Genomic DNA, 144,179 nt, shown 5'->3' on the forward strand with positions numbered 1-144,179 from the left:
TCTGAGTGCTCCAGGAAGTACTTTGTTAAGTCACGTCCACTTGTGACCTGGCTCTGCCATCCCTTTGGCGTTGTTGTTTGTAAGGCAAGCGAGAGCCTTGCTCTTTCCCTGTGTGGGCTTCCTTTCCACCTGGTAACAAGAGCTCCCACAGAGAATAGAATACGCTTCTCCAAAGCATTGACAGACACTCGGTCAGAGCAGGAAAAGAGACCTAAATAAGCTGTGCTGGCAGCTGTCTTGTTTATGAGGATTCAGCAAAGATTAGGGACACCTCAGACATGAAGCACTGCTGATCAGGTTAGCTGGACGGATTGGTACTGATACAAAACTGTAGACAACTCAAGCAGCAAAAGAAAACCCTATTGATTACTGGCTACTTTGTTCTCATTACCAATTTCCCAGCTTCCAATTGTCTGAGCTCTTCAGAGTGAACAGTGTTATTTTAGACAGGGGCTTTGCCTTATTCTGTAAGACTGAGAAGGAAAGAGAGATGATCCAGCTAAATCTGTGCCACGACGAGGTAAAACAAGACATGAGCACTAGAATGCCGTGAACTGCTTAGCCGTAGTGCGAGCTGCAGAATGCAACCCGGATCTGGGTCTGACGAGCCCCATAGAACGGTGTCAACCTGTCTTGGGGTGTAGCCTGGCTCTGTAGGGAAAGGGTTTCCAGTGTGAAACTCTAGTGCCCCCTTCTCAGTTGTGCCACGGCCCCTTTTCTCCTCTCGGGTGATGTAAAAGGGCATTAAGTCTTGCATGGAGCCACACTGGAATCCAATGGGACTGACCGCACATAGATACCAGGGTCTGTTCATGAGAATCCAATTTAAAGCTGGCTGGGAAATGTATTGCATTCTCTGCAGAAAGTTTTGAAGAACATGGAGAAAAATTTCCTTTCATCAACATTTTTGTGGCACTTTTTGAGGTTCCCCATCAACACCTTCCACTCCAAAAAGTGAATATTTTTCAATTTTGATTGTTGAAAACGGAAAAATTGTCAGTTGTCAGATTGGGGTGGGGGGTAAGGTAGAATGGTATGAAATCTCAAAGAATTTTTTTTTACTCTAAAATGTTCTTTTCTTCAAGCTAATATTTCAACCTGATTGGAGTATCTAAGCTTAAAAGACACATTGGGGGATAAGATAGAGGTCTATATACAATCATGAATGTTGTGGGAAAAAGTGTTTATCCTTTCCCATGATATAAAACCAGGGGTCACCCAGTGACATTAACAGTCAGCAGGTTTAATACAAACAATAGGAAGTACTTTTTCCATACAACAAATAGTTAACACAATTAGGAAGGCCAAAAAAGAATTTGAGGAACAGTTAGCCAAAGACTCAAAGTAATAAAAATAAATTTGCTAAGTACATGAGAAGCAGGAAGCCTGCTAAACAACTAGTGGGGCTACTGGACGATCGAGATGCTAAAGGAGCACTCAAGGATAAGTCCATTGTGGAAAAACTAAATTAATTCTTTGCATCAGTCTTCACGGCTGAGGATGTGAGGGAGATTCCCAAACCTGAGCCATTCTTTTTAGGTGGCAAATCTGAGGAACTGTCCCAGATTGAGGTGTCATTAGGGGAGGTTTTGGAACAAATTGATAAATTAAACAGCAATAAGTCAATAAGACCAGATGGGGTTCACCCAAGAGTTCTGAAGGAACTCAAATGTGAAATTGCAGAACTACTAACTGTAGTCTGTAACCTACCATTTAAATCCACTTCTGTACCAGATGACTGGAGTGTAGCTAATGTGATACCAATTTTTAAAAAGGGCTCCAGAGGTGATCCCGGCAATTACAGGCTTGTAAGCCTGACTTCAATGCCGGGCAAACTGGTTTAAACTATAATAAAGAACAATATTGTCAGACATATAGATGAACATAATTTGTTGAGGAAAAGTCAGCATGGTTTTAGTAAAGGGAAAACATGCCACACCAATTTACTAGAATTCTTTGAGGGGGTCAATAAGCATGTGGACCAAGGGAATCCACTGGATATAGTGTACTTAGATTTTCAGAAAGCCTTTGACAAGGTCACTTACCAAAGGCTCTTAAGCAAAGTAAGCTGTCATAAGATAAGAGGGAAGGTGCTCTCATGGATTGGTAACTGGTTAAAAGATAGGAAACAAAGGGTAGGTATAAATGGTCAGTTTTCAGAGTGAAGAGAAGTAAATAGTGGTGTCCCCCCAGGGGTCTGTTCTAGGACCAGTGCTGTTCAACATATTCATAAATGATCTGGAAAAAGGGGAAAACTGTGAGGTGGCAAAATTTGCAGAAAATACAAAATTACTAAAGATAGTTAAGTCCCAGGCAGACTGTGAAGAGCTACAAAAGGATCTCTCAAAACTGGGTGACTGGACAACAAAATGGCAGATGAAATTTAAAGTTGATAAATACAAAGTAATGCACATCGGAAAACATAATCCCAACTATACGTATAAAATGATGGGGTCTAAATTAGTGGTTACCACTCAAGAAAGAGATCTTGGAGTCATTGTGGACAGTTCTCTGAAAGCATCCACTCCATGTGCAGTGGCAGTCAAAATAGCAAACAGAAAGCTGGGAATCATTAAGAAAGGGATAGATAATAGGACAGAAAAGATCATGTTGCCTCTATATAAATCCATGGTATGCCCACATTTTGAATACTGTATGCAGCTGTGGTCACCCCATCTCAAAAAAAGATATATTGGAATCAACAACAGAGAAGGGCAACAAAAATGATTAGGGGTATGGAATGGCTTCTGTATCGGGAGAGATTAATAAGACTGGGACTTTTCAGCTTGGAAAAGAGACGGCTAAGGGGGGATATGATAGAGGTCTATAAAATCTTGACTGATATAGAGAAAGTAGATAAGGAAGTGTTGTTTACTACTTCTCATAACACAAGAACTAGAGGATCACCAAATTAAATTAATAGGCAGCAGGTTTAAAACAAATAAAAGGAAGTATTTATTCACACAATGCACAGTCAACCTGTGGAACTCCTTGCCGGAGGATGTTGTGAAGGTGAAGACCATAACAGGGTTAAAAAAGAACTAGCTAAATTCATGGAGGATAGGTCCATCAATGGTTATTAGCCAGGATGGACAGTTATGGTGTCCTTAGCCTCTGTTTGCCAGAAGCTGGGAATGGGTGACCTGGGATGGATCACTTGATGATTACCTGCTCTGTTCATTCCTCTGGGACACCTGGCTCTGGCCACTGTTGGAAGACAGGATATTGGACTAGATGGATCTTTGGTCTGAACCAATAGGGCCATTCTTATGTTCTTAACCTGTGGAACTCATTGCCATGGGATGTTGTGATGGCCAAAGGTGTAACTAGGTTCAGAAAAGAACTAAAGTTCAAGGAGGATAGGTCCATCAATGACTGTTAGCATCTTGGCTAAACCCCTGAGTTCCAGAAACCAGGAGGGGAAGATGGGTGGATCTCTCTAAACTTACCCAGTCAGTACAATCCCCCTGCAGCTTTGGCACTGGCCTTGGCAGGAGACAGGCTACTGGCTAGATGGACCATTGCTCTGACCCAGTAAGGCAATTGTGTTTTTAATGCAAGGGTCTTCATACTGCATCCCATGCCAGCAGCATTGAACCAAATCCACACCGGTGACACCCAGTTTATTAGGGAGTGAGGTTGGTTGTTTTGATAGTAAAAGGTGATAACCCAGTGAATCTGCAGAAAAGTGAAATGTATTAATGTGATATTCAAAGGGGACTGGCTTCAGAGTAACAGCCGTGTTAGTCTGTATTCGCAAAAAGAAAAGGAGGACTTGTGGCACCTTAGAGACTAACCAATTTATTTGAGCATAAGCTTTCGGTTAACAGTGTTTACTGGATGGTATGTATTTACTGATGACTTTACCTCTGAAATCACTTTGGAAATGGCTATTGTGTAGGTTATATAAACCAGTTTCCTTGGATAATCAAATACATACTGAATCTGGGATTAGAAGTGGTACTATCACCCAGCGCATAGGATGCATATAGATGTGTACCTACGTCCAATGTCACTAACTGTATTGCAAAATAAAGAGCTGAGTTTGCAACCAGTGGGAGTAAAACCCTGGACTTTAATGGGGTCAGTTATGTAAGGATTACTCTCATACAGATGGGGGGCAGCCCTTTCCTTTAGGCAAGATTGATTGGCAGTGTGTAGAATAAAGATTTACTGTAACGGCTCCAGTACATGGAAAGGGGCCTTCATAGCCTACAGTCTGGTTCCTACACATGCGGGTGGCTCTATTCATGAGAGTAGTGAGAACAGAACTAGCCATGGGAGCCAGTGCAGGCAGGAAGCAGGCCTGTGTGTACAGTGCCTAGCGCAGTGGGATGGAGCCTCTCGGTGCTACGGCAACGCAAATATTCAGTAGTAATTGCAAACATGGGGAATTAAATGAGCTACGCTTGCTGCTGCTGAATTGGTGCAATGCAGGTGACAGACTCTGAACACTATTCCAATTAAAGCGGCTGACCCTGCAGTCCCCTCTCAGGCTCAGGGAGCATCACTTGGAATGACACCAGTGCCAAAGTTAGTGGGGCTCTGTGTGGGCCCAGGGATCTATCGTAGACTAGAATATCAGGGTTGGAAGGGACCTCAGGAGGTCATCTAGTCCAACCCCCTGCTCAAAAGCAGGACCAATCCCCAATTAAATCATCCCAGCCAGGGCTTTGTCAAGCCTGACCTTAAAAACTTCTAAGGAAGGAGATTCCACCACCTCCCTAGGCAACGCATTCCAGTGTTTCACCACCCTCTTAGTGAAAAAGTTTTTCCTAATATCCAATCTAAACCTCCCCCACTGCAACAATCGTAGCGGAGCTCATTGCAGCACCACAGCCTGGCTCAGCTTTGCCTGAGTAAGAACTGCAAGGCAAGCTGCACATTTGCTTGTGTGGCATTTCCAAAGGCCTGGTGTAATGTACTAGTGTCAAGGTTCCTTCCCCACTCTGAACTCTAGGGTACAGTTGTGGGGACCTGCATGAAAACCTCCTAAGCTTACTTTTACCAGCTTACCTTAAAACTTCCAAGGTACAAACTATTTTACCCTTGGACTTCCACTGCCACCACCAAACTTTATCTGGGTTCCTGAGAAAACGTAGTTTGGACACGTCTTTCCCCCAAAAATCCTCCCAACCCTTGCACCCCACTTCCTGGGGAAGGTTTGGTAAAAATCCTCACCAATTTGCATAGGTGACCATGGACCCAAACCCTTGGATCTTAGAACAATGAAAAAACATTCAGTTTCCTTACAAGAAGACTTTTAATAGAAGTAAAAAAGAATCATCTCTGTAAAATCAGGATGGTAGATACCTTACAGGGTAATTAGATTCAAAACATAGAGAATCCCTCTAGGCAAAACCTTAAGTTACAAAAAAGACACACAGACAGGAATATTCATTCTATTCAGCACAGCTATTTTCTCAGCCATTTAAAGGAATCATAATCTAACACATACCTAGCTAGATTACTTACTAAATTCTAAGACTCCATTCCTGTTCTGTCCCCGGCAAAAGCATCACATAGATAGACACAGACCTTTTTTTTTTTTCTCCCTCCTCCCAGCTTTTGAAAGTATCTTGTCTCCTCATTGGTCATTTTGGTCAGGTGCGAGTGAGGTTACCTTTAACTTCTTAACCCTTTACAGGTGAGAGGATTTTTCCTCTGGCCAGGAGGGATTTTAAAGGGGTTTACCCTTCCTTTTATTTTTATGACAAATAGTCATACCTGTGCGGCTGCCATTTCAAATCCTGGGGTGGGTAAGGGGTTAACAGCAGGGCGTATCCCATTTATGCCTAACTCCAGTGTACTTACAAAGGGCCTTTTCCCACTATGCATTTATTTATTAATGGTTGGATACCTGCATATGATTACACATCAGAGTAATTGCTTATGCGTATGAGTAATCCCCATTTAAATTCATGGGATTGACATGAAAGTGCTTACAGGCTCTTAAAGCTGATTCTGGTTTGTGATAGTTACTTTTGCTTAATTTCAGCAAAATCTGGATGGTTCTAGAAAATACAATTTTTCTGTTTTGCTTCTAGCTGTCAATTAGTCTCAGTGTACTATAAGTGGCCCAAGTCAATCAGGTTAAATACATTTCCAGGCAACATTAGTGCAATGCATCAAAAGGGGAAAATAATTCATGAATTGCATCAGTCTGGAGTTACCATTATTGTTAAGTATTTCCAGGGAGCGCTTTGCTACAGCCAGTAGAAAGTCAACTTTACAAATAATATAATTTATTTACTTTTGACATTTTCTGCATAACTTTTACCCAATCTATTAATCATAGAAGCATAGAATATCAGGGTTGGAAGGGACCTCAGGAGGTCATCTAGTCCAACCCCCTGCTCAAAGCAGGACCGATCCCCAATTAAATCATCCTAGCCAGGGCTTTGTCAAGCCTGACCTTAAAAACTTCTAGAGGAAGGAGATTCCACCACCTCCCTAGGCAACGAATTCCAGTGTTTCACCACCCTCCTAGTGAAAAAGTTTTTCCTAATATCCAACCTAAACCTCCCCCACTGCAACTTGAGACCATTACTCCTTGTCCTGTCCTCAGTGGTAGAAGAGAATAGTCTAGAACCATCCTCTCTAGAACCACCTCTCAGGTAGTTGAAAGCAGCTATCAAATCCCCCCTCATTCTTCTCTTCTGCAGACTAAACAATCCCAGTTCCCTCAGCCTCTCCTCATAAGTCATGTGTTCCAGACCCCTAATCATTTTTGTTGCCCTTCGCTGGACTCTTTCCAATTTATGCACATCCTTCTTGTAGTGTGGGGCCCAAAACTGGACACAGTACTCCAAATGAGGCCTCACCAATGTCGAATAGAGGGGAACGATCACGTCCCTCGATCTGCTCGCTATCCCCCTACTTATACATCCCAAAATGCCATTGGCCTTCTTGGCAACAAGGGCACACTGCTGACTCATATCCAGCTTCTTGTCCACTGTCACCCCTAGGTCCTTTTCCGCAGAACTGCTGCCTAGCCATTCGGTCCCTAGTCTGTAGCTGTGCATTGGGATCTTCCGTCCTAAGTGCAGGACCCTGCACTTATCCTTTTTGAAGCTCATCAGATTTCTTTTGGCCCAATCCTCCAATTTGTCTAGGTCCCTCTGTGTCCTGTCCCTGCCCTCCAGCGTATCTACCACTCCTCCCAGTTTAGTATCATCCACAAATTTGCTGAGAGTGCAATCCACACCATCCTCCAGATCATTTATGAAGATATTGAACAAAACCGACCCCTGGGGCACTCCACTTGACACCGGCTGCCAACTAGACATGGAGCCATTGATCACTACCCGTTGAGCCCGACAATCTAGCCAACTTTCTACCCACCTTATAGTGCATTCATCCAGCCCATACTTCCTTAACTTGCTGACAAGAATACTGTGGGAGACCGTGTCAAAAGCTTTGCTAAAGTCAAGAAACAATACATCCACTGCTTTCCCTTCATCCACAGAACCAGTAATCTCATCATAGAAGGCGATTAGATTAGTCAGGCATGACCTTCCCTTGGTGAATCCATGCTGAAAAGTCTACATCACCCTATGTATAATAGCACCTTTAGTGTTAATTTGCTTACAGAGTTTTATTATTTTCTCAGAACTGTTTGGGATTATTTAATGCAGGAATGAAGATGGAAACATTTTGAATTTTTTCTCGGGGGGGGGGGGAAGGCTACTTTTTTTTTTAAAGCACTAGTTTATGACTGTTTCCTGTTTCTAAGGATGACTCCTAGATTGTCCAGTACTAACAGCAGGTTTGCTTATGTTTTCTGTAGAGCATTTAAAGCTGTGCACTTTAGATTACTGGAATTGCACAATAGTTTCCATAATAAGTAAAAATACTACAGAGAACACTTAGACAACTTTACCAGACAATACTTCTCAAATTGCATGTGACATGCTTGAAAAATCCATCTAGACCCATGCAGAGTTAGTGAAACTCTGCACAGGTGAAGTCCATGCTAGCTAGGGTACTTTATTACCATAGTATTTGAGTGCTTCCAAGTATTTATCTTCACATTTATCTTCTTATCTTGTGAGGTAGGGCACTGCTCTTATCCTCATTGTACAGATGGGGAACTGAGCCACACGGGACACTTACGGTCGTGAACCCAGGGTTCTCAAGTCCTTGATTAGCTCCCTATCCACTGACCCAGCTTCCTCTCTCTGCCAAGGGCCCACAATACAGAACTGGAACCTAACGTTTCCAGTATGTTGCTGCTGTAAAAATAATGGCTCCTGTGTGTAGTGATCGAAGGGTAGAACCATATCCAGTTTCCAGTGCACCACCTGAAACCCATTCTCCCACCCTCTCCCCTCTCTCTAAGTGACCAAGCGGAGATGGTTTGGGCCAACACTCACAATTGTATCCCACTTTTAGAAGATCCCGGTGGTGACCCCAGAACAGCAACTTTCATTGGTTTCAAAGTAAATGTTTAGCCCCGATATTTGAGAACAGCTTGAGATGTGGTCAGAGCCAGAGTCCACACTTTCAGGACAGAGTCAGCTGGGTCAGGATACCAGGTGATCAGAAGCAGGGGACAAACCAGAGATCAGAACCACAAAATTAGAGGGCAGGTCCAAGAAGAATGCAGAGCCCAGGTGTTAAGCCAGCAGCTGGAACAGGAAACTGTCTGAAGTAGGGCCAGCCGGCCAATCAGCTGCTCTGGGACTCTGTCAATAGGATGTTGGGGGTCAAATCTCACACTGGGGCTGGGTTTCATGGGTCCAAGGTAAGTTGTTATCAGCAGGCTGCCAGAGTTGGCATATGGTTGCTCCCCCGTGGGCCCCAGTTCAAAACCGGTAAGGTCACGACAGCTGGACATTCAGGCTGCACTATTAGGATTTTACTTTCTCCACTACGCTCATTGGCAGAGGAAGAGATGTTTTTGCCACCTCCTCTGTGATGTCAAAACTGACCAAGGGGATTATAAATGTTCCTGGTCCATAGGGATGTGGTAGTACATGGCTCAGCAGAGTCGGGTATCTGAAGAGGGAAGTGGATGGTGACCTTGTCATTCCAATACAACATCTGCAGAAAATGCAAGCTATTTTTTTTGGCAGCTGCTCTTCCTGGTAGCATGGCACTCTGTTACCTTTGTGTAGCCAATCGCATCGTACTGCCAGGCCTGTCATCTCAATCACAGTTTTGATCATTTGCTACAAACTCTTGTTTATCTTCACTGATGTCCAAGGCCTTTAGACTAACAGTAGGACCTTTTATGGGACAGAAGTTTTGTGGGGAGGAAACTTTTTCAAATATTCCTGACTTTAAAACTTTATAGACGTTATCACCAAAAGTACCTGCCTCAAACATATTTAATCAGCGCTGAACTGATTCCCCTGGTGGTTTCTTTTGATATCTTTGATTATGTAAGAGGATTCCTGCAGCATCACTGTGTAAGGAGAATGTAAATCAACCTCGCTTTCTGTTTTGCTCCAGCCTTTAGCTCATTTGTCTCATGAAGCTTTGAAGAATGGAGTTCTGCACTGCAACAGCCATATGGAGGAGCTTATGCTAATGTGACAAGCTATGGTGTGCAGCTATTTCCTATCAATACTCTAATATAATTTGTGAGCACAGCCTTTTTGGAGTTACCGAACTGACTGCACAAGGCTATGTCAAGGATGTCAATCCTGTGTTATTCTGGGGAACAAACAAATGAAAAAAATCCCCACCATAATGAGCTCTTACAAATAAATCAAAGCAAGAGTTACAATCAGGGTTCTTCCACCTTCATGGCAGATGGGACCATTCTGACCATCTACGCTCAGGAAGTCATTTGGTTACAGTGGTTCTAAAAACCCAAAGCTCTTGGTAACTATTACTCTTGGTGAGGCAGTGGCAGGAAATAAATCAATGGAGACACGGATGTCCCGACCGATAGATGGCTGGCACCAACCACACGCTACAAGAATGCTTCCACTTTATTTAGTCTCAAGCACTTAAACACCCTCCAAAATTATTACCAAAATCTGGAGCAATCTTCGAATGGTATAAGAACAGCTGTCTGATTGGCCAGTCTTTCAGCAGTCTTTGGGGACCCTGCCATATGTCCATGAAGTGCTCCTGAAGAGTTCACCTACCCCATACTTCCTTTCCTTATTTACTGAGTTAGTGTAACAATAACATGTCAGTGAAAACTCTTGTTAAGCAAACTTCAAAGTTTATGCAAGAGGGTTCCTCAAACCATTAATTAGACAGTTGTGTTTTTGCAGATCCCATGTCTTGAGGGCCCTGACAAACTCATCCCAAAGGGCGGATATAGATAAGATTCCTGTTTTTCTAAAACACATACCTCAGCAATTTCAACAGAGATCTTATCAGGAGAGACAGAGGGTGTCAAGGTTCCTTCCCCACTCTGAACGCTAGGGTACAGATGTGGGGACCTGCATGAAAAACCTCCTAAGCTTATCTCTACAGCTTAGGTCAAAACTTCCCCAAGGTACAAAATATTCCACCCTTTGTCCTTGGATTGGCCGCTACCACCACCAAACAAATACTGATTACTGGGGAAGAGCTGTTTGGAAACGTCTTTCCCCCCAAAATACTTCCCAAAACCTTGCACCCCACTTCCTGGACAAGGTTTGGTAAAAAGCCTCACCAATTTGCCTAGGTGACTACAGACCCAGACCCTTGGATCTGAGAACAATGAAAAAGCATTCAGTTTTCTTACAAGAAGACTTTTAATAGAGATAGAAGTAAAGAAATCCCCCCTGTAACATCAGGATGGTAGATACCTTACAGGGTAATTAGATTCAAAACATAGAGAATCCCTCTAGTCAAAACCTTAAGTTACAAAAAAGATACACAGACAGAAATAGTTATTCTATTCAGCACAGTTCTTTTCTCAGCCATTTAAAGAAATCATAATCTAACACATACCTAGCTAGATTACTTACTAAAAGTTCTAAGACTCCATTCCTGGTCTATCCCCGGCAAAGCAGCATATAGACAGACCAGACCCTTTGTTTCTCTCCCTCCTCCCAGCTTTTGAAAGTATCTTGTCTCCTCATTGGTCATTTTGTTCAGGTGCCAACGAGGTAACCTTTAGCTTCTTAACCCTTTACAGGTGAGAGGATTTTTTCTCTGGCCAGGAGGGATTTTAAAGGCGTTTACCCTTCCCTTTATATTTATGACAAAGGGTCAGGCTCTCCCTGCTACCTTCCTGGCTGCTTGCTTAGTTATGCTAAGGCTGTTGCAGAGGCCTGTTAAGACCTACTGATTTAGCTGCTTTTGACCATAAGCATGATAACCGATATTCCAATTATCGGTAGTGGTCCAGGCATTTTGCTGACCTGCCAAGATTTCCGTAGACAATTTCACCCGGTGTTTTAACTCCAGCATTCTGGTCTCTTCTGTCCCCAGGTTTAACAATTGATAGGCCATACAAGATGTGCTGGAATTGCTAAGCCTGGCAGCACTACAACCAAATACAATTTAGCACTGATGGAAAAATGTTTATAAATCAATTGTTCCCATTTTTCCACCCTATAACATTATATAATGGATGGAACCTGGAAGTGGTTTCGGTATGGAAGCCACAGACAGAGCGACAGAAGGCTGCTGGACAGTGCCTAGGGGAAGGTGGGGTCAGATGTGGAATGTAGCTGGCTGAGATGCTACGGACCAGAAAGACTGGAACGCAGCAAGTGACCGTGACAACAGCTTTCTTAAATAATTTTTAGTGAAGCACGAGCAATAGACCAAAAGGACATTAATGCAAATTAAGTAAGAATAAGAATCAGGAACAGATGCTAAAAAGCCCTTTTTCCTGCAGTGAGTAATGAATATAGGAAGAGACAAACTTGATGTGGTAGCTGAGGCAAATCCACATGGGCTAATTTAATGAACAGCTAAATGTCCTCCCCAAGCAAATTAACTTAACGTCCTGAGCATTTCCTGACAGACAGCCCATGACGCTTGTTCTCCCAGATCTTCTGGAGTTTTTGCAAAGTACAAAGGCCAAAAATGCTAATTTGATTATGAATATTCAGTTGCTGTTTCATTTTTAAATATTAACTTTCTGGACGTTGTGTTTTGGCCGATGATACGATGACCTGCAATTTTCTTGATCCAAGCGTGCCACATGCCAGTCCGTGTTGGTGCAGCACAGCTGAGTGTTAGTGACCACCACTTGCAGTGATCACTAGGTTTTGAACGTCAAAAATTAAATTACAAAACCCATTTTCCCCCCATAGGGGCTAATTTGTTTGCACGCCTCTGTTATTGCTTGACTGCAGGTCGGGCAGGAATGCCAAATAAAGCCAACTTTCGTCTGACTGGCTTGTCCTGGCGTTGAAATGCTTGGTACAAAGAATCCTGTCCTTCCAAGATGACAAATTTTGCTTCTATGCATGTCCCATTTGATAAAGTCACAGGTGGTTCCACCTTGTGTATTTAATTTGGACTTCATTTCATAGGACTTACGAAGACTACTTAGAGTTGTACTCCTAGCAATACTGTGTGTCAGCTAAGCCATAATCCTCCGAATGCAGCCATTTTCTCCGAGCACCCGTATTGTTTCTGACCTTCCTGTTACAGAAGGGACCCTATTGTCTCTTTTCTTCTGCCATTTTCCTGCTGGTCATTCTGTACATTGCTGCAGGCTGGACACCAGCAGGAGGACCCAATTTCTAAGATAATTTTTAATGTTGATTGGGATCCTGGTGAAAGATGTTCCCAGCGTGCTGTTGATGATTTTCAAAGCCTTTGTCTTCAGCTGCCGTGTGCAGTAAGACATTGGCACTGTGCTAGCCCTTCCATGCTGAAATACAACATCAAAGTACAGAAACAGCACTGCTGACCCCAGCTTCTTTCATTGTAACTGCAAAGGATACCTTCCCTCCGCCAACCTGCTCAGAGTCCCTAGGCTAGCACGTCAGCCAGAGGTTTCAAATGTGTTCTTGTGGGTACCTTTTTGAGGCCCAAACGCCTCCCACTTATACATATGGAGGCACTGTGAGATTAGGAACCACAACAAAGGCATTATTTCAGCTTTTCCCTCTGATTATTGTTACCCCTGGGAGCCCTCTCCGCACACAATTGCCAGGCCCAATTTAACCTCCTCTCTAAAGGTACAGGAAAGCTCTCAGGAAAGTACTTCCCCCTCATGCTGGGAAAGAAACCTTTTGCCTAACATGAAAAGAATTTCAAGTAACTACAGCATTTTCATGCACACAGGCTGAATTTCTTCGGCATTTTAAGTCCAAAGAGTCACGATCGGCTTCTATTAGATCAGATCCCCTGTAAACCATTTTCTTTGGGAGACAGCAAACAGATAGATGAAACTGACACACAAAAATTCACCATTGCAAACTGTATAGCATATGCTGCAAAAACGGGCCAGCATCTGAACCCAAGACACCTGGCTTTCCACAGTACTGCGAGTGGCATTTACCACATGACCTGAATTGGAAAACATTTTATTACTGATTGGTTAAGTATTGGAAGAGTCTTCAAAGCTTTGTCAATCTCAGATGTACACGTAGCCTGCTACAGACAAGGGACCGAATGGCTCGGCAGCAGTTCGGCAGAAAAGGACGTAGGGGTCACAGTGGACGAGAAGCTGGATATGAGTCAGCAGTGTGCCCTTGTTGCCAAGAAGGCCAATGGCATTTGGGGATGTATAAGTAGGGGCCTTGCCAGCAGATCAAGGAATGTGATCGTTCCCCTCTATTCAACATTGGTGAGGCCTCATCTGGAGTACTGTGTCCAGTTTTGGGCCCCACACTACAAGAAGGTTGTGGACAAATTGGAAAGTGTCCAGCGAGGGCAACAAAAATGATTAGGGGACTGGAACACATGACTTATGAGGAGACGCTGAGGGAACTGGGATTGTTTAGTCTGTAGAAGAGAAGAATGAGGGGGGATTTGATAGTTGCTTTCAACTACCAGAAAGGGGGCTCCAAAGAGGATGGCTCTAGACTGTTCTCAGTGGTAGCAGATCACAGAACAAGGAGTAATGGTCTCAAGTTGCAGTGGGGGAGGTTTAGGTTGGATATTAGGAAAAACTTTTTCACTAGGAGGGTGGTGAAACACTGGAATGGGTTACCTAGGGAGGTGGTGGAATCTCCTTCCTTTGAGGTTTTTAAGGCCCGGCTTGACAAAGCCCTGGCTGGGATGATTTAGTTGGGGATTGGCCCGGCTTTGAGCAGGGGGTTGGACTAGATGACCTCCTGAGGTCCCTTCCAACCCTGAGATTCTATGACTTTGTGAATCTTACCAGCTAAATAAGTGCCTGGGAAGCTCATTAATAACCATGTTTATCACATGGCTACTTGACATGCAGCAAGTGCCTCTACTGTACTATAGTAGAGTAGGAAAAAGGCAGCTACACTAGTAATTTAGAAAGATAAACACACACCATGCACTGTGTATAAACATACGTACAGCAGCGAGCTAGCTAGCTATAGCTTATTTGGTATCCACTGTTATTGGCAGGAAGCAGGAATGATGCACTATAAATATTTCATGCTTTGACATTATAAAATATTTATGATGAAACTCCTAGGAATGGGTAGAATGGGTCAGTGACTTCAGTAGCGGCAAATGCCTCCTCTGTAGCTGGCACGACACACAACGCTGTTCCGCACCTGCACTTCCCTTTACAAGTACCACATACAGCATTTAGAGTGCCGTTGAGCACACTGCCTCAAAGGGACAGCTAGAGACTCCTCACATCCAAGGTTCATACAGGCAGTCGCCGCGTTCTGCTGAAACAAGGGTTCTGCTGAAACGAGGGGGTCAGAAAGCTACACTAAGTGCAGCATGCATAGCAGGGGGGCAGGGCCTACTGTGCCAGGGCACAATCCCAGCCGACAGCTCGTTGCCTGAGCTGAGACAAGTCACCACACCTCTCTCCTTTGGTCATCCCAGGTACAAAAGGGGGGTGGTAGCTACCTACCTCAGTCTCCGAGAGCTGCTCTGAGGACTTACTGTTCATGCTTAAAGTGCCTGGAAGACGCCAACTGCTATGGAAATGTGCAGTCTGTAATGAGTCATGTGCAAGTGCTCCCAGTGGATTCAAACACTAGGGTTATTGCGTGGTGAAGCCCCGGGGGCTCACACCAGCCATGTTCCTGTCTGCCCACACTGCAGCACACTGCATAATTCTCCTGTCTCAGTGCAAACATTGGTACACCAGCCCACCAGCACCTGGCACATCTCATCTCAGCCCTGCATCAGCTTTGTTGGTGTTCACGTTCCCGGGATGTGTGCTACAGCCCATTCCCAATGGAAAGACTTCCATTGACTCCAACTGACTTTGGATCAATCCCTCGAACGGTAAACTTCTATCCCCATGGCCATGTCCCGTCCCCTACAGAAGCCAACTTACCTGGGGAGATTTGTTTGTTCTTTCCTTCTGCTGCTTTTTAATACACATCTTCAGTCCTAGAAATCTTCAATCCTGGTTGAGCCAAACCCAAGCAAGACAACACAATGGAGCCTAGGGACCTGCCTGTTCTGATACAGAGTGATTTACTCCCCCGCAATTACAGGAAAATGTTTTACTGCTAGAGGCAATTGTCCTATAATTTTGCCTACAAATTAACTCCCCGTTCAGGCTGCAGTATAATTCAGACATACAGGCAATAAAGAGGATTTGCTTATGCTGATGCAGCTTTCAAAAGGGAATGTCAGGGTTAGATTTACCTGCGCCCTGTGCCTTTAAGGATTGAAGGTCTGCTGAGGAGTCAAAGGGGATAGGTCCCGTTGCAGCTGCTCAGTTGTGTGTATTCTGAAACGCCTTCGCAGCAATGGGACTTGGGAAGCTGGGAGTGTTTGGCTGGTTTTTTTGTTTTTTCATACTAAGTGGAACGAAACTCCAGTTTTAAGACTGTCCTTGGTCTGGGAATGAACCATTGACGCCAACAAGAGCAAGGAGTACTTCTGAGAGGGGACAGAGGAAGCCAAGGTAGCCAGAGATTTCAAGTGTTAATTGGGAAGAGATGTTGGATCAGATCCTTGGTGGCAGCAGCATGCTGCCGAGCTGGCTGGCACAAGGGAGCGTTGCAGTGAAGCAGACTGGTTTCTACTGTGTCCTCATTTGTTCCAGGCCAAGAAGGAGAGAAACAAGAAAGACCTCGCTAGCACAGCTGATACAGGAGAAAAGGACAAGAAACCCTGGCTGGAAATGAATGATTATCCTGCACTACAGATTTGCAAGCTGAAGGCAAAGCACGGGGCTCACCCCACCCTGTGCCCCACTCCTGTGGGCAGTTCCTCCCCTTCCCCAATATATTAGCTCTCTTCATCCCTTTGCTCTATCTCATCCCCCATTTGTTACCTTACCTTTGACCCCCAGCAGCCGCCTCCAGCTCCCTGCATTCTCTGCCATAATGCACTGCCCTGCCTGGCATGTCCCCCAGCCAGGCCCTCTGTGGGTTATTCCTACTGAGCTCAGCCTGCCAGGAGTTTCCCTTGTGTCCCAATATACAGTGCCTTGCACGGGGTCTCAAGATGACTGGGAAACAACGGGAACAGCATTGCTGTGTTCTGTTAAATATGATTTTAAGGTAGTGACCCAGAACCTACTTGGGTGAAGATCGTTTGAAATTAAACCCTGTATTGTCTGCAGTAGATATTTGTATTCACTCTTTCCTGCTCCGTTCACCACCCTGGTATGATTATGACATGACATGTTTGGTACAAAGGCTGCCTTGTGAGGTGTCCTTTTAAAAAGTGCTCGTCTGTCGACCACGAATATCCTGTCGGGTTGCCCGCACTGTCGTTGTGTGTGGCATCATGCAACGTTGCTACATGTGCTACTGAACCACACTGGGAAATGCCCACAACCAGCCTTTCCGTGGTAACAAAGGAGGGCCATCAAAAAGAATCCACTCTCCCAGAGGCCCCTTGTGGGGGGTGGGAAACAGTGAGGGTGGCCTTGCCCACCTCACAGCCAGGATCTTTCTAGTAGCTGGAAGAAAGTATAAAAGAGGGACAGTGACATCACATGGCTTCTCTTCCCCTTCCCCCCAGCTCAACACCTGGAAGATCATCTGGAAGACAAAGACTTAGAACTCGGGAGATTGGCCCAAGGAACGGAAGGGAGTCCGCTCTATGTATTGAGGAACTGTGAGCTGCCTGTAACTGTAATGATAGATTAATCGGTCACCTGGCTCTGCTATTTATTACATCTGTATCATATTCTATTTCTTGCTCTCACTGCTTGTAGCGTAAACGGCATGGCCTGCAGCCATCACCGGGCAACCCATCTTTAAAGATCATGCAATTGATAGGACATGCCAGGAAAGCCATTTTCCCTGAGGAGAGCACATCCCACTTGTACGCTGTGCAAATGCAACTGCAGCAAGGCCGTCAGTGGGAGAGAACTGAGGATCTTCCCGACTCCATCTGGGGCAGGTGGCTAGGGCCCTGCCCAACAAGTGGGAGAGGGAGAGATGGGGCAAGCACCGCTGCGTGCCTTGTGTCCGAATGCCACACTTCAAACGCTGCATTGGCACAGCGTCAGTGAAGACGCTCCTATGCTGACGGGAGAGCTTCTCCTGTTGGCGTCGTTAATCCACCTCCGCCAGAGACTGTAGCTGTGTCAACAGGAGAAGCTCTCCCGCCAAGACACGACTGTCTGCACTCGGGGTCAGGTCAGTGTAACTACGTCACTCCAGGGTGTGGATTCCATAGTTCTATTGATATAGTCTGAAATGTAGACCTGACCTACGAGCTGTCATGCTCACTTACCTCTACAACCTAGTATGTGTCAGCTGGAAGTCGATGCCGTCCTCCTGGCATGACTTTAAGAGAGACGAGGTGGGTGAGGGAATATCGTTTATTGGACCAACTTCTGTTGATGAGAGAGATCAGCTTTCGTGCTTCACAGAGCTTGTCTTCACATCTGGGGAAGGTAACCAAGTGTCTAACCGAAATACAAGGTGGGACAGATCATTAAGCATTAGGGATCCCCACATATTCTATTTACTTTGTGACTGGGGTGCTAATTTTCGTCTTCTATTCTGATTAGCACAAAGGGCGTTATTAATCCTGTGTTGCCAACTCTCGCCATTTTATGTTGTCTTATGATATTGAGGGTGTTTCTTAAAGCCCCAGCTCTTACACCAGAATTTCTGCTTCCCTTTTTTAAAAAAATAGACATTTCTAGCTCTCAATTGCAGAGAGAAGCCTAAAAACGTGACCCAAGGTTCAAAAATTGAAGTTCCATGATTTTTTTTAACCTGTTAATATAAAGAAAGTTAAAGTGCAACATTTTGACATTATGGAAATGAAATGTTCTGATCTGATCTGACTTTTTTTCCAGAGTATTTGTTTGTGAAAATGTTCAAGATTCTGACTTCATCCTAATTTGGGATGGCGACAAGTTTCGAAATCTCGAAAATTCTCGGAGGACCAGAAAACCGTTTCCCACCCAGCTCTTTTTAAGATGAAAGATGTCTAACCTTTCTCATGTGCATTTGAATATTTCCCTAAATACAGCCATTGCTTGAAGAGTCTCTCTTCTTAAAAAAAAGAGACCATTAAAACCCCCAAAATACATAGGCGAGAGTTAAATAACTGTTCTCATTAGTCCAGGAGACTAAACGGGACAGACAGAGCATTGAAATGTGTTGCATTAGTCCTCCTCCTTTTGTAACTTTGGGATAGCTGTTTAGTACACCGATCCCTGCCCCCACGTGAAGCCCCAGTGGGGAGCATGGGTCTTCGTGTGGGGCTTATGTGTGGATTATGATTCATGGCCTGGGCCGCAGACCGTAAAACCTTTGGGTCCGCGATTTACCAATGTTGTGCATGCATAACGCACTTGGCACGCTTCCAGTTCTATAGCAGTAATGCACACAAATAAATGCCTTTCCTACTAGCAGGGTGCTCGTCACTCCTGCTGCATGTGGCATAAAGTAGATAAATATTTCTTTCCTCAGATCAAATCTCTTATTCAATCCTGCAGTATATTTGCCAGTGTATCATTAGGCGTAGATTTGTATATCCTTAAATTAAAGGTAGATACTAGGCTTGAGTTATTTCCTTCCTGATTACCCATTTGTATGAGACAATAACCATTAATCTCTCTCCCTTTCACTGGCATGCTATTTTTAGAGGTTACCCTGCTGAGGACTTGCAAAGGAAAAGGATTTCAACATGCCCTTCTCCTGCTTTGTACTCGCCCTCCATAGATTAAATGGCTCCTTTTCTGCAGCCAGCTTCTCCTCTGTTCTCCTCTGCAGCTCTGCCTTTCATGTGGTTTGATTTGAAACCATGGTGCTCACTGCAGCCCTTTTCTTTGAACTAATGCAAATTCTGGGGCATCCCATTGTGTGAATAGAACTTCTTAGCCTTTTGAAGGGTTGGGGGGAAGGATGTTCCTAAAACAAAGAGGAGAAAATAGAAAAGAGGAAGGTGGACATAGCAACTGCCAGTGCGAGATGGAGAAATCCAAGCTCCCCCTGCCCCTCCCTAGGGACTTCTCCTGGCTCATGACACCAATGTTTTAAAATTAAGACAATACATTTTCTATTGCTAGCAAATCTAGATAATTGTAGCCTGAGTTCTTGAGCCCTGTTGTCTCTGCACCCTGCCTGATGGGACTGTAACAAGATTGTTACAGGACATGGGATTGGGAGGGAGGCACTGTAGTCTAGTGCTTAGAGCACTGGAGCAGGGCTCAGGAGATCTGGATTTCATTCCTGGTTCTACTTCTGGTCTTCTGAGTGACCTCAGGCAAGTCACTTTGCCTCTCTGTGCCTCAGTTTCCCCATCTGTTCAACAGGGATAGTGGTAGTGCCCTCTGTAAAGTTTTTCAAGATCTGTGGATGCAAAGAGCTAGGTATTATTATTACACAGGACTCTTCTGCTGAGTCATGCTGATGTCGGGGTGTTGAATGATGTGGTTGTTGGGACATGCTGAGGTCAGATCGGGTGTGCTCGGTTAACTCTGGAACAGGGGTATGAATGTCTGAGCTCTAGGCAGAGAGAGGGGTTCTACAGGGAGCCTTTATGCATAGCCAGTCTGGAGGAGAAAGCTTCGACAGATGTTTATGGTGGGACAGTTCCTTAGATCGACCAAAAAGGAAACCACAGAAAGGAGGTGAATTTGGTCTACAGGGCATGTCTGTCCTTTTTGTTCTGATCAGCAGGAGAATGATGTACCAAGTCCCTCCTCTGTTCTGTCCACTGCCCTATTAAAGGCTTTTATAGCTTGGGCTCCCGTAATGTGGCTGTGAAAGCCCCTGAGACTTGGAGGCAGCCCTGATACCCGGGACATCTTCCAGAAGCCCAAGGTTTATGGAGCCCTTACTGAGTGTGTTCCTGACTGCAAGTTCGGGAGCTGTAAAACTGACAAGTGTGTCCAAGAACTGAAAATCTTTCTAAGAGGAGAAGTGTATCCCAGTGGCGCTGAAATGTCAGTGTGATCCTTGGTGGGACCCGACACCTTCTCATGTATTGAGGGGATGGGCTGGTGACCCCAGCCTGCCAGGAAAGAACAAGAGCAGTACCCAGTTTGTGCCTGGTCCAGCACAGAGGTGCCAGGGGTCAGGGCAGAGACTCAACGACGGCAGGGCACAGTCGGTCCTTGTGCTCCCTTGACAGTAAGGCCTGCTCAGATGGGGAGGGTGGTGGCCAGGGTTCTGCTCCATTGGGGAATGTCGCCGGGAGAAAGGGTCATGCAGCAGCCACCTTTCCTCCACTCTCGCGGGCTTGCTGCCACCAAGATGTTGCCATGTGCCATGCTTTAAGGGAGACACTGGTGAAGCTGCAGAAGACCATTTAGATGCACAAGTACAGTTGGAATAAATGGGGGCTGTGCATCTAAATGCTCCTGGTGTTTGAACATATCTGCCTGAAGGCCCAGCTTGGCCACAGGAGCAGCTGTAGGTTGTTTGTAGATGCTCCAGCAAGAATCACACAGAAAAGCCACAAGAGATCATCAAGGAGATGATGTAACTATCTCGGTTGCATAGTCAGTCTGTGGGACTCTTTGCCAGAGGATGTTGTGAAGGTCAAGACTATACTAGGGTTCAAAAAAGAATTTGATAAATTCCTGGAGGACAGGTCCATCAATGGCTATTAGCCAGGATGGGCAGGGGTGGTGTCCCTAGCCTCTGTTTGCCAGAAGTTGGGAATGGGCGATGGGGGATGGATCACTTGATTCCCTGTTCTGTTCATTCCCTCTGGGGCACCTGGCATGGGCCACTGTTGGAAGACGGGATATTGGGCTAGACCCAGTCTGTCCACTTTTATGTTCTTATGTTTTTGAATTGTGATTGTGGTGTTTTCCCAAATTAATGTTGGGTCTTTTTTTCTCTTTAATAAAAGGTTTATTTTGTTGTACACAGACACAGTGCTTCAAGCGACACCTAGGGGTGGTGTTTACTTTCTGCAGGAGTGGGGTCTTGAGCTGGTTCCATTTTTATTAGGAGAACCCCCGAGACATTGAATCCATCCCTCGTTGTTGCTGGCTCCGCCTGGCAGAAGGGTTACAGTTGTACTAGAAAACTGGAAGGCAGCTTGGCAAGTGTGGAAATCTCAGATTAAGAGAAGGCAACACAGTGAGTCTCCTGTGGGGGATTTTATAAGACCAGCATTTTCTCAGTAGGTTTCTTCTCTTCTGGTTTTTGCTTTAACAGACCCATGTTTTCTGGCTACAGTTCAGAGAACTGCACTCTCCATTGAATGATGTTTGCCAAGTGAGTTTTTCTTCTTTCCCCTCTCTTTCTGGAAGGATCGCCAAAAGTACTGTGCTGCAGAACAGCTGATGGCCACTCCTGGTAATTCTTCCGAGAGTGGTATTTTAAGGGGATTGATACCAATTAGCTCCCTCTTGATGTTTATGTCGTCTGTTTCCAATTAGATTGAAGTTGCTTCAGAGTAGCAGCTTTTTGATCATCTGGATTGGCGGCACCAGGGGCATCAGCACAGATCCATAGTGCGGGGACGCGGCCTGCCCTCCATGGCATGCGTGTAGCTCTGGGGCTCCAACTGTTGAGTAGCTGGCCATGTGCACACTGCAAACTTAGGTACCAGCGAAGTTACGCTGGCGTACCACGGCCCCAGGTAGTCCATCATCAGTCTGCATGCATACTGGGCTCCGTGCGTCAGCAGTGCGCATGCTCGCCAGGAGCGCTTGTATCAGTCCCGAGCGTGGTGGGCCACGGATAGGTATCCCACTGCGCGATTCGCCACCATCCAGTGCACCGTCTTTTGGGAAGTTTTGGCAATGCCTGCTGGGGGAAAATGAGTCATGCAAGGATGACTGGAACCATGGGGTCAGCTTCCCAGTTTGCAACTGTCTCCGTCCCATAATGTTGTATATAGTGTTTGCTTGCCAGGAGCTGGGAATGGGCGACAGGGGATGGATCACTTGATGGGTACCTGTTCTGCTCATCCCCTCTGAAGCAGTATGGTTGTTCTTATGTTCTTATCCCATAATTTTTGTGACTTTTTTTCAAAATCCCACAAGCCTGTGCAGCCCTCCTCACTGTCTGCCGTTCCTGACAGAAGGACGTGCACAGCTCTGCACTATTGTCTTGAGCGATGCAAGCACAGGGTGCATGATACTAGAGGTTTTCCAGAGCCGCAAGGAAAACCAAATGAATGGGGAACATTCAGTGTCTACTGAAACCTGGTGGGCTTAGGAGCTACTAGGACTCTAGCCCCAGGCAAAACACACCCTTGGGAGCTCTGATTGGAGGATCAGCTGGCTCCGCCGATTGATCCGACTATACTATTTAAGCCAGAAGGAGGAACAAGAAGTTTTTCTAAGCAACAAAGCATGGTTGCATTGGACCCTGCTCGTGCCTGCTTTCTGTACCCAACCCTTTACCTGCTCTGCTCCTGGCTCCTGCCTTACCTACAGCTTCATTCCTATTCCCACTGTGGTTCTGCTCTGGGCTTGACCCTGGTTTGTGAATGACCCTGTGAGTTGTGCAACACTGCGCAGTAACAAGTGACTGGCTGCTTTCAAAACTGCTGAGCCCTCAGCAGCATATACTGTGAACTCATAAAGATGAGTTATGCTCCCAGTAATTGATTTTGTTACAGAATAAAATTCTGTGGAAAAAAAACCCCATGCAATTTTAAAACAAATACATTAAAAACTTCCTAAGTTCTGTGCTCTTAATTTATGAAGTGGGGAGAACATCAGTGTCTGTTCCAGCTCCTTATACGCCAAGTGTGGCTTGCACAGGTCCATGTATGTGAACGTTTCCCCAGGGAGAGTGGTAGGGTAGCGCTGTGGGACGTGGTGGGGGAGGGTATAGGGAGATACGAAGTTCTCCAGGGGCTGCTGAGGGAGCCATACCCAGAATTGTTGAACCTGCAGGTCCACCAGAGTCTGCAGCATCTGTATTTACTGCCAGGGAAGCCCCATTATGTCCGGGTGCATCTCCCTCCTTTTCCTGCTGGGACTCCTCGGCCTTTCTCCTCTCCACTCCTTCCTCTTCCAGGCTGTCCACAGTATTCATCCCTCAGGCCCAGTGCTGGTTCTCTGATGCCGCACTGGCTTGCAGGATCTCATTGAACCTGTCATCCTGAGTCCTCTTCTTGCTCCTCCTTCTCTGGCTTAGGGGTTCCGTGGGAGTGGAGGGGGAGACCCCGAGGGCCACAATGGCAGCAGCTGCCGATAAAACAGAGGTACCATTGTCAGTGGATTCACTCCAGAAAGTGAAACTTGAGATGCTGAGCTCACTCCTCTGGCTCCCCTGCGGTCTGAAGCACTGCATTCTCCTTTCTGCTTGGCTTTGCTTGTGCATGGCACCAGTCACGGCACCAGCCCTGGGGAGCTGGGCCTGCAGGAGGCTGGGGAAACGAGGAAGGAATTGGTCAGTTGCGTGATTCTCATAGCACAGGGCTCTGGCACTGCACCGGTTTCCATAGGCGGTGATGATTTTAGCTGATATCTCACTCCGGGGAGAAACAAAGGCAGCGCGCACACAGCTGCTGCTGACGTTCCAAAGCCTCCAGGGCTCATGTGCTCCTATGTACGGCGATGGGGCCTGCTGAAGTCATGGCTGAGTGGTGTGGGAAAGTGTCCTGCTGCAGAGGAAGAAATAAGGCAGCCCTCCCCAGAAACCTTTGGGAGAGGATTACAGAGTATCTCCATGGATGTCTCAGTGAGATCTCTCGGGAGGATTCACGGGACATCCCTGTGCAAGCTGCTCTCTAGAGAGGACTGAAAAGCAGATAACTCTACCTCTCTTGCTTGTCCCACTGTCTCTCCTAGCACGGGTATGTTAATGGAAAGTCAAAACCTGTCTCCTGCTACTTTGGGGGGGTCTCCCTGTAATTGAAAATGTATCTACACACTTACGCGAGGCTCCTTCCCCTGCATCGGGCTCACCTATGCTCGACTGGTGGGACTGGCTGGTCCCCATTCCCTACAGCCTGCAGAGAGGTGGGATCAAACTATAAAACATCTCCCTGGCCTGGCAGAATTGGGGATTTGGAGGCTCTCTGCTTAGCAAGCTCAACACAACATCAGGATCAGACATTTTTAATTCTTTCTGCCAATGGCTTGTCTATTTCTTCCATCCTAGGGGAAAGCTGATCCTTGTCCCTGCCTTGTTTATTAACAGCTGCGTGGGCTGGGCCCATTAGATTTGTCCCTAGCCTCTGTTTGTCAGAGGGTGGAGATGGATGGCAGGAGAGAGATCACTGATCGTTACCTGTTAGGTTCACTCCCCCTGGGGCACCTGGCACTGGCCACTGTCAGCGGACAGGATACTGGGCTGGATGGACCTTTGGTCTGACTCAATATGGCCGTTCTTATGTTCTTAAGTCCCATGCCTTTTGCCAGCCAGCCAGAGGAGCAGTGGGCACTCGTCCTGCTTACCATGTGCAGTCCTTGTTTGTACATATTGCTCTGTCGTACCAGAGCTCTCATTGGCCCTGTTATGCAGCTGTTCTAAATCTGTAGGCTTCTCCAGTGGACACCAGACCCCTGGGTATGTTTAGGGCTGGTGAGGCAAAAAATGAAAAGTCTGATTTTCACTGACATACAAGAATCTTAAATGATTTTTCATGGGCCTCTGAGCCAGCCCTAGAGAAATCTCTGGCACAGGGCTGATGCAGGCTTCCCCATCAGAGAAAGTATCCAGATCATGATTTGAGTTTCAAAAGTTTGAGAGAGCCTCTCCTAGGAAAAAGAATTAACTGAACAAAGCCACCCATGGGCATGCAACTAGGTGAGCTTGATAGTCTTGCAGAGCTTTTCCTTTGAGAGAGCTGGCACTGGTAGCCTAATAGCAACGGGGGATGGAAAACAGTAAAATGTGTCCTCCCTGCTCTGAAGGGGAGGCAGTTCAGTGGTGGTGGTCTCACCTAAGATGGAGGGAAAGATGTGAGTGTCTTCACAGGAGAGAAAAGGGAAACAGTTGGGAACCAGCATTTGTCACTCTTTTTTGCAAAGTGTCTGTGTGCATCCTTTGGGGGTTTGTAATAGCAGCCGCCCAGAAGAATGCCCTTTAAAATGCATTCCTCTCTCAAGTCAGGGCACAGTTCTCCTGGGTGCTCAGTTGTGTCATTTGACGATGTAAATTAAATCCCATAAACCCACTAAACTGCTATGCATATGAGCGAGAGCAGACAGAATGAATTATATAATATAAGGGCCATCACTCCTCTGGTTTATTACATTGTAACATTCTCCAGATTGAATTACAGCTCTGCAATCACTCTGTCCATATCGAATATATTTAATGTATGTGGTACCTTTGTTCAAGTTAAATGATAAACTTTCCCCAACCTATTTCTGTAACCACTGCTTATCATTACTTAGTCATGCATTTTAGCACCTATGCTATGGCCAACAAACCCAGGCTGTGGAAAGGCACAGCTGGTTTCCTCTCTTCACTGATAGACAGCCTGAGCTCAGCAAGCCAGGACCCTCTTCTAAACAGGAATGTTAGTGCCTATGACAATGAGCGTCAGGGGCTGTGTGAGTAGCTGTTGGGTACGATTCCCCACCTGTCTCTGCCAAAGAACCTCACGCCTGAGCTGTGTCACACACCTCTCCTTGAACTCTAACTTGCTTAAGTATCTAATATGTTGGAGTGGCAGGATTTCTATTGGTGCATTGGATTTCAGCCACCAAACTGAGAAGTGCCCTGCTGGGCTCATTCCCCTGTGCAATGGACAGATACACACATTGCAAAGAACAGCCAGCTCTTAACGAGCATCCTTGCTGACCGTCTCAAATGCAAAGCAGAGGACTGGGAGGGGAGCACGGGGATGGAACTGTCCTCTTGTCCCTGGCGGTGGCCACTCGGGATGGGGAGATGGATAAGTAGTCTAGGGGAAACAACTACTGGTAATCCCCACACACTGTCTCTTCTATGGCTAGAGGCAATGCCAATCTGCCTTAACAATATAGCACCTTCTGTTAACCAGGAAAAACCTCTACTTATATCTTGTCAGTGGTTAACTGTTTGTTCTCTGGGTTCCACACCTTAAAGCCCCACCCAGCAGATTGGTTCCCCCAACCCGCATCTATCATCGAAGAGAAACTACAGACAGGCTTAACCATGAAACTGATTGATTTATTTAACAATGACTTAAACTGTAACTAATAGGACCTCAAATGAAATGGTACACAAAGGGTATTCAGGTACAGGTTTGCTTAACAAACCAACATGAAGTCAAGGTCCCAAACCCACAAGACAAGGGAGTTCACCATAGGTAAGGTACAGATATACTACATCAGGTTCAGAGGAATGGACCCACAACAATTGACTTCATGGACCATGTATAATAGGATTCTCGAATACAGGTAAGATAGGAACTAATCAGGAACAGGTGACTGGATCAGGAGTCAAGTATCAGAGGGGTAGCTGTGTTAATCTGTATCCACAAAAACAACGAGGAGTCCGGTGGCACCTTAAATATTAACCGATTTAATTGGGCATAAGCTTTCATGGGTAAAAAACCCACTTCTTCAAATCCATCAGGAGTTTGTATCTTCCTCTGTGATTTTCTGTAGATCCCTCAAAGTCTTGTCTAGGACATGCACTGTGCTGCCAGCAGGAAGGACAGCCCCTTCTCTCAGGTGCAGCCATCTTTTATGTTCTCTTGTTACTAGGCAGAACACGGACCGTGTGACCCTTGCTCTTCTGCTGCCTCAGAAGGAAAAAGGTGCCAGTAGTCTCAAGAAGAAGGGCACCAACATGGTGGACAAACAACAACTATTTAGAAACAAGATGGCGAAGTGCCTAAACAAAATAGAAGCTAAAAATTTCCTTCTACTCTTCCTGGCAGCTAAACTCGCAGACAAGCGACCCACAAGCTCATTTCATGTCTGATTCCAATTGTGCTTTGAAGCCAGAGGGTTGCTTCATGCTTGCTGCTTAGCTCCAATTACCTGGAGCTTTTAATGCTAAAGTGACAGTGATTGTTACTCAGCAAACGAAAATGTTCTGACACTGAGGGGTTTGGTGCAGTACCATCTCTGCTAATACCTGTGTGCTATGGATGCCCGTCCTTGTCTGGAGTATGACACAACCCAGGGTCTGGTGCAGTTCTGCCATATACTCTGCACAGAAATGGTACCCTGCCATTCCAAAAGGGTGAAGGGAGCAATGGTAGCAAAAGGTCCCGCACGTCCTTCAGTCCAACTAAAGGACAGGAGTGACCAAGTCCTAGCAAGTTCCAAATAGTCTGTGTGGCATTCTGTACCTTGGGGGAGCGTCCCGTAACCCACACATTCCTCATTTTTATATAATTGTGACATTGCATATAAAGCAGGCCATGTGAGATATCAGGGGAAAGGTTACGATCTGATGGAAGTCACTGTTCTATCTAAATATGTAAATCATTAATGCATATGAAGTTATGAGAAGGCGTTGTATAGTTGTCACTAAAATATGCTGTGGGTTTGGGAAGTGCCCAGATACTAGCTCTCCAAAGACAATGCCAAGGAAAGTAACCAACACCCTGGAGGGTGTCAAACAACCATTAACAGCAATTGTCCAGCAAGGGAGCTACAATTCAATGTTTCACCAGCATGAGGCCACACCAGGGGAATTGCTCAACCTTGCCTGGGGATTCAGCAATGCCCACCAGACATGCCTGGACTTGTGTTCTTCAAGCACCTGGACGGAGGGTATAAAACAGAACACAGGGGCCCCATGTTTCACCTTTCTCCTGCTGCCACCTATGCTGCAAGCAACAAAGACACTCCGAAGACTGAAGACTCCAACAGAAGAGAGAGGCCCAGATTTAAGGGACAAACCTGTATATTAAGGACTGCAATATCCAGTGGGGTAAGAAAAACTGCTTAATCTAGATGTTGTCCAGTCTAATAGGGTTGAGAGTTTAGACTTCATTCTTATACTTGATTTTCTTTTGGTAACTAACTCTGACTTTTTGCCTAGCACTTATAGTCACTTAAAATCTATCTTTTGCAGTCAATAAATCTGTTTAATTGTTTATCTTTACCAGTGAGTTGGCCTAAAATGTCAGGTGCTGTGGGACACAGGGCTGATAAGGAAAGTGCCATCTCCGTTTTACCTACAATACCCCCACTGCGGTGCTACCTTGGCTATTCCTTTCTGGCTGGATATCCTGTCTCGCAGAGTGCTGCTACGTGAGGAATACATGCGGTCCACTGCATGCACATCTTCCACCTCCGCAGCTTTGCAAAGGCTGGTGTATATCCACTTTCCATTGATGAAGTGGTTAACCAATTAATAAATTTGCATTGCTCATCTTGAGCAGTGCAAGACAGTATATTCCTGAGGTACAAGGCTGGGAGCTGGGGAGATTTGGCTGGTGCCTTTCTCTGTGAGATTCATGAGTGTCTGTGGGAGCATTCATGCAATCTAACTGGGTGTGGGCCTCCACATCTGGTTGTGCTGAGTGATCACAACACCTGGAGGAGTTTGCTGCTTGTCACTAGCAAAGCATTGTGAGAGACAGCCCAGGCTGGAGAGTTAAGGGGGCACAGCAGTCCCACAGTCCCAAGCTACACCCCAGGGATCCCATCACAGTTTGTACGTGCACAACCCAGTAAAATGTCAGGGAACAATGTTAACGGAGGAAACCGTGTTCTCTTTGAAGAACTGATTATTGTGCTCAAGGACGGGACAATAGGCAAGCTCTCCCTATTGGAGACTAATATGAGACCAAGTGGGAGGCAGATCACCCCACATCTGCACCTGCAGGGCTCTCACACCTTTCTCTGAAGCATCTATCACAGGCTACTCTGCAGCAGGATACCGGCCTAGATGGACTCAGGCAGTTCTGGTGGCCTTTTACAGCTCTGTGAAGAGTCTGTCATGTTTCCTGGAGCTGTGTAGAGTATTAACAATATAGCTGAGCTGCATGGTGAGTGACATTAGCCTCTCTCCCCAAACTCCTAGAGTTCCCTGGGTCAACTGGATCAGAAATACCCCGAGAGCGCTTTTCTTTACAGTACTTTGCTAGCTCCACTTCCAGATGGAACTGCACAAGAGGGGAGAGGAAAGCTACAGGCTGAAATAAGAGACCCAGTTAGAGAATCCATGTGCAGATGCTCAGATCCACACGTAGTGGGATCGAACACCATGCTCTGTGTGTCAGGAGTAAGGACCTGTAGCTAGCCTGCTTACCTGTGAGCTTAACCCGCTGCCAGTCTGATGAGCGCAGCTGGGCCTACGTGAGCTTCTCTTACAGCCAGCTGCAAGGCACGGCTGCTCACAGTGTTCACCTATAGCTGTGTTAGCTGCTGCCCCTGACTCATTCCAGCCCTGTCCCAGCCTCAGACCCAGCCCTGCTTCGGACTCCTGGTAACCCCTTTCTGCCCCTCAACTTCAGTTCCTGGCTCTGACTCTGGCTTGACCGTTGGTTGAGGCCTATGACTCTGGTTCTGACCCTCGGTTCTGATTCCCTGACCCTTAATCCAGACTGCCCCCATCCTAGCCCCTAACAGGATGTGAGGAAAAGGGAGAGGGAAGGCTCCAGTGGCCATGTACCACAACTCGACAAAAACAAGATCACAGGGCAGATAGGGCTGGCCCCTAGCATGCCCCTCCCTGAAGACCACTCTGCTGCAGCTGCAGAAACAAAATTCCCCCTCCTTTCCCCCTATTTAAAGTGGCAGCCTCTCCACCCACCAAGGAGAGCTCATGGGTGGGAGGCAGAGACACCTCGGCCCCACAGAGCGCGATGCGTGGTCAGGAGAGTATTTGGGAAGAACACGGCAAATGTAAACACAGGGAACCTTGTTAAGCTTCTGGGTCACTTCCACTGGGCCTCCTCAGAATGGCGGAGTGAACGGTCATGACATAGAGCTGCCGCTGAGTCCCCAAAATGACCCTTTCTGCAGTTTCCTTGTGCTGGCTTGGGCTGCTCCAGGAAGGTGTTGGAGAAGCAGTCAGAGAATTCGCTTCATGCTTGAGAAATGGCTTGTCAGTTGGTCAGAACGCGTGTGCCGTATCTTTCAGTCCTGATGATCCAGACTTCCGTGGCTGGTAAACTGGACCTCTTCCCTCTCCTGACTGGCTTTGATTAATGTCTATGCTGCTACCTGGCCTGCTGCCTTCCAGCTGTGCAAGATAGTGTGGGTGTAGCCAAACCAGTGAAACACGGAGGCGGTCAGTGGCCGTGGGGAATTCCTCTTGTGCAGGAGTAGCATAGGGCCAGTATATATAGCCATACGGTACCCTAATTATCCCCAAAATAGGCATGTGTCAGGAATTATATGGGAAAGCAGTGGACGTAGTGTTCCTTGACTTTAGCAAAGCTTTTGACATGGTCTCCCACAGTATTCTTAACAGCAAGTTAAAGAAGTATGGGCTGGACGAATGCACCATAAGGTGGGTAGAAAGTTGGCTAGATTGTCGGGCTCAATGGGAAGTGATCAATGGCTCCATGTCTAGTTGGCAGCCGGTGTCAAGTGGAGTGCCCCAGGGGTCAGTCCTGGGGCGGTTTTGTTCAATATCTTCATAAATGATCTGGAGGATGGTGTGGATTGCACCCTCAGCAAGTTTGCAGATGACACTGAACTGGGAGGAGAGGTAGATACGCTGGAGGGTAGGGATAGGATACAGAGGGACCTAGACAAATTAGAGGATTGGGACAAAAGAAATCTGATGAGGTTTAACAAGTATAAGTGCAGAGTCCTGCACTTAGGATGGAGGAACCCAATGCACAGCTACAGACTAGGGACCGAATGGCTAGGCAGCAGTTCTGCGGAAAAGGACCTAGGGGTGACAGTGGACGAGAAGCTGGATATGAGTCAGCAGTGTGCCCTTGTTGCCAAGAAGGCCAGTGGCATTTTGGGATGTATAAGTAGGGGCATAGCGAGCAGATCGAGGGACGTGATCGTCCCCCTCAATTCGACATTGGTGAGGCCTCATCTGGAGTACTGTGTCCAGTTTTGGGCCCCACACTATAAGAAGGATGTGGATAAATTGGAGAGGGTCCAGCGAAGGGCAACAAAAATGATTAGGGGTCTAGAACACATGACTTATGAGGAGAGGCTGAGGGAGCTGGGATTGTTTTGTCTGCAGAAGAGAAGAGGGGGGATTTGATAGCTGCTTTCAACTACCTGAGAGGTAGTTCCAGAGAGGATGGTTCTAGACTATTCTCAGTGGTAGAAGAGGACAGGACAAGGAGTAATGGTCTCAAGTTGCAGTGCGGGAGGTTTAGGTTGGATTTTAGGAAAAACTTTTTCACTCGGAGGGTGGTGAAACACTGGAATGCGTTGCCTAGGGAGGTGGTGGAATCTCCTTCCTCTAGAAGTTTTTAAGGTCAGGCTTGACAAAGCCCTGGCTGGGATGATTTAATTGGGGATCGGTCCTGCTTTGAGCAGGGGGTTGGACTAGATGACCTCCTGAGGTCCCTTCCAACCCTGATATTCTATGATTCTATGATTGCAGCCCATCTGTTCTGGGCTGTGGAGAAGCCCATAGACATCCATGGGAGAGGCTGGTTAGGCCCCAGAGCAGCCCCAGATCTGGGTGGTGTAGAATCTGCAGAAATGGTCCACTTATCCCAAAAGGATGTGAACTACTGTGTATAGGGCATGCAGGAAATAATTGTTCTAAGGTCTCACTTGTGTCATGCCACCAAACGTGGAGCAAAGGGGATCTGTCTGAAGAGACCATGCTCCCACGAGCCAATACTATGGAGTATAACAAAACCCTGGGGAATGTCTATTTAAAATGGGGGTACTTATTAATGTGGAAGTAACTTTGGAATCATTTATACTGCACAGTCAGTGGCCTGCTTGCCTTTCAACTTGTTACGCAAATAAGAATGTCTGTCATTCTAAATTACGTGGTCAAAAACTCTCGTCATTGCCAGACTGGATCAGACCTGAGATCCATCTAGCTTGTCTCTGACCAAGACCAGAACCAGATGCTGCAGGAGAAGGTGCAAGAACTCCGCATCGTGCAGTGATGGAATAATCTGTCCCTGAAGGAAGATTTCTCCTCATGCCCTCAGTTTTAGTTGACAGACTGATAATAATTATAATCTTTGACATTCATCCACAACAGATTAAAAGATGATCATGTTTTTTTAACTAGCACTCATGGAAAATTGGTGTTCTTGGGAACACCACAAGTGTCCACAGGAAGTTCTCATGCTTGGGCCTTTGTTTTCATCCTGAATTGGAAGCAAATGTCAAAATACTGAGATGTGTTACAGAACGAAACGTTCTGAAGAACTTGGCTTTAGAAACGTGGAAAGATTTTGGGTTGGTTTGACATGAAACTGCATCCACCTGAAGTGTCTCATAGGAGCTGTACATTGGGTCCTCATGTCCCAGTTCTTCCGAATTGGGTGGGCTCACCAGAGAGTCATGGGGTCTCTCATGATGCACCAGGGCTGATGTACCAGAGAGGAAATCATGGTGCATCATGGGAGATGTGGTGTGACCAGGGAGCCCAGCCCACAGGGAATAGTGGGGGCAAGCGGCATCTGAACTCCAACTCCCTGGGGGCACCGTGCAGCTCAGTAGGAGGAATATTACAGTTCAACCACTTGGAAATGCAATGTTACAATTCTGTCTGACCCATCTGTAATGTTTCAATTTGATTTTCCTGGTGGAAGATTGAAAACTTTAGCAAAATCCACACTTTCCTGTGGAAAATCTTGACTTTATGTAAACCACATTTTCTGTCAAATAAGCATTTTAATAGAGCATTCCCAGCCAGCTCTGCTTACCCCAGTGGGGCATTAATATTCCTGTTCTTGGTCTGATAACGCCTTTTGATTAGATTTCAAAATGATTTACAAGCATTTATTATCTTCAACTCTCCTGTGATGTGGGTGAATGTTTATAAAGGATGAAACAGAGAAATTATGGAATTTTACCAATGTCTCAGAGGAAGGCTACCTCAGACCTGGATTTAGGTTTTTCCATTTTCCAGTCCCTCAGCTTTATCCATAAGATGAACAATACATCCAACTCTAAAACATTGTTTTTCTTTAAATTCTCAGTGCTATTTAAATAGTCGCTTAAGGCATGATGGCAGTTTAGCCTGGAATATTTGTGTGGATAACGCAAATAGACCTCAGTCCATAGTCTGGAAAACAATTGATAGCGCATTAAGGAAGCTGTGATGAGAAAACATTCACAGTTCATTCTGTCTTCCTCACATAGAATATGTTGTGATGTTTTGCAATCAGCAGTTTACACTAAATCATCCTGAAGATGCTAATTGTATTGGGGGAGCCCAAACTATTGACCGAGAAAAGACTCTGCTCACCAATGATGAGCCCACAGCAGAAGCAGCTGTTAGAGCAGGCTATAAATCTGTGACTAATTGGTGAATGTAATAGTACTGTAACTTTAATCTAACAAGAAATCTCAGCGGGAAGATTTTAATGAAACAATTATTCTCTCCAATAAAACAACAAGACATGTGTTCTGGTACTGAACTAATTGTTCTTAACCTAGAGCACTGAAAACACTAAAACTGCCATATCATACTTCTTCAGAAGGTTGTCTCTTTCCAGCATAGCACATAATACTTGATACATGGCGCTTTCCTTGCTAATTACTATTGCTTTGAGAAGCTCAGTAAATAGTTATGGAGTATCTCATTGTGTGTGTGTCTTCCACTTTGACAGTGTTTTCTCTGACTTTACAATCTGCCCAGGCTGCAGGCTTGAAGTACATTTCCCCTCTTTAGCGCTTATTCTTTAAGAATTGCACACCCCAGATAGAGCCACCTGGGGGGCTGAGTGAAGCACAAGGGAAAAGGCCACTTTTAAAAAAATAACGGGTTATAGAAAATGTAAATTTTCCACTGCCCCATATAGGTCATTTCTGTGGTCTATGGCAGGGATTACATGTCTGATTGGCTTGCAAAAACCTCTGTTACATTATGTATGTATTTGTGTATTACAGTGGTGCCTAGGATCCTACTCTGCTAGACACTGGGCAGACACAGAATAAAGAGGCAAACCCTGCCCCGAAGAGTTTACGGTCAAAGTATATGCTTGGATTGCATTCACACCGCTTTCGTGTTTGCTTTCAGTGAATGTTCCTCTGAAGAAAGTTTACTCTCCCAAACACCTGTGTGACACAGTGGACTAGGTCCAGAGGCCCGCTGCTGGAGGCCTCGCGGCCATGCCTCATCCTGTCCCAGAAAGGAGCAGAGGAGAAGTCATCCAGGCGGTCTAGAGTGGCTGCAGGGGAAGCAGCCAATCAGGGGCCAGGAGGGCCAAATATAAAGAAGCAGCACAAACAGAGTTTTCAGTTGCTGCCTAGAGCTGGAGGAGAGATGATTGGATCCCTCGCTGGCTGGAAGAGCAGCAGGACCATGGAGAACTCAGTGCTGGTCAGGCTGAGCCCAGGGAAGGCTGCTGAAGCCAAGGGAGCTCAGAAGGCGCTCCTGGCTGGCTGCGGAGATTGAGCAAGGACTTAGCCTAGAACCTAGCCAGGTCAAGCGAGAGCACCATGACGGGCCCTGCTGATCTGTTAGAGACTGAGCCTAGGGAGGACTGCTGAAAAGCACACACCAACTGAGGGTACCATGACAGGTTTCTGTTGGACTGTTGTAGAAGGCAGTTTCTCTGGGAAGGAAGCCTTGGCAGTAAGGCCTTATACCAGGGCCGTGAGAAAGAAGGGAGAGACTGTATACACCAGAAGGGGTGGGTTTGTTTGTTCCACCTACAGACAGTGTGTGTGACTTGGCTGGAGGGATGAGTTACTGAAGACCTGCCGAAGAAACCATTTGGCAGTGGGGCGTTCGTGAGAGGTGGGTGCCAACCCCGTTACAACATGCTGTGACAGATTTTTGTTATTAATCTGCCTAGGGCATCAGTTGATCAGGCTGATGCCGCAGGATTTATGGGGAGGAGGTGTATGGAACACATCAAGTGTCTAAGTTTTTTAAAGCTTTTTTGATAAAATAACAGCGGAGAGTGCTGGGAACACTCCCACGTCACTTAGGGGAAGAAAGAAAGCGTTAATGCCCCAAGCCCTAACCCACTTTCAAACTTACATATGCGCTACCCGAGACTGGCCATGTCTGGGTGTAACATCAGAAGAAGGGGTGGGGGGTAAAGGTGGACGGGAGTGCTGTTCTGGGCCCAAGTCGTCCGGGTCTGCTGCTGATCTCCGAATTGCTCCAGCTTTCAAGAGGGTTTTAAGCCCTGGGCTCTTTTGGGGTGTTCCATTCTGCGACCTCTGTTCCTGGTGCTCTTTGTTAGTTTTCCAAAACATCCCGGCTCCGAAGACTTTGTTTTCCCTTCTATTGGCCTTTGCTGTCATCGTCTCATTTGCTCTCACTGTTCTTGCTGTTATCTTTGCAGCTTTGCTCCACTTAGTTTTTCTCTTCTTAGAGCTGATGGGGGGTGGGGGGCGTGTTGGACTTTCTGCCTTCTGTCTTGGCAGGTAGCAGCATCAATCTGGTTAAAGAATTAAGAACTTCATTTCCATATTTGGCAGTTTGAACACCCAGATTACATAAATTCAGCTCTAGATATTGGCTACATACACTGATCATGTGTTCTAGGGTCAGGTCAGGTTATTTCTATTTTTTAAGACCGATGACGATGGAGTCAGACTGATAGCCCCCTTGCATTCAGTGAGTCACAAACCAATTCAGAGATCTGTCCAGGCATCTCCTCGTGGGATAACAGAGCCATAAGAGTGGATACGAATTTTCTCAAAGCATTTTCCATAACAGGAAACGGCTTGCAAGCGGTGAACTGTCCCATGCCATCCACGATGTAACTTAGGTTAATCTTCATGATGTAGCGCATACAGAATTATTAGAATTGCTTCCGTGTGTGGAACTCTGCAGTAGTAAGTGTCCAAATAACACACTGACTCAGGAATGTTTGTGGCACTGAGTGATTTCCTCTAGACATGCCCTTTTTAGAGCCAAAGCCCATGAATTCCCCAGAGAATTCGTTGTGCCAAGACTGAGTTTGTTGTTAAAAGCGATAGCTTTTAATAAAGAACATTATACCTCTTATCTCCCACTTCCTCCCTGCCCCAAACTCATTGCTCATTTTGAAGAGATTGATTAGCACTCCTACCGTATCTGGCATACTCAGTGAAATACTGCACCTCATAAATGCAGTATCGAGATAATTTACTTTACTCCTTCAGATAACATGTGACCACATTTCAGTCCTAAACCATGTAATGGACAAATGTCACAGGGATTACCAGTTTCAGAGTAGCAGCCGTGTTAGTCTGTATCTGCAAAAAGAAAAGGAGGACTTGTGGCACCTTAGAGACTAACAAATTTATTAGAGCATAAGCTTTCGTGAGCTACAGCTCACTGCATCGGATGCATACTGTGGAAAATATAGTGGGGAGATTTTATATACACAGAGAACATGAAACAATAGGTGTTACCATACAGACTGTAAAAAGAGTGATCAGGAAAGGTGAGCTATTACCAGCAGGAGAGCGGGGGGAGACCTTTTGTAGTGATGATCAAGGTGGGCCATTTCCAGCGCTTTACAAGAACAGTAGGAGGGGAAATAAAGAAAGGGAAATAGTTTTACTTTGTGTAATGACACATCCACTCTCAATCTTTATTCAAGCCTAAATTAATTGTATCCAGCTTGCAAATTAATTCCAATTCAGCAGTCTTTCTTTGGAGTCTGTTTTTGAAGTTTTTTTGTTGAAGAATTGCCATTTTTAGGTTTGTAATTGAGTGACCAAAGAGATTGAAGTGTTCTCCGACTGGTTTTTGAATGTTATAATTCTTGATGTCTGATTTGTGTCCATTTATTCTTTTATGTAGAGACTGTCCGGTTTGGCCAATGTACATGGCAGAGGGGCATTGCTGGCACATGATGGCATAGATCACATTGGTAGATGTGCAGGTGAACGAGCCTCTGATAGTGTGGCTGATGTGACTAGGCCCTATGATGATTAACAGCATTTGACAGTAAATAGGATAAGGATGAACCCTAGATTCACGGTATGATAGTGTACTGGCCTACTTTAATTGTCTTGTTGTTTAACTCCTTGGCTCCACTGGCCCAGAGCTTCCCCTCTAAGCTGGGTTCAGCATTCATTTCTTGGAGATTAATAAGGAAAAAGATCAGAAACAACATGTGTTTGAGTAAACTGGGTACAAGATGACAATTTCCTCCTGCTTCACCTACAAAAGTGTTTCCTCAGTCACCGAGTCATGTCACCGCAGCATAGATTGCCCATGAGAGTCCCACTTTCTCACCCATGTGCATCTCTTCAATCATTTGGAAAAGAAAGGAAGATGATCTTCCTTTTTTCTCCTCCTCTCAGTTCTCAACACAAGAGACCTGTCTGTGAACAGTGCTCTGTGTTTGTGCCTGTATAAAACAAAAGAGGGGAAAAAAGGCAGATCTGAGGTGTATGTAACAAGTGCGCTTCCTGCCATGGACTGAAGGGAACGGGCCTTAGAGATCTCTCTCTTTTTTTCAGTGTTACATAATGAATTTCACCCTGTTCTTGAATCATGCACTTCTCACATAGCGAGCTTCATGAGCTTTCCCTTACTGGTAAATGTTTTTAGAAATGTCATTAATGTCATTACTAACAGACAGGAGGTCACTGAGTGGAGATGTGTTGATGTATTGACCCTTACTGCTTGACATTAGACATGAATGGTCTGACTTTTCTGAAATAATTTCAAGGAGAAAGTATGCCTGGGATAGGATCTGGGTCTTTTCTCTTGAAAATGTTTCATTGCCTCCCAGAGAAGCTTTTCACCAACTTTTGCATGGAAAGAAAATGGAATGTGTGGCACTGTGTCTTAACCATTCTAGATTTCCAGATGTGAGGGCCAGAACTATAGAAACCCCTTTGAAGAATCAGGAGGAGACACTGACATGGATTGCGGAGGATTAGATATTCTTGTGAGGTACTTTGTCTGCACTACCTAAAAGCTCTCTAGCATTCTGTGTGAACCCAAGGGCATGTGCTGATGTGAAAATCTGGAGGACGAACACTTGAATGGCTGAGCAGTGCAATGCAGGGTGAGCGCTCAGTCTCTGCTTTTAAAATGGCATGCATGATGGGCCAGAAGAGATTGCCTTGCCTTCCTTTTGTTCAAAGAGAAGATTATGGTTTATGCCAAAAGCTCAGATGGCAAGGCAGGGAAAGATGGGCACCTGGCATTCCATGAGGAGAGATTTTAAATTCTAGAGGATAAGTAATGCTTGCTCTGACTAGTCTCATGTTCTCAGAAACCAACTTGCAATTCTAACGTAGGAAAATCCCCTTTCCATGGTGAAAGAACAGATCACATGTGCACAGGTATTATCGGCATGCACACTGTCTTAGCATCTGAAATGGCAAAGAATAGCAGAAAGTTACTTACTTTCTTCAACCCATGACCACAGAACTTTATCAGAACATGGCAAACGTCATTGTCCCTGCATCTTCTATCTGTCTCTCTGCTTCACAGCAGAATGCCTGTCTCAAATCTCTTCCAGTCCATGCCTGCCTGGCTTCTCCCTGATACAACTTTGAAGAAACAGCATACATACCTTCATACTCCCCATGGTAAATCAGATTAGAGTTACCTTCCTCCACCTGCTGTGTCCTATTCAGAGCCAAGGATTTAAACTTTGTGGGCTAGCTCCTCAGAGGAGAGACTCCTCCGGGTACTTGGTTTTTTCTAGAACTGTAATATTTTATAGCAGCTGAGAATCTGGCCCTGGGTTTGCCAGGCAGTCATGCTCTGCCATTCACACTGACTTGTAAAGGTATTTCCATACTTCAGACAGGGCCTTTCAGTGACCAAGAGGTGAGGAAAAGTCCACTGTCCCATTAGCCATCATTCCCCTGAGGTTTGTGGGATTTGTTATCATGCATGAGGAAATAATGATATTGTCAGCAGACAGCTGCAGAGTCAACTCTGTTTCATCAGTTCAATGAATGCGGAGATTTGAAAGAGCCTTGTCTCCTGCCTCTGAATGTTGACTACAAATACTGGTTGGGCCAAATCTGACGGTGCTTGCAGGAAAGAAATCACTTCAGTTCCCACTGATTAGCATTACCAGTGCCGCTCCACAATTCATATAAACACAGGCTTCAGAAAGAGCATGTGGCATTTACAATGAAACTCCTGGTGTTATTTCCCTGAGGTAGGAGAAGGGTGGGAATACTTGCCTTTACCAAACGTTGCTGAGCTATGTACTCCCTGTGCCCACAAGAGAAAGCTACGGGCTGACCAATATGATGCCAGAAGATCATTTATCATCTCTGGTCACAACTATGGGATGTACATATGTGTAATGGATTGAAGAACATACACTAATTAATAGAAAACTGCAGGGCTTGTTATACATAAAGATTTTCTTAAACATCCAGGCTGGGGGTTTCAAAAGAGATTAAGGGAGTTGGGCACAAACACCCATTGAATTTCAGTGGCACCTAGCACCTACATCTTTTAGGCTCTTTGAAATCCCAACCCATATCTGCTTGTAATCCCCTACGCAAACAACTACACCCTACTATTTATCCAACGCCCCAAAAATGTGCCAGGTGCTATAACTAGATCTAGATAAAGGCAGTTTCTTGGCTTGAGCTTACAGTCTGAACAGACAATGAATAGAAGGTTTTTTCGAGGTTTGTCCACCACTCTGGTGTGGAGTGCTCACACAAAAGATGCAAAGGCAAAACCCACACACTCATCAGTTCTAGAAGCTCCTGCACACTAAAGATTTGTCCAGTGCATGATCCTTGAGTTCACACTGTCCTCTACTGCACTGACATTACCTTTACTACAATGATTTCCCAGTGCCTCTTCCATTATTTCATAGGGAAACAAACAATCCTTGCTCAACAGTTTCCAAGCCTGTTGCTATGGTTTGCTACTTACTACTTACTGAGCCATTCGAGTGCCATTTGAGTGTTGCCTAATGTATCAGGTATGTTAGGCCAAATGCACCTCCACAGTTTGTCTCAAAAAGTCGTGACACCGTGATATACCTACATTGATAGGTACTATAAATCAACTGCCCCTTTCTGCAAACACCTGGCAGAAGCAGGATTACAAACGTGTTTCTCTGGACTCTGCTGCACTGCCCCTTTTAACTGTTATCAGAAAGAGATGTCCCATGACATCCCCTTTTCTAAGGGAAAAGGAGTTCAGGGGAGCTGACCGTTTCTACAAGTGACCATATTAAAGTCCCAACAGCAAACTATCCCAATGCAAAGGAAAGACAGGAAGAATAGTAAGAGGCCAATATGGCTCCATCAGGAGCTCTTCAATCATCTGAAAATCAAAAGGAATCTGACAAAAAGTGAAAATCTGGACAAATTGCTAAGGATGATTACAAAAGATTAGCACAAGCATGTGGGGACAAAATCAGAAAGACTGAGGTACAAAATGAGTTACACTCAGCAAGGGATATAAAAGTCAGTAACAAGAGGTTCTATAAACACATTAGGAGAAAGACAAAGAAAAGTGTAGGTCTTCGACTTATTGGGGAAGACTGCTAACAACTGAGAAAGCTTGGTGGTTTAATGCCTACTTTGCATTCCTTCACTAAATAGGTTAATGGTGATGAGATACTCAACACAATTAATATTAACAACAAAAGGGGAAAAGAAAAGGAGTATTTGTGGCACCTTCGAGACTACGAAAGCTTATGCTCAAATTTGTTAGTCTCGAAGGTGCCACAAGTACTCCTTTTCTTTTTGCGGATATAGACTAACACGGCTGCTACTCTGAAACCTGTCAACAAAGGGGAAGGAAGGCAAGCCAAAATGGGAAAGAACAGGTGAAAGAATATTTACATAACTTAGATGTATTCAAGTCAGCCGGGCCTGATGGAATCCATCCTGTGGTACTTAAGGAACTATCTGAAGCAATCTCAGAACTGTTAGCAATTATTTTCAAGAACTAAGGGGGAACAGGTCAGGTCAGGAGAAAGGTACTCTATTTGCCAATCTTTAAAAAGGGATCAGGGAAATATAGAACAGTCAGCCTAATTTCAATACCTGGAAAGATACTGGGACAAATTATTTCAACAATCAGTTTGCAAGCACTAGAGGATAATGGGGTCAGAAGTAATAGCCAGTATGAATTTATCTAGAACAAATGATGCCTCACAAATTTATTTTCCTTTTTGTCATGGGATTCCTGGCTTAGCTGATAGGGAGAAGCTGTAGATGTGATTATACCCTGATTTTAGGAAGGCTTTTGACCTAGTGCCACATGAAATTCTCACAAGCAAACTAAGGAAATGTGGTCTAGAAGAAATTCCACCAGTGGAAAGACTGTACTACAAGGGTAGTTATCAATGGTTCACTGTCAAACTGGCAGGATTTATCTAGTGGGGTTCCACAAGGGTCAGTCCTGGGTCTGGTATTTTTCAATATTTTCATTAATGATTTGGATGATGGAGTGGAGAGGATGCTTATTTAATTTTGCAGATGATACCAAGCTGGGAGTGGTTGCTAGCACTTTGGAGGACAGGATTAGAATTCAAAATGACCTTGATAAATTGGAGAATTTGGTCTAAATTCAATAAGCTGAAATGCAATAAAGACAAATGTGAAGTACTACACTGAATAAGAGAAAATAAAATGCGTAATACAGAATGGGGAATAAATGGTTAGGCAGTAGTACTGCTGAAAAGGATTGGGATTATAGTGATCAAAAATTGACTGAGTCAGCACTGCGATGCAGCTGTGAAAAGGGAGAATATCATTCTGGGGTGTATCTATAGGAGTATTGTCATGTAAAACTCGGAAGGTAATTCTCTCATTCTACTCAGAACTGGTGTGGTCTCAGCTGCAATATTGTGTCCAGTTCCGGGCATCCCGCATTAGGAAAGATGTGGATAAGTTGGAGAAAGTCCAAAGGAGAATGACAAAACCGATAAAAGGTTTAGAAAACCTGACCTGTGAGGAAAGGTTACAAAAACTGGACATGTTTAGTCTTGAGAAAAGACAACTGGGGGGACCTAGTAACAGACTTCCAATACGTTAAGGGCTGATACAAAGAGGAGAGTGTTACTTGCTCTTCATGTCCATTGAAGATAGGACTAGAAGTAATTGGCTTAATCTGCAGCATGGGAGATTTCGGTTAGAAAAACTTTCTAAGTCTTAAGATAGTTAAGCACTGGAATAGGCTTCCTGGGAGGTTGTGGAACCCTATCATTGGAGGTTTTTAAGAAAATACCTGTTATGGATCATCTTGGTTTCCTTTGTCCTGACTCAGTGCAGGGCTGGACTAAATGATCTTTTGAGATCCCTTCCACCCCTTCATTGTTATGATTCTGTGGCACAAAATCAGTTAAAGGAAAAGTTTATCTGGATTCAGAGGAGCGCTGGAATATGTTTGCTTGGGCCTGGGTTGGGTTTCCCATTGGCTTAGCTTTCTTCACCAGTGGACTAGACTTTTAGGCATGAGTGGGAATGCTATTGGCTGGTCCCAGTGCTGGTACATGCTGGGGATCTTTTCTCTAGCTGAGCTTCCACAACACCCTCTTTATAAATAAATAGGGTGGGGCAGTCTGTCCCCTGAAGCCTGCAGAGAAGAGGAAGTCTCTTGTACTGGGGACAGCATCTTTACCTGCTTGCTCTGTGAGTGAAGAGAAGGGAAGCCAGAGGATCTTTACGTATCACCTGTCTATCAGAGGGCAGGTCAGGCTCCCCCCTACCCCCTCAGAGAAGAAGATGACATGCCATAGCCCTCAGCCATTTGGCAATTAGTTTGAAAAGCTCACAAAGCCTTGAGTCTAAGAGCTTTGCCCTCCCGCTATCCCCCAGTTCAATTTCCTTTACGTCAAATTCTTCCCTCTCAGCTTATTAACTTGAGACACCTGGTCAGAGCATGGGGAGTGTTTCCAAAGGAACCATCTGGCTAAGTGAAAAAGAATGTTTGGGGTGGGGTAATCACGGGGAACCCGAGAGACCATGGCCTTTTGGAGCACAGAGTGCATAGAAAGTGCCAGCCTTCTCTGCCTTCATTTTAGCATCTTGCATTTTTGAAATGTCCAGCAGTTATATCTTACACACATACACAGAACAGGGAGACCCGTAGATCTCACACACTCCGAGAGAATGCCCGATAACAGACCTGCTAGGGAAGAATGCGCCTATCAGACCTTCTGTTAACCGCTAGCTACTTCTTTGTGTCTGTCTTCACCACATTCGTTAAGCGATTCTAGGAGACAGGATAACAGAAGGGAAAAAATGCTTGGAGACCACTGTTCTCTCAATAACATGCATTCAGCTAAGGTTAAAAAAATGCTTCTTAGGTACTCTCCTCATGGAAAGTCAGTGCTATCCAAAGGGTGCAAAACTCAACTGCTTTCGTGCCAGAGCTTGCTAACTGACCAGAATCAGGTGAGGTCCATGACCTGAAGGAACAGCCACCATTGTGCAGAAATTGGTGCTAGTGAGTGTGACAAAGTGCTAGGTAGGAAACCCTGAGTCAGCAGATTGGAGCTGACGGGCAGACCTGTGTCTAATTTGTGGGTGGGGTAGGGCAGACAGGCTAATTAAACCATTTTCCAGAACCCACAAATAGGCACAGAAAGAAAATGAAAAGGGGAGGGGGGAAGCAGGCAGTGAGAGGGAGTGAGAGTGATTGCTCTTCCCCAGCTTGTAAAGGCACTAGGTATCCTGTGAAGGTGGTTGGACTCAATTATAAATAAACTGCATGGGATGTTGAACCAGCCCAAGGATCTCTGTGTGGTTTGTAGATTGAGACAGAAATGGGACTGAGGAGGCCCTGTTGCACGTGGGGATTTGTCCGGGATCTGAGCCAACGCAAGGGTTTGGTGGCCCAGGCAATGGAGGAGACCCTGCAGTGGCTGGTAAAACAACAGGAGGAGATGCAGACGGCCCTACAAGGTTTTCAACAATCCCACCACATGGAGAGACAGGCTTTGCTTACCTGGCAGGCAGAGCAGCAGAAAAACCTGGAGGACTTCATAAGGGAACAAGCCAGCATCCAGCAGCAGCTCCTACAGAAGGTGGTAAGTCCCCCAGTGGGGGATGGTGCCCAAACACAGAGCCTAGGACTATGTAAAATTAGCCCTGCAGATGACTCAGATGCATTGTCGGGCACTTTTGAGAGGGTAGCCATGGGTGATGGATGGGATAGGGCAACTTGGGCCCTGCGGTTGGCTCCCTATCTATTGGGGGAAGCCCAAGCGGCCTATATGGCCCTGAGTGAGGAGCAGGCCAGAAGCTATGAGACAGTGAGGGCAGCCATCCTGGATCTGGTGGGACTGTCTACTGAGAAGTACCACCAAGAGTTCAGATCAGCAAGGTGGATGGGAGGTTTATGGCCCCGGGCATTTGCCCAAAGGTTGATGGACCGAGCCACGGGCTGGTTGAGACCAGACACCCAAATGGTGGTGGAGATAATGGACACTCTGGTATTAGAGCAGTTCCTTCGGGGCCTCACCAAGAGCATACGAGTGTGGGTCAGGCGGCATCCACCGGGCATGGTGGATGCTGCCGTGAAACTGACAGAGGAGTGTCAAGGTTCCTTCCCCACCCTGAACTCTAGGGTACAGATGTGGGGACCCGTATGAAAACCTCCTAAGCTTACTTTTACCAGCTTAGGTTAAAACTTCCCCAAGGTACAAACTATTTTACCTTTTGCCCTTGGACTTCCACTGCCACCATCAAACGTCTAACCGATTTTATTTGATTAGGAAATAGCCCATTTGGAAACGTCTTTCCCCCAAAAATCCTCACCAAAATCTTGCACCCCCTTCCTGGGGAAGGTTTGATAAAAATCCTCACCAATTTGCATAGATGACCACAGACCCAAACCCTTGGATCTTAAGAACAATGAAAAAGCATTCAGTTTCTTAAAAGAAGAATTTTAATAGAAGAAAAAGTAAAAAAAAAAAATCACCTCTTTAAAATCAGGATGGTAAACACCTTACAGGGTAATTAGATTCAAAACATAGAGAATCCTTCTAGACAAAACGTTAAGTTACAAAAAGACGCAAAGACAGGAATATCCATTCCATTCAGCACAGCTTATTTTCTCAGCCATTTAAACAAATAGAATCTAACGCATATCTAGCTAGATTACTTACTAAATTCTAAGACTCCATTCCTGTTCTGTCCCCGGCAAAAGCATCACACAGACAGACCCAGACCCTTTGTTCCTCCCCCCCCAGCTTTGAAAGTATCTTATCTCCTCATTGGTCATTGTGGTCAGGTGCCAGTGAGGTTATCTTAGCTTCTTAACTGTTTACAGGTGAAAGGGTTTTTCCTCTGACCAGGAGGGATTTTAAAGGTGTTTACCCTTCCCTTTATATTTATGACAAGGAGTATGCAGAGGCAAACTTTCCCAGGAATCAGGAAGGGGTAGTGATCCGAGGGCTTGATGAGTCTCAGCAGTCTCTCTGTCACATTGTGAATCCTAGCTCCTGGCAAGCAGCAGACTTCTCGGTTTTCCCAGTCAGGGCGGCAGATAGATGACTCAGTCCCCCTGAGGAGAGTCCCCGACCACCACCACCCACCGCCTTCTCTTGGGAGCGGTGGTCATGGTCTCTCCAGCCTGGGCTGTCTGTCACAACGTCTTGCTAGTGACCAGCAGCAAACCCCTCCAGGTGCTGTTATCACTCAGCACAACAGGATGTAGAGCCCCACACCCAGCTAGATTGCATGAATTCTCCCAGAGCCACTCATAAATCACACAGAAAGGCACCGGCCAAATCCCCCCAGCTTCCAGCCTTGCACCTCAGGAATATACCGTCTTGCACTGCTGAAGACTAGCAATACAAATTTATTAATTGGTTCATCACTTCATCAATGGAAAGTGGATATACACCAGCCTTTGCAAACCTGACATCACCAGACACTTCAGGCAAACTCACTGGTAAAGGCAAAACAGTTAAACAAATGTATTGACTACAAAGGATAGATTTAAAGTGATTATAAGTGATAGGCAAAAAGTCAGAGTTAGTTACTGAAAGAAAAGAAAATGTAAGCACAAAGTCTAAACTCTCAACCCTATTAGACTGGGCAACTTCTCACCCCACTGGATATTGCAGTTCATAGTACACAGATTTCACCCTTGAAACCTGGGCCAGTCTCTTCTGAGTCTTTAGTCTCCTCAGTGTCCTTGTTGCTTGCAGCACAGGTGAAGGCAGGAGAAAGGCCAAACCTGGGGCCCCTGTGTTCTGTTTTACACCCTTAGGCCAAGTGCTTCTAGAACACAAGTCCAGGCACGTCTGGTGGATATTTCTGAGTCCCCAGGCAAGGCTGAGCAATTCCCTTGGTGTGGCCTCATGCAGGTGAGTCATTGAATTGTAGCTCCCTTGCTAGACAATGGCTTTGTTGGTTGTTTGACATCCCGCCTGGATGTAGATTACTTTCCTTGCTGCTGCCTCTGGGGAGCTAATATCTTGCTGATGTACTTTCAGCCAATCATAACGTTTTCCCTGATACCTCACAAGGTATGCTTTATACGCAATATCACAGTTCTATATGGATGAGGAATATTGGGGTTACAAGATGCTCCCCCAAAGTATAGTATGTCACATTATTCACTTCCTGTCCTAAACTGTTGGGTAAAATTGCTGCCTGTTACAGAGCTGTGGTGTCTCACTCCAGAAGTGGCAATGGTGGATAAGTAATTCCTGTATGTGTGCATTTTCTCTCTCTCTCTCTCTCAGCAGGTCTGATGCCCCCACCTCCCTCTATTCCCCCCCCCCCCCCACACACACACACGTAATAGTGTCCCAGTTCCCAAAGTACCTAGGGGAGATTTCCATGGGAAGAGATCTGTAACACGCTACTCTGAACACAGAGAAAGAGAGCACTGTCATTTGCTGTACTCAGACAGGGAGGAAGAGGAGATAACAAGGAGGGGAGATGGATGGCTCCAGTTACAGAGGAGGAAATGGGTTGGACATAAATGGAGAGAGAAACACTGGGAGGAAGATAGAGGAAAGAAGAGCTAATTGGAGGGATGTCAAAACATTTAGTCCTGGTGTGAAGCCTGGTTCTATATTTTCCCCCTTGATCCTGTCAGTGAGGTCTGATGATCTCGTCTTAATGTTGTTGCATGGGAGTGGAGAATTCAGTTCCTAATGTTCATTATTCATACACTGTTTTGAGAGGCTTGTTTCTCTCACACAGAGTTCCCCTTGGTGAATTGTGTGACACAGGGACCTTATATTGCTTAGGTTGTTCCAAGCGTCTATTACATGTTTTTTTCTCATGCATTGGGGACAGTTGGTTCCTTCCAGCACATCTGTCCGCTCTCCTCAGAGCGAACCAACTAGCTGTGTATTCTCCCCCTGTTGTGTGGGAAATGCTTTGTAATCATGCCAGTCAGCTCCTGGGATGTGTGAGGCCATTGTGAGAGCGCACGACTTCACCAAGCCCAGGAGGAACCTTGCAGGCAAAACGAGAGACCAGTCCAGATTGATAGAGCCAGAAGAGTTCCCAGAAGTTACCTACTACAGGACAGGCCTAACAAAGAAAATAACAGAACACCACTAGCCGTCACCTTCAGCCCCCAACTAAAACCCCTCCAACGCATTATTAAGGATCTACAACCTATCCTAAAGGATGACCCAACACTCTCACAAATCTTGGGAGACAGGCCAGTCCTTGCCTACAGACAGCCCCGCAACCTGAAGCAAATACTCACCAACAACCACATACCACACAACAGAACCACTAACCCAGGAACTTATCCTTGCAACAAAGCCCGTTGCCAACTGTGCCCACATATCTATTCAGGGGACACCATCACAGGGCCTAATAACATCAGAGGCTCGTTCACCTGCACATCCACCAATGTGATATATGCCATCATGTGCCAGCAATGCCCCTCTGCCATGTACATTGGTCAAACTGGACAGTCTCTACGTAAAAGAATAAATGGACACAAATCAGATGTCAAGAATTATAACATTCATAAACCAGTCGGAGAACACTTCAATCTCTCTGGTCACGCGATCACAGACATGAAGGTCGCTATCTTAAAACAAAAAAACTTCAAATCCAGACTCCAGCGAGAAACTGCTGAATTGGAATTCATTTGCAAATTGGATACTATTAATTTAGGCTTAAATAGAGACTTGGAGTGGCTAAGTCATTATGCAAGGTAGCCTGTTTCCTCTTGTTTTTTCCTACCCCCCTCCCAGATGTTCTGGTTTAACTTGGATTTTAACTTGAAGAGTGGTCAGTTTGGATGAGCTATTACCAGCAGGAGAGTGAGTTTGTGTGTGTATGGGGGTGGGGGGGATGTGAGAACCTGGATTTATGCAGGAAATAGCCCAGCTTGATTGTCATGCACATTGTGTAAAGAGTTGTCACTTTGGATGGGCTATCACCAGCAGGAGAGTGAATTTGTGTGGGGGGGTGGAGGGTGAGAGAACCTGGATTTGTGCTGGAAATCACTTTAGATAAGCTATTACCAGCAGGACAGTGGGGTGGGAATAGGTATTGTTTCATATTCTCTGTGTATATATAAAGCCTGCTGCAGTTTCCACGATATGCATCTGAGGAAGTGAGCTGTAGCTCACGAAAGCTTATGCTCTAATAAATTGGTTAGTCTCTAAGGTGCCACAAGTCCTCCTTTTCTTTTTCCAGATTGCTCAGTGGCTTGAGAAGTTCTGTGGATACCCAGGTCACCATTCGGACTGGCTGTACAATTTGCTGCATCTCTTCAGAGTGCAGCGCCCTTGCAAAGCGAGTTGGAAATAGGCACTTAAATTACTGCTGTCATGTTTTCCCAACATCAAAGCCATCCTCATATGAACCAGTCACATCTTAACAGAGGCAATGGTCCGGGGCTGTTTCAATCCTCTCTAGTTTTCCCTTCCCAGACAGTGCTTCTGAAAAGCAGCTTGCTTGCATACTGCAGCTCAGTAGTGCTGTCCCTGTCAGTGCTTCTGATCCTTCAAAAATGCAGTGCCCTAGGATACACCACCTAATCCTGGACTGCAGACACATTACCCTCCTGCTCTTCATGTCTGCATTTAAACCAGATCCAATTTCACAGGGATTCAGAGGGTCCTTTGATCACCTGAAAGTTTTGTTTGTTTACTTATTTCATTCCAAAGACATATGGTGACATAGTCAACCTGCCATTATCCAAGGAAGTGATTTGATCCACAGTGCCTCTGTTTCCTTGAATAGCCCCATTTGGAAATGAATGAAATGGGGTGTAGTCATAGACTTGCAAATCCTTCTTCCTGGCAGCCAAATTCTTCTCTGCTCATCCAGAAGGGTTGTAGCTCTGCCCACATCTTTTTTTCAAGTGTCCTCTTCTTGATAGCCAATAGATCACTTGTAACATGTCCTGTCTCACAGTGGAAGATTATGCCAAACTGTTAACTGGATGCTGCACACATTTTAAATATCAAAATGGGTTCATAAAATTCTTTTTCTTTTAAAGGAAAAAAATGTGAAAGGGCAGTAATTTATAAGCAAAAAGCCAGCTGAGCTGAGCTCTGAATATAGATCCCTCATTAGGGTAGTTTCTGTGGGTTCTGTCAAGTGGAAAAGAATTTGATAACTTACCTAGAAAGCCAGGCCGAAACAAAGGATAAAGAATTGGATCTGTGAGCATTGCTAATTAACCATCACTTTCACGTACTGATGAGAGCTGATTTGTAAGAACCGTCTTGTATAAGAAAGCAGGAGTTAAAGAATGGCAGAGAGGTTGCTTCCTGTTTGGGGTTGCGGGGAAGCAACTAAATAAACTCTACTGCCATAGGCTGAGGTATTTATAGCAAATACATATACCTGTGTAGTTAGAGGCCAAGCAGGGATCCACAGCGGATTAGAATTGCAGAAGTGTCAAGTGAGGATACGGGATGGAGGAACCCTGTGAACCTGCCCATCAGCACCAAGCCTGCATGTCTATGAGACAATTGCATTTTAGTTCACAGTGGGAGGTAAATACGTGTGATGTTTACATTCAAACAAGGACACTGTTTAGTCTTCCATGTAACAGACTAAACCCCCGTCCTACAGATTTTGTGTTATGCTAACACTTGGGGGCCCAGGCATGTGGCAGGGCCCCATGGTGCTAGGCCCTGTACAAACACATAGAACAGAGACCCAACAGGCCTGTGGTTTAAGTATAAGAAGAGAAACAATAAGTGGCTGCAACCAAAAGTGTGAGTACAAAGAAACAGTGCTTAAGATTATGAAGCCAAAGGGACTATCCCGGGGCCCAGTTCTCACTTACATCCAGGCCTTTTTGCACAGCCAGAGTGGTCTAAAGGAGCCATACTCTTACTGAGAATCAAGCCCAATGGTCCATTAGGTTAAGCCAATGTATAAGCCTAAGGCCCTGATCCTGCAATGAACAATACTTGGTCAGACCCCGTGTCAAGGTTCCTTCCCCACTCTGAACTCTAGGGTACATGAAAACCTGCATGAAAACCTCCTAAGCTTACTTTCACTAGCTTAGGTTAAAACTTCCCCAAGGTACAAATTAATTTTATCCTTTGCCCCTGGATCCACTGCCACCACAAAACTTTAACTGGGTTTACTGGGAAACGTAATTTGGACACGTCTTTTCCCCCCAAAATCCTCCCAACCCTTGCACCCCACTTCCTGGGGAAGGTTTGGTAAAAATCCTCACCAGTTTGCATAGGTGACCACAGACCCAAACCCTTGGATCTTAGAACAATGAAAAAACATTCAGTTTTCTTACAAGAAGACTTTAATAGAAGTAAAGGAATCACCTCTAAAAATCAGGATGGTAGATACCTTACAGGGTAATTAGATTCAAAACATAGAGAATCCCTCTAGGCAAAACCTTAAGTTACAAAACAGACACACAGACAGGAATAATCATTCTATTCAGCACAGTTCTTTTCTCAGCCATTTAAAGAAATCATAATCTAACACATACCTAGCTAGATTACTTATTAAAGTTCTAAGACTCCATTCCTGTTCTATCCCCGGCAAAAGCAGCATACAGACAGACATAGACCCTTTGTTTCTCTCCCTCCTCCCAGTTTTTGAAAGTATCTTGTCTCCTCATTGGTCATTTTGGTCAGGTGCCAGCGAGGTTACCTTTAGCTTCTTAACCCTTTACAGGTGAGAGGAGCTTTCCCCTGGCCAGGAGGGATTTCAAAGGGGTTTACCCTTCCACGGCATGCATCCGATGAAGTGAGCTGTAGCTCACGAAAGCTCATGCTCAAATAAATTGGTTAGTCTCTAAGGTGCCACAAGTACTCCTTTTCTTTTTGCGAATACAGACTAACACGGCTGTTACTCTGAAACCTTTATATTTATGACACCCTGTGACTACATGGAGCCTAGCTGACTGCTGTGGGGCTCTGCATTGATGCAGGGTCTGCTCACTGCAAGACCAGCCTTCCCATAGCAGGACTGAGGACAAACAACCTAACTAGCTTGAATACAAAGCTTGATAAATGGATAAACCGGATTGTGATGCAGTTGCCTATGATAGCAGGGGATTGGGCTGATGTCCCAGGAGGTCCCTTTCCAGTCCTCTGTCCTATGTGCCTATGATGAGATCCCTAGTGTGGTAATGAGCTGAGTGACACATCCTTGTTATGCAAATATCTCAGCTGCTGACTTTCTCCTTTGGAGAGGGCTCAGAGAAGAGCCACAAGAATGAATAAAGGATCAGAAAACCTGCCTTCTAGTGACTGATCTCATCGAGCCTATCTATTTAGCTTAACCAAGAGAAGGTTAAGGGGTGACTTGATTAGTCTCTAAGTACCTCCATGAGGAACAAATGTTTGGCAACGGCTCTTAAGTCTAGCAGACATAGGTAGTAACACTGTCCAGTGGCTGGAAGTTAAAGTTAGACAAATTCAGACTTGAAATAAGGTGTACATTTTTAACTATGAGAGTAATTAACCATTTAAACAATTTACAAGGGACCGTGGTGGATTCTCCATGCCTGGCAATTTTGAAATCAGGACTGTAATTTTTTTTCCCTAAAAGATAAAACTCTAGGAACGATTTTAGGGAAGTTCTATAACCTGTACTATACAGGAGGTCAGACAAGATGACCCCAATGGTCTCTTCTGGCCTTGGAGTCAATGAATCCTCTCCTGTAGAGGTAGTTTAAATAGAAACTGTCCACGTTCCACAGTTCTCGATGGCAATCCGTGACACCATTATTCAGGGAGTCAAAGATCTGTTCAGTTGGGTTATCACACCCTCCAGCTCTCTTGTCGCATTTACTCTATTTCTCTCTCCAAATTTTTATCTTTATACCATTAAAATTTAACATGTCCAAAGAAAAATATTGAGGCCAAAATTGAGTTTTGCTCAATTAAGTTTTTGTGATACAGGAAAGTTTCAAAACTTTATGTAGAGAGAGATGGATTCATGCACTAACAAATGCAGCACCAATTGTCTAGGCCTTAGAACAAAGGACTAGGGGTCTTAAATCTCAATATGTCTTTGCTAAAGTTGTTCTAGTGAGAATGTTCCCAGCAGAACTCAGAGTGGTCTGACAAGGGAACAGTGTGTGTGTTGGATTTTTTATTTCTGACGTTGCAGAATGTTTTTGTTGAAGTCAGTTTCTCAGAAATGAGAAACACTGAGTTTAAAGAGTTCACTGGGTGATGATTTAGACAGGCTTTATTCTCTTAGAAAAGTGACTAGTATATTAGATGTTAGATATTAGATCATTCCTTTCTTTAAGTGGCTTGTTTTTATTTTCAGGTTATAGTGAAATATTCTTTCTTAGCCTTTTTGGTAACTCTGGTATTGGCCCTTAGGGACCTGAGTGTAAGATTACTTGAAGGTTTAATGCATCAAAGTTTCAATGCTATTTTTCCCTTGCTTCCTATGAATTACTTTGGGCTCTATTGATATGGAAGGGAAATGTAGAATTTAGAAACAATCCAGGAAATATATATTCCTATTTCTATCCATCTTTTAAAGAAGCTTGTTTACATTTCAAGATGTATATCAGTGCTTATTGGGACGTTCTGAATATGAACATTAATGTCCAAATTAATACCACATCATTAGGACTCTTTATTCATTGGTTCATCACTCCAATAGGCCAAGTCACTGTATCACATCTGCCATGTAAGGATGTATAAGATCCTTGCAATAAGTAAACATAAACAGGTTATGTGAAAACCAAGTGGTAACTTTGCTTCTGCCTTCATTTGCCTTTTGTTGGTCTAAATCTGATCCTTGGCGTTAAATACAAAATTGCCTGTTTTGTATTTAATATTGTAGCCACGTGCTGTAATGACCCAAGCCCAGTGGGGCACCGAGTGGGGCCAGTGTGAATTGAACTGAGCTGTAGGGTTTTCACACCACAGCCAAGGCCACCCTTAGTGTAAAATATGTTCATTCATAGCACCCATGTCATGCTGAAACACAAAGGGTGAAATCCTGGCTTCACTGTACTCAGTGGCAAAAATCTCATTGACCTTAATAAACTCAGATTTTTAAGCTATGAAGTCCAATGCAGAGCCAGCAACTCCAGAGCACTGTTTTTCCTAGCCAGTGTACAGAAACTTGCTCCATTACTTCTATATGGGCCAAACCTTGAGAAGTATCTAGCACCCCTAAACTCACTCCACACTGTGCCTCTCCCACAATTTGGCAATCTCTCTATTCCAGTGACATTAACTGCATCACGATGTGCCTGGAAGCTGCAATGGGTTATAGAAAGTTCCCTGATCTAACTGATGATAAAGACAGGCAGGATATAGCTGTTCTCAATGACATTTCCGTGACATTACACAAATCAGGGAGTCTAATCTTTCCTTGATGAAGCTACCTACTAGACTAACTCCCCCAGCCCAAATTTAGTTGTTTGTGGATTAGGCATTTTTCATCCCCTCTGTCTACATGGAAGCTGTGACCAGATGGCTCCTTGATGGGGCTGGGCAGTACGCCATAGGGATGGATTGTTTTATCAGGATGTGACCAGACAGCTCTGTGACTTTCTTTGTTTAGTGGTGTAATTTGAATTTTGTAGCAACCAAACCTGCTTAGAAAAGAACACTGAGTGTGGCCCTTGGTGTCAACGACGATAAATGTAAATAACCTCATTTCATTCTTTCATCTTGAGCTCTCCTACAAAAATAATGTGTACCCAGCGGTGATAATATAATTCAAACTTTTCCCCCATCCTCCAACAGAAAGATGCTTCACTAAGTATAAGCTCTTAGCAAACTCCAATAGCAATAAGTCAAAAATTACTCTAATTGTCTGAGCCTGTATTCTCCTTTCACTAGTCTTGTTCAGAATTGATAATTAAAGCCTGTAACTCTGTATTCGGGGTGGAATGCCAGGGAAGAGTTTCTTGTCTGCATTATGTCTTGCAATGTTTCACTCCCTGCTCTCCCCTTAACTCCCAAGTAGTGGCTTGGGGGTGACTCTGACTCTCACTGGCTGAGGAAGAAGAACTGAAATGCCCTTCGAGCTCATCAGGGCCGACCCTTGTTCTGCTGGAGGTCTTGCTGTGCAGAGGCTGAGAGTGATGTTGCCACCACGACACTTCTAGTCTTGGGAGTGGAAGGCCAAGGCTGGGAGTTGCCCACATCGCAGTGGGAGCACAGCTCGCAGGTGGGTGGTCCTGGAGGGTCAGTCAGTGTAGGTGACAAGTGCGTATTGAATTACGTGACCTCCTTTTGAGCTGCCACGCTGCCCTGGGAGGTCGGTGCCGCTCCACTGTGATTCTACTGCCCCCATTCCTTCCCCTCCATGTGCTGATCACGGAGCTCACGGATAAGTCCTCTGGAACTCACAGCAGCTTTGCCCACACAACAGGCTATGGGAGGTGGAGGAGAGAAGCGTGTGGGGCGGGCTCTGTAGTGCTGAAATAAGCTGCAGACCTTCTCCGGCTCTGCTGTGCCAGGGCAGCCACTGCCCCCCAAACACCAGCTACATCCTGCTCCCCAGCCAGCTCTCAGCCCCTTTGCCCACCATCTATCAGCAGCCTTGTAAGACTTGTAAGTCTATTCCCCTCATGCTGGCTTCTCAGGCTGTGACTGCAGCATCATAGCTGGCAGTCGCTCCCTTTGGAGCTCCTTACTCTGCACTAGTGTCAGGTCTCCCTGCTCCTAAATCGCACCCCCCACTTCCTTGGTCTCCCCTTACGTTCCTTTCACAAACACTGGATTTCCCTTTCTCCCACTGGAGGTACAACCCTGCCCATTGCCTCCAGGGTCTGGCTTCCTGGCTGGCACCCATATCTGGGCCCATAGCTCTTGAACCCAGGGGCTGGGAGTCATCACACACCAATCCTCTACCTGGGAGCTCACAGACAGCAGCCAACACCAGGATCCATGAAGCTCAGTGAGGGCACAAGCCCCACTCCCAATGCTCTGATTGGGAGAGCTGCAAGACTCCTAATTGGGCTGCAGACCCTATTTAAACCAGAGGAGGAAACTGGGAGTTTGCTATGGACTGCTATTCTGATGCTTACCTGTTCCTACCTCCTGAGCCTGACCTCCCTGTACCCTGACTCTTGATCCGTGCCCTTGGCTTTGTCTCTCAATTCCGATCTGGTGTTCCAGCCTAGCCTGATTCCTGGTAATTGCCCCATGATTCTTGGAGCATGCCTGATGCTAGCCACTAGGCCAGCCTGCCCACACCCTGGCCCTGAGAGCCTTGTTGTAATGGCAGGGTGCAGGCTCCAGTCCTGACTTCTACGCTGGGAGAGCCACATACAAAAGCTCTGCGGCTCTTCCCCATACACACTTTGCTTCTCTGGGCTGACTCTATGGGAGGGTCTGGTTGAATTGGTGCCTGGCTCCCCCGTGAGCTGGGGCTCTCCTTGGTTCTGAGTTCCATGCTCCAGAACTTGTTTCCATTTTAAAAAGAGAAGTTTCCAGCCCAAACTGTAGCAATAATTTGAAAAGGACTTGGAGCTTTTCTCTCCATTTAGGTGGTACCAATGAGGGAGAGACGGTTGAAAAGTTTTGATGGAAAAGTTCCTGTTTGTCTCAGGGAAAACAGAAACTTCCCATAGGAAGATGCCAATTTTGATTATATTTTCTGAAAGGGAAAACACAAAATGAAAACCTTTCAACTTCACATTCACATTTCAAAACAAAATGATGATTTGTTTTACTTTGACTTAAAGTGTCACTTTAGATTTTGGGAGCCAGTATGTTTTGGTTTTGTGGGGCTTTTAGGGGATTTGGGACTTCTCCTTTTCCTGTCTCTTTTCTCCCCAGCCAGCCCTTTTTCCCAATAGGAAAAGCATTGGGTGTAGGGCAAGAAAATCAGAGAGGGGGCATCTGGTTTCAGAGAAGTGCTATACTGAAATCTAATCTAAACAGGTCCTTATACCATCCTCATCACCATCATTGCTGAGTGACTTCCAATAGCACATTAGGCAACATGACTAACACCTGTCACCTGTTTGTTGTTTCATCTTCTCTCGAGGGGCAAAGCATGTGCAGAGGAGAATATAGCTTTGGAATATTTTTATAGAATATACACGTCGCCCTGTGCTTGGCAGAGAAGGCAGGTCAAAGAAACCTGCACTTGGAGCAGAAGGTGAGGAGGTTTGCAACGGTCTTTAGTTCCTGGTGGAGTTCATCCACCCCACCTCTAGCCTTGGGCACCAACTGATGAGAAAGCTCTGTATCCTGCCTAGACAAGCAGAGAGATCAAGGGTGCTTGAGGAGTGGAGCTGTCGACCACACTCTTCATCCTGGAGCTTTGGGCTCTTTTCAATTCCATAGCCATAGGCCACTGAGCACCTGAAAGATAAGGAGAGAGTCCTAGAGCTGATGCTCTATGTATGAGCAGCAAAGAGGTGTGATGTGTTTGCAGTAGCCAGTATTGCTAAGGCGTGGCGGTGGGTGAACTCCTTTTCCAGGATGGGACAGCATCTCCTAGGCAACCAGATGGGGTAGAAAACTTCACTTGTGGATGCTGCGAGGTGAGAGCTTGGTGTTGGTGAGGAACCTCCTAAAGTACAGATTGAATTGACCAATTGTGGGTGTTAACCTTCAACCAAAGGACACTCTCCAAAATGCTTTCCTCTGCCCACCAGCATCACCTCTGTCTATCATGCTTGGGTTTAGGGTCAGCCAGTTGCTCTTCCTGCATGAGCTGATTTCATCTGAGCACTGAGCCATCTTGGTGGCCGTGGTGTGGTTGTATCTGGTTAAGGATAGGAGGAACTGTCTCTCTCTGCATATTGCCGGCACTCGAGTCCAGCATAATGATAATTCACAGTGTAATTATTTCCCTGCTGATCAAATCACACAAGAAAGGAGAGGCCAGTGATGTTATAAAAATCAGAACACATTACTCTGCGTGGCTGTGAGGGGGCGCACTTGGTACTAGCCCACCAGGAGAAGGCTAAGGAGCTCTGGGCTCCCCTGGTACTAAGCACTGGAGGAGGCAAGCTTAACAGAGAGAATGTGTCACAGGAAGGGGCAGCAATGGGGAGGAAGCTGCTGTGCCCCAGTTGGTGACTCTTACAACAGGGTCACCGGGGGGAAGGTGGCGTTCAAACCTCCACCACCTATAAGCACTTGCCAGACCAGGCACAAGCTGATGGCTGCAGGGAAGGATTGAAGATAAACACAGACCGAAGGATAGAGACAGAGCTAATCACCATAAACCAGCCAGACCACTGCAGATTCCCTTAAAGGAAATCTCAGAGACTCACTGTCCGCTTAATTGGAAGGACCTCTGTGAATCTGGAGAGACTGGCATAGGTTTGCTCCCATAGGGCAACAGACTTTGGAAGGTCAAGATGCTGAAAATGCTCACGCAGGAGCCAGAAAAGGCTGGCCTATCACACTCCCACTTTAGTGGCATGGGTGGCAAACCTTTAGTAACAGGTGGCATGTCAGACAGCACCCGCCCATTGTTCCTAGTGTCACCCCTGATGCCACGAGTGGTGCAACCGGACACCTTTGGTTATTGGGATATTCACACAACTACAGAACCACCCTGGGAACGCTGTACAATAATGAAACAACTGAGTCCCAAAGAGGCATATGTGGGGCAAATGGGCTGCGGTAGGGCTGCTAAAGAGAGTGCCTCATTATCTTGAATTAATTGAAGTTGTGGTGGGGCGATGTGTGAGATCTTTTAAAATGTCCCCTTTCTTCTGTGATGTTGAAAACAAACAAGTTGGTTGGCTTCTCTTCCCCCAGGCCCTTGCAGGAAAGGAGTATGCGCTGGAGGCTAGGGACCTGTCAGATTATCACGGAAACGCTGTCTGTGCTGCCATCGGGGTTTTGCTTTAGGAACTCTGCAGAACCGATGACTACACACAGACGGCCGTGGGGAGCACGAGCTAAGGGGCAGGCAGTACAGATGTGTGTAATGAGCAGTGGTCCCAGCACACCAGCTGCCTAGGTGTTCTCGTGTTTCATAGGCATGGCGCCAGAGATGAGCTCTGAGGAGCGAGACTGGGGGACAATGTAAGGATGGGGAGGGTGGGCTATGGGACACTCCTCCCCTGAATATGAGGCAGCAAGGGAGAAAGCACAAAAGTTCTCATTTGCAAACTTGGCAGACTGACAGCTGAGTCTGGTATTGTTAACAGAGGCCATGTCTCCTTTGGGAATGAAAGCAGAGGTTGGCCAGGGATAGATCATGGAGGCCTTAAATGTAAGAGCAAGAGTTTGTGTTTGATTTGGTGGAGAAGGACGAGCTACTGGAGAGTTGCAAAGAGAGGGGGGCACATATCCCTGTCTGTCTCCATAAGTCAGAGAAGCTGACTTCTGCTGATCACTTCCTCCTTGCCCATGTAACCCATTCACAACGTGCATCATGCATCCTACCCTGGGCCTGATCCACAGAGGATATGAATGGTTCATCCCCCAGTTGCAGAGCTGGGCCCTTTACCTCAAGAGGTAGAAACTCATGCTTTCAGCTCTACAGCTCCTTAGTTCAGTCCCTGCTGTGTTAGCCTAGATGCTGACTGTCACACACGACTTCTTTCTCATAACAAATGTCCAATACATTCAGTATAAGAAACGTGACGCAGTCAGCAGCTGGTTTGGCTTTGTTTACAAATCAAGCTGTGTTCTGTTGAAAACTTGAGTGAGGCTGTTTCTCCTCGGGGAGCTCAGACCCGTGAGCCACAGTGCTATGTCTCTGGCTCAGCGAGAGAGAGCTTTGCTGGAGCTTAAACCGTGTGCAAGCTCCCTGCTGTGGTAGGAAGAGAGCCTGAGACATAAACCTACGTATCAGAGCCCTGGGCAATCCTGGTATGAGGCCTGGGCCAAAGTAGTGGTCAAAGCTTTGCTGATATAAAGCAGTCAGGTTGTGAGCAAGAGGCAGGCCCTGCTCACAGCATCTGGTAAGAACAGGGCTGGTATTGCAAAACCACACACGTTCTAGGGAAGTGCTAGGCACAGGACACTCGCACAGACATGTGCCAGAAAGGTGGTAGCAGAACACCCCGGTACCAGGTATGGTACCAACACCCCCCACAAAGGGTAACCGAAACACAATGACCCATCTTAAAGATAAGATCAGGATGACAGTGTGAGGGTGTTGCGGGGTGGCTACCCTGCTCCTAAAATAGAAGGGGTTAAAAGCAGCCCTGGAGAGGGCAGTGGCTGGGGCTGGCTGACTGGGGAAGCAGCCGCAGCTGGGCCATGCCCCAGTCAGGCCCCAGCTGGCCTGTATCGAAAGGCTGGGAGCCAGAGGCCCAAGGAGTCTCTCTCCAGGCTGGGCGAGAGCAGGGCCTGGCTGCCTGCCTGACAGGGTACTGAGGGTGATGCCATGCTGGGGAAGGAGCAGGCTGAGCGGGGGCGCTCCAGGCTGGCAATTCTCCAGGCTGTAGGGCCTGGTCCAAGGCCCACAGAGGTACTGGGTAGCAGAGGATGGCAACAGGTCTGAACCCCCTTGTCTATGGTGAGTGGCCTTTACACAGCAACCTGCCCCAGGGTGCGGGGGGCTTGGTGATGACTGGCAGTAGCTCAGACTGAGGCAAGGTGGGGATAGTGGGTTGGGGGTTCCCCAGGAAGGGGAGACCCAGAGGCAGAGTGTGGGGCTACTGCCAGGGGGCAGAACCCAGAGAAAGGGGCATGGGGGCTGGAGCTGTGCGGATCAACGGCCTGCAGAGGGCGCTCTGCGCTGGAAAGAGCTAATTCCCCAATGACCAGCAGGAGGCGTCGCAGGGGTGAGTCTGCTCCTCTCCAGATGGATAGAGATGTTGTGACTGAACCAACATGTACAAGGTGATGGGTGGTAGTTAGCCACGTCAGAGGGTGGCACGAGCCGTGTCAGAGGGGTAACACATAACTTGCTTGTATCGGCGTATAAAGAGGTATCTCAGAGGGAGAGTCTCTGGCTGGCCTAGGGGATAGCGGAAGGTCCCACCACTAACTGAGCTAGTCCATTGCAATGGGCATACATGTGTTAGTGTACCTGTGACCATTGAGCCAGGGCATTTGGACAGTGCTTCATTGACAATACACCTGACCAAGTGCCTTTGCTATGAACTGAGTCTGTGGCGATTGGGCGGGTCGCTCGAGGTCTGCTGTGCCAGCTGTCTGTGCAGAGCTGGAACGGCAAACAGAGAGAGAGAGAGAGTACACATGTGCAGCCCAACATCTAATGACACCTGCCACGCCAGCCTGTCCACCTCACCAACAGACTCCTTGAGACTGCCAGTCTAAGCCTTGCCTTGCAGGTAACAATCATTGAACTTCTGCCAGGCCCAGTTTACGGTTCAGCAATGATGGCAGGAGATCCACTCCAACCAGCAGGAATGGATGCAGAGGCGGTTGAGTCACACCGCACCTGAGAACCCAGTTGGTCAGTTGACTCCAGGTCTGGCAAAGCTTGGACCGGAAGATGACGCCGAGGCCTTCCTCCAGGCCTTTGCGTGGGTGGCAAAGGCAGCAGACTGGAAAGAATCGACTTGGGCAGCCCTCATGGCACCATTCCTGATGGAGGAGGCACACGGCAGTAAGTGACGAGCGGGCAAGTTCCTACCCAGTGGTGACGGCAGCCATTTTGGATAGTCTGTGGCTGACATTGGAGGTGTACAGACACAAGTTCCAGGTGGCATGGTTCCTGCAAGGGGCCTGGCCATGGGTAGTGGTGCAGACGTTGTGAGACCTGGCAACACACTGGCTTTGTCCAGAGACCAGCTCGGTGGAGAAGCTCCTGGATCAGATGGTCCTGGAACAATTTCTAAAGGTCCTGCCTGTGGGGACACAGAGCTGTGTAAGGTGTTTCGAGCTGGTCTCCGTGGGGGGAAATGGTTGAATGAGCTGATATCCACAACCAGCATGTCTCCAGTTTTAATACCTTATGAGTTGCTGTTTATCCAAATATTCTGGCAAGTGCGTTGGGAATGTCCTTTGCCAGCTGGCAGAAAAGGTTCTTCGGGCCACGCTGTAAGTACTGATACTGCAGCCAAGCACTTATTTCCCACCTCAGCCCTGGAGTTTTGTGGGATTTTCTCTTCTGTTTAAAAATCACCGAGTGCCTCTTTCATGGGGAGTTAAAATTTCACTAGGTGGTAGAAACCTGGCAAACCTGATATGTGCAGATAAACGAAACTTCAATTATAGTGAAGTAGAGATAGTTCTGTAGTGTGCTTAAAATGATCCTTGCCAGTTCTAAAGGGCTTGCAAACAGGAATTGGACTTCAGTTGCTTATTTAATCTCTGATCCCACTGTAATGTGGAAAGACTGACATAGCACATACCCTAGAGCAAAATGAAGGCAGGCTGATCAGACCGTATGTCCTTAAGCCTAAAGTCACTGGAGAGGAAAGGGGTCACAAGCTTATATCAGCGTAATAAAATCCATAGGTTAGGTCCTGATCCAGAGCCCACAGAAGTCAAGGGAAAGGCTCTTGTGAGTTCAGCAGGTTTTGGATCAGGCCCATAATGCACGAGGCTCATGAAAATGTGGCTTCCTCGTTTATTCAACTGACCTGTCAGATTCTGTGCTGTGAAAGGTAGCACACGCTGTTGTCTGGGCGCCCAAGAAGACTTTTCCTCTAGTTTGTTTATGGAATAGGGGGAACCGAGTGAGTAACAACTGCCTCTGGGTTTCATCAAGTAGCAACTGTCCTTTCCCCATGTGGCGGCCTCTCAGGCTGCCCTCATCAGGAGTGGCACAATAATACCCTGCTTGGTTTATTTTCAATATTATTTGGTTCAATTCCCATCTTTTTTCTCCCCCTCTTCAAATGTGGCGTCAATTAAAACTCTCTCTTCTCTACTTGCAAAGAGACTCCTCTGATGACCTCTGTCCCTGCAGTAGGAGCTGCTGCAGTTAACAGCTAAGCAGACTTGCTAAGCGGAGTCTGTGTTTTCACCCTGAGGGGGGAGAAGTGGTCCAGACTCACTGCTATGTGAAAAGAGTGGTAGGCTAAAGTCCGTATTTCGTCAGGTCTTTGCCACAGCATCTTGACAGCGTGAATCATGACGACGGCGTAGAGAGGTTGAGCGAAGGGTTCCCTGCCGCTTTGTTCCCTGGCAGAGACAATCATCTCCTTGACTTGAGCCCTGTAATCACCTCATCCTTCAATTCAAGTGAAGCTCTTCGAGTGGCAAGGCACAAAACACCCATGTATGGCAGCAGCCCACTAAATCATTGGACAACAGCAAGTATCTAATTTCCAGGGCTGACCAAAGGGAGACAATTGTGCTAAAAATCTAACATCTCCATGAAATCTGACTTCTGCCTTTGCTCTACCAAGGAAACAGTCTTGTTCAACCACTATTCTGCTTCTCCCCAAGCACCTTCCTGCTTTCCCCCATGTCTGTGCATGGGCCCCACCTCAACTTATTTGAAATCCCTCTTGCAAAACCTGCTTCTGCAGCAATGTCAGACAGCAGGATCAGTGGACATTGATTACTCTGGTACATAAGAACGGCCATACTGGATCAGACCAAAGGTCAATCTAGTCCAGTCTCCTGTCTTCCAACAGTGGCCAGTGCCAGGTGCCCCAGAGGGAATGACCAGAGCACATAATCATCAAGTGATCCATCCCCTGTCGCTCATTCCCAGCTTCTGGCAAACTGAGGCTAGGGACACCATTCCTGCCCATCCTGGCTCATAGCCATTGATGGACCTATACTCCATGAACTTATCTAGTTCTTTTTTGAACCCTGTTATAGTCTTGGCCTTCGCAACATCCTCTGGCAAAGAGTTCCACAGGTTGACTAATGATATCCATTAGCTAGGCACACATGCCTGGATCCTCTGAATCCTCACCCTCCTGACCTGTCCCCAATTTCTCTGATTATTCCCTTGTTGCATATTGGCTAAATCCTCTCTGGTAAGATCTCTGGGGCAGGAATTGTCTCCATTTGTACATGTAACACCTAGAACAGTGTGACTGTGACCTTTAGATACCACCACAATAGCAGTGGTAAAATCTTTGTGAAGCTTTTGTGGGGTGCATAAGGGCTGCAATCACAAGCTTCTTGTCGGATGGAAGAAACAAATGACTTTCTGGCCATTCTGGAAAAACTTCAAGTATGTGTTGAAATTTTGTCTTAATGGCTGCTAAACTATGCACAAAAAAGAGCAGAAGCTATTAAGATGAATGTGCCTTTGTCTGAAAGACTGCTATAATTGTGCCTATCTTCTCTGAAAACTCCCTTTTTAAAATTGGTTTGCATGGTGAACAAAGGCACATAAGAGAGACTCTAGATAAAAGGAAGCAATTAAAAATAGGTGACTAAGAACTACAAGGTATTTTGCTATAGGCTGGGGTGACAGATAGAGTTTATGGTTTTGGTATCGTGCATTTACATCCCTTCTTATTTTATAAGTCCCAGGGTAGCAGCATGTCAAATAACTCAGTAAACATAATTCCACTGTGTGCACTTACCATGTAAGTGTACAGCAATTATCATGTAACCAAATGTTAATGACCTATTTTATTGATCTTCTATATTTGAACCTCTCTATTTTTTTAATCAAGCTAAAAAGGCTGCATATTTGTCTTACACTAACATTTTGCACTACTGGCTAATTATAAAGTAGTTTCCAGGATTTATAATTATTCTGTTATCCTTATGTGGTTAGGCCAGTTACATGATATATGTACCTGGTAAAACTCAGCGATGTCTTCATTCTTTTGTATTGCCTAAGTTCAAAATCCAATGCAAATCACTCACCTTATTTCAATAATATTTTCCTGTTTGTTTCTAAGAATAACAAGTACAATAAATAGTAAATTAGCAGCAATATCACTCTCTAGCCATCATAATCCCCCAAACAAGTATTAATTGTTATGAGCATAGGATACTTTCAATATCCTTTAATTACACCTAATAATTACCATCCTTGCTTATCCAATGGTCTCTACTTAGATCCTATGATATAATAATCTTAAGAATCCAGTGTATACTGTAGAGTGCTTCTTTGTTTTTCCCGTCTAATCACATCCAGCATCGGCAACTAGTGTAGCTTGAAATAAGCTGACCTTGCTGAAAGACTTTGGAGCACTGTGATTTGAATGACTGAGTCTTTTGTTTTCGTCGTTCACTGCATTCGCTTTGCTTCATTAGGCTGGCACAGCAGAGAGAGGTTAATAAAAGGTAAAAGTTAGATCACTCACTACCCAACAGTGCAGAAAAACAAAAATCAATCGCTAGCCATTCAAATAATTCCTATCCACAAATGTTCCACTGCTCTGGGGCAGAGTGTGTGCTGTGTTGCTAATTGCCCACAACTTAGATGCGTGTTTGCTAACCTATGAACAGAACTGGGCCTAGCGTAGTATTTATTTCCTTAAATGGAGGATTTGGTTTTGGAAATCCTCACCCATGGTAATAACCATAAAGTTGTTTAAGACCAGCTCTTGTTCTCAAAACCCACATCTGGGCACTTTGAGGGGGGGAGGGATAGCTCAGTGGTTTGAGCATTGGCCTGCTAAACCCAGGGTTGTGAGTTCAATCCTTGAGGGGGCCATTTAGGGATCTGAGGCAAAAACTGGGGATTGGTCCTGCTTTGAGCAGGGGGTTGGACTAGATGACCTCCTGAGGTAGCTTCCAACCCTGATATTCTATGATTCTATGAGAGCTGAGGTGCTAGTCTCAAAGAAGGAACTGATTTTCAGTCTTGTACCAGTGACTTCATGGTAATATTGCCTCAATTACATATCAGCATCTGTCTAATTTGGTTTGTATTTATAGCCCTCCCCTAATGGGACTGTATTCTCTGCTCCACCCTTGGTGAGATGCTAGTTCTGTAGTTTGGGATATCTGCTGGAATAAGATAGCTCAGTGGCCATATCCCTGCTGCCTCTGGGTGGAACAAGTTTTGCAAACATTTGCCTCTTACACTGTGTGGTGTATGGAAAAAACTGTATTAAAACTGTAGAGCTAACACTTTAAATGTACAGGGGTTGTTACAGGTTAGGGCAGTCTACAGCAGTGGCAGCCCATCTGCAGCCCACAGGCCGCATGCGGCCCATTAGGTTAATCTGATTGCTGGCCACAAGGCATTTTGCTGACGTTGACCATCTGCAGGCACGGCCCCCCGCAACTCCCAATGGTGGCTGTTCACCATTCCCAGGCAATGGGAGCCGCAGGAAGCGGCAGCCAGCACATCCCTGCAGCCCGCACTGCTTTGTCTCTCTGCTTTTGGGGTTTGGGTGTGTTGTGAAAACTAATAAATAAAGAAGTGTTATGGTACAACCTCCCAGCAAGAGTACTGCATGCTTTTATTTAACCCCTTTGTTTGTATGCTGTGAGGAAAAAACACAAAGGAGGGGAAATGTGCTTCTCCTGAGCTTCTGGGGCAGGGATCCAGAGTGAGGCACCCCTCTCACTTCACCAACACCTTGCTCCATGCATGCAGCAATGCATGCAGCATTCAGAGAGTGGTCTGTGGGTCGGCATGCCCTGACATCTCTGTCTATGAGAGCCAAGGCCTAGAAAGGACTGGACAGGTGTGTACAGAGCACGTTATTATTGAGATTGCAGCAGTGTTGAAATATGCTCAGCACTCTGCACCCACGGGGAAACCCACAGCCCTTGTTCTTCATTTGACATTTCTGTCTACCTGTTCTGCAAAGAATGGCCACAGGTTCCACTGCCGGCCCCAGGTATAAGGCACTGCAGTGCTCAGCCTCCAGGTACAACACACCAATCGCTGTCTAGGTCATCATCTATCAATCTGTCTAGGTTGTGGCATAAAGTTCTCATTTTCTGAAAACCGAGAATCCCGGCATCGCAGCAGTTCCCACAGCATTGCCCAGTTCCCCATGTGATGTAAAATAGACTTGGAACAGGAGAGGGGAAGGATGAAGCCCACTGGGATGCTGCATGTGATGGATCCTGCTGAGGAAGGGCTGCTGGCCTCTGCAACTGTCTGAGAGGAAGGACAACTGATGGAAAAGATTTCAGTATTGCCCACCAAACACAACACTGCAGACTCTGCTGTCTGTGGCTGGATACCACACTCTAAAATGTAACACTGTAATTAGTCAACCAAATATTTACAGCTAGCAAGTCCCGCATCTTATATTTCTCACACAGCCATTTTTTAAAGAGTAGAAATGTACACATTCCTGGATCCCGCTTGTGCTGGATGTGTGATGTAATATGATAAGAAAGGCAGAAGACCAAGTCTATTAAAAACTGTGCATGAGGATGCACAAAATAAGTTAATTTTAGACATTATAATCTTATTCAACAAATCTAGTTCAGTTGTAGCACGTCTAGAGGATAATTTAGCCAACATTTTTGGGAGGATTTGTATTATTCTCTTGCACAAATTCACCCACTAACATGGAAATCCGAACTTTCTATGGTAAATGAATGTCTGCTTCTGTTTATTCTTTCTCTCCAATTATGTGCACATACTCCTTGAAGTAACACTTATGCCATTTGCTATACTTGGTGTTCTATTTCATATTGCAGGTAGATGTTATCAGCCTGGTATCTGAGAACACTAAACAATCTTTAGGTGTTCTAGATGTTTACACTTTAAAAGGTTTAAGACTATAATACCAACAGTGTTTGACCTGAGGGCATCCTCCACCTATCTACAGTGAAAATAAAGATCACCTGCAGGTATAACCAACAGCTATCTCTTTATTTTTATGATAATATATGTTCATATTGATATAACATGATATAAAAGTCTACTCCTTTTCTCAAATATGGAGCTGTCAAGATTCCTTCCCCACTCTATACTCTGGGGTACAGATGTGAGGGACCCATGTGAAAGAGCCCCTAAGCTTATTTCTACCAGTTTAGGTTAAAACTTCCCCAAGGCACAAAGTCTTTGCCCTTGGATTAGGTAAAATACTGCCACTACCAAGTGTTTTAGATAAAGAACAGGGAAAGGACCCCTTGGAGTTCCTATTTCCCCGAAATATCCCCCTAAGCCCTTACACCCCCTTTCGGGGGGAGGCTTGAAAATAAACAAGATGAGCACAAACCCCTTGGATTTTTAAGACCCAAAAAACCCAATCAGATTCTTAAAAATCAGAACTTTATTAGAAGAACAAAAAAAAATAGATAAGAGAACAACTCTGTAGGATCAAAATGGAAGATAATCTTACAGGCAGTCAGATTAAAAACATAGAGAATCCCTCTAGGCAAAACCTTAAATTACAAAAAGACACAAAAACAGGAATACACATTTCCTCCAGCACAGCGAATTTACAAGCCAAAACAAAGAAAACCTAACACATTTTCTAGCTAGATTACTTACTAACTTTACAGGAGTTGAAGGGCTTGCATCCTTGATCTGTTCCCGGCAAAGGTATCATACAGACCGACAAAAGCCTTCCACCCCCCACACACCCCCTCCAGATTTGAAAGTATCTTGTCCCCTCATTGGTCATTTTGGGTCAGGTGTCAGCGAGGTTACCTTAGCTTCTTAACCCTTTACAGGTGAAAGGATGTTGCCTCTGGCCAGGAGGGATTTTATAGCACTGTATACAGACAGGTGGTTACCCCTCCCTTTAGATTTATGACAGGAGCACAACCGCTTTTCTTTAGAGGAATATGTGGTGTATTTGTTGTTGCTGCAGTGCTTTTATCAGTTAAGTATTCATTGAAATAGTTAGGGTGTGAATGTGTGTATAAGAGCAAAACTGGCTCTGTTGTGTGTTGTGACTTTCCATTATAAAAACAAAAGGGACAAGGATGTTAGGGAAGGATTTATTTGCTGTTCCGAAACCTGTTTTAAAAACCCATAAAGTCAGGAACACACTTAATAGGCAATTTTAAGGCAACTGGGTAACTGAAGTGTGAAAGGCTGAAATGCTCAAAAGGTCAAATGCCTCATGAGATTTGAGATTATTTTTTTTCCTATCCAGTAAAAGTCTTCAGGACGGGAGTAGTTGTGACATATTACCGTACATTGGCTTGATGAATGGTTGGAAATATTCCTTTCGCTGCCAGGTTTATTTTCAAATGACTCAAATGACCAAAAATAGCTATTAACTACTTTGAAAGGTTTACACTGCAGCCCTGGTAGTCCAATGAAACTAAATCATAGGCCAAAAGGAAGCTCACTGAGCTAGGACCACTTGATTAGATTATGGCTTTTATACTTTGATAATAGGACTGTGATGGATGTAAATAAACATGGCTTTAGAATCTGGCTCATTGCAAAGTTTATTCAACACATTTAGCCTCTTTTCTTTGTCATGAGTTATTCAGATTATTTTTACAACTGTATATGTAATTATTGCTCAAACCTGAGTCAATCCTTGGGTTAGTGGACTGTATTTACCTGGTGTATTTGCTCTTCATTAATGGTTTACCACCCTTTGGGCATTTTCATCACATGGCATAATTTCTACTCATAGAACTGGATGAATCTGATGGCCATAAAGAAGGAAAATTCATGAGGTATTCAGTAGTCCTTGGAGTCCTTCAGGATGTAGTAGGAAGCGGTTTTGTGAAGTTAGGCTGGACAGATTAGGACATTTTCAGGACGGTTTTTTGGCCACTTCCTTTCTGAGCCTACGGAGTCAGTCTTTGGCCAAGATGCCATTGCTAGCAAACTTAGCCCATTGTAAGGCTAGGTTCAGATTGAAAACAAAATCTTTCATTATGTCCCTGCACCGTCACTGTGTGTGACTTGTGCATTAGCAGTCTCTTCTGTGAAGGCTGTATGCAGATCCTTGTTCAGCTGATTAAACTTCCTGAAGGGTTGTCAACCTTCCAGGATTGTCCTGGAGTCTCCAGGAATTAAAGATTAACCCTGAATTAAAGATTGTCGTGTGATGAGACCTCCAGGAATACGTCTGACCACAATTGGCAACCCTAGTGAAGAGTGAGGTCACATACAGTTGTCCACCTTATTTAACTGTCTCATAGGTGCTTCTATAGCTCCTATTACCCTAATATCTGCACCCTGCACACTCTTCACATTTATCCTCACTAAATCCTGGTGTGGCAGAGCAGTGCGATCTTCCCCCTCTTTTACAGGAGAGGAACCAAGGCAGAGAGAGACGAAGGGCGTGTCTACATGGCTAGTGAGTGTGCAGCACGCTAATTGGCCATGTGAATGCCGCTACTGTGCGCTGGCAGCTCCAGAGTGTGTGTGTTGTAGTCCTGTTAAGGGTCGTATAGTGTGCGGTAGCATCATGCACACAGCCAATGAGTGCTCAGCAAGCTGGTGGCTTGTACATTCATACCCTGCCTGCCAAGGGGAGAAGCCCTATGTTGTAATCTTTCCTATGGTTTATAACAGCATAATATTAGATGCCCAAGTCTGGGTTGGCGATCCAATTGATTGCCATCCCCTCAGCATCACCTGAAGCAGAGTGACCAGCAGGATATGTTCGTTTGGGACACTGATTGATGAAGTATTCCATCGTTTGGTGTCCATTTCTGCAGTCGCAAATGGGATTGTCTCATTCAGGCCCCATTTATGAAGAAGGCAGGTGTATCTGCTGTGTGATGTGCAGATGTGAATCAAAGTGGACCATTCCTTCCACGGGCATGAAAAGCCAGTGGGTTCTTCAATTAGGTCTTTGATGAGGGTTTTGTTCTGGATATTGGCATCCTTCCACAATGCTCACCATGATTGTGGGGGATGGGACTCTGAATCCTCAAGCTCTTGTATTGCAAGCTAAAAAGGTTTCCTGGATTTGAGTTGGAATCTCAGTACATCATTTAGGTCTTCATGTGTTGGAAGATCATTGTTCCCTCCACCATGATGGACCTCTTGACAAATTCCCATGTTATGGCGAATTTGTGTGGGTGAATATATGCCACTATTGCAAGCCATGCTTGTGGCACTGACTGTGTTGTGCCTGGAAAAATCTGTGATGGTGTAAAGCTGAGAACTGATGAGTGAAGTAGGGGAGTTGTGCCCAAATGGGTGAGCAGGCAAAGGCCAGTGAAAGAGGTCCGTAGACTCTTTGCATTGACTCCCCAGGTCATTCCTGCCAGTTGCCTTTAGTTTGTTATGAATATTTTTGGGGGTATTGGTGGCTTTTGAGGCTTTTGGTGTAACATCACACCAAGATATGTCTTACCTGCTGGCCACAGAAATCCATGTGCAGTTCTGCCCTTGAGCCTTTTGATTGTTCAGATGAAATGCTGACACAACAGCCTTAATGGGGTTTGGTTTTAGCTGCCAATGTAAGACGTTGTTCCATGATTAAGGTCCTTGGTTCAAATTTGTTCTACGGGAGGTAAATTCTGTGTCTGTGTGGTCAAAGCAATGTCATCAGCAAAAGCGTGTTTCTGTGATATGTGTGATGGTCCGAGGAATAGATATTAAACAGGATTGATGCTAGGGCCTCTGTGTTAGGCCATTGTTGAGAGTTCATTGCCTGCTGACCAAAGGAAACATGAAACCTATGATTGGTTAGATGTTCTTGGAAGAATTTTATCATTGCGTAACATGGGATAATTTTACTGGCTTTCAGGAGGAGGCCGTTCCTCCAAACAATATTTTAGGCAGCAGATACGTGTAAGAGAGCTGCCCCAGTCTTGTAGGATTCCAGAGAAAGCAGCTCAGTGAAAGCTTATGCTCAAATAAATTGGTTAGTCTCTAAGGTGCCACAAGTCCTCCTTTTCTTTTTGTCAAGGCTAATACTTGGTGCAGCTGCGGCCTGATTGGGAATCGGCTTGTACATTCGGTGATGTTGTTTCCGGTAATGTTCTCTTGGTGGCTTTCTACAACATGCAGAGGAGTGATAGAGGCTGGTACAGTGAGGATTACTGGGAGGTGCATAACCAGAGCCTCGCGCCAGATCCTCTGGCTCCATTCTTCAGGACTCCTACTGGAGAACTGTGCGGCCAACCACTTTCATCCCTTGACTCTGAGGGTTTGAGGAAATTCTGTAAAGACCCCATCAAGTCCCGCAGCTTCCCCAGCTTCAGCTTTTGTGAGGGAGGGGTCCAAAATTTCTTCCTCAGCTGTGAAGGACGATGGCAGCCCTTACTGGGGAATGACAGTCTGTAGCGAAGCAACGACTCACTGGTGCAGCACCTCCTGCTGGTCATCTGGGAATTAGCTCTTTTCCAGCGTACAGAGAGCCCTCTGCAGGCCAGTGTCTCGCCTGCCACTGGCCCCATGTCCCTCCCGGACCCTAGTGCCCTTTACCCTGGGGTTCTGCCCCAGCAGTACCCCCACACTCTGGGTCTCCCCTCCCAGGGGAACCCCCAACCCTCTAACCCCACCTTGCCTCAGTGGCTACTGCCAGTCATCATCTAGCCCCCGCTCACTGGGGCAAACTGAAGTCTGTAATGGCCACTCATCATCGGCAAGGGGGTAGGACCTGCTGCCTTTGCCTATCCCCAGGCTGCCCCTCTGCAGCCCCAGCACCTTTTGTAGGCCTTCAACAGGCCTGCAGTGACTACCCCGCTACACAGTCTTTAGTACTTGCCCCAGGTCACACAGGAAATTTGTGGCAAAGCAAGCACTGAACTGAGGTTGGTACTGTCTTCTAGGTGTTTGCAAATTGATTGCTTCATTATTTGCTCCATTTTCTTTCCGGGTACTGAAGTTAAGCTGACTGGTCTATAATTCCCCAGGTTGTCCTTATTTCTCTTTTTATAGATGGGCATTATATTTGCCTTTTTCCAATCCTCTGGAATCTCTCCTGTCTTCCATGACTTTTTCAAAGATAATCGCTAATGGCTCAGATATCTCCTCAGTCAGTTCCTTGAGTGTTCTAGGAAGCATTTCATCAGGCCCTGGTGACTCGAATACATCTAACTTGTCTCAGTAATTTTCAACTTATTTTTCTATTTTCACCTCTGATCCCACCCTGTTTCTACTGGCATTCACTTTGTTAGACGTCCAATCACTACTAACAATTTGGGGAAAACAAAGTCATTTAACACTTCTGCCATTTCCACATTTTCTGTTATTGTCTCTCTCTCCTCCCCCCCGCCCATTGAGTAATGGGCCTACCCTGTCCTGGCCTTCCTCTTGCTTCTAATGGATCTGGAGAATGTTTTCTGTTACCCTTTATATTTCTAGCTAGTTTAATCTCATTTTGTGACTTGGCCTTTCTAATTTTGTCCCTACATACTTGTGTTATTTGTTTATATCCATCCTTTGTCACTGGACCTTGTAAAATATCCTTGAGTCATCTATTTCGATTTACAAGAAGGTAAAGGGGTGATTTGATAACAGATTAAGTACCTACATAGGGAACAAATTTAATAAGGGGCTCTTCAGTCTAGCATAGAAATGTAGAACAAGATCCACTGGCTGGAAGTTGAAGCTAGACAAATTCAGGCTGGAGAAAGACATTTTAAAAAATCAAAACAATGAGGGTAATGAACTGTCATGATCAAAATACCCAGGAGTTTGATGGATTCTCCATCTGCTCTAGTTCAAACAGGGGAATTAATTCAGGGAAATCTCTGGCCTGTGTTATCCAGGAGGTCAGACTTGATTAGAATGGTCACTTCTGGCCTTATAATCTATATTGTATTTGTCTCCCACTACCCTGTGTGGATTTCCCTGCCTAATGAAGGTTCCAAAGCAGATTCCTAAGGCATCTCATTTGTTTGTAACATTCATGTTTCTATGGTTTTTGGAAAACTTTTGCAATGGGTTATTTCCCAGGTTTAGGTGAACAAACAATATAAGTCATTGTCCACAGAGGATGGCAATACCAAACCACACCAGAGCAGCACTTCAATCAAGGAAGTGCAGTTCAAGGAGTAAGTAGTAATTGGGTGGGGTGGGAAGGGCAAGTACTTTTCATGGCAGTTTAGAAAAATGTTCATTTATTAGCGATTTCTTTGAAATGTGTCTGTCCAATGAAAGCCCAAAAACTACTTTTCTTTCCTCCCCATCCCCACCCCACCCCATCTGCCCTTTTCATGACTCCAATTGACTCTGGAAGGGTTGGGGGAAGGGGGAAAATACAAAGTGGTGACACAAAACTGGTGGGGGGCGGAGGGAAGCATTTGGAAATAAAAAGCAAACAAAACAAGAATTTGCTTTGTCACAAAGTAAAGAATTCTACAAAAAGCTTTCACTACAAATAATTTCAAATGAAAAATGTGAACCAGCTTTAGTAAGAATGGTTCAAACTGGAAGCTTTCAGCACATCTTGCCCTTAGCCTGACAAACAATTCTGGTAGTGAATAACAGCAAGTGGTAAAAAAGCCTTCTCCAATTTTTGTCAGCCAAGAGTGCCTTGTAACTCCGAGCCTGGAGAGAGTGCACCATGTAGGGATTGAGGGATCAATAGAGTTCAGCTTTTAACTTACCTGCCCCCATGCTGCCTAATGAACAAAAGCATCCACTGAGCTCTCTGGAGAGATGCCCAGGTCTCTCCTCTGACATTCTCTCCAAGCTATTAGTTAGTTTAGAATCTGTCAGTCTGAGACTTGCCTGAGTTATTCTAACCCACGGGCACTGCATTTCTCAATATTTCCTTTCATTCATTTCTGTGTTGCCCAACCATCTACCTTTGTTAGATCCCACTAGAGAAGACTTGGAAGAATTCCAGTCTTGGCTGATCTAAGTAGTTTTATCATCCGCAAATTTACCACATCACTGTTCATTCCCGTCACCATATCATTAATTGGTTTGTTAAACAATAACAGTCCTAATGTGGACTGTCAGGTGTCCCCCTGTTAGCCTTTTCCTGCACTGCAAATTGACCATTTATTCCTATTTGTGTGTTCTGGGATTTTGTTGAAGGCTTTTTTTTTAAAGAGCCCAAATAAATTATGACAGGTGGCTGTCCAAGTGCAAACTGGATTGACATTTATGCGCAGTAGAACAATGCGCTATGCTTCTAAAATTGTCAGCTCTAAAGTTGTGCTAAAGCAATGCAGGTACCATCCTGTAGCTTCAAGTAGCCTAACAGGTCTTTTTGACAGATTCCTTTCTCCTTCCACTAGTCCCCCAGTAAAGGCAATTTAACTTAATAAAAGTGTTTAATCCAGACGCACAGACTTGTTTAAGTACTCCCCAGACCCCTGTCCAGAGCCTTGACACGGCACACTTATGGGGATCCGACCACACCCTTTCAGCTAGGACTCTGGTATGTTCACCCAGGCTGTCATTGTGAGAATTTGACAATGACAGCAGTCAACTCTGCAATTTAAAACAAATACAAAACAGACTTCTAAGATAAATGGACTTTAAAATTAGAAAGGTAGAATCATAGAAGATTAGGGTTGGAAATGACCTCAGGAGGTCATCTAGTCCAATTCCCTGCTCAAAGCAGGACCAACACCAATTAAACCATCCCTTCCAAGGCTCTGTTAATCTGGGCCTTTAAAACCCTCTAAGGAAGGAGATTCCACCACCTCCCTAGGAAACCATTCCAGTGCTTCACCACCCTCCTAGTGAAATAGTGTTTCCTAATATCCAACCTAGACCTCCCCCACTGCAACTTGAGACCATTCCTATCCCTTTCAATCCATTGCGGCTACTCAGACACCAGCCGTGGCTCTCCCAGGTTGGCAGATGTGAAGCTGAAGTTGCCCTTGCTGTCCCGTGGTGTGGAGTGGGAGGCTAGGGATGCTGCCCCAGATGCCCCGTGGAATGGTGAGGGTGCTGGCAGCTTCTGCAGTCAAGTTCTCTGTGGACTGCAAAGGGGGGTGAGCCTGTGAGTGTGGGGCATGTAGATAAACAAGAGCTTTCAGCATTTCTGTTTGCTGCCTTGGAAGCCCCATTATGTCCTGGTATCTCTCCTCCTCCTTTTCCTGCGGGGACTCCTGGTCTTTTCTCCTGTCCGCTCTTTCCTTTTCCAGGCCGTCTGCCATATGCATGCACCAGGCTCTCTTTTCGTGGCCCGGTGCAGCAGTGGCTTGCAGTATCTCACAGAAGATATCCTCCCTAATCTGCTTCTGAAATAAATTGCCTAAGGAGTTGTTAGGAGTGTTAGTAATGACAATGTAGGATTCAGGCCTGTATATCCACCTGAGATAGAATTTTGGTTCTTGTTTGCCCATTTGATTTTTGATACACTTATATCCTTACTAATATGTGTGAACAGACACTGTGTGTTGCTTCTGCCCATCCAGATAGTGCTTAGAGTATAATGGGAACAGGTAAGAACAGTTAAGTGTTGCTGTGTATAGTGGGAGTATAATACACAAGCGCACACTTGAGGACTTCCCTTCAACTCCTGTCTCCAGGCAAGGTCAAGCAACCAGTCAGGAGGGGCAAGGGGGCTAGGCGTGGGGAAGGTATAATCAACACTAAGGCCAAAGAAATGCCTGTCCCTGACCAAAATACAACCTCTCTTCTTACTAGGGTGACGAGACAGCAAGTGTGAAAAATCGGGCCATGGAGTGGGGGGTAATAGGAGCCTATATAAGACAAAGCCCCAAATATCGGGACTGTCCCTATAAAATCGGGACATCTGGTCACCCTACTTCTTACTCCTCCAATGGGATACAAAAGAGGTGGGACCAAGCACGTGTACTACAGGTATATTTATGCCTGTTAAAGAGGGGTGGGGACTAGACACTGGGAAACAAGGCTCTGCGGAGTCAGAGCTATGGATATGCTATCTTGAAACTAACCCCAATAAACATCGGATCGCCTGCACTTCGGACTTCTGGTCTTCTGCTTTCTGTCTGTGCAACAAGAACCAGGGGAGGAGGCGAAGGGAAATCCCCCTAATGGGAGGTTGTGGAATCTCTGTCACTGGAGATTTTTAAGAGCAGGTTAGACAAACTGTCCGGGATGGTCTAGATAATACTTAGTCCTGCCGTGAGTGCAGGGGACTGGTCTAGACCTTTTGAGGGCTGTTCCAGTCCCATGATTCTTTCTCCTCCTTTCGGAGTCAGGTGTGGTGGGGTGTACCCCTCAAGGCCTCAACAGCAGCAGCTACAGGTAAAATAGGTGGATGTATTGTATTTACGGTCACAACAGAAAGGGGAAGACGTGTCAGAGCTCTCTTACCTTATTCCCAGGAGAGTTTTAAATAAGGCATGCTTCGTGACGTTTCGCCTTGGCATGCCTCGGCATGTCCCCGCCGGGGTGAGTATGGGCTGCCAGGGGAAAGGAGGTGGGCATCATTCCATTGCATGAAACAAGAAGATGTTGCCCCTATTTCCATGGGTATGAGTGGGGGGCACTGGCACTGATATCTCAGTCCTGAGAGTCACAAAGGCATGGGGAGCACGGCTGCTACTGGCAGCCCAAAGCCACTCAGGCTCCTTTGCGGCTAGCCTGCTTACTGCAACGGTGCCTGCCGAAGTCACTGCCACGTGGCGTGGGAAAGTGCCCTACCGTGGAAGCAGAGAAGGCAGCCAGCCCTAGAAACCTTTGGGAGAGCACGTCCCTGAAAGGTTCATCGGGATCTCTTGGTAGCATACAAGGGACATCCCAATGTACGCACACAATGCCACCTGCCCCTCACCCCCTCTAGGAGAACAAAAAGCGATACCAATCTTCCTTTGTTTGCTGTGCTGCGGCTCCTTCTGACCCGAATAAAACAATACAAAGTGGATACCTGTGTTCTGCTAACATGGGGATGGCCCAGGCGCCATCTTTACATTTAAAGCGTTACGAAAAATTCATGCACACTCTTACCCCCGGTTCTTCCCTTTCCTTGGGCCCAGCTGGTGGGGCTGGCTAGTCTGTGGTGGAGTCCTGAAAAGATCCTAGCTCGTGGCACAGCTGGACACTCTGCCACATGTGCTTCCCTCCAGCTCACTGTTCATGGCCGGGGTCTGTGTGCCAAGCCCCCCTGAGGCATTCTTGGGGGCCTGTGCAGTGCTGGTGAGGTCTCCGCTAAGTATGGCATACAGCTTGGTGTAAAACCAGCAGGTCTGTAGCTGGGCACCACGTTGATTGCCGGCCTCCCTGCCGTGGAAATACGGCTTCCAGAGTTCCTTTGCGTTCACATGGCACCACTACTGATCCCCATTGTACCCCTTCTCCTGCATCCCCCGTGCAGGCGTTTGTTGATATCCATGCTCCTGTGACTGGTCTGTAGCTGGGCCTGCATAGCCTCTGCTCCCCACAGGCCCAGGAGAGCCGACACCTCCTGTCTACGTCAGGCGGGGTGTGTCTAGTGCATGGAGCTGCATGGCTGGCTGGGCACTTGCTCACAACACGGGAGAGCCACTGGGCGTGCTCTCCAGTCAGGACAATGCATTTCAAAAAGACACAAGATATTTAAAGGGAGGGGTGGGCCCAGTCTCAGGGACCCCTGGGCAGTGGCATTCACAACTGTGACCAGAACAGTCATTGTGGGACAGCTGTTGGAGGAGTGTTACGGTTGACATAGGTCACACAGCATCTACACTCACACTGTGTCAACCTCATTAGGTCAACTGTGGCTCCACACCATCTGTGGAGAGGGTGTCGCTGCATGGCTGGACACACACTGGAGAGTAGACACTGTGCAAATAGGTCAACACAAAGCTACGCATGTGGACCTCACTTTGTAGGGGAGACCAGGCCTAAGGAACTACATAGTGCTCCTGCTCTTGCCCCCCTCTCGAAACTGACTGGGAACTGTTCACACCTGCGTATCTGGGTTTTACCTCCCGTAGCACTGAGGTTTAGCTCTGGGTGATGCTTTCTGAAAAGACACTGCTCTGGCCCGCGCTTCAGCCCAGGGTGAAGTGGAGGTGCAGGAAGAAGCGTGCAAGCGGGTTTTAGCAATATTGCCTCAGCATCCCCCTACCCCTCCCAAAGCCCCTCCCAGGAGCTACTCAGGGCAAGGCCTCTGTGAGGACTCCAGCCAGCCCTTCCCCCGTGGCAGTGACAGGCTGCATCTCACCTGTTCCAGGGATGGGATGGGCCTGGAACTGACTGTCATGCAACAGCCCATGGCTATTTGGTGTAAAAGACCGCTCCACCAGCGGTTGTTCCTGTTACCTCATCTACCCACCGATTCCAGACCTGGATCTTGCCTTAGGGCTGTAACTGGTTTGAATCGCCCCCTGCAGAGAACCAGGGCTTACATCGTGTAGAATTCTACCAGCTTCGGAGGAGCACCTCAGCCAGGGTCAATGGGTACATTTCCTCTGCTTCTGACGGAGCTATGCTGATTGACACCAGCTGAGGAGCTGGCCCTTTGGCTTTACACCGAGGGCAAAGCTTCCGCTTGAGTGGGCTCAGATACATCCCAGTTCTGTGGCGTAGTTTGCCTCTGCGTACTGAGTGAGATGCGTCAGGAAAGATTATTATGCAAAATAGCTTTTGTTTTGGGGTCTTTTTTTTGCCTTAAGCATGTTTACAGTTCCCATTGTTGTTAATGAGACTAATGCCTCTGTAGTGGGGGGCGAATGATAAATGCCACATTGAGAATTAGAAGATTAATATGACTGACTTTTATATTGCACAGTATTTGTGGCTAATTTACAGGTGATCAGATTGTAGGTACAACATGCTGCATACTGATTTTGTGTATATGACACGTAGGTTGTTTTCTACTCCTAGTGTCAAGTAAACAAAACCTGTACTACAAATTAAAGCCGCATAAATGCCACATTTAATAAATAGCTGGATTCTACCCAGCAGTTTAATTATGGATGGTAATTTAATTTGAGCTGCTAAAGGCTATAATCATGAATATTTTAGTGGCAGTTCACTACCATACGAAGTCTGGAAACTGCGTCCCATGGTCCAGGGCCTACCTTTATTCTGCAAACACTCCTTCCCTTTGTGATTGGAAGCCACAGCTGATAAACAATGTTGCAATAATACAGTACCACACACTTTCAGCGTCTCTATATTACAAATGAGCCATCCTAGTCATTTAGTATTACAATGTTATCAGAATGGATCTCATGATGTGATTATAATGCATGTAAAGCTTAGCAAGAAAACACTATATAATTTTTTTTAAATATTCACTGCTCACATTTTTTCCAGTACATGAAGGCAAATTCTTTTACTTAGTTTACGCCAGGGTGCATAGTAGCTGTTTGAATTACTTTATTTCCCTCAGCTGAAATTCAGTGTGCTGTGAAATACTCGACAATTTTGTGTTTATTGTGCTGAGTACATCCCACGTACAGACTCTTTCTAATATGTAATTGTCTATTTTTCTATCTGAAGTTATTATTTCATGCAGCTGGCTCTCAGGGAAGCAGAGAACTGAATAGAAATTCAGTTTCTTTTTGTTGTCAATTTCCTCCACTAGAAAAGTAAAACATTTGCTTTGGCCCCCGCGTGAAATCTGCTTGCTAGTCTGAAGGTCAGAGACGTTTTTGAATGGCAATTAGCCAAAACTGCCACAGCCCTCTCGGCGGGATTCAGTTAGGGAAAACTTGGCACAATTTTCTCTCTTCTTTTTTCACATATTTTGTTTGCATTTTGTAGTTCTCTTACAGAATTGGAGATGCTTAATCCTAAGGAAAGTGAGAGCGAAAATGAGAACCGTGGTCAAATGCATTGTAACAGGGTGGCTTGCGATTTAGGGCGTGGGGCTAGCCAAAGGAGTGAGGCATGCCTGGGCTGAATGAGGTAATTGCCAAGAAAGGGCAGCAGTGAAAGGGGGACATGTCCAGGAAAAGGAGGAACTGCTAGCAGCGAGTGACTCCTAGGACTAAGACTCCGGCCAGGTGGGGCCAGGGAGTGGCCTTTTAAAGTGGGAAAGGCCCCAGCCACAAAGGACTGGGAGTAGGGTGACCTGAGACTCCTAGGGTGGGGCACTTTCCACCAGAGAATCCTGGCATGTGGGATTGATACTACAGGCAGGAAAAGCTTGGGAGTTACCTGACAAAAGGGTAAAATACATGGATTTGATTTTCTTGGAATAAACCCAGACCCCCAAGGAGGGGTGCTGTGAGAGGACAAAAAGGGTGTGTGGTGTTTAAGAAGCATTTTGAGGGAGGAATTGTGAGCAGGACACTGCAGAGCCCCCCCCCCCCTTTGGCAGGAGGGGTTGCAGGAGAGGTGGCTGACTTCACTGCATGCATAGTAAACACTGCCCCATACATCTCTCTACCCATGCTCAGCTGAGGAAGCCGTTCCCCTGAGGGAATGCGAGAGTCACTGGAGCAGGGGACTGGATCCTGGGTCTCCCATGGCCTGGGGGATGCTATAATCACCAGGCTACATAGTCCCCCACTCTAGGACGTGTTCTCCCCTCTCCCCCTGGCTCCTTGCGAGCAGCGCAGGTATCTAACCCCAAGAGAGGGTTTGCAACGCAGCATCCCTGGCCGAGGATGGTGTCTCCCAGCAGCCAGAATTTAGACACATACAGCCGGAGAGGGGCTTAGCACAACCCCTTCTCGTTGGCTTAGGCATGAGGTAGATGTCCAGGATCTGCGGCCTGCATGCTCAGAGGCAGAAATGCAGGCACCAAGGGAACTTTGACAGGAAAAACTTAGGCCCCAACTGAGTTTAGGTTCTTGCAGAGTTCAGCGGGAGTTTTTGGCATCACAGAAGTGGTGCTAAAACAAAGACTTGGGCCCATGTCACCACAGGACCAGAGCACAAATCAGGAAAGATCTCTGGCATACTTGGGTACCGTTCTACACGTACTGTAGATTTGAAGGACAATTAGGGTGAGAGAGGATTTTGGGGTGATCCCCATAACTATGGGAAGTAGGGAACTCTGAGTTACCTTTGAAGGGGTTCATCCTTTCTCTAATTAATATATTGTTATAAAGTGACACCGTTGTGGCTCTGGGGTTGTGTATTCTATCATATCAAGCAATTGGTATTATTTTTGCTTTCCCTGAGCCCTTCGGCCATATTGTCCCTGCAGTACGATAGAAAAATGAGAACGTTCATAACTATGCAATGAATATTCATTAGTTGATATTTGCATGGACATCCCCTGCTTATGCAAATTTACAGGCATCAAAGCATTAAGAGGAGGTTTTGTAAAATGAGGTTCATGGCATTCTCCAAGGGGGAGAGAAGACGGATGTCACAAAACAGTCGGAGAATGTAAAAGGTTCAAGAACAAAGGGGTACAAATTGAAGCTAAGGAAAGGTCAGGCCCTCAGGGAGTTTGAGCTCTTCCTTACACAGATGGTGACAGTCCATTTCAGACAATTATAGGCAGTGGCAGAAGCTTCAAAGGACAAATATATTTGCAAACAGTGAGGAGAAAAAGATCATTACAGGATAATGGTTCCAGGTAGGTAGGTAAATTGATACTGTTGGGCCACATGTTCTCCTTCTGTTGCAGAATGTTGTCCCATTTATGGTATGGTGAGCCATAATTATATCATTCAACTGTAGCGTTTATTATGCGAAGAAAAGTTTTTAAAAGAACAAATGTTCAGAAAATGCAATCAACATTTTTGTTTCAGTCCTGGGATGGTCCTCCTGCTTGTACCATTGTTTTAACCAAACCAGCTTGTGTGTGCCATGGCTGGTAAGACACAAGTGTGACTCAAAAGCAATACCTGTTTTCAGCAGCAGGTGTTTTAGGTTAGCAAATAGAGCTGAGAAAAAAAATTGATGAATGTGGCCTCTTTCTTTGCAAATTGTCCACAATACGTTTTTGAGTAAAAAAAAAAAAAATCTTAATTTTGAACAGAAAATAAGTGGCCCTGAACCTGCAAACACTTACTCATGTGCTTACCTTTGCTACTAGTCCTGTTGAAATCAAGGGAGGTGCTCACAGTTGTACAGTTAAGCAAGTGCATAGGTGCTTGCAGATCAGGGCCTACATTTTCAGTGAATGATTCTTGGACTGGAAAGTGTCAGCAACCTGTGCCATGCAATATGTGACGTTTGAGCTGTTTGGCTTTGGTTGCACATGCATGACATATGCCATGTTCACTATCTCTGACTGGACGAGGGTTCTTCCTAGAATCATAGAATATCAGGGTTGGAAGGGACCTCAGGAGGTCATCTAGTCCAACCCCCTGCTCAAAGCAGGACCAGGTTTCTCATGTGAATCAGGTTTCTCATGTGAATTGGTTCAAAATATTCTTTCCCGCAATAGCCACTGATATTTGTTTAAAGATAGCTGCATCTGCAAACGTTCCTGCCTGCAAACACATTCACAGAATTTCCATTGAAAAACAGAAAATTCTTTGACAAACACAAAGTGATACTCTTAAAAAAAAAAGTCAAACAAATCTTCACAGAAACGTGTGGCAGAGTTAGACAGGGAGGCACTGCATGTTATATCTATTCCATACAAAGGGCTGCATTAATACATTGCTAAAGTGGCAAAGTGAAGTTCACAGATGCAGAGTTAAGCTTATGCGACCTCTTTTTCCAAACCGTGGAGTCAGTTCTTACTGTCATTTGCATGGCTGTATCTTTCAGGCAATAATATGCTCAAGAGGCAAAATGTCTGTCCTAGGGACCAGAGAGGTTTCAATTCTAGTGCACACTAGTATGTTGCACGTTCACTGGCCTGTGTGGACTTGCTGATGGACACTAAAAGTTCCCAAGTGCATGTTAACGTGGTCCCGTTTCAAACTGTACAACATCAACATGCACTAGGGAATCTTGTGAGTGCACCAGCAAAGGGCACACAGACCAGCTAGAGTGCACCATGCCAGGATCACTAGAATGTACACTCCTCTCGTGTGGCCTAGTGCAACATGTAGACAAGCCCCTACAGTGCTGGGCTTGACATGGTTTATTTCTAATAACCATCTGAATAAACCAAGTCAAAACTAGCATGCTGTAAACGGCAGGAATGGAACATTGAAACCTAACTATAGCACCCTGAATTTTCTCTTTCTTGGGTAATGCCTGTTCTTGGAGTGAGAATACTTCCAGTTTCAAACATTCCCTCTGGTTTTTAAGATGAAAGACCCCATGGAAGGACACAAAGTAATGGCTGAGTTCCACAGATGAATCTGTGTAGGGGAAGGGCCCTTAAACATTTGTGCTTACAATTCAGGAAAATTTATTATTTTGGATACATTTTGGATTTTTCTTTTATTTTCACTTTCAGAAGAGGCATGTCTGATGCATAAATCATTGTAATAAATCTAATATTCACAGCCTGTATTTCTGATATTTTAAGGATTCACATGTTTGGAGGATTTCATAACAATGGAATAAAAATGTCCTCAGTCAGACATGCATGTTGTTGTTCACAATAGCACGTCCCAAATCCCTGGCATTAAGTAATTTGCATTTCCAAGGCAGGCAGCCAAATGCACGCTTCTGAGGATGAATATGGATGGAGCTGTCAGTCTGGGGGTAACTGCCCCTTTGGTCCCTTGCTGGTCTTCTCAGTGATGCCCCCTTAGGACTCAGGCCTCCAGGCATCACATTTATAGGCAGAGACCTGTGACTCTCTCCCGCCAGACCATGGAATTAGGCTGGGAGTCATCGCCTACCCCAGAAGGCCAGACTGTCATCCAGTTTAGTCTCTCTCAGGGGCTAGGATACTATTATCAGTGATCAGCCAGCTTTCCCACAGCACAGCACATTTATTTTAGGACAAAAGCATTACAGAGGAAACACACAAGGAAACCTATAAAAGGTCTGAATGCATAGTAAGCTCACCAGAGGCTGCCCATCTTCTGCATGGGGATCTGGCTGGAGTCTAAGTCTTTCCAGAAGGGTTTGTTCCCTTGGTGAAAGGCTTTTGACAGCTTTCAGGGAGCCTCTGAGTTTAAGCTGATGCTTCACACAGTTTGGGGGCCTTTTCACCAGCTCGCATGAGCAACGGAGTGGCTCACAAGGTGAGCTCATCTAGTTTTCAATCACAACAACACTGCGAACATCTAGTGTTCAATAGTCCACCTGACGGCGCACTCTTGGAAAGTAAAGCAAAACAGTATTTCCAAGTGTGGTCAGCAATAGAACTTGGCTTGGTCTGGCTTCATGGATGGTGGATATGTGAATCAATCCATCCATCCTCCCTCCCACCCCCAGCTTCACCCAGGACCTGCCCTTTGATAGAAGGCAGCAAGCTTTTCTTATGTGGTCTGCTGGGCCCTGATTGGCTGCTGCCAGCTTCCAGGAATTCTTGCTGGTTCTATCGGCAAGGTCACCCTGAAGATCCAAAAATGACTGCTCTTCTCTTCTTAAAGGGGTGCTTCATGGGGTGGAGGTGCACTACAGTAGTGGGGTCTCCTGGCAGAAGGCAGCGAATGCCTGGCACACCCCATCACAGGTTTTTGTTTTCCCCAGGCTTCCTGAAAGGTTCAACAAGGACAAGTGCAGAGTTCTGCACTTAGGACAGAAGAATCCCACGCACCGCTACAGGCTGGGGACAGACTGGCTAAGCGGCAGTTCTGCAGAAAAGGACCTGGGGATTACAGTGGACCAGCAGCTGGATATGAGTCAGCAGGGTGCCCTTGCAGCCAAAAAGGCTAACGGCCTATTGGGCTGCATCAGCAGGAGTATGGCCAGCAGTTAGAGGGAAGTGATTATTCCCCTCTATTCGGCACTGGTGAGGCCATATCTGGAGTATTGCATCCAGTTTTGAGCCTCCTACTACAGAAAGGATGTGGACAAATTTTAGAGTCCAGCGGAGGGCAACAAAAATTATTAGGGGCCTGGGGCACATAACTTACGAGGAGAGGCTGAGGGAACTGGGCTTATTTAGTCTGCAGAAGAGAAGAGTGAGGGGGGATTTGATAGCAGCCTTCAACTACCTGAAGGGGGTTCCAAAGAGGATGGAGCTCGGCTGTTCTCAGTAGTGGCAGATGACTGAACAAAGAGCAATGGTCTCAAGTTGCAGTGGGGGAGGTCTAGGTTGGATATTAGGAAACACTATTTCTTAGGAGAGTGGTGAAGCACTGGAATGGGTTCCCTAGGGACGTGGTGGCATCTCCGTCCTTAGAGGTCTTTAAGGCCCAGCTTGATAAAGCCCTGGCTGAGACGGTTTAGTTGGGGTTGGTCCTGCTTTGAGCAGGGGGTTGGACTAGATGACCTCCTGAGATCCCTTCCAACCCTGATATTCTATGATTCTAGGACACAAGTAAAACTAGTCAGTGCTCCTCTCCACAGAGGGCAAAGTTTCAAACACTGGGTGTCTGAACAGTACCTATGCAGCCTTCATTGGATTGAAAGTACAATTACTTTAAGCCAATGGCTGACACTTTGTTTTTTGAAAAACAGTAAATAATAGTTCCCCTAGTTATGGCTTTAAAGTATTTGAAATGGTATTTCAATATATAAATGGAATATTGCTTATGATATACTAATATTGTGTATGTACTAGTACATGGGTACTGGAAAACCACACTATGTAAATCATTAATATACAGATATGGGCATGATTCTGACAGGTGACAAACAAAATAGTTTTTATAGGAAAGGCCCTAGCAAATTCACAATCCATTTTGATCAATTTCATGGCCAGAGGGTTTTTTAATTGGTCAATTTCACGTTTTTAGGTGTTTGCATCTGAAATTTCATGGCGTTGTAACAATGGGGGTCCCAACCCAAAGAGGGGCCATGTGGGGATCGCAAAGCTGTTGTAGGAGGGTTGTGGGTTTGCCACCCTCACTTCTGCTGTGCTCTGAAGGCAACGCAGCCGTGGAGCTTCCTGCAGACAAGGGAGGTGCCCAGAGGTGGGTCTGAACTCCCCCCTTCCCCGAGAACAGTCGTGCAGGGGAAGAGGAAGTCCTGTTCCACTCCACTGGGGCCAGGACTAGCAGCTAGGCTGAATGGTAGGAGCCCCGAGCCCTGCCTCCTCCCCTCCAATAGCTTGATTTCATGGGGGAGGTCTCATTTCACGGTCCATGACATGTTTTTCATGGTTGTGAATTTGGTACTGCCTTATTTATAGGTGTAGCAGAACAAAAGTTAGCAATGTAAAAATAGATGAAAAAAGAAAATATACAAAGTAGCAATAAGAGATGTTACTCAGACAAAAGCAAGCAACAAATTTCCTATTGTACAAGTAACAATGAAATGTCGCTAAGGTAATGGTCACCCTCCCTCGTACAGATTAGGGAAGTGTCTGTACAATAGCAAATCAGAGCACTTGCAGACAGTATAGGTCAGGGCCTACTTTCTGGGTTTTTTTTAATTTTTGAAAGCTCAGTTTGTGGCAGCTTTAATGGGCCTGAATTTTCCAAGGGCTGGTTCTCAGCATGTTCTGAACATCAGGTCCCTTTAACGTGTCTCATGTTGGGCCCCAGGCGAACTAGTCAGGTTGCAAAATTTGGCACCAGCTTTCAGAATCTTCCCTAAGTTCTGTCTGTGAAATAAGAATGTCCCCTGCATGTGGTGGGGAGCTGTCCTGAAAGTATTTACACGCCCAGTGACAAGGGCAGGGAGGGGAATGCAAAGAGGGTCTGTGCTCTGGGCTCGCTACTCGACTTAGCTGACTGGAGTAGGAGATCAGTCTTAAATATGAGACTCCTTCCTAGGTAGTTGAGGCTAGAGTTTTCCAGAACCTTTTGAGGAATAATAAAGTTGCACCTAACCCCATTTGAACCAGCTGAGTCGCTGGAAAAGAGAGGGCAAATATTCAGTAAGTGTCTCTTATCTAATTTGCTACAGCCAAGTCCCACGGTCTGATGCCATTACATAGCGTTAGCTCAGTGGGCTGAAGGTCTGAATGGCTAAGCATTAATAATGTATGATTTATTATTTAATATTCTGTGGCAGTCTCTTGTATCATCAGACAGGAAGCAGCGACCCATGTCAGAACCTTTACTGAGAAAGTGCTGAGAAAGGTTTCGAGTGAAACGACCAGGCAGCTGGAAAAGAGAACGCGTCTATGACATACTTTGCCTTACAGACCTCACAGGAACTGTGGTCGGTGTCAATATCTGGGAGAGCTCACCTCAGATGCAATGGTGGGAGATACTCTGTCTGCGTCCGCGCTGACTAGGCCTGAAGTGGCTGAGTGTCTGCATGCTTTCTCCACAACCATATGCATGGAGCTTTCTGGAGCATAGGTGCCCCAGAGGCTGCCACGTGCAGGCTGCACTCTGAATTGGACCCCTCTTGGGGAGTCTTTAGCCCTGTGTGCCAAGGTTAGGGTAGGGAGGGATCCCATATACTCTCTGGGGGAGTACTGGCATGATCATCCCTTCTCAGTATCCATGGCCTGTGGGTCTCCCTCCCCCAGGGAAGCACGGATGGGAGGAGATGCACGTCCCATGAGATGGTGTCATTTTAGTGATAGCTGATTGCACAGTAGCTGCCCTTTGAATTGAAGAGAGCCACTATTAATCCGCTAAGTTACTCAATCAGATGGTTGAATACTCTTCACTGATTATATTGCTTGATATGTGACTTCAGTGGACTTTGGGGATAAAACTCTCAACTAATATTTTCTTTTCAGGACTAAGATCAGGACTTTTGACCTCCTGCATGGAGCAAGCCTTGTGTTGTCTTGCCGTGCAGAGCAGCCTGTCGGAGCACAGCAATTCTATGGGAAAGGAGTTCCATGCCAGGAAGGAGACTGACTATGAACACCGGCTGCTGCTTCCTGACACGGGCCTTGACGGGAGGAGGCTGGCGTATGCTGTGGTTAGAGGCATTCCCTTCATCCTTATTGTATTTCTTTATTGTGTGGGATATTACTTTTCTTTAGCTGTTCTTTCCTTGAGCTCTTCAGCACTGGCATATTTACGTCAAGGCTCCCTTTATAACTGGACTATTCCTCTTCAAGCCAACATAAACAGCTGAGAACTTACAAAACTGGGGACGGCCCTGAACCAAAGTTCCAGATGAGTTCCTGTGACTATCTGAGTGGACGTTTCTCACAATCCAAACCTGGATCTGGATTTCATCGCTGGCCCTTATCTCTCTAATGGGTTAAATCACAGCCTCCAGTCCAAAAGCCCCTGAAATTTAGAAGTGCTTGAAACCAGAATCTATGATAAAAAGCTTTAAATATATGCATGAAAAGTGATTTGTGTGATTAGTAGCTTACATGTACTTCTTGCATTCCCTCTAGGACAGGCTCGCTACAAAATAATTTGGAGTTGCTTTCGGCAGCTTTACCATAACTTTGGATTGCTTGTGTTGTAACCTTACTTAGTTCAAGTTAAATAGGAACTCATGGGTTTCACTGAAAGAGCGGGAAAAAGTGATATTTTAAAGGGACGCGACCCTTGAAAAGTGATCTCTGGTATAAACATCACCGACCAAAGTTAATGAAGGGAAAGAAACGGTTCCAGGTGCTCAGTAGCTCCGAGCTGGCATTTCATGGTTGATGAAGAAAGAATCAAAGGGTATAAACATTGTTCAGTTATCCCTTTCCATTCTGATAAATGTGACATTTATATTTACTTCCCGGAAAATCAGAAGCATGGAAGAAATTGTTGAGAGGTGGCTAACAACCAACTGTCTCGTGTGTGATGAAATTAAATATTGCTTACTCATTTTTAATTAGATTGCATCAGGGCTCTACAGTTCAGATATCTGTGTGCTCAGATGGGAAGCACTCGAACAAAGCATTCTGTCCCAATTTTCAATTAATTTTCTTCAAAAACTATTTTCATGAAATAGTATATTGTACCTTCAAGAAATAATTTTTGATATGCAGATTACTTGAAAAGAAAGCAATTGAAATCAATTATCATAGGTAAGCTTTGGAATGGCTATCTCTATTGTGGCTCAAGCCCCAAGCTTATTATTATTTTAATTGCATGTAATAAAAAAATTGTCATTAGAGATGATCTGGAAAGGAAAAGGAGTGCCCTTTTTTTGCTGCTTTATGAGGTATAAAAAAGCCTGAACTTAAATTACTGTTCTGGGGGAAGGTACTTAAATCTGCCCATTATTTTAGCTTTGTGTTTCAAATATATATAATATCAGGACTATAAAATCTTCCCTGCTTGTATTCCCTGCTTTTTACTAGAAAACTGGAAAAAAAGGAGTTTTTTAAGCCTTTAGTTGAAAGGGTGTGGGTGTGAATATTTCACATGTAGAGTTTTTCTCCCAAGTGTATACTAGTAATTTGAGTCAAATCAGTGTTGACCAAAAACAGACTTTCAAAAGTCTGAATAAAAATCTCTCTTTCCACAAATTTCAGTTTCTAGTGATGTCACCCCATTAAGTTTCCACTCCACAAAGGACTCCTCTAGGTAAAGTACTGGCTCACGACTTGAGAAGGGGGTTCATGGTTTCGTTATACATGACAGAGAAGCAAGGAAGTAAAGAGGCAAAACTCCTTACATCCCCGTCATGCTAGACTTGAAGCTGTAAATAGAAAAGTTACTTTACTGGACTTTGACTATCTCCATAGTAGTGATACTTTCTAGATATATAAGAACAGTTAGTTTGGTCAATTTATGGTTTTAAACACTTTTTAATCTTATTATATAGTTGACACACTTTCCTTTTATTCATTTCTTTCTATTGTCTATTCACTCGTTAGACTTTATACTTTGTCCTAATTCTCCCTTCACTAAAAAATCCTCTCCCATTCACAATCCTGTAACATCCCTCTGGCAACCACAGCCATTGCTTACGTGGAATAGTAATGTTAGGAAAAATGTATATATCTTTCACAGCTCTCTGTAGACTGCTAGCAAGTGCTCGATGGGCCTCAATGAAAGCCTGTCCTATACACATCTGCAACTACTTCAGATTACCATCTGCAAAAGGAAAAGTGATACAGCAGAAGCATCACTCTATGGAGATTCCTTTCATCCTAAAGACCACAAGCCATGCATTTTCCAACATAACATTCAAACCTTGACTTTAGTATGTTCATTTCACACACAAAAACATTCTAATATCTCCCAGAGTCCCACAAATAAACATCACAAAAGGTATAGTTTACAACTAATAAATTAATCTATTATAAGAGCTAGGTATAAGAGACTAAGACCTGATAGGTAATAGGTTAAAAAATAACTTAAGGTTTAAAGCTGAAATGCAAGAAACCTACAGGCTTAGCCCTGTAAAATATTTAATTTAGCCAAATTAGGCCTTAGCATTTAGGATAATTTAGCCATATTATAAAGATAAATTAGTGTAAATAAGTTAATAATAAATCTGATGAGCTTGTGTCTGTTTGTATGCTGATGATTTGAAAAATAACTGCTGAGTTTGGATAATAATGCCTCTAAGAGATCAGTAGACACCATAAAATAACCGTTGGTAGCCAGAGTGAAATGTTAAAGGCTTCCTTAAGGTAACCACATGGTGGTCAGGTGACATAAATGTTCGTAAGTTAAAAGATCTACTTGGTCTATCAGGTGAACACCTTCCTCCCCCCCACCCCATTAACAGTGGTATAAAACTCCCAAAGATGGACATGAGGGGGTTCAACCCTCATGCATATTAATAAGCTTTGGTGGGCATATGCATAAATTATAAATAGAAGATGGCTGGAGGTTGTTGCTTCCTGGAGTCATCCTTTCCTGACCCTCAGCAGGAGCCAGCCCCTCCACTCCGATTCAGGTGTCCAGGTGGAGATGCGAGTATGAAAGAACTGGAAATACTGGGGCTGGACACTTTGGATTTTGTAATCACTGCAATCTGTGTGGCAGTTATATTAATTGGGCTTTTCTATATGATGAGACTTTTAATCAAGTTACCTCTGATGATATCTGATTGTTGTTTCTCACATGCTCTTCAAGTCTACACTACAATGCCAACACACATGGTGGAGTGAGCCCAAATGTTTTGAGTACTGAAGTAGCCATGGAGAACAGACCTTTGCTAATACTATGGTTTAAAGGGGTCGTCAGTATTACTCAATGCCATAAAGGCTTACAAAGGAGAATAGTTCAAGTGAACGTCCATGTGGACACACAGATGAGAATAATCTGATTTTTCAGGCACTTTCATGTTCTGCCAAATCCAGAAGTCTCATCTGTGAAAGTGCCATTATTTCCCAATTACAAGGGACTTGATTTAACTTTAAATCTACTGCTTCCCCAAGATCGGAGGTTCCCACCTCACCTTTGGAACACCAGTCTCGTCACTCTCTGGGCTTTGGGCACACCCTCAGTGGGACATGCTCGACCCATGCTGCTCTGGGTCTAGCGGTAGAATACATTCTTCAGCGGTGACTACACCAATACATCAGAACCGTGGCGGATTTTAACTCTGATAAACTGCCTTTCCTTCTATGAGAGCTATAGCCCAGGGCTACTGTTCTACTCTCCATTGCTTTAACTGGAATTTATCTCCCTCTTCTCTCGGTTACTGAACTCCGTCACCGCTCACTGGGCAAAGGAAAATTCCATTTGTTTTTTCTTTCCCTCCCACCGCTTAGGAGCTTCCCTTAACCATAACCCAAACTTTTCTCTCTCAGCTAGCAACAATGTTATGAATGTTGCTTTCCAGGTTTCCATTTCCTGTGAGCCTTTGCTTCTCTCCTGTTGATTCCCACTCGACATGCAAAGGGCTTTGTCATAGAACCTTGTAAAGTCAATGGGTGTTTTAATGTAGACTTCAAAGGCAGCATGATTAGAGCCTAACTGACTGGTAGAAGTCCCCTTCTACACCATGTCTAACAGGCTATGGATGGCTTACTTCCTTCTGAGCTTCAGCCAGACAGTAAACTGAGGCTTCCCAAGGCTGGCAAGCCCACTACATTCCCAAACAAGCCTGGTGGAACATTCCTTCCTGACCGTGTTAGAGGTCAGCCTAACACCAAGGGTGAAACCACATTGGCTGCACTGGAATTGCTCCTTAGGGACACCAGTGAGAACAGAATCGGGACCTGACTGAAAGTCAGGAGGACATGACACCTCTATTCTACCACCCAAGCCTACCCCCAACTCAGGCTTCACAAGTATCACTAGTTAAAGGAACAGAGCCCCCTAATGCAGGCAGGTTGAGAACACATATAATAGGAATGTCATGGTTACCCAGTGTCTTCAGACATACTGGGTCTCTTGTTAATAATGGTAACCATAAAAATAACTTCCTATCAGTGGGCATGATGATGCCCATTACAATAGGTAATACTTTCAGAAATGGGTCTGTCTTTTTCCACACTTATGCAAATGTTTTATTTATGTTTCCACATATGTTACCACATTGGATGGTAATTCAGGAAGACAGCATTCTAAAGAATTTACATAATGAGAGAATATTCATTAGGGATATTTATTTCACTCTCGGCCTTTCTGATTTGGAGAAGGGGGTCAAAGTGTATAGCATAAAATCAAACAAGGGTTATTTTAGGCCAATTTTTTGATCAAGACAAACTATCTTCACTGTTAATCTACAGTGAGAAGCAAACACCAAACAACTGAAATAAGAAATTGGGTTAGAAAAGTAAGTGCAATGTGTAGCTGAAGGGACTTCTTTAAAAGGGTTTTTGGCTTCTTTTGTGAGCAATATATTGCAATTATTTACATGAAACTGAATTTAGCATCAAAAACTTCTCTCTACAACCTCAGTTTATAAATCTGGTAAAAATCATATGGGGTTCCAATTTAAAACACTCACTAGTGAGGATATTATCATGACTGGAACTTGCTTTCCCCTTGGTCTGAAATAGATTGAATTTGGTAACTTTGAAAAGACGTGTGTGGTAAGGCCTCTGGGGAAGGTTGGGGATGTGCTTCCTAGATGATACAGGCCATCGGTGGCTGGCTGGCTGGTCAACTTCTTGTACAACTAATTTCAGTGCTGCTAAGGTTTAATGTCATTTATTGTATGATTAATAGTGAAGCTGAGGGACCTCAGACTATTCGTTGATATTAAGTATTACAGAAGTGCCTAGAGATCCCCGCCAAGCCCAGGGCCCCATTGTGCCATGACTTACAGAAATGCACATCAAGGAACAGGCCTGCCCCAAAGAGCTTATAGTGCAAATAGAGAAGACAGACAAAAGATGAGAGCAAAGTAGAGGCACAAAGAGCATGCCTGGCTCAAGGCCACATGCTGCAGGTCAGAGTTAGGAGTAGAACCCAGGTGCTCTGAATCGCAGCCCAGTGCCCTTCTGCTATACGCTCACCCAGAGCAAATCCACCGGTAAGACAGTTTAAATGCATAGGTTCATGCAGCATATTGGAGCAATGGCTTTCTTCTTACTATTGCTATCAGCCAATCACCCAAAACTTGGCAAAGCCTGTCAACTGAAATAGAAAATTCGTAGATTCCAAGGCCGGAAGGGACCGTTGTGATCACCTAGACCAGAGAACTTTCCCCACATAATTCCAAGAGCAGATCTTTTAGAAACAAAACATCCAGTCTTGATTTTAAAATTGCCAGGGGTGGAGAATTCACCACCACCATTGGTATATTGTTCCACTGGTTAATTCCTCTCACTGTTACAAATTTACACCTTATTCCACTCTGCATTTATCTAGGTTCAACTTCCAGCCACGGGATCATGTTACATCTTTCTCAGCTAAATTATCAAATATTTGTTCCCCATGTAGGTAACTACAGAGTGTGATCAAATCACCCCTTCACCTTCTCTCAGTTAAACTAAATAGATTGGGTTCCTTGAATCTATCACTACAAGGCAGGTTTTCGAATACTTTAATAATTCTTGTGACTCTTCTTTGAGCACTTTACAATTTATCAACACCCTTTTTAAGTTTTGGGCACCAGAACTGCATATGCCAGTTGCATCCGTGCCAAATACAGAGGCAAAATAACCTCTCGGCTCCTGCTTGAGTTGCCCCCGGTTATATGTCCAACGATCGCATTAGCCCTTTTGGCCACAGTGTTGCACTGGGAGCTGTTGTGATGATTGGGCCTACAAATGTCCCCTAATTGTGAACTCAACTGTAAAAAGTGAGCGACGGTTTATAAACTGTTACAATTACCTGTAGCAACAAATCTTGATGGGTGTGACAGGGTGCGCTTGCCCCGCCCTGGTACTACAAGGGTTAACTCTACTCTTTGGGCCAAGGAGGCCACGCCCCCTCGGCCCTGCAGGGCATGCTGTGGTTGGAGACCAGGTATAAAAGGGAGCAGCCCAGCTCATTTGGGGCTGACTGCTGAGGAAGGAGGCTGCTTGCTGCAGGCTCCAGTCCGGGAACTGCCGAGGCCCCAGCCAGCAGAGGCCGGAGACGCCAAGCCCCTGGCCAATGCCCAAGCTACTGCGGACACCCAAAGAGTGATGGAGCCACGCGGGCTGAGGAGCCTATGGACTTTGGAGAGGCCAGGACCGCTGCACCAGGGACAGGGTAGGAAGTTGCTCGGGGGCATTAGGTCATTGTGCCGCGTGGTGTCAATGTGTTTCCGATGGATGTCCCGCTGACCCTGTGGCGAGCGCTCTTGCCATTGCCAGGGCCCTGGTGGAGCAGAGAGGCCCTGGGTCCCCCTACCTGGCTGCTCCCCAACCCTAGGTGGCATCCCACTCCCCTTAACTGGCCTCTGGGCCACGCAGCCCTGCTGAACAGGCCACCATGCTGACTCCGGCCATTAGGCCCCGCAGCCCTGAGGGAGAAGGCAGTCGTGCTGACTTTGTCCCCTATACCACGCTAGTCTGAGACAAGGGGTGATCGTATGGAATCAGCTGTGGGGAATTATTGCTCTCACCCTGTCCCAAGAGGGCACGGGGCGCGCTTGCCCCACGACAATGGCAAAGGGTAGGAAAGCAAGACAGAGTGAGTTAGTCCGAACAAAAGACCTCCTGATGCAGTTCAATGATGATATTAAGACCATGCCAGGTGAAAGTCAGTGAACCAAAATTGGTGTGTCAGAAATTAAGCCTAACTGGTGGTCAAAATAATAAGCGGATGGGCTATTCTACTCATTGCTCTTTTTTGGGGGGTCCCTAGAAAAAGAGATTTTTGGGAAAAAATGATTACACAGCAAGCATCACAATTGTGACTTCTACCGTCACCATCTCCTGGGACCCCGAATCTTGTTTCCAACTGTTTGATTTGGGACAGTGACTGGATTATGTTAATTCCTTTAACTCTTTGGGCTCATATAGTCTATCTAAACTAGTATTACAGATCTCAGGTTCAGATGATTATCCACCAGCACTCAATTTTTTTTCCAGTCATGCTTCCCAAGATAGCATCCCCCATGCTCTAAGTATGGCCTACATTCTTTGTTTCCTAGAAGGTTACATTTACAGTTAGCCCTATTAAACTGCCTATTGTTTCCTTGTGCCCAGTTTACCAAGCAATCCAGATTGCTCTCTCTCAAAGACCTATCCTTTTAATTATTTACTGCTCCCCGAAATTTGTGTCAGACTTTAGCAGTGATGATTTTGTATTTCTTTCTGGGTCATTAATAAAAAATGTTAATAGTGAAGGATGAAAACCAATCCCTGTGGGACTCCCAGTGGAAACACACCTGCTCAATGATAATTTCCCATTCACAATTACATTTTGAGACCTATCAGTTAACCAGCTTTTAATCCATTTAAAGTGTGCCACTTAATTTTATATCATTCTAGCTTTTTTATCAAAATCTTATGTAGTACCAAGTCAACTGCCTTACAGAAGTCTAAGTATGTTACAACAATACATTTACCCTTATGAACCAAACTTGTAATCTCATTAGTAAAAGATATCAAGTTGAGTTTGACAGGATCTATTTTCCATAAACCCATGTTGATTGGTTTTAAATATATTACCCACCTTTAATTATTTCTTAATCAGGTCCCATATCAGCCGTTCCATTATCTTGCCTGGGATAGATGTAGACTGACAGGCCTATAAATACCCCGATCATCCCATTTACCCTTGTAAATTTGGTACAACATCAGCTCTCTTCCAGTCTTCTGGCACTTCCTCAGTGTTCCAAGACTTCTTGAAAATCAGCATCAATGATCCACCGAGCATCTTATCCAGTTCTTTTAAAACTCTAACTTTTAGCAGCTGCAGATACTAGTGGAATGGAAAAAGTATTAGCCTCATCATATGATATGACTACTGTTGGGGGATTTCCCTTCACCCCCTCCCTGGTTCTTGTCATGCAGACAGAAAGCAGAAGACCAGAAGTCTGAATTGCAAGCAATGCAATGTTTATTGGGGTTAGTTTCTAGCAAGTGTGTCCATAACTCTGATGCCACAAAGCCTTGTTTCCCCATGTCTCATTCTTCCCCCTTTAGCAGGCATAATTATACCTGAAGTGCACACCCTTGGTCCAACCCCTTACAATTTATGGTCATGTTCTGTTTTGGGGGGTCATGAGTCTGGGGACTTCATACCAACTCTTTTGTATCCCATTGGAGAGATAAGCAGTGAGGTCGTGTTCTGGCCAAGGCCAGGCTTTTCTTTGGTTTTTAGTGTGTCTTATGCCTACCTGCCCCATTTCCCTTTCCCCTCCCTACCGGTTGCTTGACCTTGGCTTGAGAGAGGCACCAGGGAGACTTCCAGTGTATGCTTGTATATTACACTCCCACCATGCCCAGCAACATTTTAGCTCTATCCCGTATCTTTTTGTCTTATACTAACAAACCCATCTGGCTGGGCAGAAGCAACATGCAGGGTCTTTGTTCTTTGTTCACACATATTAGTAAGGATATAAGAGTATCAAAAATCAAACCCAAAATTCTATCCCAGGCTAACAAATAGACCTATTTACTAACAACTACATCATCTATTTTTGTAGGGCTGGGTTTTGGATATCAGTAGCTGAGAACCAAACATGGCTCTAAGCAGTGGTGAGCTGGAGCCGGTTCGCTGGAACCGGTTGTTAAATTTAGAAGCCCCTTTAGAACCGGCTGTTCCGCGAGGGAGAACCGGTTCTAAAAGGGCTTCTAAATTTAACCGGCCCAAAGTGGCACCACCTCCGCCCCCACCCCTGAGTTACACTCCGCCCCGCTCTGCTCCCCCCCGCCCCCTGGCTTCCCGGGAATCAGCCATTCGCGCGGGAAGCCGGGGGGCTGAGAAGCAGGTGGCGGCTTCGCGCTCAGGCCCAGGGAGGCAGAGCGGAGGTGAGCTCGGGCAGGGGGGTGGGGGGCGCGAGGAGGGCCGCCCGCGCTGCAGCAGGTAACCCGGGGGCAGGGCGGAGAAGTACAGCGGGGCCCCTCCCCGTCCCCGCCCCAGCTCACCTCCGCCACCCTTGGCCTGAGCGGGAAGCCGCGGCCTGCGTCTCAGCCCTTCCCCTGACCCCGGCTTCCTGCCGAACAGCCGATTCACGGGAAGGCGGGGGGGCGGGGGGCGGAGAAGCACAGCGGGGCGGTGGGTTCAGGGGAGCAGGCGGAGCGGAGGTGAGCTGGGGCTGGGCGTGGGGCGGGGAGCTGCCGGGGGGGCTCTGCACCTACCAAATTTTCCCCGTGGGGGCTCCAGCCCCGGAGCACCCAGGGAGTCGGCGCCTAAGGTGCCACTTTTGATGTGATCAGTGGGGGGAGTGGCCGCTCCCCCTGCTCCCCCCCAGCTACGCTACCCCGCCCCTAGGAGCCAGAGGGACCTGCCGGCTGCTTCCCGGGAGCTACCCCAGGTAAGCACCGCCGGGACTCCTCACCTTGCCCCCCGGCAGGAGACTCTTGCTCTTAGGGGCGGGGTGGGCACCCACTACGGTGGCCCACGAGACCCTCCTGCCCAGTTCTGGGGGCAGTCAGGGGATGGGGGGGTGGATGGGGCAAGGTCCTGGGGGGGCGGGGGGTCAAGGAACATGGGTGGGGTTGGATGGGGCAGGAGTCCCAGGGGGTGGGGGTGGACAACGACCCCCTTGTGGGGTGAGGAGGGAACCCATTGTTAAGATTTTGGAAGCTCATCACTGGCTCTAAGTAGTATTGTTTTTTATGTAGTGGGTAGTCTCTTTGACTCCCAGCACATCTACTGTCTCAGTCAGAGTGGTATTTATCTATATATCTGTTGTTGTAGCTTGAAGGGGATAAAGAAGGTCTGAGTCATGAGACCTCATGGGAAAATTAAATAAAATATGCATTTTGCTTTCAGTGCCAGTTTCATGGCATTAAATCAATGATGTAATTTCAGCAAGGGGAATGCAGGGTGAAAGCTTGTGGATGTTCCACTTGTTCAAAATCAAAAAGAAAATAAAAACATAAGAAACCTGTGAATAGAAAAACAAACTCTTACTTGCCCTTCCCACCAATGGTGTTGAGCACTTTCCAATAATACAAGTGTCTTTGGCATTTGCGTTGTATAAGACCATCTTGACTCCAGGTATCTTTGTGCTAGCAAACCTAAAATCCATTTTTATTACATTTTAGGAAGAAAATATCTTAGGAAAGCAATGGTGACCTCTGGCTCAGAAGAACCTTTAACTTCCAGCATTCAGCAGTGATAACAGTTATAGTCTGTCTCCTGGGAAATTGAGGCTGCTTTCTTGGACATTCAGTTATGTGTCACTTTCAGAAATGTATTTCACCTGCTTACCCAGGGCGTTGTCATAAGATCTCTGTCTAATGTTCTTTACAAATTGATCTAATCTACCTTTCTCAGAGGTAAGTTTAGGAGAGCTGCTGTTGTGGCGGTGTGTGTCAAAGCCATATGACATCGAATCAATTTGACAAGTCTTAGAAGAATATTCACCTTCAGCTTCCTTCCAATCATATTATAGATGGGGCTAGCAGCACCACCTATGATCAAGGTTCCCTGACATTTCCCATTATAAGACCCTGTTTTCAGTTACTTATAATTTTGAGACACTTCAGCCATTTGGGTTGAAATTTTACACGCTGGGCGTTGGGCTCAGGCTGAATTGTTTTGGAAATTTTCACTTCTGAGAACAACATGAGGGAAAAATACATTGTTTTGCCCATGTTAAAGAAATCTGGTGACCTTCTTTTTGAACAGCTCTAGCAACCCCATTCTTTGGAGCAGGGACTTGAAATTTGTCAGCTGGGTAGCCTTTGTGGGGGATGGACTCTGTGAAATCCATCCAGATCTGGCCTAATTATAAAGCCTCTGAAAAATTGCAGCTTCTACACTCTCAGTTGAATCTTCTTAGATTTTAGCTAAAACCCTCTAATATTCTGTCTGCACTGAGCATGCTCCAGGCGGGGATAAGCAGTACTTTCCTTGCCATGTACCAGGTCCAGGGACTGGAACTGAGGGCAGGGAGCCTTTCTCTCCTGTGCTCTCAATCCCCCCTGCTGCACTCAGGCAGTGAGGCAGAGGAAGCTGCCTGACTGGAATGTGGAAGGGACAAGAGCTGGAGCGGACTGGCTTGTGGCAAGGAGCCTTGTGGGAACTAGACTGGGACTATAGGGTGGCAGCAGGGCAGGGGGAGGTTGAGAGTAGCCTGGGATTGGGAGCCAGGACGGGGACTGAGACTGGCAGGGCACGGAGAACAGAACTGAGAACCAGTAGGGGAGATGGGGGAAAGATCTGATGGGGAGCCTGTGCAATCTTAATTCAGCCCCTTTGTGTTACATGATCACATACTGGTTTTTAACACAGGAAAGCTTAATTCTGGCATTGTCTGGTTTTCACACGCCTTAGTTTGCACCCTTAATGTTCTTTGTGTGTAATAAAATATGTAGAGTGAGATCCAGGCCCCATTGAAGCCCATGGGAGTTGTTCCATTGAGTGCTGTAGGACCTGGATTTCATTCCTAGGACTTACAACTCACTGGCTGTGAAGGCGGGGTGGCTCAGATAACAAACATCAGTTGGAGGAACTCCTTTTTCTCCTACCCCATTACAACAAGGTAATCACCAGCTTTGTTTTTGCTGGGCATGCTGTTGTAAGCCCTGGGCCTGATTCTAATCTCAGGTGTAACTGCTTTGAAAATTTCAGAGTAACAGCCGTGTTAGTCTGTATTAGCAAAAAGAAAAGGAGGACTTGTGGCACCTTAGAGACTAACCAATTTATTTGAGCATAAGCTTTCGTGAGCTACAGCTCACTATATAAAATCTCCTCACTGTACTTTCCACTTTATGCATCCGATGAAGTGAGCTGTGGCTCACGAAAGTTTATGCTCAAATAAATTGGTTAGTCTCTAAGGTGCCACAAGTCCTCCTTTTCTTTTTGTTTTGAAAATGAGTCTCTCCACTGATTTGAGAGAGATTTCTCTGGATTTGCTGTGTGATTGCTGAGATCCGAAGCTGACCTTTATGGTTCTCTTTAGTAAAGATCCCTTTGACCCCAGTGTGGTGTGTTCTCCAATTTTGCATCCTTGAGCTAAAGTAAACATAAAGATTTTGTTCCCCTTTATAGAAGATCTCCTTTTGCCTTGCCAGATGTAATCAGCAATAGAAACTTGCTGCCATTCTGGGTTTCTCTGGTGCAGTTTTGTGTGTGCGTGTCTTATTTTTGCTGGTTATTTGCATTAATTTGCTATGGTCAAAATATGCCGTTGCTCTGACACTGAAGCTCACTTTTGGACTTTCCACTGTAGGTGGGAACTGAGCCTCTGAACACGTTTCCCAGTGCTTTGCTGTGGCTTTATGTTGCAATGTCAGTGAGCTTTAGTTCTCTCATCTCCTGAATTTCTCGTGTGCTGGGGAGTGTCTGCCCCATCTGTGTGTGACCCAGAGAAAGAATAAACCCTGCACGAAAGAAGACAGCTGTCTCGGAAGGACTGGAGCGGCGAGCTGGTAGCTATAACTGCTAGTGCTGACAGTTGTGCCTCCTGAGTAGAGGGAGACATAAGATGGAAGTTTCTGGAAGAGGACAGAAGGGTTCGTAGGAAGCAAGGGGAGCTTGTCTCTAACCGCCTCATGTGCTGAGAGACTCCTGGATCAAGCACCAACTACAGGACAAGAGTAATGGGGGATATAACCCCTGCCTGCAACATGTTGATGCCAGATACTGGAGCTGCAGGGAGTCTTGTTCCTTTCTTGTCTCCCTCCAAGGAGGCCCTTGGCTGAATGAAGCTGCCAGTGTTCGTTTTGTGCCACTCGACAGAGGGCTTTTCAATCTAGCAGACAAAAGTTATAACAAGATCCAATAGTGGAAGTTGAAGCTAGACAAATTGAGACTCAAACTAAGAAGCAATTTTTTTATCTGTGAGGGTAACTAACCACCAGAATAGTTTACCAAGATTTATGGTGAATTCTCTATCACTGGCAATTTTATAGTCAAGATTGAATATTTTTCTAAAAGATATTATCTAATTCAAATAGGAATTAAGTCTATGTTATGTTAAGTCTGTGTTATGTAGTAAATCAAATTAAATGATCATAGTGGTTTCTTCTGGCCTTATAGTCTATGAAATGGGTATCAACTGTCCTTTGTAAAAACAATTTATATGCTCCTTTAGGCCACATTTTGTAGTCAGCTAAATAGAAAAAGGAGATGTACAAGGGTATTCTGAGAAAACGATAATGATCTGTGAAGACCTTAACAAAGACGGAGGAGAACTTTTACAGTCAGAGTAAAAAGAAAATGGCTAGAAATAGGCCAAAATATTTTGTTATGTATGGAACAGTGCTTAAAATTAAAGATAGAGACCTACTGCACTGCTTCGGTGATCTGAATCTGACAGTTGCGAATCAATGTTCCTGCCAAATAGATAGAGATATCAAGACATTGGGGGAAAATACATGTGTATTGATCAAGAAGGTCATTTCTGCCTAGCAACCAGTATGATAACAGATAGGGACATATACTGACCACAGATTTTTCAATAATTTTTTTTAAGTATTCGAAATCTAATGCAAGTTCCAGTATGTCTGTTTTTACTGGAGGGGGAATAGTTAAAATTTACCCAATTAATATATCCTTTTCTTCCTTCCCAATCAAACTTCTTTCCCACCCCCAAATCCTACTCACAAAATGTCAATGAGAAGATTATGATTTCCTCAAATGTATTCAGTATTCAGCAAAGCTTCATTTCTTCTTATTCTAGAGCAGGCTCATTTATATTTGAAATTCAAGTGATTGATTAGTTGCCACGTGGTATAGGATAGCCCAAACTTATAAATGCCCGCCAAGGACTTTGTCATCCACCCTAAAATCATGGGTAGATCCTATTGCAGGATTGCATGGCATTCAGGGCAGGGGCTGTGGGTACGAATCACAAAGGTATTTAGGCAACAAATGTCCCTTGATTTCAATAGGAGTTAGGCACACAAGTAATTTTGTGATTCCTGCCCTCGGTCTTTACCTGTTCCTGCTGAGTGCTGTGCTGCTGGATAAGGAGGAAATAATTTTGGTTCCTGGTTCCTGTTTGAAAGGTGTTTCAGTGCCAACTCTTGGGTCATGTCTTGTTAGACTTGCCTCAATTATTTTTGAAGAAATTATGAAGATAAAAATATTGGATGAAAGAACTGATTTCCAGGCTCCTAGGAAACAAGATGGGCTCAGACAGCAAGAATGTGTCTGTGGTAAAACCTCCATCTTAGAGATGGTCTTTACAGTACAGTCAAGGCCACCCCTTGACTTTCGACTAGCAGCCTGTGGGGAGGTGAATGCTTTCCAACGTCCCCCACTTTTCTCCTACCTCTGATTCAAATTAAAAATATATTTTTGCCTCTCTCTATTTTGAGACCGGCTTCTAACACCAGAAACTAGCCCAACACGGCAGAAAAGACTCTCGTTTGCTCTGATACCTGCAAAAAACATGACAGTGGTCAGGCTGCTGGTGTGCAGAGACCAAAGTCTAGTGTGCTGACTAATACGGTCTTGTTGTTGACTTGTGCTGGCCCGTCCGTCTGTATCGGCCTGTGCTCTCTTGTCTCAGACATGGATTGCGAGCTCTTTGGGGGAGAGGCCTCTTCTTGATCTGTTTGTACAGCACCTGGCACAATGGGGTGCTGGTGCACGATGAGGACGCCTAGGCATTATGGGAATACAAACAACAACATACGGTGTCAGCACCCACAGTGAACTGGCACCAATGTGTAGGTTGGGCCTGCTGTTCTGTCTGCTGCTATGTGCATTCCTGCTCCAAGTTCATCACTAATATCTTCTCCACGTACCCAACCTTCCTCCAATGGCTTCTCCAAGCCAGCAAGCCTCTCTTCAGTCTTATCCAGCAGCCAGCTCGCCCTCATCCAAGCCACAGGTTCTATCCTTGCCCATGTTCCTCTCTGGATCAGGAAATCAGCCTCCAGGGGTTGTTCTGGATCCATTTATCTCCATCTGAATGTGCAGTTATTTCGATTTGGAGTGTCTGTCTCGGCAACATTTTTTAAAATAAATTAATTTGATTTCCTCTACCCTCTTCAGGCTCATAGTCAAGTATATAATGACGAGTTCCATTATTAACATAATAATTATGGACACGTACTACAGGAACCTTCCTTAGATCTTCAGAATAAACAGAGAAAGCCATTCTTCCCTTGTCTACGGTCGGAATAATTCTAAACTCTAACTTCTCTCACAAGAGCATGGCCCTTTCTTCTTAATGCACAAATCTCTGATCAATAATGGAACAAAATCTACTGACATCAAAAAAGCCACACTGAATCTAATACAGCAAGAAATAGTCTTTTATATATGCAAGAATAGCCACAGCTGGCAGCCAAAACGTCTAAAACATTGGAGATATAAAAGAAATGCCAACTAGCTAGATCTGGGCACAAACTCTTCAATGGAATATTTTTGTCAGAAAATGCAGATTTGTTGAATCTGAAACTTTTCCCACAAATATATCTGTTCGATGAAACTTTTGTTGGGAAGGTTTCTCAAGTCCAGGAAGTTTGGGCAGGAGGGAAAGGGAGAGAGAACCAACTATTCAGTGCAACCTAAATGGAGCTAATATCAGGTGGGTGCAAAACAGGTTGGAACACCATTCCCAGAGAGTAGTTATCAGTGGTTCACAGTCATGCTGGAACTACATAATGAGTAGGTTCCCTCAGGGATCAGTTTTGGTTCCGGTTCTGTTCAATATCTTCATCAATGATTGAGATAATGGCATAGAGAGTACACTTATAAAGTTTGCAGACCATACCAACCTGAGAGGGGTTGCAAGTGCTTCAGAGGATAGGATTAAAATTCAAAATGATCTGGACAAACTGGAGAAATGGTCCGAAGGAAATAGGATGAAATTCAATAAGGACAAATGCAAAGTACTCCACTTAGGAAGGAACAATCCGTTGCACACATACAAAATGGGAAATGACTGCCTAGGAAGGAGTCCTGCGGAAAGGGATCTGGGGGTCATAGTGGATCACAAGCTAAATATGAGTCAACAGTGTAACGCTGTTGCAAAAAAAGCTAACATCCTTCTGGGATGTATTGGCAGGAGGAGTGTAAGCAAGACACGAGAAGTAATTCTTCCTCTCTACTCTGCACTGATTAGGCCTCAACTGGAGTATTGTGTCCAGTTCTGGGTGCCACATTTCAGGAAGGATGTGGACAAATTGGAGAAAGTCCAGAGAAGAGCAACAACAATGACTAAAGGTCTAGAAAACATGACCTATGAGGGAATGTTGAAAAATTTGGGCTTGTTTAGTCTGGAAAAGAGAAGTCTGACAGGGGACATGATAACAGTTTTCAATTATGTAAAAGGTTGTTACAGGGAGGGAGAAAAATTGTTTTTCTTAACCTCTGAGGACAGGACAAGAAGCAATGGGCTTAAATTGTAGTAAGGGAGCTTTAGGTTGGACATTAAAAAAAACTTCCTAACTGTCAGGGTGGTTAAACGCTGGAATAAATGGCCTGGGGAGGTTGTGGAATCTCCATCATTGGGGATTTTTGAGAGCAGGTTGGACAAACACCTGTCAGGGATGGTCGAGATAATACTTAGTCCTGCCCTGAGGCAGGGGACTAGACTGGATGACCTCTCGAGGTCCCTTCCACTCCTATGATTCTATCTGCTCCGGTCCAGCTGTTATGTGGGTAGTTAAAGCACTTACCTCCGATGGAGAAGACCGAGGGTCCAGGCCCTGGCTTGAAGGTGGCAGGGCAGGAACTTGAATTTGCACTTCCCACATTGCAGGTAAATGCCTTAAGCAGGGAGCTATTGGCTGTTCTGTGTATGTTTCTCCCTCTGTGCTTTTTGTGAAATTTTTGGAAGGTGTTGATATCATTCCACATTGAAAAAGAAACAAACATCAAATATCAAATATCAAAACCTCAATTTTTTGTTGTGTCCTAGAAATCTTGTTTTCCAGACGGTGCTACTACTACCTTGTTACCTATCCGCTGTGGGAGAGAGAGAGAGAGAGAGAGAGAGGGAGGGAGAGAGGGAGGCAATTTGTCCACGAGCAAATAAATACGATGGTTGGGGTTATAGAGACTGGGGCTACTCTGTTGCCCTTATAGGTCTAGAAATCGTAGCAAATTGTGTAACATAACATTATTGGAGCTATAACAAATGCAATGCCACACCACTAAGAATTCTTCGGATTTCCAAATATCTAACTCAGCCATTTGCACTTAATCAGATTATTGTTTAACATGATCTTTCATTTTATTTGATCCAAACCTCAGGAACCAAATCCATTATATTTAAACCCCCAAACCTTTTCATATAATCCTAGAAGATTAGGGTTGGAAGAGACCTCAGGAGGTCATCTAGTCCAACCCCCTACTCAAAGCAGGACCAACACCAACTAAATCATCCCAGCCAAGGCTTTGTCAAGCTTTGTAAAAACCTCTAAGGATGGAGAGTCCACCACCTCCTAGGGCACCCATTCCAGTGCTTCACCACCCTCCTAGTGAAAAAGTTTTTCCTAATATCCAACCTAAACCTCCCCCACTGCAACTTGAGACCATTACTCCTCGTTCTGTCATCTGCTACCATTGAGAACAGTCTAGATCCATCCTCTTTGGCACCCTCTTTTAGGTAGTTGAAGGCTGCTATCAAATCCCTCCTCATTCTTCTCTTCTGCAGACTAAATAAACCCAGTTCCCTCAACCTTTCCTGATAAGTCATGTGCCCCAGCCCCTTAATCATTTTCGTTGCCCTCTCATGGACTCTCTCCAATTTGTCAACATCCCTTCTGGAGTGGGAGGCTCAAAACTGGACGCAATACTCCAGATGTGGCCTCACCAGTGCCAAATAGAGGGGAATAATCACTTCCCTCGATCTGCTGGCCATGCTCCTACTGATGCAGCCCAATATGCCGTTGGTCTTCTTGGCAACAAGGGCACACTGTTGACTCATATCCAGCTTCTCATCCACGGTAATCCCCAGGTCCTTTTCTGCAGAACTGCTGCCGAGCCATTCGGTCCCTAGTCTGTAGCGATTCTTCCGTTCTAAGTGCAGGACTCTGCACTTCTCCTGGTTGAACCTAATCAGATTTATTTTGGCCCAATTCTTCTATTTGTCTACTTCACTGTGGACCCTATCCCTACCCTCCAGTGTATCTACCTCTCTCCCCAGCTTAGTGTCATCCGTGAACTTGCTGAGGGTGCAATCCATCCCATCATCCATATCATTAATGAAGATGTTGTGGTCTCTCCTCTTGAGGTTTCTCCCAACCCTAATATTCTATTATTCTCTGATTCTCTGTTGAACAAAACCGGCCCCAGGACTGACCCGTGGGGCACTCTGCTTGATACCGCTTGATACTCAACTAGACATTGAGACGTTGACCACTACCCATTGAGTAGCTTTCTATCCACTTTATAGTCCAGTCATCCAATCCATGCTTTTTTAACTTGCTGGTGAGAATGCTGTGGGAGACGGTAGCAAAAGCTTTGCAAAAGTCAAGGTATATCATGTTCACTGCTTTTCCCCATATCCACAGAGCCAGTTATCTCATCATAGAAGGCAATCAGGTTGGTCAGACATGACTTGCCCTTGGTGAATCCATGTTGACTGTTCCTGTTCACATTCCTCTCCTCCAAGTGCTTCAAAATGATTTCCTTGAGGACCTGCTCCATGATTTTTCCGGGGACCGAGGTGAGGCTGACCAGTGTGTAGTTCCCCGGATTCTCCTTCTTCCCTTTTTAAAAATTGGGCACTATTTTTGCCTTTTTCCAATCATCCAGGACCTCCCCCAATCACCACGAGTTTTCAAAGATAATGGCCAATGACTCTGCAATCACATCAGCCAAATCCCTCAGCACCCTCGGTTGCATTAGGTTTGCCCCCATGGACTTGTGCATGTCCAGCTTTTCTAAATAGTGCTTAACCTGTTCTTTCACCACCGAGGGCTGCTCACCTCCTCCCCATACTGTGCTGCCCAGTGCAGCTGTCTGGGAGCTGACTCTTATTTTGATGTATTTATCATACTTCTACACAATTTGATGCCTGGTGATTCAAAAAGTGTCCTTTCTAATAAGTGAAATCAAAATTTGGAATGAGATAGAAGAGGAATTGGCTCAAAGCAGATCCTTGTGGTAAAAGTGGACTATCATGTTAGCCAGACATTGTTAGTGATATTCAGACATAACAGAAGGTGGTGAATTGGGCTGTGTGACCAGGTATATCTCTGGGGACATCTTTCATCAAGTCTTTGACAGCTAGAGTGGCCTATCTCAGCAGAATTTTGCCCACACAAAGGCATGAAACCCCCGTTAAGTCAAGTGGAGCTGCACAGATGTATTCAATGGGGTGCACTTAAGTTCCTTCTGATTCTAGAGACCTTGAAAGTCTGAGAGATTCTCTATATTTAAAATGAAAAATAGCGCGACTCCTCTTCCCTCTGCCTATTTGTCTGACCGAGACAAGCAGGTGAGGTGATATCTTTTATTGGTCCAACTGCTGGTGGTGGAAGGGATAAACCTTTGAGCTACACAGAGCTCTTCCTCAGTTGTGAGGAAGGTAACTAGAGGGTCTGAGCTTATTAGAAGTCGGGACTCCTTGTTAAGCATAAGGGATTCACACATACTGTAGACCATTTAAAATGAAGTGAGCAATTAAGGGTTAGGATGCAGTCGGGCGTGTTGCAAATTATAGTGAGCCGTAAAACCAGCATCTCTTTTCAGTCCATGGTTTTTAATGTCTAGTCAAGTTATGAATGTAAGCTCCCAAGCTAGTCTTTGGAAGGCGTTGTGCAGCTTTGAGGACAGAGAACTGAGAGGTCAGGGATGGAGTGAATGCTTTGTCATAAGTGTTTACCCAGAAGTGACGGGGTGTTTAAATCTCTTATAATTTTTCTCTGTGAGTTTATTTGAAAGCATAGTGATTTCTTTCACCCACATAGTTGTAGTTGGGGCATATGATGCACTGTATGAGGTAAATCACATCTTGTGATAGACATGTGATGGACCCCTGGACCTTGAAAGGTGCGCAGAGCGTTGTGTGGGGAGTGGGGGATTGATCATAGCAGGGTAAATATGTCTGAAGGTTTTGCATCTGTTGTTCTGGCAGGGTCTGATGCCACTTTGGGTTGGTGTGTCCTGGTCTTTGGGGAGTTTGCTGAGGCTGGGGCATTGTTTGAAGGCCAGAGGAGGGGGTTCAGGAAAATTTTATTTCAGGATGTGGTCCCCCTTCAGTTGGCCTGAAATTGTTTGATGATACCCCATATGGGCTCCAGTGCAGGGTGGTAGGTGACAACTAGGGGTGTGCAGTTGGAGGGTTTTGTTTTTTTTTTTTTGCTGCATTGAATCAGATTTTCCCAGGGTATTTAGGTGGCCCATTAAATGATGCAATCTGTTTCTCTGGTGGAGTGTCCTTGTTTGATTAAGACAGTTTTAAACGTGTTAAGGTAAGTATCCCAGCCTTTCTCCTCAGAGCGTATTCTTGGGTATCTGAGTAACTGGCTGTAGAAAACAGATTTCTTGGTGTGTTTGTGGGAGTTACATTATCTGTGAAGTTAAGCGATCCATGGGTTTCTTGTATATATTTGTCTGTAGCGTTCCATTGTTGAAGTTGATGGTGGTGTTCAGGAATTTGATTCTGGCACGGGAGTGTCCTAGAGAGAGTTTAATGGACAGGCAGCGGTTGTTAAAGTTGCGGTGGAAATCAAAGAGGGAATTTAGGTTATCTGTCGAGATTATGAAGATATGATCGATGTATCTTAGGTGTATCATTGGTTTCATGGTGCATTTTTCCAAAAATTCTTCCTTGAGGTGGTCCATGAAGAGGTTGGCATACTGGGGAGCCAAGTTAGTACCCATGGCTGTTCCCAAGGTTTGGATAAAGTGTTTGTTGTTAAATGTAAAGTTGTTGTGGGTGAGGATGAAATGGATGAGTTTGGTGATGGGGTTGTGGTGGATTTCCACGTGTTCATTATCTTTTAGGTATTTGATGCCATCATGGTGAGGGATGTTGGTGTATAGGGAGATGACATCCATGGTGGCAAGGACAGAGTTATGGGGGACGTTGTTAATGTTGTGGAATTTCTGAAGGATGTTGGTAGTGTTTTATAGCAGTGGTTCCCGGTCTGTGGCTTGTGACCCCAAACAAGGTGGCACCATCAGCAGATGGGGGTTGCGGTGATCCCTGGTAAGTGGAGGATGCCATTTTGCTCTGCGCAGCATGACCTCACATGTACGGTGTGTGTGAGGTCATGATGCATGAAGGCACCATTTTGCTCTACAAAATGGTATTCTCCATGTGGCTTGACCTCACGTGTATGGTGCATGCGAGGTCAAGCTGTGTGGAGGACTCCATTTTGCTCTACAAAATGGTGTCCTCTTCACTGTCTGGGGTTCCAGGAGGGAATATTTTTAAATGGGGTCATAGCAGCAAAACATTTGGGAGCCCCTGTCTTAGAAGCAAGCCCTTTGTGCGGTGAGTGGCTGCCTGTCCCTAAATTGGGAACAAAGACTGTCCTTCCTCACATGTCTGGAGGACGCCTAGCATATAGTGGTAACTAAGGTAAACAAATAATATCCAGTGGTTATCTTCAGTACCAGAAGGATTTTTTTGACCTTATCCATCTTATGTGGACTGAGTTTGGCCCTGTGTTTTCCGCACTGGGGTACATGACATTGGGAATGGCAGTGACTTTATAGTTAACACTGCATAAGAAGTTTTTATTTATATCTTCTCCCCACTTACCACTGTTTGAAATTCTCAGGTTGAAATTTTCAAAGAATGCCTTGTACTCTTACAGGACAGCTATCTTTGAATATGTTCCTGTTATGATAGCTTTTAAGGGTTCTCCATTTATTCGCTAGTGGTCTGATTTAATGCAAATTATTTCCTGTGTTTAATAAACTGAAAACATCTTTTCTGTGTTTTCAAACTGGCACATAATCTCATTTCTTTAAAAAGCCTCTCTTCTTTATGTGTTATGTTGTCCACAAATCTGTACAAGGGAATTTAGGACACTTTTCTTCTATTATTTTGTGTCCAGAGGTGGGACACAACAGTTGAACAAATCTAACCACAGGGAAAGATTTCCGAAGAATATCCTTTCATGGTTGGTGAGAGTGAGATTCCAGGCATGGTTATTATACATAATGATGTCGCTATAATTGGTTCTTTGTAGAATGGTATTAAATTAAATTCACAAAATGTCAAGATCCTTTGCATTTAAGTACTTTTCAGCAATGGTTTGAATGGCTAATACTTTCAACATCTAAAAAAATCATTTTAAATGGGCTGATGTCAGCTGTTTGTCCAGCTCCTATTATGAAATGCTGAAACAACAACCCCCCGCCCCCCACAAGAGTGCTTGCAGGAATGGATGGATCAGTCGATAATTGCCCTGTTCTGTTCATTCAGCTCCTGTCATTGGCCACTTTCATAAGTCAGGATACTGGGCAAGATGATGGACTATTGATATGACTCAGTATGGCCGTTCTTATGTACTTAACCCATGCTGTTGTCATTTTATGGTGTGTGAAAATGGGAATGAAGTCTGATTCTGCAATTGGATACATCTGGGTGACCAATTGCTCTAGCAATGGGCTCATGACCAGGTGGATCTGATTTTAGTATTGGGGTCTAATCTTTCACAGGCCCTCCTTTCATTTGCTTCCTGCATAGCTAGATAAAATGAGCTACACAATGCAAAAAAGAACAGTTAGTTACATTTTTGGTTTTGTATTGGCTCAGTTTGGGAAAAAAATTGATTGTGAAATGAAATGTTTTGTTGGCAAGAATGAAAAGCAGTCTTTGCTGGTGGAAGAAGAGTCATTTTCATGTGCAAACACTCATGAAGGTGGCTACATGCAGCTGTAGTTAGTGGGCAGGGAGGTGTGGCTGGTGGGGTTCATGTACGTCATATAAGAAGATATACTCTGTGCAAGGAATAAAATAGTGCTTGCCAACGGCCTTGCGCCTTATTCATCATTACTTGTACTGGAGTAGAACCTAGAGGCCCCATTCTCCTAAGTGTTGTATAGCCCCACAACAGACACTGTCCTAAATAGCTTAGAGCTTAAATAGGAAGGCAGACAAAGGGTGCGTGAAAAGGAGGGATCTGCATTTTACATATAGAAAAAAGAGGCACAGAGTGTAAGTGTTTTGCCCAGGGTTCTACAACAAAATTCTAGTCCCACCAGGGTTGAAAGGATTTACCGGTACGCTGGAGTCCTGAGGAGGGGTGTGGCCTCCACTGGAAGAGGCGTGGTCTCAGTCGGAAGAGGTGGGGCCTTTAAATCAAAATTTAAAGGCCCCGGGGCTCCTGCTGTGGCTGGGAGCCCCAGGGCCTTTAAATCACTCCCGGAGCTACCAGCTGCAGAGGCGGCTGGGAGCCCCGGGGCAATGTAAAGGGCCCAGGGCTCTGGCTGCCGCTACCACAGCGGAGCTCTGGACCTTTTAAATCACCACCTGAGCCCTGCCGCCGCTACCCCAGGGCTCTGGCAGCGGGGCTCGGGAGGTGATTTAAAGGGCCTGGGGCTCCGGCCGCTGCAGGGAGCCCCAAACCCTTTAAATTGCCAGCCTGGGGAAGCCGGTCCAGTCCAGCACAGCGTACTGGCTCTTGCCAGTAAGCCGGACCGGACCGGACCGCCTTACTGTCCTCTCTGAGTCCCACAAACACTTAGGTGGACGGAGACAGAGAAGAAGGATGTGATGTATAGTCATTGAGTAGTATGCTTTTAACTAATTTGTGATCTCTGTAGTGGCCCTCATGGTCTTCTATGTTCTAGAAACTTCCAGAAGCCTGCTGGATCTGTAATGTGACTGTGTAGCTGAGCCTTGCATGTGTAAAGGGACTATTGTCCCCTCACTAAAACTCAGTGTGGGGTTTGGTTGCTAGCTCCCAGTACTGAGGGGAGGGTCGATGGGAAATCAGGACCCTGAGACTGACAGTCCCCAGGAACAAGGGGGAGAGGCCAACGCTCCAGGTCAGCCTGATTGACAGGATGGGCAGGCTAATGAGGGAAACAGGGTGGGAAGGCTAATTAGGCAGTCCTCTGGTGTGAGCTGGAATTGCCTGGGTCAGACAGAGTGGGGCTGAGCTAAGGGGAGAGCAGGGGCCCAAGGTGAGCTTGGGAGCAGAACTGGACCAGCCAGAGGGGCCAGAAAAGCAGCCCGGGGAGCAGGTCAGAGCTGGGAGCAGAGCTGTAGCAACCAGAGCCAGAGGGGCCAGAGCCCAGGGAGCGGGAGGCAGAGCAGCAGCAGCCGCCGAGCTGGGGCAGAATGGTGGAGGTGGAGGTGGGGCTGGGGCTGGAGCCGTCCGGAGCCGGGTGCGGGGAGCAGCTGGGGAGAGCGAGCGGGACCCTGGGCAGCGGGTCCAGCACAGGGAGACGCCCCCAGCCAAGAGGCCCTGCCGACCAGACTTGGAGGGGGATCGTAACCCCGACGTGGGGGCCGACGCTGGGAAGAAGGGTCCTGCCACCTAGAGCCTGAGAGCGTGTGGCCACCGCCGGAGCGAGTGTCCGACCCACAGCACAGCCCGGGCCGGGGCCTGGGACGTGTGAGGAACAGCCTGTGAACTGCCCTGACATCCCAGAGACGCTGGTTGTGATGTCCCCGTGCCACAGAGCAAGACGACGGGTTTTCCTTTCACCTTTCCCAGTTTTTCCTTATTTTTTTATACTGATTGCTGTTTAATAAATTGTATTTGCTTTGAACTGTATGTAATGATCAGTGGGTCAGGGAAGCATCCAGTGCAGAGAGAGCATCCCGGAGTGGGAACACCCTAGTCTCTGCTGTAAGTGACCGCGACAAGGTTGGGGGTCGAGCCCCCCCGGGAATCCTGTGCCCAGCCTTGTTGGGGTTATGAGGACTCTGCCAGGCAGGAGAGTGGAAGGGGAGTCCTCAAGGGCAGGGAGGCCTCTGGGTAAAGAAAGTGGGAGCGAGGACTCAGATCCTTTCGCTAGTCCACCTCACTGGGGTAGTGTATAAGCCAGGAAAGTTCCCCACAATAGCGGGACCATTTCCCTGCTACACATGTGGCATATAATCAGTAAACACTATTATCTGGATCCCCCTGTACCCTTCTGGTTCCTTCCTATTATGAATGCTGTGTAAGGAACAAAAGGCCACAACAGAGGATAGAGCTAAAGGAGTCTCTACAGGCCCAGGCGTTTGAATTCAGATCGATATTTAAAAGTGAGTATTGTTCTAGGCTCTGATGCAGGACAGCACTTAGGCATGTGATTAATTTCCCTAGCCTTAAAGTTTATTATGCTTTCATGCTTTGCGGAGTTGGAGCCATAATTTCCAGAACGGGGGATTCTGTGAGTTACAAGCCACCCTCTTTACAAAATCTCTTCCTGGGTAAATAGTTCAATATATTGCCTCTGAGCAGAGCAGTCCCTATACCGTTTCACTTAACGGTGCTTTATTACTGAAGAACGACCATTTCCAATAAGATCTGATACAAGTGGTGAGATGGCACGAACGAGAGTCACTGTTGGATGACTGTTTGGCTGTACATAGAATCATAGAATCATAGAATATCAGGGTTGGAAGGGACCTCAGGAGGTCATCTAGTCCAACCCCCTGCTCAAAAGCAGGACCCATACCCAATTAAATCATCCCAGCCAGGGCTTTGTCAAGCCTGACCTTAAACAGTAGCTGACTGAACGGTAGCTGCTTTGTATGTGATGATACAGGCACCCCACAGTAAATTAACTTCACCAGCCTCTTCCGCGACCTGCCCACCTTTGTCCCGAAGGAAGTCTTCATGCGTAAAGGAATCCAAGGTGAGGGAGCAAAGTCCCATGAAATTATCTTTTCTATTAAATTCCTTGTAATAAATGAAAGGGAAGGTGGTTAATTCAAAGCAAAGGTGAAGGAGATAAGTTTACTGTAAATCCACCCTGAACTGCCCCTTTGCGTAAGTTTGTAGCTTGTATCAGCATGTTTTATACCCTGCACACACAAAGGCTTTTCGTTCAATATTCTTTCCACTTTGAGTTGCCACTGCTGTGAATCCTTTCATTTCCTCGATGGAAACTGACACATTCATATGGCACAAACCTCCTAGAAACATGCCTGCCATTGACTCTAATTTAGGAATGAAGCAGTTGATTAAATTAGCAGTTATGGAAGCTTCGTAGGGAGCAGAGGGAAATGCGGGTTTGATTATTAGTGTTTTAGATATTCTAAATGATCAAAACAATTTTGTTATATATCTTATGAGTTATTAAACTTGTGGAATTGAGAGTTATGGCTGCAGTGGCTGAAGCCAGAGGATTCCAAAAACCTCCAATGGGAGCAAGAACTTAACTAGGAATGTCTGGTTCGCTGCCAGAATTTTAACAGGCAGCTCCCTCAAAAAGCAATGCCCTGTCCCATTTGGTGATGTTCCCTAGGTCAAATACCCTTCCTCATACCTGCCCCTCCTCTAAAAATAACCATCCATCAATTTCTACTCTTCCCTTCACTGAACATATCCAACCCTTCCATATGTTCCTGTACATCTCAATCCACCCTGCTCTTGCTCCCAAGTACCTCACTAATGTCTCTCTTAGGGAATCCCATATTTGACTATTCTTCCTCACAGCAGGTAGATGGGTTTTCTCATCCCTCTGGCTGACCATGTTAGCAGGTGGTTTGTCCTGTGACCTCTGGCTGTGGGTTGGTTGCATGGGGAGATGGTCGCTGTGGGTGATCAGTTGGCGGATTGGTCCCTTCTGTTGTTGAGGTGGCAGGTCCCTTGGCCCACTGGAGGTTTCTCCTAGCTAGTGTGGTATGTAGGTCTTCCACACACACCCAGTTCCCCATGATATTTTAATGTTACCCATGGGTGATTTAGTGCTTCTCTAGCCTCCTGCCTCCTTGAAGTTAGCAAAAATCTTGCCATTTATTTTCATCGTCGTAGGATCAGGTCTTAACTTTTTGTTCATTTAATTGCAGGTTCTGTTACTTTCATTCCCTTATAGCTCCAGAAACGTTACTCATGTGTTTGCCACCTAGCATTCATCAATGAGCTTCTTCATGAAATTTCCTTTCTCCCAGTTCCATAGATTATTCCCTTCCTGCTATTGATTGCAAATTATTTGTATGTGATACAGTGGAATGAAATAAGCAGTTTCTCTTCCATAAGTAGTGCCATGTTTCATGCATAATTTTGCACAATCCATTTGCAGCACATAAGGTTTCAAAGCATGCAGGAGATTTATTAGTTGGCTCCTAATTTGTGTTCTCCCCAGATCTGCTCCTTTGGCTGGGGTGTGGGACCTGTTCGATCAGGGAGAAAGTCTCCTGTGGTGCAGAAGCCATTCTTCCCAAAGAAGCCCTCAGACTACTCCGGCATGAAGCTCGACCAGGGATGGGTCAGTGAGGGGGGCACAGTAGTTGTTTGCCAACTGCCTGGCATAGGAAGGTGGGTGGAGGGTTACACATAACCCAGGCTCATTGGCCCTGAGGAGTATTTCTGCCTCCCCAAGCCCTCTGCATAGCACCAGTTCAGATCCCAATTACTGATGCAGGTGGTATGGGAGGGAACCTGACTTCACTTAACACATCGGCGAGTCCTGGAACATGCCTAACCCCACAGATCCTTGTTTTAACAAGGGCAGAAGCCAAGGTGACCAATCGTGCTCAGGATATACCATGTGTACACTGCTAGACTGCTGTCCTTTACAATAAAAGGGACAGAAAAGAGAACACAGATGAGATGTGTATATGTTACATTGTTATGTATATATGATGTGTATATGTTATATTTTTGCTGGGATGGGAGGAGGGATTAGTGTGAGGAAGAGCATAACTATCTTCTGTCTGTTTGGCTGATATATGGGATGCTGATGTTGGGGATACATCAAAATTATCTCACTCTTCCAGTTTCAGTGTTAAATAGACAAACAATCATTGGTAGTTATTAAGAAAAGGGAGAGAGGTTCTGGAATGGGACCCAGGAATTCTGGTCTCAATTTCTGGCTCGGCCACGGACTCCCTCTGTGATCTTAAACAAATGGTTTCACCTCTCTGTGCCTATGTTCCCCATCTGTAAAATAAGGACAGCAGTGCTATGAAATAAGGGTGGCAATTCTGCTTACCTCTCTAATGGGGATATTGTGAGCCTGAAGTAATAAATAATGGTTTGGAGACCAATCTCTGCATAAGGACAAACAAACCAGCTGCCCTGTTACCCAGCATTGCTTAGTGAGGTGAGCTTCTCCTTTTCCCTTTAGGTTGTGCAACCCTTCTTCAAGCTGTATACTATCGGGTCAGAGTGCCAACGACGTGAATAGAAAAGGAGGACTTGTGGCACCTTAGAGACTAACCAATTTATTTGAGCATAAGCTTTCGTGAGCTATAGCTCACTTCATCGGATGCATACTGTGGAAAGCGTAGAAGATCTTTTTATATACACACAAAGCATGAAAAAATACTTCCTCCCACCTCACTCTCCTGCTGGTAATAGCTTATCTAAAGTGACCACTCTCCTTACAATGTGTATGATAATCAAGGTGGGCCATTTCCAGCACAAATTCAGGGTTTAACAAGAACGTTGGGGGGGGGGGGGGAAGAAAAAACAAGGGGAAATAGGTTACCTTGCATAATGACTTAGCCACTCCCAGTCTCTATTCAAGCCTAAATTAAATGTATCCAATTTGCAAATGAATTCCAATTCAACTTTTGTTGAGTGGCTAAGTCATTATGCAAGGTAACCTATTTCCCCTTGTTTTTTCCTATCCCCTTGCCCCCAGACGTTCTTGTTAAACCCTGGATTTGTGCTGGAAATGGCCCACCTTGATTATCATACACATTGTAAGGAGAGTGATCACTTTAGATAAGCTATTACCAGCAGGAGAGTGAGGTGGGAGGAGGTATTTTTTCATGCTTTGTGTGTATATAAAAAGATCTTCTACACTTTCCACAGTATGCATCCGATGAAGTGAGCTGTAGCTCACAAAAGCTCATGCTCAAATAAATTGGTTAGTCTCTAAGGTGCCACAAGTACTCCTTTTCTTTTTGCGAATACAGACTAACACGGCTGTTACTCTGAAACCTATTGAGGTGAATAGGAATACTTGCCTGGGTGATATTCCCGCAATTCAACTCCTGCTGATCTGGACACACAGGTGAATGACAGACACAGAGACAGAGGTAAGCAACTGGCCACAACTTTATTAGCTTAACACTGGGGAGGAATGCCATGTGCCCATCCCCCTCAGACACCAGCCATTTAACTGGGCCCAGTGTGGGGTCACAGGCCTCCCACCATATAACCAATACCTCCGGCTAGACCCTCCTCAGACTGACCCCAGCTCACTTCTGACTCCTTTCACCCTGTCCTGACAGGCACCCAGGGGGCCTCAGTCTGCCAAGGTCCAAGTCTCCCCTTCCCCTTATGGCAAAGTCCCCCCCAGCCATATCCCAGGCCCCATTCCCCTCTGGGAGCTGGCCCTGGAAGCCTCTATCCGCACGGGACACCAGCCACAAGTGGTGATGAACTCAACGTTCCCTTGTTATTCCTAACGGTCGCGTTCCTATTCGTACCCCTCCGGACCGGAGCTGGGCTTCCACCATACTGCCAGGAAGGTGAAAACCCTCCAGTCCCCGCCAGTTTATCCCAGCAGAAAAAATCCCTTCCTGATCCCCAAACAGGCACTGAGTCAGCTGCCCTGAATCCTGCAAACACAGCTCGGTATTCCCCAGCCACAGGGCGGGTGCGGGGGCAGCAACATGGCAAGATGGCCCCCAGACACCTGGGGAGGCTTTACACTGAGAGGGGGACCAATCAGTTCCCCTCATTCCCCTGGCTGGCCAGTTGGAAGCAAAGATGACCCTCCTCCAGGTACACTCCCTCGTGCACTTCGAGGCACAAGGAGGGATTGTCTATGGCATGTCTGGCCTGTGTCTGAGACCCGTGCTCAGTTTCCACCATGCTCTCATTGTTACTGTTTGACTAGCTAGACTCTGAGGACGCATGTCCCAGTCAGATGGGCAAAGCTGTGAGTGAATCCCGCGTGCAATTCCATTCAGAAATATAAGTAGCTGGAGATTCCTTTTCCACACTTTTCAAAGGTTTCAGAGTAGAGCCGTGTTAGTCTGTATCGCAAAAAGAAAAGGAGGACTTGTGGCACCTTAGAGACTAACAAATTCATTTAAGCGTAAGCTTTCGTGAGCTACAGCTCACTTCAGCTTATGCTGAAATAAATTGGTTGGTCTCTAAGGTGCCACAAGTCCTCCTTTTCTTTTCAATTTTCAAAGAGATTTCGCTCCCATTAATGTCCCTGGAAATCATAATACTTGGCAAAATGCAGACGTTGTCTGAGGTTGACAATTAATATCTAAATTTCTAATGATTTTTGGTAGTAGCCCAAGTTTGAAGAAACTGAAATTTCCTACCAAAGTTTTACTGAAGATGTCTGCTTCACCCAGGACCATTGTTTTACTATTGTCCAATCTCTGTTAGCATTTCCAAGTAATAAATTGGAAATGCAACTCCTCTGACTCCTTGTGAGCTTTATAGGATGTTCCAGTCTAGATTTTAATAAGGCCATATTACAGAGGCTGCCTTGAATGGCATTGCTAATGTTCTTATTAATTTTTATAGAGGTTCTTTGACTTAGACCTGTTACATATTTCATCAACCTTGGACGTCGTTGCATGGGCAGTATAGTTTCACTGGAATGTTTAAGGACAGAGGTTGGCCTGTCCTCAGGTGACTGTACTCACTGTTCTCTTTAGGATCACACTCTCCCATCTCGAAAGTTCAGTTTTTGTTTTGCTTTATTTTTTGGTACATAGAGCAAAGTCGGTTTTTCTTCGGTTGGCTAAAATGACATTTGGTATCCCTTAGATTTCTGGTCTGGTGCTTTTAGCTGTATAAGCCTATTAGTTGCTATCATTAGGAGTATTATTCCATTTGAATAATAAGTGTATTGGTGGTAGATGAGGTTTTGGTGTGGCAGTCTTTTTCATCTAATTACCTAATTGAAGATTTGGTCTTAGAAGTCAAGAAATGCAAAGGTTAAGCTTTACAAAATAAATACCCATCAATATCGACATTATGGGCCCGATCCAAAGCTTACTGGACTAAGTGTGAGTCTTTCCTTTGCCTTCATTGTGGTTTGGATCAGGGGGGAAATAGAAAATACTACATATGAGCAATGCAGCTAAGTTAATGTTGTTTTTGGAGCTTTGTCTTTTATTTTAGTTTATTTATTTAGGTTTCTGACCACAACAATATATTAGTCAGTACAGCAACACAGTCCTCTATGCACTTCGTTGTTGTTGTTCAAAGTGACAGTCTGATCCTGGCATGCTTCAGAAACTCAGCCGCCTAATATTGCTGGTTGGGCTGTTAAAAAAGAGGGAGAATATCTGCAATATTTTGGGCATTAAAAAGAAAATTTGGAAGTTTGACTGTCAATTATTATATGAGAATCAAAGAGGGGAAGAAAACAACCTTGATAAAATGAGAGCCCGAGATGTGACATTTCCACTCGACAGGCTTTTCGCTCTGTGCGGAAAATAAAAATACATTTAGATTTATAGAGAAGGGAACTTGAGAGCAAATTAGAACAAGAGCTAGAAAAGGCAAAAGAGCAAAGGTCAGCAATGTTGTGAAAAATGGAAGATCAAGCTGTATGCAGAAAAGGCAGATGGATTCCATTATATAAATTCCCAATCAGAGTCACTGGGATGAACAAAATATCTTCTGGGATAACTAGGTGCATGTTTGTTTTTTGGCAACAGAAAGGGTTTCTTTTTTTAGCTTGTTAGAGAAAAAGCTGAAATATCCCAGTAACTGGAGAATGCAGTGGAGGTAATTGTATGTTAAAGACGTGAAAAGATGATGTGACTAGTAAATGAAAAGAAGAATGCAAATAGCAAAATGGGCAGCCAAGCGGGGAGATAATGGTACCCTTTAAATAAGGGAGAGTAAGAAAAGTTAAAACAAGTAGTAAAAGGGTTCGTTTTAGACTATCCTCATCCTCCAATTGCTTGAAGGAGACAAGATGGTCCAGTGAGGGGTAGCAGCATCATAGAAATTCTTTGGGAGATATGGGTTTTATTCCTAGATCTGCTTATGGCTTGCTCTGTGACCTTGGGTAAATTGTTTAACCTCTTTGTGGCTCTTTCCCCCATCTGCAAAATGGAGTTAATTTAAAAAGGAGTTAAGTCCTTTTTAAAGCACTTTGAGAGCTATAACTGTATTTTATTAGCCAGTGATAGGGATTATCAAACTCGTGAATTTATTAAATTCGGATTCTCTGTGTGTCATATAACCTGTATCCTGGGAGAAAGTGAACTGAGTCAGGAAACTATAAAATCAAGGCTCACCTCTGACGACGGTTAATATTTCCATGCACTTCACGACCCTTATTCCTGAGCGAGGCCTTGTCTCCCAACCCTAGAAGGCAGTCAATGATTAGCCTGCCCCATTTTACAAATTCATTAATAGAGACTGCACAAGATCATTTTGTGCAGAGCTGGGAATAGAACCCACTTTTAATGTGGCAAACACAAGTTTCGCCACACAGCCTTTCTTACTGACTGACTACTTTGTGTGCGTTGGTTGGCCTAGCAGTGATTGTGGCCCCACACTCCCATGCTACAGCCAGGAATAATACCCGAGGTCCCCGGTAGCCAGAATTCTCCTGCTGTCTAGCTAGCAGAATTACAAAAATCTCTCTCAAAGAATGTGTCAAATCCCGCTCTCAGGGCTGGTCCGTGTAGAGGACATCAGTTACTTTGGTAGTGTTCTGAGCTGATCTGTATGTCCAGGGATCCATCCCTGCTGAAGACCCATGTGGTGGGGAGAGTGTGTGGCTGCATATGATGAAATTTCCTTTTCAGTATTTTTAATTATTTTAGTTAATTCACACAGTGAGATTTATGTTTTAAAACCATGAATTGTAAATTAAGGTATGACATGCAACAAAACACAGCTATGCTACATCTTGATTGGCCATGTGTGACAGTAGTAAACTTGAAGGTTGAGGTCTGGTTAAGAGAAGTAGGGAAAACATTTATGTGGAACAGTTGGCAAATCCTATTTCCCGTTGTCGATAGGCACCTCTCAGCACTTTTTACAAAAGTACTCAAAATAATAGTGTGGTGACAGTTACAGAAGGAATAAATGAAATGCAAAGTACTAAGGGCTGGATGCACAAAGGGACTTAGGCTTGCTATATTCAGCATTGCAACACTCAACTTTTATGTGCCTGCTGGAATCCCCAGGCCCGAGTTAGGCACCAGGCTCCCTATACAATCCAATGGGAAGACTTGGACATCTAAGATTGGATTCACACACACCAGTGGTCTGAGTGGGGAGCTGCCACTGGGCTAGAGAGAGAGTGAGAATGACCTGGGCGCTCAGTTGGGACACTGGGGTTCCAGTCCCTGCTCCAATGAATACTTAAATATCTTGTACAAAGTGGAATAGCTTCAACAGGAGCGACTTGAGAGATACCCAACCCACAGCCCCCTAGAGCTCAGGGCTAAGGCAGGGGGAGACCCAAGTTTATGGCCCTGCACCAAACCAAGCAGTGTTGGGGTTTGAACATGGGTCTCCCCATCGCAGGTGAATGCACTAGACAGTAGGCTATTGGTGAGACATGGCCACCCCCCTCACTTTCCACTCCTCGGCTGTCTTCAGTGTGGCTAGGCATGCTCTGAGACCTCCTACCAGCTCAGACCCTGCAGGCAAGAGAGATAGAGAACCCGTACTTTGAGAACCCTGCTGATGCTTAGGTGTGAACTAGGGGCTGAGCAGTTTGGTGGCGTTGGGATTTAGTTACCTGCAGAGATTTAGGTACTGAGTGGACTTCAGGTCCTTGCAGGGTGAGGAGGAGGCTGAGTGTGGGGAGGGGCATTTGGGATCTCAGTGGCACCTAAATGTTGGCCTCAGCCAATGTTGGCCTGTCATGTTAGACACCTAAATCCCTTTGTGAATCTAGCCCTAAGGACACTAAGAAATTGGGAACTGTGACAGCCCACAATCTTAATTTTCCCACTGGACATTTGCATTATGCTATCTCACTAATTCAGTAATTGGAGGCTTGCTCAGATAGCACAAAACACTTATTTTCTGTAGCATTAGATGTAAGTGTGTATCTGAGAACTGCACATGAATGGAGGCTGCATTGCACGGCCCCAGGGAAGAAGTAGGACCTTGACAAAGGGGCGGTCAGACATCAGAATGGAGTAGAAAAGGGCGATAAGGATGTTGACCTACCTAGCAGACTTAAAAGTACAGTTGTGAAGGAGCAAAGGGGTTGCTGGGAGAGGTTTAGTTTGGGGATTAACCTCAGTGAATGAATCCTGCAGGTTTCCATGTGACTAATGAGAACAAACCTGGTCTGGATTTGTGGACCCTGTACACTTGAGAGGCCAATGACTTCACCGCAAACAAGCGAAGCCTGGGGGAGCTGCATGTTAATGCTCTGGGTAACTGGGAATACTTAAATCTGACATTGAGGGTCTTGTGTCACCTCTGTGCTGGTGTAACTCCCCTCAGTTCCAGATTCACGCTCAGAACTGGGTCCTACGACACCATAGTGTGGTGCATACCATGGCATTGAGCATGGCTCATGCTCAAATAAATTGGTTAGTCTCTAAGGTGCCACAAGTACTCCTTTTCTTTTTGTGAATACAGACTAACACGGCTGATACTCTGAAACATGGCATTGACTACACCCCGGAGAGCTGCCCAGCATGTACTGGGCTCATTTTAAATGCAATGCTGCATTCTGTGGTAAATTGCCTGATTACCCGTGTCTTGGGTTGTCAGAGTGAGGAGGAGCCTTGCATTATATGGTCAGAGTTAAGGCTGGGAATTTGACCTTAATTTTCTCCCTTTCTGACTCCTTTGTGCTTCACTGGTCTAATTTAACAATGCATTGAATGTAAATTATTTTTTGCATTTAGTAAGTAGATTGTGTGCAGAACACAAGAAAGCTCCTCTGAACACTCTGTGGAGTCACGCATACTTTGTGTGAACTGTCAACATGCAGCTTCTTGGTCAAAATTATGACTACAGTAAACCAGTTGTTTATCCTTGCAAAACTGTGTAGAAGGAACTTATTATCTCTGTAGCAGACAGTGCGTGGAATAGGGTATAGAACACTTAAACAATTTCACCTCTATGTTAGACATCTGAGGGATGTGGAGGGTCTAGTGTTGTGGGGGAATCATAATTGTATATCTGAGATGATCGACTGGGAATTACAGCTGGTGTGAAGGATGTGCTGAGGGCCAAAGTCAGACTCCCAAGTAGAAAGATCAATCTAACGGAGGCTCATTCACTGTACCCAGAACTCTTTCTTCACATCACCACAGATAAACAAACAAAGATGTTCAAAGTATCTCCCTCTCAGCCCTGCCTGGTGATGAGATCTTAGAACATATGTATTATTACCTTCTGATTAGTGTATCATACAAAGTGTAATCAATATTGAATGCCATATCTCAGTGCACCCAGGATTGCTCAGAAATCTGCTTTTATAACCCGGGCTAGACCAGTCATGAATACTTACGCAAAACTCCAGCAAGACCAGTCACAGACTTATCTGAGAGAGATGCTGGATTTGGCTTTATCACTGAAGAGACACTCTTCCTGGCCATGGTTTGTTGCATATGCTGTATGCTTCCATGGCATTTTGTTGCTCTGATTGCAAAAACTATCCCAAATACCATGACTACAAATTCCCCATGCCCCTCATATAGTTGCTATAATTTCTTTTAATTTAATTAACATCTTAAAGAATGAATAACTTAATAGAGCTCTCTGAAAGCAACACTCTGGAATATGACTGATCTCTCTTTGCAAAGATGCATACACACTGAAATCAGAAGGCTGAACGTATTAGAGAGTTGGTGTTTCTCAATTAAGCAGTTCGGGGGGGGAACTAAGCTGCCTTCTGAATGAGATGTTGAGAGACCAGTGCTTCTGTAGTGGCTTCTCTGATCTTACTAACATTTGCATGCTCGTTATTGCATGTTTGATGTTCTTCTCAAGATTTACTGTTCCAGTTTCATTTACAGGGAAAAGTTTTCAGTGAGGTGGGCAATAAAGCCCAGAACCACAAAAGGATTTAGGCACAATTACAATCCACAAAACTCTGTAGGCACCTAAACTCACTCGGCACCAAAAATTTTGCCGTAAAGTTCCCAGACTCCTTCGTCTGTCTCTGTTCTTATGCACAGGGTGCCTCACACTGGGTATAGAAATACCTGGCTCATGCCAAAGCCCCAGGGTGACCATCATGCTGGGATGAGAGAGGTGTTTATGAGTGAGAATGACCCCATAGAGAGGTGATTAGGGGACTCCTCATGCAAGGATACCTTGGTGTCATCTGCCTGACTCCAGGAGAGGGGTTCTTGGCCATGGATCACAAGTAGATCTAGATGCCTCCTGAGAGAGGCAGGACTTAGGACAAGCTTCTGTCCTTGGCTACCATACATGGCTCCTCAGCTACTGTGCTAGCTTTTGTGGATCCCATTCTTAGGAGCCTACCTCTCCTCATGAATTGTATAGGGAGCCTAGCTGCTTAACTCAGGATTTGGCGATCCAGCAATTTTCAAGGCATTTAAAAGTTAGGTGTTGCAACACATCAAGTCCTTTTAAGGATCCAAGCTAAGTTCTACGCACCATTTTTATTATTATTAATTATTATTACTTTCAAGGGTTAGTACGTGCAAGGCATTCAGATCACCAGTTGGGATCTGAAAAGCGAATCTGTAATATTAAAGCAAGCTATTGTTTAAAAGTCGTAGTGCCTTACAAAATAACAATGGATGGCCTAGTCCAGCTATTATGGTCCATATTCATGTAAATATAAAGAGCACTTCCAGCTCCTCTGGAGGAGGTTCATGAAATGTTGGCTCTGCAGCATTGGATTAGTTCGCAAGCTGAGGGGAGAAGAGGCAGACACTCCTGATTTAGCTACTTGCCATCCTTAGCTCTTCTAAGCCTTAGTAAAGTGGAAGTGGGTGGTGGAGATGGCTGAAGGAAACTGGTTTGGACTTAAGAGAAGGACAAGATGACACAGAAGTTGTTTTGTCTCTGAAGGCCTTTTTTATTTTGATCAAACCTACTGTCTTGTAATGTATGAAAACACACACATAACTGGTTTCAGAGTAGCAGCCATGTTAGTCTGTATTCGCAAAAAGAAAAGGAGGACTTGTGGCATCTTAGAGACTAACCAATTTATTTGAGCATAAGCTTTTGTGAGCTTCAGCTCACTTCATCGGATGCATCCGAAGTTTATCAGAAGTTGGTTGTGCTGGTGCCTCTTTCTATCTGCCCAGCGATAGATACCAAAGAATGCTCCATAACTGTCAGATCCCATTGCTGTCTCTCCCCATCATATCCTGAATAGGTAGGTTGGACGGCGTGATTGGTGGGAAAGCTAAGTTGACTTGGTGGATTGTGCAGTTGTCTTGAAGGCTCTGGCAAGAGTCATGCTACGCTGAACTCATTCAGGAGTGGTTTCCATGGCTATGAGTTCGGCATCTGGGAAGCTGACAGTTCTTGGCTGTTGGCTGTGTCTTAGGTAGGAGGCCACGATCCACAAGAGAGGTGTCCTTTTAGGAGCAGTCACACAGAGGGATGCCTGTCTGAATCAATGGAAAGGGATATTAATCTCTGTTTTGGAACAGATATGATTTAAATTTACGAGGAAACTTTATCTCCCCTCCCCCACAAATCCTAGGCACAGCTAAATTTTAAAGAGGCCTAGGACATATTGCATCCATCTTCTTATGGTCTATTTTATCTATCTTCCAAAAATCATTTCCTATGATGATTCCTATGTCTGGCAGTCATACTATGCTGCAGTGTCTGGGCATTGAAGAACAAAGGGGGTGGGAGAGGTAGCTCTGTATGTTTCAGGTGATATGCTGGTGTTTTGGGTTAGCAGTGAACATTATACACTGACACAGTGGTTTTAATTTTTATACATTTGAGTGAAACGTAGTCTGGCTCTGAGTAGAGAGCAAAAGCTGCCTGTGTCGGTACACGGTGGAACTTTTAGAAACAATGACAGGACCAGCTGTTTTGTAAGTGGGACGACACTCCATGGTATCATAACCTAAATCTGAACAGGTTCTGCTTCATCATTTTTGCTTGAGATGAAAGCATTGGGCCAAGGCAGCCTAAATTAAAAATAAAGACTTCAAAACACTGAATCTGTGAATACCTAAGTGAAAGCACATCTGAAAAACAAGCTGAGCAGCTGATCCATCAGCTCCAAGGACATAGGGAGAGATAAGTTAACATAGCCTTTTAACAATGAGTTGATATTTATATATCATGTTTTTGTTAAAATCTCAGTTTGCTTAAGACCTTGGAGACAGAAATAAATTACGGTAATATTTTCAGTCTCCTGTAGACTCAATATAATCTGTTTTACATGGCTAGGAGTAGAAGGCTAACATTTTAAAACTGCAAAGCTATTTTTCTCTCCCTGCCCCATTCTGACTATACAATCTGCTTCTTCACTAGTTCATCCTTTATAATCACCCTCCTTGGTTTATATTCCTAATAGCAACATTGTTCGTATAGTATTTTGAATTTAAAAGTCTCCTTCCAGTGCAAAGTGTATAAGAACTTGAACTTCATGGTTTTTTTGAGAACTCTGAGGTTTCAGTGCTCCTATGTTCTTTTTTTTTTTTTTTTTTAGGACCCTTCCCACTTTCTCAATCACTGTGAATAACTCCAACCTTACTGTCGTCACGGACATTCAAGCCCTTTATCTGGGCATCAACCCCAATTTGACCATTTCTTTAGATCCATGTATCTGGGCCAGGTTCAGTTCTGGCCTCTTACACCTACATAATCTGTCTAAGATTTGGCCTTTGCTGTCTGACCATGCTGCCAAGACTCTTGTTCAGGTCTCATCTCAAGATTCACTACCATAATTTCCTCCTCTCAGGTCTTGATGTCAGCCATAATGCCCCACTCAGGTCCATTCTAACCACTACTGATCGAATCATCTTCCTGGCTCATTGCTCTGACCACATCACTCCCCTCTTCAGCCCTCCATTGTCTCCCCTCCTCCATCACCCTGGCACAAGAACCTTGTCTTGATGCCTGCAAACCACTCCAGCTAGTACTGGTGAGGCTAGCAGCAAATAATAATAATTAGTATTGTTGTTATTGTATTTATAGTGCCGTTCATACACTAGAGCTCCCTCAAACTATCTGATAAAAATAATTCTATACAAAATAATTGGACTGTTCCTGTGACAGCCAAGGTGTCACCAGAAGGGTTCCCCCTCACTTCCCCAAGGCTATCAATAACCATCTCTAGGAGTACTAATGGCACCTTAGAGACTAACAAATTTATTTGAGCATAAGCTTTCATGAGCTACAGCTCACTTCATCGGATGCATACAGTGGAAAATACAGTAGGAATATATACATATATACACAGAGAACATGAAAAAATGGGTGTTGCCATACACACTATAATGAGAATGATCAATTAAGGTGAGCTATTATCAGCAGGAGAAAAAAACCTTTTGTAGTGATAATCAGGATGGCCCATTTCCAACAGTTGACAAGAAGGTGAGAGTAACAGTAGCGGGGGAAAATAAGCACAGAGAAATTGTTTTTACTTTGTGTAATGACCCATCCACTCCCAGTCTTTATTCAAGCCTAATTTAATGGTGTTCAGGTTGCAAATTAATTCCAATTCAACAGTCTCCCTTTGGAATCTGTTTTTGAAGATTTTTTGTTGAAGAATTGCGACTTTTAGGTCTGTAATCGAGTGACCAGAGAGATTGAAGTGTTCTCCGACTGGTTTTTGCATGTTATAATTCTTGATGTCTGATTTGTGTCCCTTTATTCTTTTATGTAGAGACTGTTCAGTCTGGCCAATGTACATGGCAGAGGGTCATTGCTGGCACATGATGGCATGTATCACATTGGTAGATGTGCAGGTGAACGAGCCTCTGATAGTGTGGCTGATGGGATTAGGCCCTATGATGGTGTCCCCTGAATAGATATGTGACACAGTTGGCAACGGGCTTTGTTGCAAGGATAGGTTCGTGGGTTATTGGTTCTGTTGTGTGGTGTGTGGTTGCTGGAGAGTATTTGCTTCAGGTTGGGGAGCTGTCTGTAAGCAAGGACTGGCCTGTCTCCCAAGATCTGTGAGAGTGAGGGATCATCCTTCAAGATAGTTTGTAGATCCTTGATGATGCACTGGAGAGGTTTTAGTTGGGGTTTGAAGGTGATGGCTAGTGGCGTTCTGTTACTTTCTTTGTTGGGCCTGTCCTGTAGTAGGTAACCTCTGGGTACTCTTCTGGCTCTGTCAGTCAGTTTCTTCACTTCAGCAGGTGGGTATTGTAGTTGTAAGAACGCTTAATAGAGATCTTGTAGGTGTTTGTCTCTGTCTGAGGGGTTGGAGCAAATGCGGTTGTATCATAGAGCTTGGCTGTAGACAATGGATCGTGTGGTGTGGTCTGGATGAAAGCTGGAGGCATGTAGGTAGGCATAGCAGTCCGTAGGTTTCCAGTATAGGGTGGTGTTTATGTGACCATCGCTTATTAGCACTGTAGTGTCCAGGAAGTGGATCTCTTGTGTGGACTGGTCCAGGCTGAGGTTGATGGTGATCCATCAGTGATCTTCCAGAACACCATCCTGGCCACTATGGATGTAGAAGCCCTCTACACCAACATTCCACACAAAGATGGACTACAAGCCGTCAGGAACACTATCCCCGATAATGTCACAGAAAAGCTGGTGGCTGAACTTTGTGACTTTGTCCTCACCCACAACTTTTTTACATTTGGGGGCAATGTATACCTTCAAGTCAGCAGCATTGCTATGGGTACCCGCAGGGCGCCACGGTATGCCTACATTTTTATGGCTGACTTAGACCAATGCTCCCTCATCTCTTGTTCCCTAATGCCCCTACTCTACTTGCCCTACATTGATGACATCTTTATCATCTGGACCCATGGCAAAGAAGCCCTTGAGGAATTCCACCATGATTTCAATAATTTCCATCCCACCATCAACCTCAGCCTGGTCCAGTCCACACAAGAGATCCACTTCCTTGACACTACAGTGCTAATAAGAGACCTATGTAAAGCATTCGTCACTGACATTACCGTCCCTCTGCTTCAGGAACAGTTCATCTGGCAAGGCAATTATAACTGCCATTCGCAAGTTGAAATGAAGTTTTGCTGTATTATTACTTTCTAATGCAGTTTTCTCCAGGGCATTTATTGTTGATTATGATGCTCTCAAATGGCATTTGGACTTGAAGGTAGAGCGACAAGAAGGCACTGACAGATGACTTCACAAAGTTTTTAATAAAGCATTGCTTTTGGCAGCTGGAAGCTGAGCAGCTGAAAGAATGGCATTTGGCAGCTAAGCTGGAATGCTTGGCAATAGCAGGGGCTTTTAAAGCTCACTCATCTGATTTGCTGGGTAGATGGTTTATCCCTTTCACAGACTACCAGGCCCCATAATGGGGAGTAACTTGTGCTTGGGAGAGAAGCTACAAAAATGGCAGCGTTAACTTGTTGACTTCTAATTCAACATCTGTCAGAGAGAGACTGCGACAAGTGGAGCTGTCAGTGGGACGAGAACTCTCAGGGCATGTCTTCACTACCCGCCGGATCGGCGGGCAGCGATCGATCCAGCGGGGATCGATTTATCGCGTCTAGTCTAGATGTGATAAATCGACAGCGCCACGAGAGGTGCAGGAGGAGTCAACGGGGGAGCGGCAGCAGTCGACTCACCTCGGTGACGACACCATGGTAAGTAGATCTAAGTACGTCAACTTCAGCTACGTTATTCATGTGGCTGAAGTTGTGTAATTTAGATCGATCCCACCCCCCCGCCCAGTGTAGACCAGGGCTCAGTTCCAAGCCTCATGGTGTGTAGGTCAGGAAGTTCAAGCAGAGGGAAAACTTCAAATCATTTGTCTCCTCAGACGTCACCGAAGCCCAAGTAATACAAATACTTAGTCAATGGCTGTCTGGAGCAGACGTCCAGATCGTTTGCTAGTTATGGAAAGTTATTAATAAGTTAATGAAAATGATGCCATGGAAAATGACCTAAGAAGCAATCAGCAATGTAACAGGCATTTGCTGAGTGCTTAAAAAGAGTCACAGCTGGGAAAGCATTATTTGTATTAGAGTAGCAGCTAGAGGTGAAGATCAGGGCCTCTTTCTGTCAGCGGCTGTCTTCCCTGCTATGAAGACTTTGCAGTCAAAGCAAACAAAGCTCAGAACAGCGAGAGTAAGGTTTATTCTCATTTACAGATAGGGAAATGAGGCAGACAGGGATCAAGTGATTGGCCCAGAGATGTTTGTGGCAAAGATAGGAAGTGGACAGAGATTGCCTGAGACCCCAGGCTAATGCCTTCCCGGCTCTGTGTAGGACTCGTTCGTCTATGGGAAAGGCTTTTGAAATTTGAGGCATAAAGCTTTGGCAAGTCACTTATTTTAAACCCTCTCCCTTCCTACCATCAAGCTGGGCACAACCTTTCCTCTTCTGTAGTTGGTTATTCTCCAAAACCACATTATTCTGATTGATTTAGCAGAAAGAGGGCTCAGGCAGCCATTTAAACTGTTCCATATCAATTGTTTGTGGGAGGAAAGTGTCCACTGGTATCAATGTGTGGAAATCAGGGCACAAAGGGATGGAGTTAAAGTTCATTGGAGTCACAAAGACCAGTCATGCTATACAAGCAGAATTTTTTTAAAAAGGGCTGTTAACCTAGTTAATGGCAGAGTGTATGTGTAAATAGGTCTCCTGGTCCTTTCTTATAATAATATATTCCTAAAGATCCAAAAGATTGGGCTCTCAAAACACCATACATTGAAATTATAATTGAATCAGACAAAATATTCTCAGCTTTTCATATTATGAAGCAGTGTTTTACTTTCCAAATACTGATCCCTATGTTGCCAATTACTTAACTTGTGGTCCAAAAATGCAGTACTTTTGTCAGTCAGTGTTTCAGACCACTTCATGTACTTATAATGAGAGTTTTCAAGAAGGTGAATAAATCAGTATATCCAGTTATGTACTAAGTAGATTTTTTGTTTATTGCTGTGCGTCAGGAGTCAGACTCCAGCTGGAGAAAGAATTGTTCCCTCTGTATGGCAAATGAGTGGCTTTTGCAGACTAGTGCAGGCAAAAATATATAGACCCTAACAACAACTTATCTGGAGAACAGGATGGTAGAAATGGATGAAACTCAAGATGGTGATGGAACACAGAGTAACTCAGGGACAAGATTAGCAGAACTTTGTGGCCTAACTGTCCTACTCTGATTAGGAGAGGCATATTTTGAAGTGGCTATGTTCAAAGTACTTTAAGTTGGAAAAGAGATAAGCAAATTAAGTAAACATACTCTCATTATCAGAGGGGTAGCCATGTTAGTCTGGATCTGTAAAAGCGGCAAAGAGTCCTGTGGCACCTTATAGACTAACAGACATATTGGAGCATAAGCTTTTGTGTGTGAATACCCACTTCATCGGATGCAACCCACGAAATACCCACTTTGTCATATTCACCCACGAAAGCTCATGCTTCAATACGTTTGTTAGGCTATAAGGTGCCACAGGACTCTTTGCGGCTTATACTTTCATGAGTCACTGAGAATGCAGTTCTGAGTCAATGTCAAAAGGCCATTATCAGCAATGAATTGTAATAACTTGAACATGGACTTGTTAACAAAAGGAGACAATTGCAGAAATACACATACAGAGCTAGCCTCTCTCTCCAAATACACCTGGATTCATCTACCCATAAGTAATTTGTGACATGGCCCATGTGCCAGTTCCTGCACTCAGGTGCATGAACAGGAGAGTGGTGAGGAGCAGTGAGGGAGGTTTTCACCTGCGTACGCTGGAATGCTGTGTCCAGTTCTGGTATCTACATTTCAGGAAGGATGTTGAAATACCGGAGAGGATGCAGAGAACAGGCATAAAAATTATTTGAAGGCTGGAGAAAATTTCCGCACAGTGAGGGACTTAAAGAGCTCAATCTGCTTAGCTTATCAAAAAGGAAGATTGATAGGTGACTTCATTACAGTAAATAAATTCTTCCTAGTGGAAAATACTGGGTATGAAAGGGCTCTTTAATCCAGTGGAGACAGGCAGAACAAGAACCTGTTGCTGGATGTTAAACCCAGACAAATTCAAATGAGAAATTAGGCACACATTTTTAACAGTGAGGGTGATTAGCCATTGGAACAAACTTCCCAGGAAAGCAGGGGATTCACCATCTCTTGTCTTCAGATCAAGACTGGAAGATGATGAATGGTCCCTTCTGATCTTCCTCCTTTGCATTTATACAGTACCTAGTACATTCTTGGTACTACCAGAGACAACTAGGTGGGGATATATATAACATCCAAGCAGTCCTGAAAAATGGCATCTTTCAGCTCAGTTGGAGAAGCTACCTGTAAGTCTTTTGCTGAAGCCTAGGTACCTCTGGGAAATGAGGAGGATAGTGCCATATTGGCCTCCGTGGGTGGGCACAGGGGCATCAGTATCCTAATACTAGTAGTGGGCTATTCTTAAACTGTTTGTTTGCCGATTTGGTGCAGACTAGCCCCAACAATGCACATACTTGGATATATACATTCAAACACAGAGCAAACCTCTCGGGCCTCTCACTAACTTAGGGATCATAAACACTGAGCAATGATTTAACTTCATAAGAAGAAAATACCTGTACTTGCTCTGATGGACACGCACTCTGTAAGAGAAGGAAGGAGAGTTCCTTTCCTCAACGCTGAGACCTGAATACTATTTGTAAGGCAGATGCTGTCATGTTGATTGTTGCCAAATTAATGCCTTTCTCAACAGATCCCAACCAAGGCAATGAAACCAATATGTGTGGGCATAGTTACTGTGACTGCATGCAGAATCTGGGTTAATGTTCACAGAAATTACTGCTTGGTAGAATTGGGCAAAAACTGAATTTACCTTTTTAGTGAAAAAAAACAAGTTTTGATGCTTTTTTTTTTTGAGGTGTTTTATTTCGCTTCCCTCCTTTCTGTGCCTGAATAATCTAATTGCCTTCTACGACGAGATAAATGGCTCTGTGGATGAGGGGAAAGCAGTAGACGTGCTATTCCTTGACTTTAGCAAAGCTTTTGGTACGGTCTCCCACAGTATTCTTGCCAGCAAGTTAAAGAAGTATGGGCTGGATGAATGGACTATAAGGTGGATAGAAAGCTGGCTAGATCGTCGGGCTCAATGGGTAGTGATCAATGGCTCCATGTCTAGTTGGTATCCAGTATCAAGCTGAGTGCCCCAAGAGTCGGTCCTGGGGCTGGTTTTGTTCAATATCTTAATTAACGATCTAGAGGATGGCATGGGTTAAATCTCAGCAAGTTTGCAGATGACACTAAACTGGGAGGAGTGGTAAATACGCTGGAGGGTAGGGATAGGATACAGAGAAACCTAGACAAATTAGAGGATTGGGCCAAAAGAAATCTGATGAGGTTCAACAAGGACAAGTGCAGAGTCCTGCACTTAGGACGGAAGAATCCCATGCACCGCTACAGACTAGGGACCGAATGGCTAGGCAGCAGTTCTGCAAAAAAGGAACTAAGGGTTACAGTGGATGAGAAGTTGGATATAAGTCAACAGTGTGCCCTTGTTGCCAAGAAGGCTAGTGGCATTTTGGGCTGTATAAGTAGGGGCATTGCCAGCAGATTGAGGGACAAAACGGGACACAGTACTCCAGATGAGGCCTCACCAGTGTCGAATAGAGGGGAACAATCACCTCCCTCGATCTGCTGGCAATGCCCCTACTTATACATCCCAAAATGCCATTGGCCTTCTTGGCAACAAGGGCACACTGTTGACTCATATCCAGCTTCTCGTCCACTGTCACCCCTAGGTCCTTTTCTGCAGAACTGGTGCCGAGCCATTCGGTCCCTAGTCTGTAGCGGTGCATGGGATTCTTCCGTCCTAAGTGCAGGACTCTGCACTTGTCCTTGTTGAACCTCATCAGATTTCTTTTGGCCCAATCCTCTAATTTGTCTAGGTTTCTCTGTATCCTATCCCTACCCTCCAGCGTATTTACCTCTCCTCCCAGTTTAGTGTCATCTGCAAACTTGCTGAGGGTGCAATCCACACCATCCTCTAGATCATTAATGAAGATATTGAACAAAACCGGTCCCAGGACTGACCCTTGGGGCACTCCACTTGATATCGGCTGTCAACTAGACATGGAGCCACTGATCACTACCCATTGAGCCTGACAATCTAGCCAACTTTCTTTCCACCTTATAGTACATTCATCTAGCCCATACTTCTTTAACTTGCTGGCAAGAATATACTGTGGGAGACCGTGTCAAAAGCTTTGCTAAAGTCAAGGAATAACATGGCCACTGATTTCCCCTCATCCACAGAGCCAGTTATCTCATCATAGAAGGCGATTAGATTAGTGAGGCATGACTTGCCCTTGGTGAATCCATGCTGACTGTTCCTGATCACTTTCCTCTCCTCTAAGTGCTTCAGAATTGATTCTTTGAGGACCTGCTCCATGATTTTTCCAGGGACTGAGGTGAGGCTGACTGCCCTGTAGTTCCCAGGATCCTCCTTCTTCCCTTTTTTAAAGATGGGCACAACATTAGCTTTTTTTCCAGTCATCCGGGACCTCCCCCGATCGCCATGAGTTTTCAAAGATAATGGCCAATGGCTCTGCAATCACAACCGCCAACTCCTTTAGCACTCTCGGATGCAACGCATACGGCCCCATGGACTTGTGCTCGTTCAGCTTTTCTAAATTGTCCCGAACCACTTCTTTCTCCAGAGGGCTGGTCACCTCCCCCCCATGCTGCGCTGCCAGACCCATCTGGAATAACCAGACCCATCTGGCTATTTTAGCACTATCCAGCTAGCCCTTCACTACAGTTACTAGCTACAATTTCTGAAGTAGGTGTCTTTTTTGTTTGTTTTGTTTTTAAGAAAAAGAAATAAGAAGCTGTACCTGTCTGAGAGTTCATTGCACTGTTACAGGCAAAATATGAGGTCACTGGGAAGGTGTGTAAACCAAGATCATTTTCTGCTTGTTATGTATTAAATTAGAGCAAAGCTTCCTGAGGTGAAGAGAATCTCTATCTATTACCACACTCTTGGCTGTAAAATGTGTAGGTTACATTTCATTATCAGTCAAGAAATTAAAAGCTCAAGGTCATAAATAACAAAGTATCTAGTGTGACCCTCTGCAGAATTGGCTTATTAAGTCAGTTAAGTGTATTTGTAATTTTCTGTCATTTTTGATGACCTTCATATATGAAGGTCATCATAATAATGTATATCAACAGAGCACATTTCTTCAAGGGGCTGAGCCTTGGCATCATAAGGGAATAAAATATTTAGAGGCATTTCACATCACTAATGATTCTGCAAGCTCTGAAAATGTCACTGCAAGTCTGACCCTAGGCCCTCATGGGTGTGGTGGTTTCTGAGGGAGAGTGGAGCTGAGGGACAGCTGCACAGGGCTGGAGCTGGGTCTCAGGCTGCAGTGTGGGAGGAGTGCACATCTTGCACGGCATGGAGCACAGGTGATAGGTGGAGGAAGCTGGGCAGAGTGCCCCCCATCTGAAGAAGTGGGGTTTTTACCCACAAAAGCTTATGCTCAAATAAATCTGTTAGTCTTTAAGGTGCCACCAAACTCCTTGTTGTTTTTGTGGATACAGACTAACATGGCTCCCCCGGATACTTATCATTATCTTAGCATCATTTCCAAAAGAGAGTTGTTATCTCCTCTGTCCTCCAGAGGACACGCAGAGTCACAGGGAGGGCACTGACCCCTCATCTCACCAGTGTACACTGGGGTCAGATTCTCTTCCGCTGAAGCTGCTCCACTGTGTATAAACCCTTGTGCATTGGAGCGGGTGAGTGCCCTGATCCCTGGGCTACAGAGTCAGTCTTGCTCTCTGGCTCAGTGAATGCTGGAAGTATTTAAACACGGTGGAACAGCTTCAACAGAAGCGACTGAGAGCCCCTGACTCCAGAACACCCTATACCCCATGCTTAGGGCACTCACTGGGATCCATGAGGACTGCTCTGAATTAGCCCATATGGGATTGGAACCCTGGTCTCCCACCGTCAGGGCGCGTGTGCTAACTACGGCATGATTGGGTATAAAGGGACCACCACAGCTGCCTGTGTGGGCCCTGATCTGCTAGGCATGCTCTTAGCTCGCTTCTGTGCACCCCCACCAGCTTGGGTCCCCCAGGTGAGATAGGCAGGGGAAAGCCTAGTCTGTGAATCGCATCGGGGCTTCGGTGTGAGTTAGGCACTGAGTGGCTTGGCAGTATCCAAATTTAGATGCTGCATTCCCAGCAGCAGAAATGTAAGGGGCTAGTGGACTTTACCAGGGTAAGTTAGGTGCCTAGAAACTTTACCAGGTGTATACGAGGCCCTGCAGCAGCTGAGTTGGGGTTTTGTGAATGCCAGCAATGCCTCAGTGTTGGACTTAGTTGCCTAGAGTGGCAGTTAGGTACCTAAGTCCCCTTTGTAAATCTAGTTCCTTAGTGACCCGATTTTCAGAGCTGCTGAGAGCTCTGAAGCCTCCAGCGATTTAGGGGGAGCTGGTGAGTGCTAAAAAGTCAGTTCACTGATCTAGAAGCCTAATTAGACACCTGGGTTAAGGGTTAAAATGAATATATAGAGGTCTGGGATGCCGTGAGTTCAAGATGATGCTATTGTTTATATTTTGCAATTGATTACTTTGCTTACTTCCATTGCGTTTTAAATGTTTTGAGTAAATGAATCTGAGCTATTCCGTGTGGACAAATGACATTCAGAGTTAGAGACAAGGCAGATAAGGTAATAGCTTTTACTAGACCAGCTTCTGTTGGTGAAAGAGACAGGCTTTCGAGCCATGCAGAGCTCTTCTTCAGGTCTGGCTTGAAAGCTTGTCTCTCTCACCAACAGAAGTTGGTCCAATAAAGGATATGACCTCCCCCACCCTGTCTGTGATATCCTGGGACTGACATGGCTACAGCTATGCTGCATATTCACACTTGTCAGCTTTGATTTGTTTTTTCCTCCTGCCTGGAACTCTGTGGGTCGATGCACATTCAGTTTTGTGACCAGTAGCTACCTAAGAAGTAAGATGTTTGTACTGCAACGAAAGCCTCCACATTCCTTTTTGGTGCTAAATATTTTTTGTTTCTTTACATATTTTAACTTATCTTTTTAGTGCCTGTGGTACACTAGCACATGGTTTGGAGGGTGACATTGCTTAAATGCTATAAATAATTTAACAACAAGTAGGTGACTTTCCAATGTTCGTACCTTGGCAGTGGTACAATCCGTTTGAGCCACATTATAACGAAGGAGTGCTTTAGAGCAGAATGGGGAATGCCTGGGATGATCTGAAGACTTTTTCATACTTTGCAACTGCAATTCACCTGTTTGCTGCAGGCTTAGTGAGTGATACGTATTGTATGAAGGATGATGTAAGGCTTAATGAATTATATCCATATGTTTGTGATAACCTTCTTGCCAGGGCCTCGTTCAGTCGCGTTAACAGTGGCAGAATTGGGCCCTTCAATATTATGATGATTTATTCAGGGATTGTAAATGTTACCTCTAAAATTTGCATAAAGTGTCTATGGCCCAGTGAAAAATCAATGTGTTTGTACAGTCCTGGTCCATGACTAGTGCTCCTCGGCTCTACAATAATACAAAAAATAAACACTAATAATAATGGGACTTCTTGGAAAAGTTGCTTTTGAAGATTTTACCTCATGTCTCCTTTTATACTTAAGAAAACACATGTACCATCAAATGTCCTTTATAAACTATTCAAGTAGAGAATTTGCATGTCTTGCACTGCAGGCTAATGTTCTACAAATCCCATTTTTATGACAATTAGCCTTATATTTCTTAACTGATTTTGAACATTTTAATTTTCAAATAGGTTCACCACAAGGTTATTTCTGAAAGAATTTGTAACAATTGGGAAAGTTCAAAGTCCTTGTTGGTTTGCATATCTTTGCCTTTATGAGCTGGTGGCATTAAGTCAGTACCCATGGCTGTAATAGATAAAGCATGCACCTCCAGATGTAACTCAGAGCCTGCCACTTGGTGGTGCTGTGATCCTGCTGTTTGTTAGCTCTGTCTGCTCCAAAGTTCAATAAACTTTTTTGTTTCAGAGTAACAGCTGTGTTAGTCTGTCTTTGTAAAAAGAAAAGGAGGACTTGTGGCACCTTAGAGACTAACCAATTTATTTGAGCATGAGCTTTCGTGAGCTACAGCTCACTTCATCGGATGCATACCGTGGAAACTGCAGTAGACATTATATACACACAGAGATCATGAAACAATACCCCCTCCCACCCCACTGTCCTGCTGGTAATAGCTTATCTAAAGTGATCATCAAGTTGGGCCATTTCCAGCACAAATCCAGGTTTTCTCACCCTCCCCCCCCCCACACAAACTCACTCTCAGGCTGGTAATAGCTCATCCAAAGTGACCACTCTCTTCACAATGTGTATGATAATCAAGGTGGGTCATTTCCAGCACAAATCCAGGTTTTCTCACCCCCCCACCCCCATACACACACAAACTCACTCTCCTGCTGATAATAGCTTATCTAAAGTGATCATTAATTTGGGCCATTTCCAGCACAAATCCAGGTTTGGCCCACCTTGATTATCATATACAGTGTGAAGAGAGTGGTCACTTTGGATGGGCTATTACCAGCCTGAGAGTGAGTTTGTGTGGGGGGGGGGGGGAGGGGGGGAGGGTGAGAGAACCTGGATTTGTGCTGGAAATGGCCCAACTTGATGATCACTTTAGATAAGCTATTACCAGCAGGACAGTGGGGCGGGAGGAGGTATTGTTTCATGGTCTCTGTGTGTATATAATGTCTACTGCAGTTTCCACGGTATGCATCCGATGAAGTGAGCTGTAGCTCACGAAAGCTCATGCTCAAATAAATTGGTTAGTCTCTAAGGTGCCACAAGTAAACTTTTTTGTGTGTGTCGTTGTGTAGGTTTTGACAATCAAATCAGTTTGGGAATAAGAAGATAAAGTGAATCTGAATAGATTCTTTATATCTTTTTTCAGCTTTATCTGTGAGTAAATACACATTATTTTTTGTAAATATCAAAGTGCTTCACGGTTCGATGAACTCTACCAAAAATATCTTATTGAAAGCCAGTATGGGAATCAGAGTAGCAGCCGTGTTAGTCGGAATCTGCAAAAAGAAAAGGAGGACTTGTGGCACCTTAGAGACTAACAAATGTATTTGAGCATAAGCTTTCATGAGCTACAGCTCACTTCATCGGATGCATTCAGTGGAAAATACAGTGGGGAGATTTATATGCACAGAGAACATGAAACAATGGGTGTTACCATACACACCGTAAGGAGAGTGATCAGGTAAGATGAGCTATTACCAGCAGGAGAGCGGGGAGAAAAAACCTTTTGTAGTGATAATCAAGGTGGGCCATTTCCAGCAGTTGACAAGAATGTCTGAGGAACAGTGGGTGGCGGAGGGGGGGAATAAACAAGGGGAAATAGTTTTACTTTGTGTAATGACCCATCCACTCTCAGTCTCTATTCAAGCCTAAGTGAATTGTGTCCAGTTTGCAAATTAATTCCAATTCAGCAGTCTCTCCTTGGAGTCTGTTTTTGAAGTTTTTTTGTTGAAGAATTGCAACTTTTAGGTCTGTAATCGAGTGACCAGAGAGATTGAAGTGTTCTCCAACTGGTTTTTGAACGTTCTAATACTTGACGTCTGATTTGTGTCCATTTATTCTTTTACATAGAGACTGTCCAGTTTGAACAATGTACATGGCAGAGGGGCATTGCTGGCACATGATGGCATATATCACATTGGTAGATGTGCAGGTGAACGAGCCTCTGATAGTGTGGCTGATGTGACTAGGCCCTATGATGGTGTCCCCTGAATAGATATGTGACATAGTTGGCAACGGGCTTTGTTGCAAGGATAGGTTCCTGGGATATTGCTTTCGTTGTGTGGTGTGTGGTTGCTGGTGAGTATTTGCTTCAGGTTGGGGAGCTGTCTGTAAGCAAGGACTGGCCTGTCTTCCAAGATCTGTAAGAGTGAGGGATCATCCTTCAGGATAGGTTGTAGATCCTTGATGATGCACTGGAGAGGTTTTAGTTGGGGTTTGAAGGTGACGGCTAGTGGCCTTCTGTTATTTTCTTTGTTGGGCCTGTCCTGTAGTAGGTGACTTCTGGGTATGCTTCTGGCTCTGTCAATCTGTTTCTTCACTTCAGCAGGTGGGAACTGTAGTGGTAAGAATGCTTGATAAAGATCTTGTAGGTGTTTGTCTCTGTCTGAGGGGTTGGAGCAAATGTGGTTGTATCGTAGAGCTTGGCTGTAGACAATGGATTATGTGGTGTGGTCTGGATGAAAGCTGGAGTCACGTAGGTAGGCATAACGGTCAGTAGGTTTCCGGTGTTGGGTGGTGTTTATGTGACCGTCTCTTATTAGCACTGTAGTGTCCAGGAAGTGGATCTCTTGTGTGGACTGGTCCAGGCTGAGGTTGATGGTGGGATGGAAGTTGTTGAAATCATGGTGGAATTCCTCAAGGGCTTCTTTCCCATGGGTCCAGATGACGAAGATGTCATCAATGTAGCACAAGTAGAGTAGGAGCTTTAGGGGACGAGAGCTGAGGAAGTGTTGTTCTAAGTCAGCCATATAAATGTTGGCATACTGTGGGGCCATGCGGGTACCCATAGCAGTGCTGCTGATTTGAACGTATACATTGTCCCCAAATGTGAAATAGTTATGGGTGAGGACAAAGTTACAAAGTTCAGCCACCAGGTTTGCCATTACATTATCGGGGATACTGTTCCTGACGGCTAGACAAGTCGTCATTCCCATTGAGTACATGACGGAGTCCAGAGGTCTCAGCTGAGGTGAAGTCCCATTGCGGGAGGCGCTGTGCAGACTTTAGTAAGAAAGAGTCCCCGCCCCAGAGAGCTGACCGTGTAAACATTCCAGACTGGAAAAGAGTGGGTGGGGAACTGGCAGCACAGCGAGGTGGCCTGTTATGCCCAAGCTCTTGTGCAGCAGGCTGGTGGAACAGCTAGGAATAGAACTCCGGTCTTCTGACTCGACTGGTGCCCTAGATATCACTGCCTCTCTGTGCACGAGAGTTTTGTGAGAGCAGAGCTGAACAGATGAGCTCATCTTTATAAAGTGGAAGAGCGTGATGTGGGGCCAAGAGGTGACAGTAAAGGTATTATCAGGATTCAGCTCCATGAGCAATGTTGTTTGGAGCAGGATTGGGATCCCAAGTCAAGTCCAACGGCAAAACTTCCATTGACGTTGATGGCCCAAGCTGTTAATAAAGAAGTTGTGGGAATTTAACCACATGTTTATGGCTGTGTCTGGCCCTATGAATTACAGGTTAGTGGTGCATGTCTTGTTGATAGACTGGGACCTTGGATACAGCTGGATGGAAAGAGACCTTGAGATAAACTTTATAGAATTGGTCTTTTTCATTTTGAATTACCTATTCTGTAGAGGCCAAAAACATTCCACATTCTCTTATGCACTTTAATGAGTAACAGCCCATCTCTTGCAATAGCCTGCGACTGCAGCTAGTACCTAGAGTTTCAGAACAAGGTCTGAAACCATTCATACAATGGGCAATTTTGCAAAAACAAGACACTGGGGGTAACTTCTTCCTGTCCTCCAGCCAGTCAGTGATTCCTTTGTGACCTGAAGCAGGATGCTTGCTGCTCCATATGAATGTGCAAACTCCTGTAACTGCAGATGGTATCCTTATTACTCATGTAAATGGCTATTACTGCTTTGAATCCTCCTAAAAATATTTTCTCAGTAATATCTTATGCCAATTAATCCAGCAAACTCATAATATAGTGTATTAAAAATGTATTCTCTTTGGATTTGTTGACTTATAATTTAATTAGATGTTCCAGGGTGGTGGTGGTTGGTTTTGCCAGAGAGGGCAAGTAGGGAATGCTCCATGCTATTTGTTATTTACATCCTTCTTTTGTGTCTCCTGGCTGGAGAACTGAGCACTCTCCCCTTCTCTGGAATTCCCTTAAGGCCTCCTAGTTCCTTTGTTACCTCTTCCAAGTGGAGTGATCAAAAATGAGTGTAATGGCCATGCTGATTGTATGCCACCAGTTTATATCATGGTATTTAGCCTAACACCATTCTCTGTCCCTTTCTGAATAGTCTGCACATCCTATTTGAGTTTCTGACCACAGGTCAGCACGGGGCAGATGCCTTCACTGAGTGTGTCTCAGTGATTCCTGGGCCTCTTGCCTGACATTTCAGTCTATGTGCTGCTGCTAAATAGAACCTATTGTCATTGTGGCACAAATGCTGCTCCTATCCTGTGCTTCAAGCAGGGCCCGGCATGACGTGGACCAGCGGCGGACCGCCAGACCGTTTGTTTATATTTGCACGTCCGCTAGCAGCTCCCAGTGGCCGCGGTTCTGCAACATAATATGCAACTAAATGTGTGCAGCTTTCTGTAGAATTTTCCGTCAGGCTGCGCTTGAGCTGAACAAGTTGTAGAGTTTTTGAATGTTTCGAAAGAAACTCTTCACCTCCATGCTAGATCTGCTGTGTGCACTGCATGGTGAATAGATTGCCTGGGGATTTTTCTGCCCGACCCTTTTATTTCTTCTTCCAATCCTCAAACATCAAAAAGCATTCTTTAATTTCTAAAACATTATCTTGATTTTGATGAGCATAATACAAAATAAAAGTAATTTGCTCCATAGGAAAAGTATCAGGGGTTCTGTCAGCAACAATACCATAGTAGGCTGCCTTTCGTACTCCTTGGGTACCGGCCGTCAGGACTAATTTTCCACACTCTTCTAGGAACTCATTGTGAGGCCTCCAAGAAAGATTATGCGCTCGCATGCAAGTCTGCTGATCCTGATGCATTTGTACTTCATTTAGGTCTAAGACTCTGTTGTGCCAACTAAGCAATTCTAAAATTCCTAGGAAAAGGTCATTCCCGTGGTCCCCTGCTTCATGACTGGGTCCACAAAATGAAAGATTCCATTCAGCTAAAAACAATGTGATAGCTAAGATGGATTTCAAAATTTTGCACCACTTTACTGTTTCTGCCTCAATGTGTTTTTGAAGAGCATCATCAATTCCAGTATGATTCTTCAAACTTTTTTTCCAAATTTTTCCAGTCAGAGTAGACTGAGAAATGGCTTTTTACCTGATCACACAGCTTCTTCCAGTTTTATCTGAGTCCAGCATCAGGGCGGCCAAGCATGGATACTTTGGACTCGTGTTCACTACATCATCAAAAAGACAACAAGAAAAACAGAACAGTCCTTGAGCAGATTGACTCTATCCACTTCAGTCTCTGGATGCCTCTCCTCCATTGGGCCAGGTCTTGAAAAGTATGTTGACTGGAAAAGCATAGGGACAGGAATCTCATGGAAAATGGCTAGATCATAGAATCATAGAATCATAGAATATCAGGGTTGGAAGGGACCCCAGAAGGTCATCTAGTCCAACCCCCTGCTCAAAGCAGGACCAATTCCCAGTTAAATCATCCCAGCCAGGGCTTTCTCAAGACTGACCTTAAAAACCTCTAAGGAAGGAGATTCTACCACCTCCCTAGGTAACGCATTCCAGTGTTTCACCACCCTCTTAGTGAAAAAAGTTTTTCCTAATATCCAATCTAAACCTCCCCCACTGCAACTTGAGACCATTACTCCTCGTTCTGTCATCTGCTACCATTGAGAACAGTCTAGAGCCATCCTCTTTGGAACCCCCTTTCAGGTAGTTGAAAGCAGCTAT

Source organism: Lepidochelys olivacea (assembly GCF_965140295.1).
Source record: "Lepidochelys olivacea isolate rLepOli2 genome assembly, chromosome: 6".
Classification (NCBI taxonomy): Eukaryota; Metazoa; Chordata; order Testudines; family Cheloniidae; genus Lepidochelys; species Lepidochelys olivacea.